This window comes from Accipiter gentilis, chromosome 10, assembly GCF_929443795.1.
Source record: "Accipiter gentilis chromosome 10, bAccGen1.1, whole genome shotgun sequence".
Classification (NCBI taxonomy): Eukaryota; Metazoa; Chordata; class Aves; order Accipitriformes; family Accipitridae; genus Astur; species Astur gentilis.
Genome location: NC_064889.1, coordinates 22334429 through 22478607, shown reverse-complemented (window position 1 = coordinate 22478607; position 144179 = coordinate 22334429). Strand labels below are relative to the sequence as shown.

The 144179-nt window shown below is 40.1% G+C and overlaps 3 protein-coding genes across 27 annotated transcripts; 2 read left to right on the top strand and 1 right to left on the bottom strand.

Moving 5' to 3' along the window:
• Positions 1-45577: 45577 nt before the first annotated feature.
• ASB7 (ankyrin repeat and SOCS box containing 7) lies at positions 45578-78018 on the bottom strand. 12 transcript variants are annotated; one of them, XR_007507434.1, is made up of 8 exons: positions 77168-77317; positions 76936-77031; positions 71299-71397; positions 67947-68207; positions 60357-60962; positions 53705-53720; positions 52253-52548; positions 52013-52098 (listed from the first exon to the last, which is right to left on the bottom strand). XR_007507434.1 is itself a non-coding variant. In XM_049811720.1 (7 exons), the coding sequence occupies exons 4-6, from the start codon at positions 68155-68157 to the stop codon at positions 50909-50911; spliced, it is 951 nt and encodes a 316-aa protein (XP_049667677.1). In that variant the 5' UTR covers positions 68158-68207; positions 71299-71397; positions 76936-77031; positions 77168-77318; the 3' UTR covers positions 50603-50684; positions 50901-50908. The 12 variants fall into 12 exon arrangements, 8 of the variants coding, with proteins under 8 accessions (XP_049667675.1, XP_049667674.1, XP_049667676.1 ...); XR_007507431.1 differs by lacking the exons at positions 52013-52098; positions 52253-52548; positions 53705-53720 and adding exons at positions 50579-50684; positions 50839-51042 and having other exon boundaries at positions 77168-77318; XM_049811720.1 differs by lacking the exons at positions 52013-52098; positions 52253-52548; positions 53705-53720 and adding exons at positions 50603-50684; positions 50901-51042 and having other exon boundaries at positions 77168-77318.
• Positions 78019-78380: 362 nt separating this feature from the next.
• Positions 78381-90996, top strand: LINS1 (lines homolog 1). Of its 8 annotated transcripts, XM_049811692.1 has the most exons (8): positions 78881-79364; positions 82671-82848; positions 83024-83214; positions 83302-83391; positions 84606-84747; positions 85008-85598; positions 88921-89101; positions 90098-90996. In XM_049811692.1, exons 3-8 carry the CDS (start codon positions 83080-83082, stop codon positions 90987-90989), a joined length of 2031 nt encoding a protein of 676 aa, XP_049667649.1. In that variant the 5' UTR covers positions 78881-79364; positions 82671-82848; positions 83024-83079; the 3' UTR covers positions 90990-90996. The 8 variants fall into 8 exon arrangements, with proteins under 8 accessions (XP_049667644.1, XP_049667646.1, XP_049667649.1 ...); XM_049811687.1 differs by lacking the exon at positions 78881-79364 and adding an exon at positions 78381-78450 and having other exon boundaries at positions 82671-83214; XM_049811689.1 differs by lacking the exon at positions 78881-79364 and adding an exon at positions 78492-78555 and having other exon boundaries at positions 82671-83214.
• A 111-nt stretch (positions 90997-91107) lies between these two features.
• CERS3 (ceramide synthase 3) lies at positions 91108-142950 on the top strand. 7 transcript variants are annotated; one of them, XM_049811707.1, is made up of 11 exons: positions 91108-91198; positions 109147-109329; positions 110935-111052; positions 113101-113219; positions 116976-117033; positions 117927-117977; positions 119200-119292; positions 119514-119642; positions 121364-121470; positions 122879-123035; positions 139265-142950. In XM_049811707.1, the coding sequence occupies exons 2-11, from the start codon at positions 109148-109150 to the stop codon at positions 139394-139396; spliced, it is 1146 nt and encodes a 381-aa protein (XP_049667664.1). In that variant the 5' UTR covers positions 91108-91198; position 109147; the 3' UTR covers positions 139397-142950. The 7 variants fall into 7 exon arrangements, 6 of the variants coding, with proteins under 6 accessions (XP_049667664.1, XP_049667663.1, XP_049667660.1 ...); XM_049811706.1 differs by lacking the exon at positions 91108-91198 and adding an exon at positions 92768-92849; XM_049811703.1 differs by lacking the exon at positions 91108-91198 and adding an exon at positions 93919-94005.
• Positions 142951-144179: the final 1229 nt, after the last annotated feature.

The window sequence follows — 144179 nt, the reverse complement described above, 5'->3', positions numbered from 1 at the left end:
AAAACGTTCAGCCTCTTTCTGGTCTAACCACTTCTCTCCCCGGTATCACCCACTGCCAGGCCACTCTTGTGTTCAAAATGAACTCACTCCTTGCAGTATTTCACACCTAGGAGTGTGCCTCTGTCCTTGTGCCATAATGCTACAGCTGGAATAGATAGAGACCCAAGCCAGAGCTCACTCAATTTTAAAACAGATATTGCTAGTAAAGATATCAGGAAAGCCTTCAAATTTTGGAATCATTTTCCCCAAACCTCTTTACTATGCCCAATCCAAGACAGACTTGCTCAGCTGGTCTTCAGGTGGCCTTTGCATGGGAGTGACATGATGTGGGGCTGGATGGGGCTGACCTCGTATGTGGCATAGCAGCATCCTGCTATTTACACCGGGAAAAGGTTCAACTCTGTTAACAGTTAGGGGAAAATGGACAAAACTCTTGAGTTTTGTTGTGTTGTGTCCAGTCTAGTGCTCTGAAAAACTGCTTGTATTATTGAAAAAAAATAAAAATGACATATTTCTCTAACTTGCAGAGATGGAGTAAAGCTTAACTCATTCATGTTTTCAATCAAGCCACCAGCAATGGGTCCTGTGGGAATGCATGTAGAAAAAGCATCATTAATTATTAGTTAGCCTACTCTTAAGATCAGTTTGCAAACTCTCTGGAGGAATATTTCTGGCCAAAACCAATTTGTCAATGATCAAAGCGCTCCATGAAAATGTCAATATGGACAATGATCTAAGGGAAAAGAGGCAGGGTCCCAGCAGAGCCCAGCCTGCCATACCAATCTGAGTCCTGCCTGCTGTCCCACCAGACCATCTCCTAGACAGTCTTATGGGGAGGACGGGAAGCAAAGAGCCTATGAGTCCCAGCTCCAAAGTTCCCAACTTACACCGGAGTACCTGGCCCTCGTCTGAAAGGGAAAGCAAACTATGGGCCTGATACAATGAGCGCTTAAGGACCTTCCCTCTCCGTGGAAGATAATGTCAGAACTACATGGCCCGCAAATCAAATCATCACAATACCTGTAACTCCTGGATCCTTGTGGCCAACCCTTCTGCTGGTCTTATGAATTGAGGAAACCCTATCTGATGCAGGAGGATCAACTCCGTAACTTGTGACACCTGTTGAAGGCAGGAAGGATATATGAGGTCCTGAAGCAATATCTCAGAGCCTTGCCAGTTCTCTCACCTGTATTTAGATTGTGGTCTCATAGCCCAGTTCACTGTCCTCTGAAAGGGGATGATCTCACACCAGCAGCCCGTCACCTCCCCCTCAGAAGACACAGCAAGGCAGGAAACAGGGGTTTGTCTCTATTTGATCACTTACAACAACAGAAAAATGAAATGTTCGTGTTCTGGCACAAAACTACCAGAGGACACTTCAAGTGAAATCTGCGAGATACACAAGTAATCGCCAATCAAATATTTGAGATTAAGGAAAGAAAGATTTATCTCTAAGAATATGTATCCCTAAAGAAAAATATACAGTCTGTGTAGATCTGTAAAGAGAGATGTCATGTCTGGGTATCATCATCATGGTAGTACATGGTTAGCTGCCTACAAGAACCTGTACCTTTTGGTCTACATAGCCTGAAGGCTCATGCCAGGAGTCAGTCCCTTACACCAAAAGTTTGCTTCAATAAGGAGAAGAAAGAAAGTATTTTCAGCATTTTATAGACTGGGAGCTGTGACACTGGAAGCAGTATATGATTTATGCCATTTAGCCAGGATGTTCTAAATCAAATCCAGTAGGCACAAGGGCACTCACACTGCTGCTCTACCCATCACATTGCTCACTCTCCATGACCATGGAGACATGACCATGATTCAGAGAGGAGCCCCTGCGGTCTTCCACTGATTGCCCCCATTGCACACATTGGCCTCTCACCCTTCTAGCACCAAGCCACCACGCTTGGTGTGGACACCTTTTGCTGAACAAAACCTCATGGTAGGGAGAGGACAGATGCAGAAACACAGCCCCGGGCTCCCAGGAGGACCTCTGGACTGGGGGCCTGGGTGCGCTCCCCAGCCTGGCTCGTTAATGCCTGTGGCAGGTAGAAGCAGAAGCAGAGGAGAATGTATCTTTCAGTTGCTAAGAGGATGATTTAGTTTTAGAGATCCTGATACCTGGGTACAAACCCTTAAAGTCTACATAATACAATGCTTACAGTATCCACACATGAATATAATGTGTCTATAGGGGTTCTATACAGTCATCTCTTTCCTCCCTTACATGAGCTGTCCTGCCATGCCTTGAAAATAAATAAAAAAAGGTATTGATTGCTTACCACCTGCGCTCTGGACTACTATTGTGCAAATGTTTTTGCTCTGGGAACATGAAGCAACATATGTTAGCATTAACTTTTCTGCCTTTATTATATAGCTATAAACAGATCCATTGACCACCCCACCCCCCCCCCTTTTTAATTTTGCAAAAATAAATGCTTTCCTGGACAGTCAGAGTTCATTACTGAAACAGAGCACAGCTCCCCTTCTCCTGCCCACAAGAATCATAGAACCATTTAGGTTGGAAAAGACCTTTAAGATCATTGAGTCCAACCGTTACCCTAGCACTGCCAAGTCCACCACTAAACCATGTCCCTCAGCACCACATCTAAATGTCTTTTAAATACCTCCAGGGATGCTGACTCAACCATTCCCTGGGCAGCCTGTTCCAATGCTTGACAACCCTTTCGGTGAAGAAATTTTTCCTAATATCCAATCTAAACCTCCCCTGCTGCAACTTGAGGCCATTTCCTCTTGTCCTATCGCTAGTTACTTGATAAAAGAGATCAGCACCCACCTCACTACAACCCCCTTTCATGTAGCTGTAGAGAGCGGTAAGGTCTCCCCTCAGCCTCCTTTCCTCCAGGCTAAACAGCCCCAGTTCCATCAGCCATAAGACTTGTTCTCTAGACCCTTCAGCAGCTTTGTTGCCCTTCTTTGGACACCCTCCAGCACCAAAATGTCTTTCTGGGTAACACACAGTTAAATGAGAAGTGAGTTTGAGTAAAGAAACACAGTGCCTGAAGAGGCCAGCTGAAGTGACCACAACTCTACAGTGTCTCATTCAAGCAGCTCCAGAGTAATTTAAAAGGGGGGTCCAGAGAACTGCATGCAGTATTTGCATACTGCAGGTCCATGCTCAGCTGTGAAAGCAGCAGGGACAGGCAATGAAGGGGGTCACCTAGGGTAAAGGGCTTTTGCTTGTGGGTCGGGTTTTTTCCTGTGGGTTTTTTTTTTGTTTGGTTTTTTTTTGTTTTTTGTTTTTACTTCTTTTCTTCAAAATCTTCAGGAAAGTGGCAAATGCTTAGCTACAACAGTGAAAGGAAGGCAGAATGCTGCTCATAGCAAGCCCCCTCCCAGGTAGGAACCAGCCCTGGGAGACTTGACCCTGAAAGAAGCTACTTTGTCCTCCAAGAGCCGCTCTCCTCCCACACGCTTGCATCCTCCACTTGGCTTTCACCTCGGCAGCCTCCAGAAGACCCCATCTAATCTCATTTCATTCACATTGGGTCAGAGCACAAGTTTCCCAAAAATGTAATTGCCTGGAAAACCCACTATTCCTGCAGCTGGGTCTGCAGGAGGGGTTTTCACACACCCTCTGGTTTTGCAGCAGGGGACAAGGACACGGGACCGGAGGAGGCGGTTACACAGCATATCTTCCTATTCAATTAACTCAGTGAGCCCAGAGGAAAGCTCACCATCTGCACAGCCCGTGAGTCACCTCGGGACTCGGGCAGTTTACTGTATATATTAGTCAACAGAAACAAACAACACAAATCCCTAGGCATTAAAAGCCTTTTTAATCTTTTTTTTTTTTTTTTTTTTTTCCCCTTCCCTCCCCCCAAATTTGGCTACAGCTCTCTAATTATAATTTTCTGGAGATTTTTAAAATATTTAATTGTGGTTTCTATAAACATGAAGATAAATTACTACATCTAAATACTGGTTCTCAACAGTTACTAATGCCTCTCAGGGGTCTGCTTTTATTTTACTAAGACAGAAAAAATAAGTTGTAAGAGATTTTCTTTGTCCTTCTTGCTCACCATAGAGGGGAGTGGGGTTTGAAAAGATTTCTTGTAATCACCACCAAATGCTTTCTAGCTGATGACTTTTGACAGCGTTATTAAGTAAACTAAAGGGGAAGATTGATTTCCAAGATGATACATTGTAAAGTCATGAGAAATAAAAGCTTAAGCTTTTATTCCAGAAAATGAAGAGGCAGTAAATGCAATGAAGACACTAAGACAGACACTGTACCACCCACCAGTTCCCGTTTTAAAGCTTCCAAACTGACTGGCAGACAGAGCTGTAATGAGAAAATTTTAAAAGTTTTGGGACTTGGATTTGGATAAGCAACACAATGTGTGTGAGCATCCCCGAGGCTTATCCAGACTGTACGAGCTTCTTGGATCTAACTCTCGGGTTGCAAGGTTTACAAGGACATGCCAAGGTATCACATATTCACAGCTTCTTGTCGGGTTAAAAGAATGCCCAGAGAGCATCATCTGTTCCAATATTGCCTTGTTACAGCTGTGGATTATCAGTCTGCAGGCATGGATGAATGAGAAAATGGAAAGCAACAGGAGAACAGCCCTGACCAAACCTTCCTTGAACAGAAGCATCAGCATGGGGTTGGAGCAGCTGCAGTTACACCTTACAGAGTTTGACCTCTCAATGTTAAAAAAAAAAAAAAAAAAAGTCCCTAAAAAGGGCAAATCGGGAACTGAGGATGTTATCAGGAACTGAAAATATTGTGAATGTGTTGCCACAGCTGAAATACCACTGCCAATCCTGTGACTCCTGTAAGACAACTGTTGGAGGAAACTGTTTCTGTACCATGTGTGGTTTGCAGCCGGTCTCCTGAGGCCATGTCATGGGTGGGAGCCCAGCTGAGATGTGGGTGCAAGGCATCCCCTCCCTGAGCAACACCCCCTTTTTGGTGCACAGCATCCCTCTGCCCCACCAGCACAGCCCTCTGCATGGCCGCACTCTGAACTAGCCTGAGGAACTGCTCTTGCTTCAAAATAACCCCACAAAAACATCTCAATTTATGAGTAACTTTTTTTTTTTTTTTTTAATGCCAGACCAGTTCTCTGATCGTGGCCACAATGCCGTGCACAGCTGAGGAATGGAGGTTGCAACTTGGGAGCAGGAGCAGAGGGAGAGGACGTGGAGGCATCAGCATGACAAGATGAAACTACCACCAAACTGGACAAGAAATAGCCAGCCAAGACAGAGAGGGACCTGGAGCAGAAGCCCCATGTGGGAGAGGGCACCCTGGGGTCTTTAGATGGGGACGTCAATCAATTCCAAAGCTTCGTGGGCCCTCTGGGTGAGCAAGCTGAGCTGCCATGTCAAGGCGTGGAGGCTGCTCGCCCACGGAAACCCATCCATAGAGCACTAATGCTGTTACTTCCTCCTTCGTGAAGCAGGTCAGGGAAAGGGATTTTTTTTTTTTTTAAAGCAGTGACATTTTGCCTTTGGGTCTTATGCAAAGTCTACAGCTTAGCTGTCTTGTAATGAATTTGCCTTGTGCAGAGAAACCACAGCCCTTGCTGGGACAGAAAAACGTACACAGAGAGGCAAAACTCAGCAATGGAGCCAACACCAAAGCTCCTTTTGCCCGATTACAAGCAGAGCCGCAGCCCCAAGCTACCCTGCCTCTTCCACCAGCCCATGGTGTGCCAAGCGCTCTTCAAACAGACACAAGGAGATGTGGTTCCCACCCAAAACAGCTTCCAGGCTCCAGCTGGGCAGAATACAAGGAAAGCACAAACCACGTATACAGCTATATTAACCATGCATTCATAGACACATACTAATAATAGAGCCCAGAAACTGCTCCCAGGTTACTCATCTTGCATGTCAAGCCAGTCCTCATGGTTTCCGTAGGCATAGGGGAGAGGTGGGTGTCTTTCTTGGTTTCATAACAGTGCTGCACGCTGATGTGTAATAAATAAAGATGAAATGGAAATAATCCAACCCATTCCTCTTTGAGCAGAGTTCAAGGAAAATATTGCAGCTACAGACTATAAGCAGACCCAATAAATTTGTTCCCCCCACCCCGTTCCCCTTTTGTTATTAGGGTGTGACTAAGACTTTGCAGCATCACTTCAGGTCTTAATTAGAGATACTTGCGGCAAGCTTAAGGGATATTTTAAAATCATGTTAAAAATATCATAGGAAGTTGCAGCATGCACACAGACACAACGCAAACCTGTGAATCGGGCTGGCTGAAACACGCAGTCATGGTCCCAGGATTTTCCCTTTATCTTAAGCCTCAGATTCCTCTGGTGTTGTATTATCTCCTGTGGATATCATACCAAGTGAAGGCAGAGGGGGTTTAATAGACTGCATCCAGCTGTCCTCAAACATTTATACCCAAAGGACTGCTTGGCTTTCTTGAATCAAAGATGGAGAAAGTGGGGCAGTATTATAAGGAAAGCCTTATTGCTCGGGCTACTGCTTAAGACATTATTGTCTGACCGAGCTTTCTACCCAGCACTCGCTTCAGACGACTGAACTTGACCTATCCACCCATCATAAATTAAATTCTTTGATCTCATCTGTAACAACACAGAGCCTTAATAACAATAGATCAAACCGCAGCAGGGACAATATGCTTATTCTTTACCAACGAAATTTTAATTAGTAAACAGTGCAGGGGAAGAATCCACCTTTGAGAACAAAAAGGGAAAGAAAAAGCATTTAGTACTTGAAAGAAATCACTGATAAAGAGCAGAGGCGTCTTTCAGAGCTCTACATCCTTGTTCTGTTCATCTGAAAAACCACATCATCCCCAAACCATTAAAACCAGGATGAATTTCACATTGTAAGAAATCGCCGTGAAGCAAACATCAAAAGGAGCTGGGGAGGAGGAAGCAGATCAGGTGGGAGAGAAATAGCGTGATGTCTTTTATCAACTGTTCATACAGAAACATCTTGATGATTATCTGCCTGTATCCTTGTTTGGGCTACTCCAGTCCCTGCGGTTTGTACAGTAAGCCTGGCTGCGGCTGAGTGAGGCTCCCATACCTCACAGGGGTGTTTAATGTTTGCAAAGCAGTTGGGAAAAACCGCATGGCTCCCATTGTCCTGTTTATTTTCTGTTTGCACAGGGTGGATTTATTATTGCAGAGATCTTCGCGGGTTCCCCTTTACACTAAATAGCTTCAGTTGGCTCGTCATTTCCAGGTGAGCTTATCTGCTGCTTAGCAGCATGGTTTCTTCCAGGCAAACAAATACTTAAACGAAGTTTTCCTATCAGCAGTTGCACTTGTCAAGGCAGAGATTTTCTGTGGCTATGCATCTTGCATCCCTTTATGCCAACGTAGGAGCAAATTTCTAAGTAAAGCTTCTTTTGCTGGAGCACCCATGATGTCTCCCTCCCTACCTGCTCCCTGGCATGTCACAACAGGGTGCAGTGACAGCTTGACTGGTCCCTCAGTGGGATGCTAACACACGCCTCTTGCCTCTTCCTAGCCCACTGCTTTCAAAAAACTGGCAGGTATTTTGCTGACCATAAGGTGCAGAACGTATCTCTGGGGAAAAGGAACATAAACCGATGTAGATTGTGTGCTCACGTCAGGCTCGTTTCCTTATGAAGGCAAGCTAAACCCCCAACAGAGCTTATTAAAACCTGCCTGACACAGGAAGAAGACAAGCCAAAACCAACCCAGACCATTTATGTGGTGTTACCAGGACCCAGGCAAACAAACCCAGCCTTGCCACAGACCACAAGTGGGAAGCAAGCCCGTGGACAGGGATACTTCAGTGAACCTCTCTGAGCATTAAACTCCTTGAGTTTAACCTCTGCAATCACCCATTGTGCCAGCAATGCCCTCATCAGGGCTTAGAAAATACCACAACACTCCATGTATTCTCAGCCGGGTTTGATATTAAAGCAGATACCTGCTGAGCCAAGGCACTGGAATTTCATCGGCTATACGTGTCTGGTTGTAAACAGCTAACTACTACCTTAAAAAAATAGTAACAACCCAATTGTTAAACAACAATTCAATTAAAAGAGGAAACTTGCAAGCAGTGAATAAACAAGCCAACTGAAACCCCTTTTTTCCAGCTGGATGTCAGTGTACTTGAGCTATTTTACTAACTGGTCATACCAAAAAAACCCACATTTTGTTTACCACTGAAATGCAGCCCATCTGCAGTGCAAGGCTGCAGGAAAAGCAAAGAAAAATCCGTGTTTCAGCTGAAATTATGGAATGAGTTTCATGTAGGAAAAACCTTAATAAGCAAACTGGAAGTCGGTCTGGACACCAGGGCAAACACTAAGGCTTTTATCAAATGTTGGGCGACCCTGAATGATTACAAGTTGACAAGCTGGCCTCATTTTTCTCTGTCAGCTGCTGATTTCCATCACAGAAGACTTGAAGTGTGATACCCCACATGTCCTCCCTCTGCTACATGTGATATGGGATGGGAACCAATGCCCCGGCAGGCTCCAGGTACAGTTCCTAAACCAGAAACATTTAGATTTCCTTTCTGTGTTATAAATGTCCACTCTTGAAAAGATATTTCATTTTTACGAGACAGATCATACGCAGACCAATGACAGATTTCATTAAGAGGACAAAGACGACTGAGAATACGACTGTGGCTATTTCTTTAGACGAGTTTTCAGTTGTTCCCTTAGAAGTTAAAAAATAAACAAATATGGTAAAGTTCTTCCATTGAAGTCTCTGTGAGCACTGACACAGGCAGATGAAATCCTGCCCACACTGAATCAAATAACTGGCAAAGAAGTCAAAGTTTGTGTGGCACACATACATACACATAAGCCTTAGGACACAAAAAGCACAAACCCCTCAGTGAATTGTGCAGCCACAACACCCAGGAATAACATGAAACTAAAACCAGCAGAACCCACCCAGAGCACTGGCAGGACCCAGCCTTCGGTTTGCTTGCAACTGGACGGATAAAAAGGGGAAATCCACCACCTCACGGATTTTAAAACCACAGTCACAACTTGCATCTACTAATTACTGATACAGCTATAGCTGCTGGGCAGTTTTAAGAACCAGAGGTAGACATCTGGAAGGAGAGAGAATCGCTTCTCTGTCTGTCGCCACCACAGATGGTGCCGAGGCCATGCAGCAGAAGTCCATTTTGTTCTTCAGTGGAATAACAGACGGTTTTGCCACCTACCACTACTTGCTGCCTTGTCAAAGCCTTGTGTATTGTGTGTGGTCTGAAGTTGGGTCACGCAACCAGCCAAAGCCCTCTAACTCCATTTCCAGTTCACATCACTCTAATAGGCCCTCAGCTGGCCTGAGAAATTCCCAAACATCTCTTTCTACAAACAAGGAACTGGCTTTCTTTTGTCTTGCAATCAGGGGAGACAAATTCTCCCCTTAACCACAGTTTAATTTATTCCTTTTGGTTGTTATTGCCTCCACCTAGTACAGCTGTCTAGACTGGGGTGGTGGTGGTGGTTTTGTTTTTTTTCTCCTTTTTCTTTTTAGTTTGGGATTTTTGGAAGCTGCCTTTGCTTCTTTCCGAAACAAGTTTATTTTTAGTGTCACTTTTTCCATTGGCAAGATACTATGGCTGAGAGCTGCTCTCAGAGGAACTGCTCTGCTTTCAGCATGAAAATGAAAAAAATCTGCCTGGTTGGAGGGCAGGCACAAGAGAAGGCAACCGAGGTAACAGTGAGATGGTCCAAGCGAACAGGGTCCTGCACACATCAATGAAGGTTGGTTGCCGGTGCTGCTGGCAGAGCGTGTTGCCATCCGGAAGAGTGCAAGTCCCTTTCAAACCCAAACCTGCTTAACCAAGGAGGGTTACGGCATCTTCTGACATCCTCTTGGACTAATCTCCTCCTTGGATGGAGCTCCACATGGGAGGATGCTGACAGGACTTGCACCTGCAAAGCCATGGCACTCTCAACTCTTCTGTTGGCTTCCAAGAACAAGTAAACACTTGTCAACGAGTCACCTGTGAGCTTTAAATCATGGGCAACCTTGCCACATGAACCTTCAAGCAGCACTAAATGGTTCTCAGGTGATTTCTTAGGAAAGGGTGTCACAGACAGCTTGCTTGCTTTTGCTTTGTTGTTTAACACCCTACAACCTCCTGGCTGCCTTCTTGCTGCGCTGACCTTGCTTGCTCCTGCTCTTTCAGATCAGTATTTATCCCACTCTTTCTCCAAAATATGAAGCCCCTCTGATCTTCCCACGATTTTGCTGGTGGGTGTTTTCAGAAAGCTTCAGCTGAGAAAGGGACAGCAGAGTTCAGCCCCCCGAGTCCCCTTCCCAACTGCAGAGTTTAATCCCACTGCAATGGTTGTCTGCTTAATTACCACTCGTTTACTACCTTGCAAAGAGTAAGGATGCAAAAATCCAACATTATTTTCGTAAAGGAAGAGGTGGACTTGAAATAATTGGATAAAAATAAGACTGGTATCTTATTTTTTCAGTGCCACTTTTCAGCATCCGCAGACCCCAGAGCAAAGGTTTCCGAGTTCCCGACATCAGCCCAGCTTCACTGTTGAGAGTGACACAGCCCAAATACAGCAATACCAGGAGAGGAGAAGGAAAGAAAGTAATATATTTTAAAGCAAATCCTGCATGCTTTTAGACTGGGAGTGAAGAGGTGGGGGAGGGCATTAAAACACACACACACACACACACACAACCCCAGAATTAAGCAAGCGAGACCATTCCAGTTGAGCTGTTTCAGCCATTGTCTTACAACAACTTTAAACCCAATTGCTTCTTTTTAATGAGGTATTTTCTTCCTCTTAACCACCCAAATCTAATCCATGATGTTAGTCCAACTTAGAGAACTTAAAATCAGAACATTGGGGCCTTTCTTAATCCTCTTAACTTGCCAAAGGTTTTCTGATCACACACCTCTTCCTTCCTACTTAAGACTGTTTTTTTTCCACCACCCTTTGTCTTCTGTTTACAGCTGTGAAAAATTAGGATTCAAGCAGTAAAATCTCTACATAACAAATGAGCACTTAGAGATGGCTTGCATGTTTCACTGAAGGAAACCAGGCATATTTTCTTAATTATTTCATCAAATCATATCGAATAGTTTCCTGGGCTCTGATACTCAGGATTTCCTGAGGGACATTCTTTAATCCACAGTCTTTGGTTCTGCTGAATAATTACCTTCAAAAGATAAACCCTGTCTCATGCTATGGTCGCTTTGCACCTCTCACATGATGTGGTAGGTCAATAAAGCTACTGTGGCAGGACAGGATCTCACGTAAAATGCAGGAATCCTCATCCTACACCTCTTACAGGCCCTCCGGCCTCCTGAAGCCCAGCGTCTCAGGAGAGGATGCAGGCCTTGACCACTGCTGTGGTCTGGTCATTCCAGGGTGATGTCAGGGCTGACTGGACTTCTCATATGAAGAAGCAGGAAAAGATCCGATCCAGCACAGATTGATTTCAGGGCTCACAACCAGACACGTATAAACACAGCTGAGATCCACCATCCCCCTAAACTTGGATCTTCATCAGATCATGGCTAGACTAGCACAGAAGACTGATACTATTGGGTATCTACAGGATACCATGCTACAAAGACAAGGGAGCCATACTGAAGTGAAAATTGCACATCAAACTCTAAGAGGAACCTGCTGTCCTTCATGAAGTTTAATGACCAGAGAGGGCAGCAGGTGACCTCTGTGATTTTCCAAGCCTAGCCACTTCCTGATTTCACTTAAAACTTGGGAAGTGTTATTGCTGCTGGCTGAGCACTGGCTCCTGGAGTCATTTCTTGCTGTTAGACTGCACTGAGGAAAACAAGCATACATTAGAAACCCTCCCTATCACATCAGCGCTACACGCTGACAGCATTAGCTGCTTTCGAGATGAACTGCATGATAGAGAGTAGGAAGGGTGCTGAGCAATGCAAGAGCCATGAGTAAGCAATTGTCCAAGGGACAACCCCCGTTATGTCCTGGTACAAATTATGTTTAAAAACAAAAACAATGAGAGACTTCCTTCCTGCCCCTCACTGCATCAATCTTCTTGGAAGTTTTACCGAGTGGACCACTGAGTTGAGACGAACTAGGAGCCAAGCAAAGGGCTTGAACCAGAACATGACCTGGAACCTATCCCAAGTTCCTTTCGAGTTTGGTTAACATTCCCCACCCATCATTTTTCATGTGCATGTGCCACATCACTTCCTGGTTCTGATTTGCCTGCTATTTGCCCCACGGGTAGGGTGTTACCCATCAAGACTCAAAAACCAGCAAGTAACCCCTCCTCCCCCTCCTCATAAACCCCACACCCATCTCTGAGGGATCCAAGCATCCCTAGCAGGAAGGAGTCCAAGAATTCTTTATGCACATAAGAATGTCCCCTTGCCACATCATAATCCTGTTTGCTACCAGTGCCACACACTGATGGTCTAGGTCAAACTCCAGATGTTAGTAAACCTCAGTAACAACTGCTCAGAGAAATTGCAGATACTTGGTCTCATACCTACCATTAGAAGAAAAAAACCCCAACAAAATACACGACAAAAGAAAACGTGCAATAAAAAAAGTGCATCTTGGTTGCTTTTAACATTCTTTTCTAAAAGCTAATTTTAGCTTTACAGCTGGAGCTTAAAGGCAGATGCACATCTGGTATAATCTGCCAACTTCCATGGGTCTGGCCCATAGCACTTCTTTCCTCCTTTGCTGAAAGCAGTCATCTCAGATGGCTTGGGATGCAAAAACGTAGAGGGTTAATTAATGGGGGATTCAAGATGTTTCCTTGTGCTCTTTCAGCTTTGGACAAACGTGGATGATGATGGCCTTACTGTGGTCAGGTGCTGACTGTAAAACAGCTTCCTTCTGTTTCACCCAGCATTCAGAAAGTGCTTGAGTTGATCTGTTAAAAAAAATTAATATTTGGCTTGTTGTCACGAGTTGCTTCACTGCCTTTGCTACTACCGTTACATAAATGTGCTATACTCAGAAGAATCCATGAGCAACAGGCAGAAGATAGTGGTCTGGGATGCTAGCCGTGCTATCTGTAGGTGCATTTCTTCTGTCTCTGAATCACCATCATTACCATATATGCCCTTCAAAAATAGTTTCCAGGCAGATGTTTATATTTTGCCATTGGATTGGCTGGGGTTCTGAGAGGATCAGATATGGTCAAATTCTGCTGCTAGTGCAGATAATGCAAATCCCCAAAAGATAAGCGAGGTCAATTATCTGCAATAATCACAGGAATTACATGCCAAGCAAAGAGTTTTGCATTAAATGAGGAATCACAGTCGTATGAGCTAAACTCCCCATTAACCCTAGCAACTGGCAACATTATTGATCAGTGTTATTTCCCAGGGTATTTCAGTCTTTGCTCACTTCCAGCCACGCATGGTTCACGTTATCGGTTTGCAGGAACGTGTTGCTTATCACACTTGCTGCTTCATTGCACATACTATATTAACACGTGGCATCAGCGGCCTGCTAGCTGCTCCAGCAATGACACAGGATGCAGAACACAAGTTAACAATTTTGGATGCATGTTCCTATGTGGGAATTGTCACATCAAATACCTGAAAGTCAGCATCCACTTCACTACAGCTCTTGATTTCCATGGTGAGCAAAACAATTCTGCTCTGGAAGCCTCTTCCGTGCAGTGAGAGCTTCACTGGGCGCCTGAAGGTGAACTGAGCAGGTCACAGCATCACAGCTTTGGTGATCTTTCACAGTGTATCTACACAGGGATGCAGAATTGCCATTAGCCTTTTTAGAGATATTTTAAAGCTCTTCAGGACAGATAACAGGGCTCTGAAGAGGTGCTTCTGCAAGTTTGTTGCCCATGTCCCTCCAGGGAAGGCGGGTAAGACTGAATTTGTGAAGTTTCATACACACCCTGATCTCTGAGCAACATGTTCCTCCAGGCTTTCTCTATCTGCTGCCACCTCATTCCCTGAGTTTGCATCCCTATCTCCTCACCCCAAAAGCTACATGTCACATGGATATATACAGCAAGCACCCAGCAGGCCATACCATGGCCAATACTGCCCTGCTCCGACACTTGGGTTCTGCCTGATTTCTCCTACCACAAAAAACATTCATAGATGTCCGCCTTGTGCCCTTCAATCCATGCTGCCAAACTTTCTCATTACATGTTAGGTTTTAAGTGACAAAGCTGTGAGCGGCACTTATTTATCATGCTATTTATGGGCAGGAAATTTATAAAACATGTTAAAAACTTTACAAGGAGAGCAAGTCTTTCCAAAAAACTCAGGAGAACAAACTAAGTTTTGCCAGAATTTGGTTGCTTCACACAAGAAACATGGTCTCTGCAGGGCTTTGTACCAGTGAGAAAAGAACAACTTGAAGATGAGGAGTGGTACTTGTCCCTAGTGCACATACTTTGGCAATTAGGACTTTCTCCAAGTTTTATTTTTTAATTTAGTGTCTGTGCATGGCCTGTTTAGGTGAAACAGATTTACCCTAAAGAAGACAGTCAGATGCTGGAGCCTGCAATAACTTCATTTACAAGGAGAAAGGAGGCAGCTGGAGAAGAGGGGGAGAGGATGTGTGAAACCCTGAACCAGGCGGTTGTTACCCCAGCATTCTTCAAGAAATTGCCGTGGTCTGTATAATGTGGGTAGTTTGGAGCAGTTGTGCAGTAAATATTTTTACCCAAGCATTTTTCATGCTCGAGTTTTAGGTTTTCAGAGGGATATTTTATATTAAAAAAAAAAAGGGGGGAGGGGGTTTGAAGGAAGATCAACGACTTAATGAAAAAAGTCTGAGATGCAAGAGCAAGGCTATCGCTTCAAGAGTGCTTCCAGATTTACATAAATAACATTCCTGCTGCATAAACATCTTGGCAAAGGCAGAGCATCTAACCCCCTCCCACTCTATTGGCCTCCACTAAATTCTGCAGAATATTAAAACCCCTTGATGGTAACATGTTCTCGGCCAGAAACAAATCATTAGTTTGGATGAGGGCATCAAACTGCATCTGCTCTGTTCCCCGAAGTCCCAAGTGCAAGAGATTTAGTAGGGAGAGGAGAGGATTTCTTTGATAGAGGGATTTAGAAAAACGGCAATTGATATAATTTTAAAGCAGATACAGATATGAGGGGATGTGTCTCTTACAGACAAAGACACGTGGGAATGGTCTGGTATAATTAAAAGTGGAGATGGGCTCAAGCTGTGGAGTTTGGAGGTGGATCTGAACACTCAAGATTTTCGGGTCAGAGCTTTTGTTCTGCCCGCTATGCGCAGCTAAGATGGTCCATAGATCAATTTTATCAAGATTCAGGAAGGGGTAAATCCAGGCTTATCTCTAAGCAAAAAGAAGAAAAATATCCTAAGAAGAGGGAAGCTATGAAATACTACAGAGGACCCTACTTGGCTGGAAGCAAGCTGCAGTAAGGGAGCTGCTCTCCATGCTGCAGGGCCAGATCAGCCCTTGGCATCGAGCAAGCAGAACTTCAAGCACTCTCCAGCGTGCAGCAATAAGGGACTCTTCTGGTCCTGGCTGTTCCTGTCATTGACAAAACTCCCTGTGAGAAGGCAGCAGAGAGGAGTGGTACAGAAGAAGCTGTTGCCAGTTTTTAATTCACCTCTAGGTTTTCTTGCACAGAAGGAATTATTTGGGGTCAGTCCTACTCTTTCAAGAAAGCACCACATGGCCAAAGCCACCCAAAGCAACTCCTACTCACCAGGGCAATAATTGATGGATCCCACCAGAAGCGGAAATCTCTTTTACCAGTAACATTAATGAAAATTAGGGACAGTTGAGGGTCTTTTTTCTTTTCAATCCAGTCCGTGTCCCTTGGGATTTTTTCCCCTCCAGAAATGGCTGGCTTTCTGCTTCCTCAGAGGTTCTTCTTTAAGCCCACAAGAACATCCTGCGTGGATCTGCAGGGACAAATGATTTCTTGAAACATACTGGTCTTAATCAAACCTAATCTTTCATGACAGGACAGAACAGCCTGGACAGCTATTAGATTTAGCACAGCTACTCTGAGCAGCACTGTTATGTCAAAATTATGCAACCTAGGCTTTGATAGGCTTTGGGGATTTTCTCAATGGTTCCTTATGAGCCTGTTGGTACCCCTCACATTTCAATGACCACAATATGAACATTAAATGTATTTCCTTTCCCACAGCTGGATACTGTCCCATCTGTTCTGAGACAGCCAAAGTGTCAAGTAAGCCAGACAAGGCAGACAATTTTTCATGCAAATCTGTTGACTTTAGGATTTTTAAATATATGTCTTTTTAATAACCCACAGATTATCTCACAAAAAACCAGGTCATTTGCAAGAGTTCCTCCAGCAGTCCTTGGCATCATTAGCTAACATTGCAATGTACATATATTATTCACAGAAGAAAACCTGGCAAGAGGACAGAAAGAAATGCCATGTATAGTCAAACTAATGGTTTAGCCTAGGATGTTGTATCTGACAGGGCTCAGTCTGGATGCTTGAGAGGGATGCACATAACCCCCTAGACAACTGCAACCTCAAACCACTCTCCAGCTGTGCAGCACAGGTGGAAGGGAGAAAACCAGATTGAAAGCATTGCATCAGCCGCAGGCAGGGGAATCAGGATCTTGTCACAGACATGGGCTCATTCCCTGGCACCTTCATTATCCCTATGCCCTCCTGTGCTCGGGTGGGTAAGTCAAGACAACTCTTCAGATAATGTCTCATGGCATGGGAAGCAGTAGCACCCACAGAATCAGGTCCCAAAACAATTTACACAAAGCCAAGGAAATAACCTGTTAAATCACCCCATATTACAGGTAGCCAGCTCAGTATAAGCATAGAGCTCACAATTAATTTAATTCCAAAAAGCAGCCAGTCTCATAGCCTAGGACCAGCATCTGCTCAGCATACACTGTGACTCATTTACTCGTCAGGTCTCTTGGAGCAAGGTAGGGATTTGAACAAATGAAGTGCCTTGTGACTATGAAACGCTGCACCACAATGACACAGAAAAGCCTTTCTTGCCCCCTGGTTTTCAAACCAGCATTTAAATCCCCTTGCTTTTTAATGAGATGCTCCACAATAAAACAGACTGGAAGAAGCAGCTGGCCAATCATCCTGCGATGAAAGCTAAAGACTATAATTGCCTTCCTACCATAATCTATATGATAAATTTGCTGTCAGCTAGGGATGCAAGACCCCCACATGGCAGGAGAGGATGGTACTGGGAGGAGGTTGTATACAGTAGCTTCCAGCCTCTAGATTTCGTGCCCCTTTACCAGGGGAGCCTGCTCTGGTTGGCACCCAGAGCTCACCTGGTCTTACCTGTGGTCTGGTGAAGGATCAAACCGAGGAGAAACAGATACCTACCTCAGACAGACAGGTACTTCTCATTCCTTTAAAACGTATGTGGACATTTGACTCATCCAGGTGCAGTTAATTTCTCCATATTTGAAGGCTGGTTTAATGGGGCCCAGAATAACACTGGGAAGCTCACATAGATCGGGCAGCAGGACACTTCCATCCTCTGGAATAACAGGAGGAAAAGGGAACTGGCTGCACTGAAGACCTCTAACTCCTGCTAGCAGCTTCTCATGGGGCAGCTCTGCAATCACAGAGAAGGTGCCTGCCCTTCTAGCACCGAAATTACCATGAAAGAGGCAGTTGTGGGCTATATGTGGAGTAAACAAGCATCATGTAGACCCAAGGACTGTCTTAGAAAGTAAGCCATTCCCCTTTCCCTAACACATGCTTTTCCTGAGAATGGAGGGACCCTAGGACTCTGGATATCTTGGGAACTTTGCCACTTCTTCCAATTCCCTCCTTTAAAAACAACAACAAAAAAAAACCCAGAAAAAACCACAGCTTGTTTTCTGAAACTCTGCTTTAAAGAGTTGAGTTTCTAAACCCAAATGTGTGATGCAGAACAGCTGACTTTATGTAAGACTTGTTATTAGAAACAGTACATTGTTGAACTGTGATTTCATGAGATGCACCTCGTTCAGAGCACAGGCATATGCACCATGTACGTACATACATGCAGAACAGCCTGGCTAAGAAGTGCAGAGTTTGCTGCCTTTAAGTGCCTGGGGCAGATCCTGACTCAGAGATTCCTCCACGTTATTTTCCATGGGAGGAAGCAAGAGTTATTTTGCAGAGGGTCTGAACAGACTAGATGCCAGCTTCTTGCTGGTAAATACCACTTCCAACCTCACTTGCAGTCTCCAACAGATGTTTCTGCTTTTCAGAGTAATGGAAATTTTATGGACCATTTTCTCCTCCTTCTCCTGTTCCCTAGGAGGGAGCAGCAGACCCAAAATGCCCTTAGAAACACAGTGGTCTCCTCCTAAAACACACTTCAGAGCAGTGTCTCCAGCAGATCAGGGAGACAAACCACTCGGTTGTGGATTAGGTTCATCTGGAGAATCAGACATCATCTGCAACCGGATAGTTGCATAAAGGTTTCACTTGCCCAGCAGCTTTCACTGGAGAAGCTCAAAATGCCTCCTGAAGGGTGATCTAGTGGCTCACGAGCTGGGTAGTGAGCCCAGGGGTACACACAAAAGCGGGTTAAAGAGATTTGGGAACTGCTGCATTATTTTTATGCTCTGGGTTTTCGTTGGCATTCATTACAGCAGGAGAAACTGAGGCACGTGAAGTCATTTGCTGGAAGTTGCACTGAACCAGAGCAGCGCTGGGACTGAATCCACGTGTATGAGGTGCTGGTGTGCTCATCGTGAGACAGCACTTCCCTGGCAAGACGAGCCAAAACACAGAGTGATGGGACAGAGAGAGGGAAAACCTTTGCCAATGTAGACAAAGTACGGAATAAAAGGGTCTGATGTGCATGCTGAGAATCCACATTTTCCCTTGCCAGACTCTCATGTCTCTGGGCTCACCCAACTGTGTGCAAAACACCGGCATCTCCCCAGACTGCTCAAATAAACCATGCATGTTGTAATGCTCCTTAAGCAAAAACCAAACAAAAGTTGGGGAATCCCATTGACTCACACCTGTTTTAATTATTATTTTTTTAACAGCCCAGGACTTAGAGAATGAGAATATTATCCCATGGGGATTGAGAACATAATGGAAACAGGAAACTCTTAAAAAGCATTTCTGTGGTGATGTTATCTCACTGCTGTAGGACACAAGATTTACTTAATTGCAGCCAAGGAAGTTTTAGATTACGCTTTGCAATGTCTGCACGAAAGTCTCAGCTATCGTGGGGACGGCTCCTTGCATGGCTATTTCTTTTAAGATATGTGCCTTTCTCTGAACATATTAACTGGCGGGGATTTGGTGATAATGCAAGTAGGTTCAGAATACTTCAAAGCCTTAAATTAGGTTCAGGGCATCACAACCTATGATAAAGAATATAAAATTGCTTTTTTAGCAGATGACATCCTGCTTTCTCTCGGTGAAACGCAAGCCTCTATTCAATGCCTTGGAGGAGCTTGAGGGGCTAAAAATCCTGTTTCTGGTTCTTTTTGTGTGCATAAATATGACCAAGACAGAATCAATGCCTCCAGGCACCTCCCCAGCAAAATCCCTCTTAATTTTCCATGCCAATAGTCCCTAGAAAGATTCAAATCCATAAGAAGCCAAATCTCTCTTCACTTAAAAGGATTGGAGACTTACTGTTATAAGTTTATTTATGTGACACACATCATGATTTTCAAAGATGGTCTAACTCCCCATTATCTATGCTTGATTAAGTCCACTTACTGAAAATGGCTATCCTTCCGAGTACTTCATTTTCTGCAGGATCCCCCGGTACTTGAGCCTTTAACAGTACTTGAACCTAATCCTACTCCCCATCCCTCCAAAAAAAGGCAAAAAAGGGGAGAAAATGGGGTAGAATACTCAGCAGTTTTACACAGCCCTAGATGGGACCAATTTCATCCTAATCAGCATCTAAGAATCCAAGGTCCCTGTACTGCAGGAATGATGGAAACCAAATCACTGCAGGTTTGTGTCCTGTGTCCCCAGTTTTTACTCCTTACACTTCACATTCCTACTCCTGTTGCCTCCAGTGTTCTTGGACCACATGGCCAGGCCACCATGGCTTGCTCAGAGCTGTGTGCGAACTGACCACCTCCGGCACCCCGACTTGGTCGGCATTTGATGGTTGAGGTGACCATCTATGATGACTTGAGCTCCTCCAACCTTGTCTGTGATGGAAACACTACAGCTGGGCCCCTGTTATTCACTCACTCGCCAATTCTAATGAAATCTGCTAAGGATGTACATAGTACCTTTGGGACCCCTCTTCCTTCGTTACTTTTCTGAGCTGGGTGAGTGGGTCCAAACGTACTGGGAGAACTGATGGATAGGAACAAGCCCATTTGAAATTGTTTTCATTTTAAGGGAAAACTCAGATCATCTCCTCAGTTCTTCACTGGAATAGCAATGTCCTGTTTTCTGTTTCAGACCAACTTCTTGTTACCACCATGTGGCCCTAAGGAAATCAGATCAACGACAGGGTCATTCTGCAAGTGTCCTGGCAAGTGACCGTGGCAAAAGGGCAACAATAAATGAATAACCAGGTCTTTGTATGCCAGGGGCTTCTCCAGTGGACCAGGGAGATACTGGCCATACTTCCAGTGAAGCTGTGCTGAAAGGAGTTCAAAGTAATTGTCAAAACTATACATTAACTTGCCACAATAGAAGAATTGATTGAATGATACCAACTCCAGCCTTTGGAGCCAAGACACATTGTTAACTGAACAACCCCAAACTAAGCAACCTAACTTCCTTGGATTTCTGTTCATTTAGGAAGGATGCAAGGTTATCAAAACAGCAACAAGATGATGGGTTCAACAGCACAAACCCTATACACACATAGGTTGTGTACTACTACATTCCATAGACAATAGGTCAACAGATCACTAGCATAAGCTCTCAAAATCTCCAAGGCAATCATTGCATACCTCTAGACACAACAATTTAGAATTCTGAACTTAAAAAAAAAAAAAAAGGACTAAGTTGTAAGAGAAAGTGAAGAGATGATTGTGTTTACTTTGTTTTGAAGAGAAAAGCAAAGCTTAGCATATGTATTCAGTGAATGCTTCTGGATCTATTATTACATCTGCTCTACCAGATTTCCCTGCAACAGTTCCTCTTATTTCCCCAGAACAATAAAAACCATGAACTGCATGCCAAGTGGTGAGTGTCCCATGACCTTCTCAAGCTACTAAGTTTGAAGCTACTGAGAGGTTTTGACAGCTACTATGAAATGATGCAATGAATTATTTCCATGTGCTAACTTTCAAGGTATCAAAAGAGGAACTATCTTTCACGTAACGTAAGAGTAAATAAGGATTAATTTTTCAGCCTCCTTACTTCTTTCCTGATGCTGGAATAGCAAGCTGAAGTGTTTCTACAGCTTCTTCTGTAGACTTCTGTAAACTTCTCTGCCCTTGAACACACTGCCACACCACAGCAAGCCTTTGATGCTCCCAGAGAGGTCATAGAGACCTTAAAGCACTGCCAGGGTTATCTACCAGTGGTTGTCTAGGGTATTGCGGTGGCTATCCACACATTCAGCTGTGTCCAGCAAGGCACCCTTCTGAGGAGCTGGAGATCTGAGCTTCCTTTCAAAAGGTGGCATCACCACACCCCAGCACTGGTGGTTCTGCTACTGAACAGCCCTTTAAATAAATCTCCAAACAGCCAGAGAAGAGTTTCACTTTTCTTTTTTTCTAGGACACAGTCCAGTAGCTTGGCTGTTGCTGAAGCAGACTTTCACTGGCATTACAACTGGAGCCCCGCATTCATTTTAAGCTTGTCCAAGTCCTGTCTGCTGACAACTGATCTATCATCTCCTGGCCTCATGTCCGTCCTCCCTCCCTTCTGCACCAGCTCTTTCATAGTTAGTGCAAAAAAATCAAGCCTAGTGCCTACTAGCCTTCTGATGACCACGTGGGTATATGTGTTTTAGTGCTGGCACGAGAGAGCGGGTGGAAATCCATGACTGGGATGAAGAGGCATTTTGGCAGCATCTTGCCTTTTTATCATCTTGAACTGCTCAGAAAATCGCACCTGAGGGGGTGAAAGCACTGGCTGCTTTTTGCAAACTCAACCGTCTGTGAAGTTATGCAAACAAGAAAGGAGTTTGAATGAAGATGTAAGAAGCAAGTTCATTTTTCCAAGCCTCAAAATCAACAAATATTTATTTATTTCTCTTCACACTCCAAACCAAGATTCAAAAAAGATCCTCTTTCATCCAGTTAATCCAGCTGTATTGCTAACATGAGGAGATTCGTCCTAAGGGAAAGGCTGCCCTCAAACAGCGCATGCAGCCATTTTAATAATATCACTTTTTTTTTTTTAAACCAGATCAGAAATACCTGGGCATTCCTATGGTGACCTAAGCAGCTTTGCTGCTCTCGATCACAGTTGCATGTCTTCCATCAAAATTCCCAGTGGCTTTACACCAGAAAGACGACACAAAGCTATTCCCCGTCACTGCTGACTACCACTGACCAAAAGTTGCCAGCTTATCTAGCAACAAGAAAGCCTATTCTCATTATTTCAGTGAATAACAATCCTTTTCAGTTTCTGCATCAACATCATTTAAGTTTGTTCTTAAAAACAAAGGACTTTCTAGAATACTGATCATTGAAATACCTCAACACTTGAGCGTAGAGCATCAGATCTATTATTAATATAACCTTCATTTAGAGCTAGTCAGAAATAGTAACAAAAAAATGTATTGGAGTAGTCGTTCGTCTGCAAATCATATGTATTTTTCCAAAATAAACGAAGCGTACTCTATTCTCTCCCTCTCAGCTTCCCCTGCCACAACCCCCACAACCAACCTCAAGCAGGGAAGAACAAGCTGTAATGCAGAACAAAACCAAAATAAAATTGAAACCTGATAAGGCCACATTCTCAGGGAGAAGCCATGTGTGAGATATTTTTGCTTAATTATTTCAAGAAATGTATGGCCCCTTGGCTGTCACCAAGGTTGGCCTTGTCAGGCTAATATCATGAAGAACTATTGTGCAGACAATCACTAGATACTTCAAGTATTTTGAGACCCAGCTAATCGGCTCATGTTTCATATTCTTTTTCCAACTTTTACACTGAAATAGAGCCCTTACTGTTTTGTATCAAGCCCTTTTTCTGCTCTTATAGGCATTAGAGAGATGTCCAGTTGCAGAGATGCGAGACTTTGTTGGTTTGCACGCACGCACCGACATTGCTACTGTCACTGGTTCAAAAACAACTTTTCCTAATGCTTTTTAGTCTCACCAGGCCTGTATAGAAAAGGCAGTATGAAGTCTGATTGCAGATAAATAGTGATTGTCGATTATGCCTAAAGAAATAACTCAGCAGGAGGGCATTCCAGTGCCTGGGTTTCAGCCTGTCATGCCTCAGTGCCTTGTACATCTGGTTGAGAAGGCAGGTGCTTTCAGTCCTAAATTATACAGGATATTGAAAAAGCACCCACTGATGATATTAGAAAGGGAGCTGTTTGCTTTCCAAATAGATCATCTTTGAGCTGAACTAGGTTTTAATATCTAGAGGGAATAATGACATGTTTTTTTCCTCTGTTACACAGTGGAGTACATAACAGACGTTGTTTAAGTAACCTGCTGCATGATTTAACTCTGCTTCCATAACAGCTTTGGCGCTCTTCCTGCAGAGAAGGCAAAGGAAAGTCTAGCTCAAACATGCCAGAAAACCTTACTGTATAGAAAGCCTCCAACTAACTTTATAAGTGCACTAGCAATAACAACCCCCCCCCCCCCCATCCCAAGTCAGAGCTCATTAATGAGCTTTAATGTTTCTAAGTGAAGCAAAGTAGAAAGGTAAGGGGTAGGAGAAATCACGACATTACTGAATAAAACAGCAAAAGAAACTTCATCATCAAGTGAGACTTTGCCATTCATGCACCTGCATTAAGAGCAAAGAGCACTTATCTCTTGGTGAGTCTGGCAAGTGGCCTTGCTGAGCTGACCCTGGAAATCAGATGCTTGGGATTCAAAAATCAGGTTAAATCATGGCTTTAGTGTTTAAAAATCCAGTCGGGAACATGCTTGCTCTGCAGAGGACCAAAAATCCTGCAGTAAAACAGGAAGATGATTGCTGGGAATGACTGCTGAAAGTCAATCTAACAAAACTAAAAATGCCTTAAAACAAAGTTTGGTTTCCAGCCACTGCCCCACTACGTAGCTGCACAAACAGCCAAGGGAAGGGAGCAGAGCAGGGTAGCTGGGGCAGAGCTCCCTCCATATGGATGGGAGGCACACACATAAATTACAGCATATAGATTTCATCTCCAGAAGCAAGCGGATGTCATCACATACAGCAGTAACTGGGCAGAGATGCCAGCACAGTACTTTCTTTGATACAAACCTAGCAGGGACTTGGGGTGTACTATTGCTCGCTCACCCTAAATAATAATGGTTACAGGAGACTTGTCCATAAACGTGTACCCAGATTTATTCTGGTAACAGAGTGTGTTATGTGACACTTTCTGATTTTTTGCGTTCTTGGCTCTCTCATGGTGTCACTGTCATGATAACTGCCCAAACTCCTGGGTGGAGGAGCCAGGTAAAACCTAGTTTCTAGTACATACAGAAACAAGATAAACAAAGGCACGCTCAGCTCTTTTCATAAATAGGCAAAACCCACCATAATAAATACTCGTTTAAACCTTATCCCATGACAAAAAGTAACTGCTAGGTGACAGTTTAAGTTAGGGAAAATATGCACAAAACCTAGAAATATGGCAACTACTAAGCCAGCAAACAAAGCTGTTTTGGGGTAGAAATCTGAGTTTGATTAAGAAAGAAAATGAAAGCAGTAATTTGGGTATTTTCCCACTCTTAAACAATGTAGACCTTATTATCACTTTAATACGTTAGAGGTAACTGTTCTCAGTGAAGTCAAAGGTGGCATAGTTCATGAAGCTGCCTTAAGATGTTGAAGTTCAACAGAAAGAAAATAACAATACAGCTTTACTGCTGCATCTTTTTCACAATAAGTGATAACACTACATACTTGCATTTATTAGAAGGGTATGATAAAGTAAGCTATACCACAAAAAAATACTTCCATTACAACAATAGAAGGACACCACCTCTGCATTGTCAGAAGCAAAGCCCTAACTCCCTGATGCCTTGCTATGCTAACGTTGATATTAGTCCTGAGCAGTGCAATACAGGATAAATCACTTTACAGCTAGTAAGGTGAAGCTGCTCAGGGTCAACAGCAAGGATGAAATCCCACAAATTAAAACTGAGAAACTTCAGGCTAGCACAGAAATCTGACAGTGCTTTTAGACGGAGAAATACAACAGCAGAATGAAGCTTCTGATGGTACAAAGATCCATCATAAGGGGAAATAAAAGAAACACAGAGCACTGCTCTCTGCAAAAGCTTATTCCAGACAGTCCATTCTGGGGACGAAACATGCCTTGGTGAAGGGAAGCAGGGAAGTCTGCAGTGTTTACAAACAGTATGTGAAGAGGTATCTTGGAACCGGAGCAGTGCGGAATGTCCCTTAAGGAAAGGGAGGGTAGAAAAAAGAAGAAATTTGGTAATTTAACTTCCTGGAATAATGCTTTTTAAATCTTTCTTAACAAGGCATAGATTATGCCTTGTAAAATGTGAAAATAATGCCTCTGACCGTAAAAGGAATATGAATACCAAACTCATTCTTCCTATGAAGTGCTCACTATGGCAGCTATGTAGCAGCTGCCTGTATAGCTGCACGCACTTGAAAACAAAGCCAAACACAGCTGCCCTGGGTAAAAATTGCATCCTGTGTTGTATTTTCAAGCTAAATATTTAAAAAGGTTGCAGTTTTGTGGATGTATTTCATTTGCTTTGCACCACAGTAGCAATACTGGCATTCCCAACTGATACTAACAAGAAATCAGTCCAGTATCTGTGTTTTGTAAAAGCAGTGTCCTTGGTTTAACATAGGGGTGGTCTATAGTGCCCATCCTACAGGATTATATAAAGAGAATAAATGGATCTTGTAGTTAGTCAAAGAGCAAAAGATAACAAGACCAAAGCTTAGCAACTCAGGTAACCAGTTCAGAAAGCTTAAGCAGCTCATTCAGTTCTGCCTGTGTAAGAGCATCCCTCCTGCAGGCACAAGGTAAGACCTCGCAAGCTCATGTGCAAAAGGAACACCCTCTATTACATACTGGAAAATTCAAGATGTCCAATACTCAGTTTCCTTTCCAATATAAAGTCTAAAATTCTTCTGCGCTTAAGCTACCAGCTGCTAGTATTATTCTTACTACTAGGTGCTGGAATAGGGATATGACGATTACTTTTTTTTTTAAAAGACTTCTTCATCCCTTAAGTTGGGACTTTCAAACTTCTTAAATCACAGAGATATTCCCATTAAAATGTTTATCCAAGATAAAGACTGATCAGTTTTTTTCTTTGCTTTGTTTTAAGGTTTCTTTAAGCTACATACACTCTTGTCTACCACTACGCTGTCGGCTCAAGTGGCCATCCAAAGAGTGGACTGGACATTCCAAGCTTCACTCCTTGTTACATGTACACATACTTTTCTTGTTTGTATCTTAAAAGATGAATTTCCTCCCCAATGTACATTTAGTTTGTTTATGAGAAACTGTTTCAGTCTGCATGAATTTCCTTGTAGAAGTTTAGAAGAGGTCCTGCCCTCCTATACAGCCTGCTGAACTGCTAGGGGTTAGAAATGAAATTACCCAAACTCCTCCCATTAAACTTTAACTGAATCAAAACAAAACACCCCACTGAACAGAGGCAATAGTGCTTGAAGGAGCAGATGGAGCCTCTGGATTCCAGAAAATATCTTAACCTAGCAACTTGAGTGGCTGACTATATCTGATGGAGGAAAAAACAAACAAAGAATCAGGCATATTCATCACAAGAGCCTGTCCCCAGTAGCTGCTCAGGGATGCAGGAAAAATGCCTGTATTTCTTCTGTACTTCCCATCCAAGCATGTTGTTCATTGCTCATATGAATGGCAGCCAGCTCCCAAAATAGCTATTAAAGCCACCTCCAGTGAGCCTGCTTCTGCCTCTTTCCCGAAAGCCGTGCCACTTGTTTCCAGCTGAAACCACGTCCTCTATCCCACCACTTGCTCAGAGGCTGGAATTCCCTGCTCCACTCTGGTTGCTATTCATTTGGCAGCGCATTCCTTTAGTATTGATGTGCTCTTACCAAACTGTGAGAAAAGCTCAAGTCTTGGCCTTTCCCATCCTCAGTCATTGAGGATGAGACATTGTGAATGGTCCGCATTCAGAACTGGCTCGTAAAAGTAAACACAGACTCAACGAGCCTTACAGATAGTGCGAAATCCTTCAGGGTATTTGTCCTGGTTTCAGCTGGGATAGAGTTAATTTTCTTTCTAGTAGCTGGTATAGTACTATGTTTTGGATTTAGTATGAGAATAATGTTGATAACACACTGATGTTTTTAGTTGTTGCCATGTAATGTTTACACTAAATCAAGGATGTTTCAGCTTCTCATGCCCAGCCAGCAAGAAGGCTGGAGGGGTACAAGAAGTTGGGAGGGAAGACAGCCAGGACACCTGACCCAAACAGCCAGAGGTGTATTCCATACCATGGGACGTCATGCCCAGTATATAAACTGGGGGGAGTTGGCTGGGCAGCACAGATTGCCGCTCGGGAACTAACTGGGCATCAGTCAGTGAGTGGTGAGCAATCGCATTGTGCATCACTTGTCTTGTATATTCCAATTCTTTTCTTCTTCTTCTTGTCATTTTATTATCGTATTATCATTATTATTTTCTTCCTTTCTGTCCTATTAAACTGTTCTTATCTTAACCCATGACTTTTACTCCCCCCGCCCCCCCCCCCCCCCGACTCTCTCCCCAACCCACGGGGGGGGGGGGGGGGGGGAAGTGAGCGAGCGGCTGCATGGTGCTTAGTTGCTGGCTGGGGTTAAACCATGACTGTTCAAAACTAGAACCTAACCATGAAGTGTTGCAAAATGATACCGTGAACTTCATCTGCCTTTGTACCACAATAGTAATGCACAGCAACATACATGGAGAAAACCACTACTGATGCCATAGAGACAGTGGTGGAGATCAAATTAGCTATTGCCACTAAGAAAAGAACTCTTGCCATTATCATGAGTAATCCTTTGAAAACATCAGCACAATGTTCAACAGCTGTCACAAATGCAGAGAGAACAGAGGATCCAGCAAAATAAGCGATGCTATTCTGCTTTGTAAATCCACAGCTTACCCATGCCCTGAGCATGGCATTCGGCTCTAGAATTGCCCTTCCTTACATCTCAGGAGTTTGTAGTAAAACTAGAAAAGTGATAAAAAACAGGTTGTATGCAAAGAGAAGAGTATGTGAATGACAACTGGAACTGGAGGTGAAGCATGAAGGCAGCTTGACACATGAATTGAATGGAAAAGATGAAGAAGAAACAATTCACTTTTTTCTCGTAACATGAAGAAATTAGGGGAAAACCAATGAAATAATCAGTCAGAAAATGAAAGTATGTTTTCCTGCACAACAGTCATTTGGTTGTGGAACTCACTGTCATGGGATGTTTCAGATGTCAAGAGGCATCTGAAGGGGGGCTTGAAAAGAGGAGAGGAAGTAATGGCAGATGCTGTAGTGACGGCTGTTAAAACACTGGGATGGAGATACAACAAATGAGCAAGAAGGCATCGGAGATGCTGAGGCATGCCCTCTTCTTATTTTTCTCTAAGTAACAACCATTAGCTACTGTCAAAGTGAGACGGGTGTATTAGGAGTGAAAAGATAAATTAAGGAAGGAGCTTCTGGGAAGGGAGCAGGATTGTCCATGTCGCTTGTGCTTGATCCCAGCCAACTGCAGATGGTGCCTGGGACCAGAAAGCTCAATGGTGCTCAGGGGCCTCTTACTCCTACAACTTCCCCCCAACAGGAAAACATAAAAACTGCATCAAGTTTTCAAAGCTCTCGGGATATTCAGTCTCTGTGTTGTCCTGATCAGCCCAAAAGGTGTTGCTGCCTCTTCTAGACCCACTTTTGTTTACTAACCAGCTTACAAGATCAAGGAGCATCTTCACAAGACAGGGCTTTTCTGCCATTATTTTGCTATTACACATACTTGCACAGTCTGAAATCTGCACAGACTAACTCACTCAACCCTCCGGCACATTTTAGTTTATTTTTTTCAATAATGTATAAGAATGCAAAACAACTCTATTTTAAAAACTATTAGCCACATAATCAGGTGGTCTGGTTCTTGGCTTTCTACTTAACAGTATTTTAGAAAGCAACACGGATTGTTCCAAAGGGGCTCTCCTGGAATTTAAGTGCCACGTACAGACCACTGCTTTTCAAAAGAGAGTTTAAAAAAATAAGTTTGACATTTTTTTCCCCATGACAAGGTCATTAAACTGTATTAAGCCATTGCCTGACACGCAGGGTTACAGTTTCAGAGTTTTGCAAAAGGCTGATTTTAAACTAATAAAAATCAAGGTCCATCCTTGCTACACTTTAGACACTGCCAGAAACCACCAGCACTGCCGCTGGCACCTCATGTTCAGCAGCTGTGCTCTCTCATGGAGCCACCTCTAGCACAGCCCGTTCGTCTACAGTTTCCTGGAACATATTTACACATTCAGCACGTGTTTCCAGATCTTGTTTCCTACGCGCTACCTGTTTTAGGGCAACATAAGCCTTACTTACCTTGGCTTTCTTCAAGGCTTTTGCCACATTACCTTACTCCTTCCCAAAGCATTCCTTTGCTCCCATCTCCATTCCTGCCTCCACCTCATGTACTGAGAACATCCCAGCATCCAATATTTCAGAGTTCTGGTAAAGGAAAACCATGTACCCTAAAATCCTACATGACAACACAGCTAACTTAGTGATAATGAAGATAATACACGTGATGAAGGACAGAACCACCCTGACTGATGAACATTTGCTGGTTCAAAATGAAACTTTTTAAGTTCTAGAAAGATGAGTTTTCTCTACACCTGCAACACCTAGATAATCCCATACAAACCCAGAAGCAGAGCTCGCTGCATGTACCTGCCATTCCCAGACAGGCTAGGATCCCACTTTCAAATACACCACCGGGATTCCCCTGTATGCAGCTCCCCATCCTTTGGGACTGATTTCCTTTGACATTTAGAAGGCCCCGATGCACAACATGGATTATGGGCCTTCACTTTCACAAAGGTATTAATTTCCCAGTAAAGAGAACATGACTTAGTCCCAGCCATCTCTCTATCCTCCTGAACCCCCATCCACCCACACTCAATGTCTCCTCATAGGAGACAATCTGTAAACTCTAAGTCAAACGAGTCAATATCAAGACAATTAGATACTGTTAGCCAACTGATCTTACAAGATTGAGAAGAGATTAGCTTGCATTTGCCAGATATGCTAAGCACAAAATATTATTAGCATGAGACATTTCACTGGGGAGGGGGCAGGGGCATGTGTTTGTCTTTTAAAGATCATCCTAAGTGCAATACCTATTAGCAGTCCAGACAGGTGGGTTCTATCTTAACGTACCTGCAGCTTGACTTCAGCAGCCAGATGAAGCACGTACAGCCCCGGTTTATTTTTATGGTTCTGAAGATCATGATGGCAAGACGTTGGATGCATTACTAAGGTTCACCTGTAGCTCATTTCATTTATGTTCACATTGTGTATTCTTTTTGCCTCTATAATCCTTATTCTTTTTCCTAGTTTCTTTCAGTAGAGGAGCTCAAAACAGCTTACTCTTACAGGAGTATCTACTTCAGCACAAGTGATCCAGGTGTGTCTGCTCATGAGAATCCTTAGTGCTAGAGCAGTTCCACTGTCCTCCCACCCCAGGGTACCAAACCTCGCTGGCTATTTTCCTTACATTTATCACCAGTGAAGTAGATGTGCAAATTCCCTGTCCAGTTCTTGCTTCATTTTAAGTTTGAAATCAAACAACTGGCAAGTAAAGTCCCTCTTGGTCTTTCAAGTTGTCTATAATATCCGGAAAGTCTCTTACTGCCTTCCAGCATTGATGCTGGGCCTCTCTCATAAGGACTCTGCCCGTGTGTTACAACTGAATGTAGACAAACTCAGCAGAAGGTAACTGAAATGAGTAACCAGAAATCATCTTCCCCACTATGCAAAATGCAGGAGTCTCCCTTCCCAAAAGCTCAGCAATGCAGTCTCCTTCCAAACCACCTGTTGGATGTGCAAGTTGTCTCCTGTTTCCTAATCTTTCCCTCCCTTACGGCATTTTTGCATGTTTCAACACTTCCAATTCATGAGTCCTCCTATAGAGGAAAAAAAAAAAATCTAAACCTAAACATTCTTGTATTTGACGGTAACACAGCTCAGACAATGCTCTCCACTCCCAAAGCGACAAAGGTTAAACCACTCAGTGACCCCATGTTATATTTTTCCCACTTCTTGACCATAGCTCTCAGTCTCCTTCTCTTTCCTTGCCTGTAATTCCTATTGTTGCCTACAGAAAAGTTACCAGAAATCTTCATCTTAAGTCATATATTGCTGTTACTCATCCTTAATCACCTTACACCTGGACTACTGAAATATCTGTTTAAAATATTCCAGGAACTCTCCAGCTCACTTAAGCACTCAGGGGCTGGAATGCTTTGGCCAGAAACATCTCATTTTCCAGGAAATGGATGATATCATCCCATTATGTGTCAGCTGTGCTGCACTGCCCATCATCCCAAGCTTCACAGCTCTCTGCTGATTTACTCTCTCATCCACCCACTTGACTCTAACATTAGCAGACGCAAGAAGTTACAAGAGTTCTGATAAAATTCTGCCATTTTCAAGTACTTCGCTGAAGCCATCAAAATGTACCCCTACACACGAAGGGTAAGCATTGACCTCCTTTGGGACTCTGGAAAGGTTGTGGTCCCCCAATGTGTTTGACTGATTAAGCAAATCTGTCCACCTTAGAATTTCAAGAGATTAATTGCAACGCAAGCTTATTGCATGACCAGTTGCTAGTCATAGTTCTGCTGAGCTAACTTCAGGCAAGGTTTGGGGAGAAAAGTAATAATTTGGGGACTGTTTCTTCCCCTCAAAAATATTTAAGTCAAACTAATAGAAGGAATCTCTTTCCCTACAAAATCTTGCCTTGCCTAAATGCACATCAGATTGTGGCTTTGTACTGCACCAAACATGGTTCTTCTACAGCAAGAGACCTGGGAGATGCAATAAAAAGCCTGTAACACACTTAGCAGACATCTCTTAGTGACCGTGCATTTTGCAAAGCTCACTTTTTCACCCTGCTATGGCCTGGCCAGTGAGTAGCTGATATAAGTCACAGGCATTTTCCAGTATGCAAACTCTTTACAGGGCTGATGTATCAGAGAAGTTTCTGCCAACAACGGCTTTGCTTCTTTGCAAAAGCCCTTCTTTTTAGGGCTTCTGAAAATCCAGTTATGAGAACAGCAAGGACGTGGGAACAGATCAGTGAGAGCAGGAAATGGGTTTCTAACTTCTTATCTCACAGGGTTATGTTTTTGGGGGAATAAATAACTAAATAAAGTATATGCATACTAAATTCAGGACAACTACAACGCGGTATTACTCACAAGAAAGCCAAATGTTCTGGGCTTTCCTTACCTAGTAATAGCAGCAGCATCTGGATTCTTGCAAATACACAAAGTGACAGGAAATAGTGGGGAAGCCTGTACTTTTTTTTTTTTTTTATTTGTGGGGTGTTTTTTTCCCCCCCTGCAGAAGCGTGTGTGTAGAGAAAAGCATGCCCTCTGATTAGCACAAGGAAGCACTGCATGCTCAGGCAATAGAAGAGATCCTGAACTCTGCTTTTAGCAGGATCACAGATTACATTAAGATACAGCAAAATATCACTGGAGTGATGAGGAAAGAAAAGGAAGTGTCACCAGGCAACCAAATTGGGTCAGCGGGGCTGCTGCACTGCCATCCTTCCAGAGAGGCTATGCAGGACAGGAGGAAAATCTTGGGAAAGCCTCAGGGAAGGACCGGAATGGGATAATTCATTCAAAACCATATGCTGCGAGCACACAGTGATCAAGCGTACTGAGTTACATCAGTCACTAATGCAGCCCCTGACAGCTAACCACATGGATCAGAATCATCTCCAGCGCACAGCTACACATGGCAATGTGATTACAAGAGTGTTTCCTTAACGTCCCGTTTAAGATGACTGCACAACAACTATCAACAAATAGCAGACTATCACCATATTTCACACCACACCTAAGGCTCACATTAGGACAATCTACCCAGCAGCTGTTTTAAGGAGAGCTTGTTTAAATAATTATTTATGGGTGTATTGAATCCTTGAGTTTTTTGTTTCACCCTTTTGGAACAAATTCCTTATTTATGCTCCTACTGTCCACAGCTTATCTGGAAAGCTCCCCTGCCACTTGAAGCCAGCTGGTGTGACTGTGAGCAAAACATAATGACTCCTATTCTGGATCAGCTTTTGCAGTCCCACCCTAGAGGTCTTCCTCCTTTATCTCCAACTCTTCCTTACTTCTTTTTAACATCTGGGAAGCTCTCCTGAGGCTCCAGAAATAAGCGCACACTATACATCCTGTTTCTCCACCCCCTGTGACATATTGTTATGAATACAGAAAACACATGCTCGAGTATAATTTGTTATCTCATGCAGAGCCATTAGCATCAGCTTCCTTCCCTAGATGGAGTCAAGCTCATAGACAAGTTTTCCAGGTTGCACATGCCACATGTCTCCTTGCTCCTTCTCTCCCTCTCCTCCCATTAGGGACTATCCTTCCTGCTTATCAAGCTCAAGGAAAAAGAGCCAAACTCAGAAGATCTCTTGAGATACCGATCTGCCTGTCCTATAATGCAAAGCAGCTTATTAGAGTCATTTGAACAACTCAAAAGCCATATAAAACCCACACAGATTTCACTCATTCCCCCCAGCACTATAGCACCTTGCAATTCCTAGTAATAAAAAGGTAACAGCACTGATGGGACATCGTTTGGAAGCTTTCCAGCCTCTCTCAGCTAAAGAACTGAGGGATTACCCAGGGCTCTCATAGCTTACACCAGACACTGCAGGCATGAGGAATGGGGGAGAGGGATGGAAATCACCTACTCTGCAAACTCAAGGGATAACTTCACTGTGAACCCAACAGATTTATATACCCTATACAAGGAAACGGAGCTTTGACACACTGGTCAACAAGCTTCCTGTCCTCTGCTTTTTTCAGAAGCTACAGAAACTGTTAATCTCTTCCAGTTCCAGTTCGAGTGGCTGGCTTTTTCATGCAGGCAGTACAGGCTCAATGTTTTCAGCTCTTGAGGTCACTAGGTCAAGGCAGTGGCTGATGCAGATGACAATACAAGAGTTTCCAAAGCTGGGCTATTCTTCGGCTCTTGTGAGATGGTTTTATTCACAACACAGAAAAAGCTCTTCTGATACGGGGAAGCTCCTGGTGAAATCTGAGTGACTTGATAACATCTTGCTTCTCTCCTGTCTCAGACTCACGTCAGAAGCCATGGGAAGACCCACTGCCTTCGCCAGGCTTTGGCATAAAGCCTCAGAACAGAGAACCAATGGGGATGACGTTTTGGAAGCATGAAGGCAGTGGAACATCATAAAGCGCTTACAGCATTTGCATACACATGCTATTCGGTTGCTTATTGCTTCATTTCATAGAATCATAGAATCATTTAGGTTGGAAAAGACCTTCAAGATCATTGAGTCCAACCATCAAGCATGCCCACTAAACCATGTTCTGGAGTACCCTGTCTACGCGCTTCTTGAATACCTCCAGGGATAAGGTATTCAAGAAGATGATGACTCAACCGCTTCCCTGGGCAGCCTGTTCCAATACCTGACAACTTTTTTACCTTTCAGTAAAGAGATTTTTCCTAATATCCAATCTAAACCTCGCCTGCTGCAACTTGAGGACTTTTCCTCTTGTCCTATTGCTAGTCACTTGATAGAAGAGACCTACACCCACCTCACTACAGCCCCCTTTCATGTAGCTGTAGAGAGTGATAAGGTCTCCCCTCAGCCTCCTTTTCTCCAGGCTAAGGAACCCCAGTTCCCTCAGCTGCTCCTCATAAGACTTGTGCTCCAGGCCCCTCACCAACTCAGTTGCCCTTCTCTGGACACACTCCAGCACCTCAATGTCTTTCCTGTAGTGAGGGGCCCAAAACTGAACACTGCACTCGAGGTGCGGCCTCACCAGTGCCGAGTACAGGGGAACGATCACCTCCCTGCTCCTGCCGGCCACACTGTTTCTCATACAGGCCAGGATGCCGTTGGTCTTCTTGGCCACCTGGGCACACTGCTGGCTCATATTCAGCTGGCTGTCCACCAGCACCCCCAGGTCTTTCTCTGCTGGGCAGCTTTCCAGCCACTCTTCCCCAAGCCCTTAGCGCTGCGTGGGGTCACTGTGACCGAAGTGCAGGACCAGGCACTTGGCCTTGTTGAACCTCATACAATTGGCTTCGGCCCATTGACCCAGCCTGACCAGATCCCTCTGTAGAGCCTTCCTACCCTCAAGCAGATCAACCCTGCCTCCCAATTTGGTATCATCTGCAAAGTTACTGAGGGCGCACTCAATCCCCTCGTCCGGATCATTGATAAAGATATTAAAGATATTTGCTGCTCCTAAGTCTTTTTAACACACCCTTTAATTCTACAAAAAGAGTGGATGCAAATAACTGCCGGAAGTGAACTCAAGCAGGGAAGAATCCATTAACCACCGTGCCTATATTAAAAAAAAAAAAAAAAAAAAAAAAAAAAAAAAAAAAAGAAAAAAGTTAGAAACCCTCAATAAGAAATGGTGGGTTTAGGGGAAAACCCTTAGGATTCAAGCAGCTGTTGCAAATACACGGCCCTGAGTTACCGGAGCTGGGAGGCAGAATTCAGAACGCAAATTAAAACAGACTGCTAATTAAGAGCAGGCTTCAGTATAGAGATTATACATCTTTAAAGATTCTTACTAGGCGTGCACTTTTTCATCTCCATGCACAAACTAGCAAGCTACAGTAAAAGACTTACAGTCTGAACCCATTCATTTCTCATCTTTCCTGACCCTAACGGCCATTTCACATCTCTTCTGTTTAGTCTAGAAAATTCAGGGTCAGCCTTTGTGGGAGAGCCATGAGAAAGGAGCAGCCGTGGCAGGGCCAAATGATACCATGCCCCGTCCCCGGCACGGGTGAGGGCCGCGCGAGCGGCTGCCAGCGGCAGTCTAGCACTGATTCCCAGGCCTCCGACAGGGCTCCTCGTTCTACTGAGCGGTATGAGAGCTGCAAAAACAACTCGCTCAAAAAATTCCAGAACTGACCTTGTCTAAGCATTATCTGCAAAATCTCCCCCACTCCTTGTATTTTTAATGAAAAAAGTATTTTCAGTAATAGAAATGTCAGGGTTTGGGCCAGATAAACAAGCTATAGAGACTGAGTGCTGAGTTTCATGGATGCAGACTGGTATATAATTAGGGACAAGTACAGAAGTGACTTGTCAGATTTTAACCCTTGAGAAATAAACTCAAATGTTGATGTAAGAAAAAAGTATTTCTCAAGTCATGGCCTCATATTACTCCCATTATTTGCCCTCCTATTGCCACCTGTTATTTTGAGAACTGTTTAAATACAGATAACTGTTTATACACATAACCAAGCGTTATAAAAAAGCAGACCTATCATACATGACATTACTTCTCTACTACTAAAAATGTCTTTTGAAAACATACAGTTAGTCCAGTGTACGGAAACTTGATTTACTAAAATAACTTGACAGCCTGAACTCAGAGAGATTTTTCCAAACTTCAGAGAACTACCTTACTGTTGACCACTGGGTCTCAGCCCTCTATAACTCATGTCCAAAACCAGGTAGACATCTTCTACAGACACATTAGGTTGCTCTTTAAAACTTCTCTTTAAAGACAAGACAATCAATCAAAAGGGAAAAAATAAAGGCTTGCCACATCATCCTGAGTTACTTAAAGAAAAACTGTGGGTATCAGCTACAGTTTAGCAGAATGGGTTATGGAGAACAAAGTTTGAATAACCTGTGCAATCCATAAAGAGTTGGGCAGCCTGTCCTGTGTGACAGCAGCACCGAAATAAGCAGCTCAGTACCACAGTTAACCAAGGAAAGGTTATTTATTTAAAAATTGTATCTTGCTCAACTAAAATGAGTGTGCCAATTGTTTTCTTCTGCACCAAATCACTCCTCCAAGAGTAAGCACAGCCCAAGCCTACTCCTAATCTCATCTCCATCTTAATTATTGCTTCTCTCTGCACATGCTGACGGGTGCTTTTTGCGTAGCTTACTGAGCAACTTCTGGGGAAAAAAAATCTGGTTGGATTTAAAGTCTTACATTAAGGAAAACAAAGTTTTTCAGCTGAAGGAACCAGTATCTTTGCTCTACAACTTCTCTTCACTTGCACAGTAAGAAAAAGTTCTGATAACTGAGTGTAGACTACGTAGCTTCTTTGGAGCAAGACCACACATCTATGATTTACACTGAATTCAGAACAATGTTTGCAAATCTGGCAGTAACTTAAATATTAACTTTTGACAAGGGCAACCACAGCTTCTTTTGGCATAAAAAGCCCAGAGATGCAATCAGTGACAGTTTTATCCACACAGATGCACCTATTCTATATTCCCAATGTAGCTATAAAACTGCTGCTCTTGTTTTCAGCACCACGCACCTTTCTCATGTGATGCTGAGAACAGAGGACAACCATTTTGCTCCTGAAACACACGCAGCATGGGACTGGGAACAGACACATTTTCATCTCTGTATCTGTTGGAGACTTTTGTTCTTCTGAGTTATGCTGTCTCAAAGAAAAAAAAGGGAAAAAAAAAAAGACGCGCCTTTCTTCTGACTATATATGATCACCATTCAACATGCTATCAAAAATGAAGGCTGAATGTACAAATTCTTACTTACAAGAACATCAGAAATTTTGTAAAGGCACAGGGAAATAAGTCATCGCATTCAGCTAGCTCCTCCTTCTCTCACCTCCAAATAGAGTAATGCAGATTTCTGCTGGCTTTTTTAAATTTTTTCTTTTTTCCAATTAGCTAACAGTAATTTTTCCTTGTATGGTAGAGATTCTTACTATTACAGCTATTGAGGACTCAGATCACACAGCATACACCCACGAATGAGTAATGGTGTCATTTTCCATCTGCGATACAGCACAAGAGCCAAGGGCAAGCCACTGACACCAGAGTATTTGGACCAGGAGTTTCAGGTTTGCCTTCTGCTCTTGTCGAGGCCCACTGTTGAAAGCCTCCAAATAAGACTTTATAAAGTGGCTTTTCAAGGTTCAATAGAAATTCAAATGAACTTCCTTCCTTTGTGATGGATTTCTGAGTCATCTTTTCTAAGGAAGGGGAGAGAAAATATAATCAGAAAAGGGGGTTATTCCTATTCTAAAAGAGAGAGCAGATCTACACTAGTCATCCTTTATCTTGTCATCTTCCTGACCACAGTATTGTGAAAAGCCCACAAGCAGAAACAGCAATAAACATCAAAGAAATACTGTGCTCTTTATATCATTAAGTCCTGCAATAAGGCGGAAGGGAAACCACAGTATCTTTTGACCCAGCCTTTGCTACTTACACCATGCCTTCTGGAAGGGACAGTACACAAAACACTACGCAAAACCAAGTGATTCCTGGTAGCTTAGGAAGAAGTATTCATTATAAGGCAGAAAACTTTCATTTCAGTGTATCCTTGTTGACTGAGCTGACAAAACCTGAAAAAATCTGCCACAAGACCACAGCTGTCCTATGGTGGGAGGAACATTACATGGGACATCAAACAGTCCTGCTCCCCCTCCCATAAACTTCTTCACTGGGGTACACCGTAGCTCCCAAGACAAGAAAGTTGGATGCATGGGGAGATGGGTGGTGGGGTTGAGGGAAGGTTGTACCTACTCCTGGGTCTTACCAACGTACCATCGGCATGCAGCTCAGGTGAAGTTGCAACCTCCAGAATTTGTTGGTGCCCCTCTGAAACAGGTGATGTTGCTGCTCTGCACTGAAACAGGGGTTATCTTCATGGCTTTTGAGCTCTTCCCTTTAAGAAGTATTTTCTGGGAATTTGCCCATCTGGGAGCTGGCTATCATCACACCAGATATTGGAAAAGTATAGTGCTTTCTAGTGAAAGTTTAAAAAAAATACCTAAAACCCCCCAAATGCCTTTTCTCAATAACTGAAAGGAAGGCTGTGTTGAATTCCTATTCTGTGCATTTCCTTTACTTTCCATCTAAAAGAAAGAGTATTTAGATGCAAGGGTGTCAAGCAATATGAATCATCTTTGAAGTATTCAGTTTAATTAGACAAGGATAAAGAAGTTTAAACAATGTCACTGAAATCTAATTCTCTGTATTAACCTCTGTCATAAAGCAGAAGAGTGAAATCAGTAAAAGTAAAAAAGCGATGGTTTAGCTAAGCTTATTTGTTACAGCCACTGCTCTTGAACAAAGTGATTTTTATGGCCATGAACCTCCATAAGAGCAGAAGTCAAGGTCACGATAGCAATACATCATTCTGGGGGAAGAACTGTACTCTAACCTCTTGTCTGTGCACCACAGGAATAAAAGGCAGCTGTAACTAGCTACTTTGCAAATAAATGCTGCTTAAAAAACATGATGCATCTATGCTGCAGTATGTTCTGGTAAGACAGCTGAGTCAAAGGAACTTCACTGAGCATCAGCTCATCTCCTGTCTTTGCAAGGGATCACACTACACAGAGATCAATAGCAAGTTGTGGAGCCGTATCTGGACTTCATTTACACTCTATAATAAAACCCTAAGTTTCTTAATAGTATACAAAACAGGTATTTAGGGTTTTGATTCAAAGTAGATTCTTTGTTGCAGAATAGTTTACTTTGCTGATGCTACAACATATTTGGGAAAAGGAGATAGGAGAGGACATGGATGAGGACAGGAAACGAGAGATGAGGTTTCAAAAATGAGCTGTGCATTTTCTTCTGCATGAACAGAAAAACATAGCACTTAAATGCTATCTCATTTCAAGATCCAAACAGCTTTATGCTTCAATGAGAGTGTTTCTTCCAGCACCAGCTCTGAGTATGGCTCTTACGCAAGGAAAAACTTTATGGGTGAGCAATTAGAGCAACCTCCAAGGTTTCTGCCTACAGGGGCACTTTTGCTTGGAGCACTTGATGTTCTCTTGACCTAACAGATAGGCTGGAGGGGAAAAAAAAAAAAAACCCAACCAAAAAAACCCTAAACACGCAAACCCAAAGTCCATACACTTTCAATGTACTTCTCTGGGCAACCAAGTGGCATTGCTTCTTCATTATTTCACAAACAAGAGAATCCTCCAAAAAAGGTTTGGTTTTATAGTGCCTTATCAGAATCAAACAGCCTCAGTAAAGAACTGGTGGGTCTATACCATGCAAACATTCAATAAAGAGCATGGTGTAAGAGCTGACAGCAACAAAAACAATGTGGGGAGTGAGAGACACAAAGTCTTTTAAACCTCATTTTAAAGAGGAAGTCTGAACAGTAATCATTTACTATCCCCATGATTATACAAGAAAATGTTACCATCAGCAAGACAAAAGACTGTACAGAGAGACAGCAACATTCCTTACTTCCCAGCTGAAATCAGAAAGACACAACCTGGAAACAAAAGCTTCAGCTCCTCAGCAGTAGGGTAATTAAATACAGAAGTGGCTGAACAGTAAAGGCTTTTCATTTGCCTTCACATGGACCTCAAAGGTGCATTCAAACTTCTTTCCTGAAGATAAACTTTCATCCAGTTATCGGGATAGATTATTTGGCTCGAGTAGATGGAAATCGAATTTCCCTTCTGGTCTCCCACGACCCATTGAAGAAATGGGACCTGTCCACATGGAGGTCAACATTCCCGTAATACTTTTGGCTATCCATTAATATTTGAGGTCATACCACCTATGGAGCTTTAGAGCAGCGTTCTTGTCAGTACAACAGCTCCGACCACAGCAGAGAGGCCTGGGGAGACTAAGCATGGCACTTTTGCTACAGGAAAGAGCTATTCCTACTTGCTGGCGAGGTACAGTTTCTGACTCTGAGCCATGGGCAAAGAGTCTTTGTAGTGCAAAGTACAAAGTATTATACAGTCCAGATGTAGCTCATAACAATGACAACCAAATTCTCACTGGAGGGATACAGTTTTGCATGGCATAATTCACTACAAGTGAAAACTATGCAAGCCAAGAGAAAGATATAATCCAATTATTTCTGGTTTCTCAGGACTGAAGGTGAGAGGGAAATTTAAAAGCAAACAATGCCGCCTTGCTCAATATGGAATGATGCAATATAAAGAAGTGAAAATTAAAGCACTGCAAAAAACATGTCAATTTTCAACAGATATGGCACTAAAATATTAATATTTCTGACAAGCCAAGAATGTCAGATTTCTAAGCACAATATGAATCACATTAGAATTAAGAACAGCTGAGCCTGCACAACAGATTATGTAAGTATTTATGAAGCACAGGAAATACTCAAAGCCAGCAAGTTCAGCTGTATATACGACTATAACTAATAACTGTCATACTACATGTATCTGATAAAAAGCCACTTTATTGACAAGATAACTACAAATTAACAAAGTACTAGATATGACACTGAACATCTGGCAAAACATAGAAGCCATTAAAAATGCCCTTTAAAACAAGGGGTCTACTCTCATTAAAAGCTGTTCTCTTACGAAGGCAGAAGGAAGGCCAATGAATTGCGAAAGCAATTCAAATTCAGCAAAGTTTTTCTATGCTCAGAATGGTAGATTTCAAAAATTTTGGCAAAACATCTCGAGTAGAAAAATAATCAGTGTTGTACCCAAGGTTGGGAAGAAGAAAACACAAACCACAAGACTCAATTAGCAGCAGAGATTATCTGAAGCTATTTACCAGATAAGATTAGAAATCGCCCACATCTGGATCATCTTTCAAAGAAGTCTTACTTGGAATAGTTTAAAGTGTTTTCTAATATTGGTTGATAACAACTGATGAGACTCTTACAGAAAGCCACTTAATTTAGTTTACTTGGACATGAACAAATTAAAAGCAGAGTTACAGGCTATAGTACTAATACTGCAGATACGTCACTACAAGACTTTGTTGTGTCCTTAGTTAGTTTGATCCATTAAAATAGTAACTGGTTGTGATGAGAAAGAAGTTTGCTAAGCTTTTTTGAGTCTTAAAACAACACCACAAGATAAATCAGTGATGTGGGATGAAACATTAGAACTGAAATAAATGAAAATGCAGGGTAAGATATTTTGGGTTTAAAAAAAAAAAGTATTGATTCTTTAGCCAAGCAAGCAGATTAAAATAGAATAAAACCAAAGCATATAGAAGTCCTGAGCGGTATCACAAAAACTAGCACCACATTAGATTTTTCACTTAGATTAACAACAGGTCAACAACAAGCTCAGCTACCCTGCAACAAAGGTGTGATCTTTCCACCCAACAACCACTCGAGGCACACATTACAATTATCACTGCCACCTGAATTATCATCCACAGTCTCCTCTTCCTCACCACCCTTCCTTTTCAAGCTACTCTGCCTTTGTATGGTGAGTAAATGGTGCAGAAGAGGCTGGCATAGAGGGAAAATAATGCCCCTGAGAGAGGCAAAGGACAGAGGGGAGAGCATCAAGACTGACGCACTACATCCTCAACATCCCAAAGCTGTGGCGATGGCATGTTCCTCTGATGGAAGAACAGGAGGTGCAAGCTGCTAGACGTTTCAAAATGACGACAGCAAATACATTTCAGACAATATCCTACCTCCCCTTCTCAGTCCTGCTCTATACATCTCAATGAACGTTTGCTTTGTATCTGCCTTCACAGCATCCCATTTCCCTAACCACACAATCTTAGGTCCTTGCTCCTGGCTGCCAGCTCAGCTGCTCACCCTACTTACTCAACTTACACAATTCAGTATGTATTCATTCTTTTTGGATTCAGCCTAAATATCCTTCCATACATTTGACACAGACTCCTTCCCTCTTTCAGATGCTTGCAGAGATGACTCCATCCACTCCTTGGTGGTTCTGAGCACTGCCAAGCACTAGATTTGAGACTGGCGAACATCACCGCTACATGATGCCTGAAATCCTACCATTAAATCCACCTGCTAGGACTGTCTCCTTCAGAGCGAGGAAGGTCTCATTCCGTACCGTCCTCAGTGACCTGGTGTGGAGGACAGGTTGTGAAGAGGAAGACAAAGTCAGCACTGATAGCAAAGACTAGAGCTGGAAGCAGGCGGGTGCCCATAAATACTAACACCATACGACCTCAAGGTAAGGTGCTCAGGGAATCAGAAGAGGTCTGAATTATTTCTTCCAGGTAGAATTCAGATATGTAGGGACAAAAAACCCCTCACAAGCATCAGTCGTTTGTTCACACATGCAAAAGACATAAGGGTAAGCTCCATCCAGTTGTATATCTGCTTTGAATGACTTTTCAGGGTCAACCTCAGAGGTTGTTATGCTATCTCTTAGTGGCACAATTTTACAAACCTGTAATCACAGCACTAAAAGGTGGGAACATGAGTGCAAATCCCGTTCTTTAATTGCTTTGCCTAGTTCAGAGTAGGAACTTCAATTAAAGTCTTCCACTCACCAGGAGGGTGCCTGAACCATCAGAAAACACAGTAATTTTTTCTGGCTCACTAACCATTAAACAGCTCACACAAAGTAGAAAAGGAACAGACTCAAATACTCATGCAGATTATTTTATATTAAGGACATTCAAACTTCTGAGCCAAACAACCCACATACCAAACATTTCTGTAAGATCAAAAGCCACATTTTCTGCTCTCCCTCACACACAATCCCGTATCTCAACTTCATCCTCCTAACAAACATCCTGGTCACTTTATTTTCAGACTGACTGCTCTCTAAAAATTACTCGGGTTTGCTTCCTAACAGCTATATTAAAACCCATTACAAGATGAGCAATATCCAGATAGCTAGGGCATGGATCTTAAGTTGAACTGCTTGAGACAGGCATTGCTTAGAAGCCACATTTCAATAACCCATATCCCACAGCTAGGCACTCTCTGAGATTTAAAAATCAAGCACTAGATGAGGCTGAATCTAAATTTCTATTATCCCTTGCAAATTCTATAGTCAGGTAGTAACAGATGAGAACCTAAAAATCACACAGAATTTGGCTTGTAGCTGAACAGGACGTAGACATGTAACTTTTCCCAGCCTCAGTTTAGGCATAGACATAGCAGTGACAAGGGCAGCTCTAACAGTTTCAGCCAACAAGATGCTACTCAAATTCAAAACCTAGTATATTAAACACATTGTGAATGCAAACTGCTGGCTGCAAGCAAGCATGCATTCAGCAAAGAACAGAAGAACCTGCTGTTACACTGACATATATAAAATTTAATCTGTAATGGCTTTAAAATTAATTAAGCCTTTAAAATAAAATGAGTTTACATTTCATTGCAGATCTACTTGAACTAATCTGCTGTATTAGTGAATAAGCAGATACGTTAAGCTTCTCAAGATATAAAATGGACAATCAAACTGAAATGTCTCTCACCAATTCATGAGTAGATAGTAGATAAACTATTTAAGCAACTATATCAAAACAGCTGATGTTTTTAGAAGAAAAAAATGTCTACTGGTTGCTTATAAATTTGCCCCCAAGAACAGAATCTCGCTTAGCACTCCTTCACGAAGTGTTTTGCAAATACTTTCCAAAAATACTCTCTTCATTAGGCCATAAAGCAAGGAGCAGGACTGCAAGCTGGGCATCCCAATCAATTATTTGCTCATTCACACTAGATTAAATGTTGAGTAACCACCACCTTCAGTGGAGTTAATAGTGCAAGTCAGAAATGAGGACAGAATTTAGTATAATACTTCCATTAACTCTTAGTTACTTGTGACAGAACAGGAGATGATCTTCTGATATATTTGGAGAGTACTAAGACTGCAAATAAACTATTTTGGCAAGTCAGAACAGAAGAGTTATGGCCAATTTTGTGGTCTTTAAAAAAGACTAGATGTTCCTTGCTGCACGTCAGTTGTTTACAGACTTAAATTTTCTCTTAAAAGCAATTATCCTTGTATAACCTACTGCCTATAAGCTTGCTTTTCATTCACTGTTCCCAGAACATTTTAGGAGTATTTCATGGATGCTGAGGTGTCTGCAAAACACTGCAACAGATCAAGCCAAAGTCTGGGAAATTATCTCTCTCTGTAGCACCCGTTGCTCTCAAACACTCTTGCTATAAGACTACACAAACTGCACTGTACGGAAAAACCTGGCAAGTTTAGAGAAGGCATAGAAACGCTTTCAGACCCTTTACAAGCACCCTCTGTAGATGTGTCAAACATCCTTCTTGCAAACGTGAAGACAAGCCTCAACAGCATTCAAAACTTACCTGGGACCTCACAAACAGCAGTCAGCAGCACTAGAGATCCCAGATGTGGAGGAAACAGCTGGAATTCTGATTTCTTCACTAGACAGCTGGAGATTTCCCAATAAAAGTCAACGCAGCTTTCGATCCCAACTTTTTGCTGTTCCAGCTGCACGTTGTGTATCCCTGGGGAATGCACTGGCTGAGGAATTCCTGGTAGCATGGTTCCATAAAGCAATGTATATATCTGATTCGTTTCTTATTATCATGGGATTAAATCACACGTTGAGCTTTACTTTGGCTAATAACATAAGTCAAGAAGTAGAATCATATAGAAGAGATTCAGTATGTCAGGGATATAGGAAAAGAACAAACTTTAGCCTTTCAATACTATTCCAGTTTCAAAGAACAGTATAATACCTTTGAGGTGGTGGTAGCCCCAACCAAAGCAGAGGGGAGAGACTAGAGCAAAGAGAATTTAAATGCTTCAGTCCAGGCTGTTTGGGGAAAGACACTGCAGAGCCTGTTCGCTTGTTTTCATCAGATCCATTACGTTTGCTTTCAAAGGTACAAAAGTTTTGTTATACACTATGGTAAAAAAAGTGTTTTGCCATATAAAATAAGTACACTTCCTTATCGCACACTTATACCAATATATGGAAAGATGGTATATTCTAAACACGTAATTTGTCAACAGCTTGTAAATCAGGTTTTTTTAAGTAGTAGCATTAGTCATTAATTGTTTTAAACTTAACAAGTGAACACTCAAACAGGAAATATGATACATAAACAGGAACAGTCTTTAACACAGCATTCAGTAAATACACCAGTCAAAGTCTGACCAGTCTGTTAGTAACCATCATCAACAGTTTTAAACACAACTGTTGGTTGTACAGCATATGTACTCCCAGTGATGTTTGTATAGTTTGCTACTGAACAGTAGAAAACAATTTTTTTTTTCCCTACTACCGTTTAGCAGTAGTGTCTTTAAATCTATTCTCCTTCCCCTCCAGATTTTTAGGGTCCAAAACCTTACTACAACTTTTGGTTGCACGTTACTCTCATGACTGAAACCAAATGCTTCCAGTTACCACTTGTGTGCCAGGAACATTCATATATATCCCTCTTATTCGACTTTTATTAGTAGTAAATGGACACCAAACAGATTCAACTGCAAAATATGACCTCTATTTGGTTCATTTTTGTATCTTAGTCAGTACATGAACTTGACGAGGAAAGGTGAAAATTTTAGAAAACCCTGAAGTGGCTGTACTGGAATGTAAGCACGGAAAACCCAACTACTCATAGCTAAGGATCAGTTTGTTCCCTCTTCTGAAGTCCAGCTCCAGAGTGAGTTTTATGCTCGTATTTACTGGTAAAAATCATGTTACAATTCATGAGACATCTGTAGTCCTATTTGTGGGGGCAAATTTGAGTATCAAACACATTACCAGAATCATGTGCACCGGAGAAAGGAAAAGGAGTAGAAGAGACAAACAAACATTAAGAGAAAATGTGTAAAGTGGTATTATGTTATTAAAACATTACATTAGAAATAAATAGAACATAAACAAACAAACAAAAAAAAAGGGTTGAACCAGGTTTAACTTTTTTTCTTTTAAATTTGAGTTGACCCAAAGCAAAAACTTACATCGCAAAGGAAGAACAAAATACATTATGATATTGGTAACAGTGTTGCATGGAAGCTAGACTTGTGGGCAGGTTGCCACGTCATTGGTGACTCTCAACAGATTTAACTGAGAAAGTTAGGATCCAATTTTTTTCATCTAGCCCAGGTCCACCCTGGTAAACACGCTAGGTACCCTCTCTTGCCTCTGGGTATTTATCTGATGAATTTGTCCAGATGTGTTCTCTTACGGTTGCCAACTACAGCCAGAAAACTGAATTTTCCACGCTATCCCAAGGAAGCCAGAGTTATTCCAAGTATGAGTGACAATGAATTTTTTAAAAAATAAAAAAAAACCCAAAACAAAGCAAAAAAAAACACTCAAGAGCTTTTCAAACTATCAAGTATTGTCTATAATGTAAATAGTTTAGAAATATGGTAATTAAATAATCTAAAAAACACTCTTACTCTGCTGTACATTTATAAACATAAATATTTACAAAAAAACTTTCTGCTTTGTTTTAAAGGATGAGGTTTGCAGTTTGTTAATGATCAGAGTCTTTTACTCATGTTGATTCTTTGGTGTATTTGCCAATTTTTTAAGGTTTATTAAAAGTGTTCAGCTGTGAATTTTAAGGTAACAGAACTAGGCTACATAACAAGTCTATATTATGCACTTCTCCTTCCACATTCTAGTCTGAATGAAAAACAAAGTTCAGTTTGTTCTTCAAAGTATTTTGTGCACAATATTTAAAATCATAAAAAGACCAAATTCCCCATTATTGAAATTTGGACAGGATTATCAATGAATGATCATACTTCACTCGCAGTCGAGCACATGTATAACTTAAGATAGAGAATGGGACTACTAGTAGGTTGAGACACACATGCGCTGCGGTGCTTTGCAGAATCAAGGTCAGAGAAACCAGCTACAAGCAATGGCTTAGAATCGTAAGAAAGGACAAGGGCTTCCCTCCACCTTGGAGCAGGGAGAGAGGATAGGATGAAAATTAATTTAAAAGAAAGGCTTTTTTACTGGCCTGAACTATAGGTGTGTTCCCTTTAGATGTCAGGTACTTAAAAGAAATAACCAAAAAACAAACCTCAAAGAATAAATAATGGAATTACACATTTCTTCATTAAATAGCATTCTTGTTACCAACAAAATCTTCCATAATTTTCTTCAGTCACAGCAACAGACGGAACAAATAATTTGCCTTAATATAGACTGCAACTAAAATATATTCTAGATTACCTTAGAAAATATTACTGTAAAAATTCAGTGGGGAAGGACATTGGTCTAGACCAACTTACAAATGTAGTGAACAATACTAAATATTTTTTTTAAAAAGAAAGCAATGTTAAGGTTCTGATCTCATGTCACAAAACTGAAGGTTCATGCTTAAAACCTGCCAGTCAATTCTTAACATCTGTCCTGTCTGAGTACTGGAGAGCTTAAAGATCGTAGCAGCTGATCTTTCTTGCTTCAATAGGAGCCAACAGACACCATCACACACACAAGCTCCCCCCCACACACACACTCTCAGGTTGTCCCTGCTACAATGCCACCACCACTACATACAACCTGGAGGAAGCACTATAAAGCTCTACTGCCTCGAGGTGACCACTGCATGGTGTAAAGGTCGGACGCACTTGCTCACTCACACTGCTGAGACATCAACTTTTGGTCACTGCTCAAGCAGGCTGGACTTGAACCAATACATGTTGGAGATAAAAAGGTTCAACATCCCATTACCAATCCTCTGAGCCATGAATCTCCAAAATCGCTTATTGTTTGGAAACCTGATGCAATGCCAAGCACAATAGGGAGAGATAATCCTCCTTGCTTGCTGTAGTTCTGGTGCATCCATTAGCGGTAATAAGGTTCGTGCTCAAGGAATTGCAGTGCAGGGTTATAAGACATTAAAAAGAACTAGCACAGTTAAATAATATGAGTATACCTGCTTCACCTTGCTTTTCATATTTTTAATATTAAATATTTTGAAAGTGACAGTGTTAAAAGCCACCACTGTTCCTTTCATCTCCCCGCTTCCATTGGTATAATTGGTACAAAAGTACTCCTGATATCAGAGAGGCTCTTCCAGAGCCAGTAGGATGGCAAAACAAAAAGTAGAGGACACTGGCAAGAACCTTATAATGACTCCATAATCCCTTGAAAATAAAGAGTGAAACAACTGCACATTTTGGCCCAATCTTTTTTTGATAGCAAGAACTCTTTTTTTTTTTTTTATGATCAGAAACAAAACTCTTTAACAGATCTTTTTAACACCTAGTATGAAAAACACATTCAGTAGCCGAATTTCAGTACTCCTTTCAGCTGTTCCTTTCAGATTAACTGCAAAATTTAAACTTTCAATATGAATGGGGCTATTCTTGTTTGAGCACATATAAAATGTGTCTTAATAACTTATGTGCACTTCCCACTCTCTAACCTGAAACAAACTGAATTCCAGAGCAATCAAAAAAAATCTATCACTGCTTTTAAAACAGAAGGGCTTGGCCAATTTCTTCTCTTTTTTTTTTTTTTTAAATGGACACAATTTGGCTGAGAACCCGTAGATAAAATTTCAACTGAAAGTGAAATAAAGCAGGTTATACATTCATGAAATTCAGGGAGTAATAACGAACAGCAACTGCTGCATTACTTTCGTAGTGTCACGTCAACACCACAGCAAGGCAGCAGTTCCTATTCTCACAAATAATGCACTGAGACTAAATGAGGAATAGTGTGGGGGGGAATCACACATAAAGGGAAAATACATCAGAAAGATTATTGCACAGGAGGCACTGTATGAGAAACAGAATACATTGGCTTAAAAAAAAAATCAATCTAAATTTGTTTACTCTTAAGTTAATGTAAAAAATACAGAGGCTATGCCTCTTTGTAGTGTACTGTCACTGTTAAAAATAGACTTACAAACAGCCGCCCATTTAACAGGGAATGTCAGGAAAGAAGAGGGCCTGAATTTTATGGGCATCCCAACTACAGTAATTAGGAAAAGAATAATATAAAAAGAGCCAATGTATAGACCCTCAAATTGAACAGGATAACTGCATTTTTTTCTTTAATTTCCAAATTATATTCATACAGTACCCTAAGACATGTTGATTATCAACTCTTCTCTCTACCCTGCAAAAACACATGCCCTGGCAGAGACAAGAGTCCCAATAGACAACAGGGCTCTGAAAGTCTTTCTATTGGTATCCTTTTGCAGGACTGCTGCCTTGATTTCCAAACTTTATTTTCTTGAATAATTGCTCAGCATGCCAATTCAAACCAACTGCTTCCCTTGAGAGGCTACCTTCCATCTCCACTGCAAGTCTGCACACTTAATGTGAAAATAAACAAACAAATAAAAAGCCAACAGCAATTTTTAAAATGTAATATTGTATAGAAAGCTTGGACCTTGTAAACTTGGACCAAGAAACCAAAAATTAAGACCTTCTAGCGTGTGGTATAAAAAACCCAAGGAAGTGTATATCTGCCTTCTGACTTCACAGAAAAAATCAGAATTTGCATAGGATATACTTTGTGCAAGGCAACAAGCCTCTTCAGTATCTGGAATATAACTAATCTTGCTCAGAGTTCTTCTCTTCATGGATATCAGATATCATCAAATTTGTGTTTTAAGTAGTCTTTCATGACCTTGGCAATGGGTAGTTCATCAAGTAGTTTTAGGTTTTGAAGGCCTATACACTGACGGATTTTAATTCGGCATAGATCTTGCAAGTTTCTGGGCTGTCCTGAAAAGACAAAAGGAACACATAAAAGTAAAATGATCACATTTTAAACATACTTTAAGAGATCATTTACTTAGTAAAATCACAGATATCTGCTGTTTTCTAAGAGGCAGAGGGAAGGGAAAAATTACAAGAGAAAAAGGGTGGAAGTTAATACCTTTCTAATGAACAAGAATTCCATGAAATCAAAGGATGAATCCTAAAAACATTTTTACATACACATAATTTTACTGATGCCAGTGTAAAGTGACATTATCCACGTGAGGATTCCCACAAGGTGGCAACACATGTTTAAGCATTGTAGAACAGCATAACTCCTCCATTTCACTTTTTGTGGACTTTTTTTCTATCCTTGTAACACCTGGGGAAAACAACCCCCTCAGTCTCACTTCTTTTCAAATATTAAGACAAAACCTTCTACATTCAACTGTAAAGGACTAGGTAGTTTCCTTAGAGGGTAAGGCTTTTATAAAAGTTATTCTAGGATCATGTGGCAGAGTTAAAGATTGTTTTTTCCCTTCTAACGAAAAGACTAAGCCTTTAGGCTTTGCATACAGTCACAACCTCGTCAAACAGAAAGAGATGAAAATATAAGTTAACTACTGTCCACTGAGGAAAAGATTTGCTGACATCACATGAACTTCACAATTTCTGGCAAGGATTTTCCAAAATAATCAGTTCCCTTTCAAACTCATTCTTAACAGGAAACTATTTGAAGTTAAACACCTTGAAAAACAGTCCCCCATGCAACATAACATAGGAAAGATTAATCTAGCCCTGTATCTGAATGGACCCAGCAATGGATCCCAAGGAAGAAAGAGAGAGAAAAAGAGCAGAACAACAGACATTGAGAAATCCTGTCCCAATATACCCTTCTAGCTTTCAGCACTGGTGCCTTTGGGCCTTCCTAAACCAGAGATTGCACACAGATCTATGTCTTTAATAGCTGTGAATGGCCTGCCCTTTGTAAATCTGTCTAATGTTTTTGAACCCATTCATACTTTCAGTATCCAAAACATCCTGTGGCAACAAATTTCACAATATAATTAGGCATTGGCTGGAAAACTACAAAGTGCTTTTATTTATTTTAGATCTGCTTCCTGGTCACTTCATTGCATGCCTACCATTCTTTGAGTTACCAAAAAAAAATAATGAATAATTGTTCTCACGCCAGTCATGATTTTACATACCTTTATATTAATCTCCGGCCTCCACTCATGCTCGGTACCTTTCTCCAAAGCTGAAGACTCTATTTAATAACCTCCCACCACAGGAACTACTCCAAAACTCTGACCAAACTAGCTGCCTGCCTTGGTGCTTTTTCCTCATTCTGCTCTATCTTTTTTGAAATTATCCCAATAATACATTGAAGCTGTGCTAATCAACATTCTGATCATCGACTTAACTGTGTCATGGCCTGAAAAAAAAAAAAAAAGAAAAAAGAAAAAAGAAAAAAAGGCTTACACAGTTATGGCACCCGATGGCTGTCTGAGTCAAAATACTCGGCACCATGAACAATGTAGGTGCTTGTGCTAGTATCAAGATAATCTGTCACCAACAGAGCAACTTACCACAGTCTTTTATTATCTGTATAATCGTTAATGCTAAAAGACAGTGCTTGCTTTTGCAAAGAAAGGCATGGCGATTTTATAGAGCTGACTGCTTGAATCAATCATTTCTTAAAAAAGCAGTACAAAACAACAAAAGCGACTTTAAATAACTTAGATGAACATTTCCAATTAGCTTTCCTGAGCTGCCACCAATTATGCAGGACATTTTTGAAAGAGGAAATGCCTTCTGTATGGGGCTCGATGCAGGCAGGCTTTACGGTGGACAGTAGGATGCTCTCAGCTCACCGGGCACAAACCTGTTCAGAGGAGACAGGAGGGTTTTTCTCACCCAAGCTAGCCCCAGAGCTGGCTCCGGAGCCCATCCCTTCTTCCATCCTCCTCCTAGTTCAGCAACAAACCTTCTATCAGCTAAACAGACATTGACATTATGAGTTTATTAGACTTTCCTGGTAAGCACAGAGTAAAGAGATTATGAAACTATTTTGTGTTTTCTACTTTGGGCATTTTGTACATGGTATCAGTTACCCTTTATAGCAAGTTGCTCCTTTTCTCCCCTCTGCGTGGGTTTTTCTATAGAAATGGGCTGACAGACAGGTATACACTGGGATTTATGTTAAGCACTAAAATTATCTGAGGTAAGCTAGCAGAAGTAATGCATGAAAACAGTTTTAAAGAAATTAGATCTGAAATTAAAGAACAGGAAATTTTGAGTTTCCTTCATATAAGTTTAAAATACTTTTATTATACTTATCACCACAGTATCTAAATGTCAATTTATTTTTAATTAAATCCTTCGCCATGACTCAGAACACAGATCATTAGTTACTTTGTCCACTGGTAGTTTCTTCTTAGCAATTTTTTTGTTTTCCACCTGAAGGAATGAATTTATACAACTTGGACAACAGCTGAATGATCAAGCTTCAGGGAAAGAAAGTTACTTTTGGTAAGAAACCAAGCAGAGGAATCTTTATGGTGATAAAGAAATAGTTCTAATGCTTTAAATGTGAATGAAAACACAGTTCAGAAAGGATGCACCTTTTCAAAATTTGACTGCAAACAGCAGTGTTAGAGGATATAGAGGACTACAGATCTACATGTGTATTTTCTGTAGTAGAGTACACAATACAGCTATGAGACACTGATTTCTGGTTTCAGAAATGAATGCCTTTTAATTAACATCCTACGGGTTTTTTGAAAACAAAATGGAACAGACAAAATACCCAGAAGAAATTGGTCATCAGTTAATTAAAAAAGACCTGATTATCAAATGTATGACATTTTCCCCTGATAAGCCTAAAAACATTTCCTGGGAATGTGTTAACAATGGACATTTCCAGTGTTAAGCACCAGTTGCTACATCTAGTGGCTGTTAGTGTCTTAGGTCACGCCTTGCAAATTCCAGGGTTATTAATGCATTTGTGATTTATTAGAAACGGTGTCTAGAACACTTACTCATTCTTGGTTGCATCTGAATGAAAAAGAAAAAAAAAATAAAGGATTACAGACCGATGTCAGTGAACCTTGGTTTGGCAAATGAAAAATGTTATTAGTAATTTGGCAAAGTAAGACAAGTTAAATGATGAATAAAGTTCTGTTTCAAAATGATTAGGAAGTAGCAACTTTGGTTATATCCTGCATCACAAGTTTAGAAAGTTATTTAGGCAAATGAGCTAGAAAGGAATAGAGTTAAAAAAGCAAGAAACAAAAAACCCCCACAAACATAAAACATAAGATTGACCTAATTACCACTATCATGCAAAATAGTGACAAAAAACTACTGATCATCTTAAAAGAAAAAACCCAACACATCCCTCATCCGGTCTCAAAGGGACACCTTGATGATGGCAGTGCTGTTATTCTGGAGCCGCCGGGTTACTGTTAGGCTGTTACACAACCCAAGTTACCATCACGGCAGCAAACACCTGCCGCTGTTGTAGAGCTGAAGGTTTGCTAACGTGTTCACAGGAAAAAGTTAGATAGTTCAGTTGATTTATTTTGCAAGCTTTATAGCAATAATCAAATAAATTAGAAGTATTAATTACAGGAAATATATGTTAGTTCACCTTTTGTCTTCCACAGCTTGTGCTATGTGCTGTAATGGAAAGCAGAAATCCCCACCAATGCAATTCTTGTGTATAGCTTCCCAAACATGACAGAAAAGTTTCTTCCAAACAGAAGAAATGTATAACATAGGGTTATAAAATAAAGAGGAATTGCTTTTTGATTTTTTTCTCTCTGGTGGCAGCAGACTTTGGTATGTATAAAATTTAAACATTTTCCTAACTCAGTTCTTCAACTGCTAATAAAGTTAAAGTTCCTGAGCTTTTTTTCCCCCCCCTCCTTAAATAATGAATAATTGTTTTACTTAGATAATGAAATAAGCATTTTCTATTAATAGATTGGCCATCTCTGGTAAAGCAAGGGAAAAAAAAAAAAGCATGTTTTAACAGCAAGAAATTATTACAATGAATCCTGAATTTCCACTCAATACTCCATTCCTTTCCATTCTGCAGTTTCAAGATTTTTCTGCTATTCTATCTGGGAGTTTGCTGTTCTAGCCCAGAGACAGGCAAAACTTACATTTAGGATTTACTAGCTATACAAAGAACTGTATGTCATCATTACAACTGCTCCACAGCTTATGCATTTAGACCTGTGTCTGCCTGTTTTTCCTATGCAGACCATGCTCCCCAAGAAATAAAACACCAACTTGCCTAACAAGTCTATATTTAAGGATCATTAAGGTGTAATATTAGACCTACTACCTCTGACAACACTGATTTTTAGGGACTCTCACCCAGTTTTGAACAAAAGTGTTGTAAAGGTGGAAAGGACGAATTCCTATCAGTCTCCTCCACTGAAGATAAAAGAGCACCTGCGCAAAGCAAAAGAATCATGAATTGACCTTAACCTGTTCTGTTACCCAAGAGAAAACTTGGGACTAACTAAAATTAATATGGTTGTAGGCAGCAAGAAGATCCTCTATGATATATTGTTCTATCTACAACAACAACAAAAAAAAGGACTTTTAAAAGGAAACAATCAGTGTCATTGGTTTGAAGTGGATAGGCAGTTTCTGAAGAAGTCAAAAAATGAAAAATAACATCTGTGACATATTTCAGAAGCCGCCCACAGTTCTCTCTGCAATATTACTACATTCCTGTAGGAAAAAGCTTACAGTGGTATTTCTCAAACTGAGCCTCTGACTCCCCTGGGAATTGTGAAAGGCTGAAAACAGTAGCAAGGAACCATTTGGTAGTTTCTTTTTAGCTACAAAGGAAACTCAAAAATAAGTTTTGTGAAACATTAAAAAAAAAAGTTGAAACCAGGCTGACGTATGGCTGGCAGCAGCTCAGTTCCTCTAGATTATCAGAATAAGTATTTATATCCGTAGTTAGTTATCAAATCCATCCCTTAATTCACAACTATGAAGGAACTCAGCTACAGCCAGCAATCAAATTTAGTTATGATTCTGTTGGCTTATTGGGGGGGGCGATTAAAAAAGGTAAAGGAACTTATCAACTGGAAAGTCTCACCCACCAGCCAAGAAACACACTGATGAAGATGCACAAACAGGATCATACTGAGAGGACGTGATCACCTAGTAAATGGCTGTTGCTGAGCTGAACAGGAATTCAGCCGCTCATTGCCATAGGAGTAGGTCTAACAGTTTAGGAAATACATTGTCTTGTACTCTGCAAAAAACAGCAGCAGAATAACTAGAGAGGATGTTTGGTTTTCCAGCATTCAAAATGCCAGAAAAAGCTAGTATCAAGAACCTATAGGTCTGAAATACATTAATGTAAGACATGCAGGGCTGAATTTAGAGAGAAAGAGAATTACAGAGTGTTCACTGAGAAAGTGAACAAACTCCTTGAACCAGTATCTAGCGCAACAGCTCAAAGAGAGAGCTTTTAATTCTTTTGAACTGGATATCATACAAGTTACTTTAAAAGTTCTAGTTTAATTTTGCGTTCAGAATGGCTCTGTTAGAATACTTGACACTGAAGTATGTTTTCATTGCTTTTTTGGTGTACTTCGCAATGAAATTCAGATTTGAATATGCTTGTATAAGATTTTTTTTCTTTTCTTAATATTTTGTAACATTTCTATAAATTCAGTCTTACTGAAACTGCTATGGAAATTTTGGTAAGAATTTCGATACCATAATGTTTATCTATTTTTAGGAGAGAGTAAGTAAAGTGCTCTGAACACAAAGACAGGCTTAAGATGCATTGTCACACTATTTTTACACCGTAACAGAGTACAGCATAGGTGTGCAAATGGCAGCGGGGAGGTGGCTGTACCTTACATGCCACATGTAAAAATATGTAGTTTTTAAATTTTTTTTATTTTTTTTTTTTTTACATAGGCCTCTTCAAAAAAACTCTTCCAAAGTATACATCTGTATATAGCTATACAAAAGCAATTCAACTGCTTAATGTAAAGAGTCAACTGCACTCCAAGTTAGTAGCTACGTTTTTCAGTATCACACTAGGCAATTCTGAGTTGAGAGTTAAACAATTATTTGAAAGGTACATTCCCCCTTTCTAGAAAGAAAAAAAAATGGGCTGTCTTTATAAAGGTATCAAAAACTATACTGGTTTTTAACAAATAGGTACCTGTAATATGCAGAAAGCAATCATGATTCAGAAAGTATTTGTTTATCACCGATCCAGCTAAAATGAAAACTATAAAATAACCCTCTTACCCTAGTTCCCTGCGTAACTCTGGATGACAAAGCAGACCATTCATTAGCGCAAGATTTCCAGCAGCACCCAAGGAAGCAAGCAGTCAAAGCCTGCAATTCCAGTAAAGTTCTTTTATGTTATAACAAACATGAAGATACTCTTTCCTTTGCAATTATCCACGTAATAAAATATGTAGAAATCTACTTAATTCACTATGACACTTCTGTATTCATAAAACTTTAAACTATGCAGAGATCCTTTCTAAAATGTTCTTCCAGGAAAAAAAAAAAAATCTTAGTGAAAAGTTATGTTTATTTAGCAAAGGGATAGAGACAAAGAATGTATAAGGATTTCCTTAACAGGACTTTTGCCTAAGTTGTTCTGCACATTTACAGTGCTATATAAATCTAAAGACAAAATTACACTCTCTAGTCAAAGCCAAAGATTTGCCCTTTGAAAAATTAAAAAAAAAAAAAAAAAAAAAAAAAAAAAAAAAAAGGAATGCAGATGAAATATTTGTAGTTTAATTCATTTGGTGACTTTTAGATCTTGTTCCAGATCTGAAATTAGTTCTTTGATACCTGTTAACATACATGCCATATTACGCTATGTGGCCATATCCATTTACTTAGCTATTTGCCTCGACACAGACAAGCAACTTGCACAGCTAGTCATAGACTCTCTTGTCTGCTGCATTAACTGAACAGTGATTAAATTAAATGAGAGCTATGGGGAGGGGGAACGGTTCAAGCTTTTTTTATTCCCCTTTTTGAGATCATAATTGAATTTCTAGTATCTTAAAGTTTATTTAAACCTTTAAGTATTTTTCCAGTACTTGAACTTTTCCCTACCTCCAGCATTCTCTTTCTAAGTTTTAATATTCTCAAATCCCATTCAACTTCCTCCTTCTTGGAATTATTCTAGGAGCAAAGGAATCTACCTGTAACCAGGAAGACTATCAGACCTTCAGGGTCAAAACCGAAAATCCAGTATCTTCTTGCAGACTTCTCAGGGCCAATAACAAGTATTTCTGAGAGCCTGGTTTCTTGCCTGTTATTCACAACTGGGGACCTGCGCTAAAGGCTGCAATTATTACTGATTACAACATCTACCAAAACAAAAAGAAATTCACATATGTTTTCTGAGGAACTGAAACTGTACAAATATGTTTTCAGAGTATTTAAAAAAATAGCTACTTACATCTTACATGTAGACTGCTAAATAGTATCCTATCTATATGAAGCATGCAACCACTTTCACTTGAAGACATAGATGGGTTTGATAATTTTCATAATTCATATATATTAATCTTTAAACTTAAAATTTTTAATCTACTGCAAAAGTAAAAATTAATTCCTGTTTTACTATCCAATATACTCTTCAAAACTTCAGATGCACATATAAAACTTACAGCTATGGATTTCTGTATTAAGCATTTAGTATAATGTTCACATAAACAAACTAGAAATTCCCATTAAGCCCTATGACCAATACACTGTTACCAAACATAAGAGATAATTTCAGGAAGACTTACTTCCACTACAAGAATTCTCTAGAAGTTTTGTAATTTTTTCTTCTAGTAAATACATATTGCAATAGACTCAGAAACAATTCTTCTGCAAAGCACTACAGCATGAGATCTCAACGATTCCCTGTACACAGTCTGATCTAATTGGGAACTCCGCTACCAAAATCCCAGCTCACTCTTTATCCATTTCATCTCTCCTACACCACCTTATTAAAGTGAAAACTGTGGAAGACAGTGTTTGGGTATTTATAATAATGGCAGCAGAGTCGGTTTATAGCTGTTTTGTAGACATATATTCATAATAATTTTGCTCAGAAGCACAAAGCTGAACTGTTTTTGTCAGCACTAGTCCTCCCTGCTTTCCCAGTTCTCCATCATCACAAATCTGGGACAGTTCCAACACTGTTACATTGGCCACAAATGTAAGCTACTTTTTTTTGTAGCAGAATTTACTTCTCACTTAACATTAAACCCTTAAGGTAAGGAATCTGCAAACTAAAAGTAAGTTACAGTACTGGTTTCCAACTTTCTGAATTAGTCTTTAAACATTGAGGAAACACTGAAGCAGTCTAAGCCTTCATGTTTACTGATACATCCTAGGACTGTGAAAGATTGTAAGTCTGGATATTATATCATCTACTAATAACCCTGACGGTGCTCCTATAGAGTGAGAGACTCCCAAAAAGGAAACCAGAAAGAAATGCGTTTGAATGAGAAGGGGCAGACAAATTAAAACAAAAACTATTAGTTGCTTATATTTCTTATTATCAACTTCCACCTTTCCAAAAATTCTCTTTGGATTTCAGACATGAGCAAAAATAACAACACAAATCATGAAGACAAAAATGAAATTCCAAATGCTTATTTGTGTCAGCAACTGACAACAGATCTCAGCTGATTCACCCCCAGCCCACACTAAATTTCAGTTTCTTTGTAGAGTATATAGGTTGCTTAATTCTCATTAAAAAATACCACATCCAAAAAAATAAAAGGAACTGTAGGGCAAAGAAAGCATATATGAACTACCCCATCCTCTGTAGTGCAAAGATCATCCTAGTTAGAGGATAATTTCTTAGGCCATCTTAACATGTTTGAATTGGCAAACTCGTGCTAATTACTAATCAGCAATTCCTAAATGCTTTAGGCAATACTATAATTACAAAACACTATTATAGCATTCCATGTTCAATGAGAGAGGAAGAGAAAACTTTCAGTAGATCTAGTACACCAAAAATTGATAATCAAAAGTGACCAGAATATTAGGAGCCTAATACTCTTTTTAAATATCAAAAGTCATGATGAATTAAAATCTCTTTCATATTTCAAAGACATAAACAAAATCAAATCAAAGCTACACAGCACATGAAACCCCTTTAAGTTGCACGAATGAACTATGTCATTTTGTTGTCTGGTGTAGTGAAGAGAAGGAGAAAGAATGCGGGAGAGCAGAAAGCAGCAAAAGCTCTTTTCTGCCCTAGTCATAGTGCCAGATGAAAAAGCCATCAATTGCAGTGTATTTGCATGGCAATTAACAAAAAAGCAAAAGACACTAAAAAAACTAAACCAACAAAACAAACCCCAAACCCCCAAACATCTTATGTGCTAAGGCCATTAATAAAAATGAGATTTTACAGTTCACTTTTTAAAAATGAATGCTTCCTGTAGATACTTAAACAAAACTAATTTATATTAAGTATACTTAACATTAGCACCTTTGCTGAGTAAGAGATTCCCAGTATCACAATCCCTTCACCTTCCCAGAAATTTTCTAGTGCATTTAAATAGCATCAAGGGGCAGAGAGGAAGCATTTTTTTCTGGGGCTAAATTCAAAGAAGGCTTTTAGAGGACATTGTGTCCTGTGATTAACTTCTCTTACATACATACTTGTCACTTCTTGTAAGAAATCCAGACAGGGTCGGCTACTTCCAGAAATACTTATTGAAACAGCCAGTGGGGTCTGTCCTTCATAGTTCCTTGTGTTAGTGTCTGCTCCGTAATTATATAACATTTGTGCACAAAGCACATCATCTCTAAGAGCAGACAAGTGTAAGGGTGTCTGTCCATCTTCCAATCGACCCAAGTTTGTATCCGCCCCTCTCTGAAGGAACATTCGGCAGTAAGAGTGATTGCTTTTGATCACAGCGTATCGTAACAGGAAACCATTTTGAATGTCGATGTTGGCATTGTGATCCAGAAGGATTTTCACACAGCTTGACCTCTCTCGGATAATGGCCAGCTGAAGCGGTGTAGTACCTTTATCACTGAGCGGATCAACCTCAGCCTTGAACTCCAACAGGAGTCTGACAAATGAGTCTCTGCCATAGTGGGCTGCTACATGGAGGGGAGTCCAACCATCGTTGCTTTTTGCATTAATAATGTCACTTCTATATTCAGACTCCAACATCAAGCGTGCAATCCTCGCTCGGCCATGCATGGCTGCATAATGCAGAGCAGTGAAGCCTCCAATTAAGTCCTTAACTGTGGGATCAGCTGAAGTTAAAATAAAATTAAAAAATAATTAGAAGGCATTACAGTAATCCGGTGCTGCAAAAAAATAATCAAACGGTTGAAAGTTAGTCTTCTCAGGCATAGCAAGACAGGATTTTTTTGTACTTCAACCTAATTCTTGCTTTCATGAACATGCTATTTTTAAGAAAAAGTTAAATTGTATTTAAGAAAGAGTTACACAAAAATCCACTTTTTCTTTCATATACATATGTTTCCATCTGACAAATAGTTTTCCACATCTTCCTAGCACTCTTAGCCTAATTACTCAAATCTCTCTGTCCATCCAGTTTTCCTCCAGCTCTACAATATTACATTTCTTTCTCAATGTTCAACTTTTTTATTTTCCCTTGTGTTGCTTCTTGGTCTTAAAAAGAAGCATGTGTAGAAACATCTGCTGTCCCAAATTGCGGATGTTTTGTGGTCTGGCAACATTGTATTGTTTTTAGGGTGTAATACTGTATTAGGTAAAATGTTTCTCTGTGGTCTGCAGGATTTCCAAAGCATGTAGGATATATGTTATTTTAAATTATCTTGATAAAATCTTTTTTTTTATAGATGATGAATCTGTTCTGAATTTATAGTTTTACAAAAATTTAAGATTTTACAAAAATGTAAGCATCCACTTGCGGAAGGAGTCAGGAAAAATGTTAGTGCAGAATACAAGTGCTTACACAGATTCCCCCCCCCCCCCCCCCCCCAAACACAGCACAAAAACTCAGTCTGATTTATGAATTTAAAAATTAATCAAATCAATTTACTTAACTTCCCCAGGACACCCAAACTTGTAAAGCAAGTCACTATTCCTGTATACCAAATTAATTACCAAAGGAAAGGTGTCTTCCTCGTTATCACTTCTCAGCTACAGAACAAGCCAGGCTGTGAGGTTTCTCCTTCCACCATCCATGGATGCTAAAAGGTACAAACTACAGCTTGGAAATTTGAGGCTCCTTCCTAACCTAAGTGTCCTAGCTGGTAACCAGAGATACTATCTGCACAAGATACTGGCCTTAAGTTGACATGTTTTCAATACTCCTGTGTATCTATCCAAACAACTGCTGGGGTCTGTCCTTCACAGTTGCTTGTGGTGTTGTCTGCTCTGTAATCATACATTTGTGCACAAAGCACATCATCTATAAGAGCAGACAAGCCTAGGGGTGTCTGGCCACCTTCTACAACCTTGACAGCCTGTCCTTGCATCCTGGCACATTGAATTCTTTATAATTTCCTCATCTATACATACTGTATTTAGAAGAAAAGTAGTAGGGAGGGGGGGAAGGGGGTGGTAAGAACAGGACATTGTGACCACGCAGGTTTACAACAAACTTGGCTGAAGGCTATTAACACCCACTGCTTATAGATATTGCTCAAGAGGAGCACTTGCTCTCCAGTACCGCATAGAGAGGGCAGAGTTTTCTGCTTAGTTGCCATCAGACTCAAACAGGAGAGGGGAAGAAGGTGGGAGATGCTAATTTGCATCTCAAAATTCAGACCTGCTTTAAGTTAAGCTCACAATATGATATAAATTACAAGCTAGTTTAGTCTGAACACATCTGAACACACAAAGGTGCTAACACAGAACAACAGAAATAAGCTTTCCAATACGGACCTCCTGTGACCATATCCAGATAACACACCAAGATAGATATCATACCAAAATAAAAGGACAAGAAAGAGCACATAATACAGCTACAAAAGTGATCCAACAACTTTAAGGATTTTTAAAAATGTGAAGACTGAGGGGAGGAAAACAAACAAACAAACTCCAACATACAAATTAATGCAGCCTGAATACACAGAGAAATAAAATGCGAGAACTGTCTCTAGTGTATAGAAAAGCAACGTAGAAATAACAAGAGAAAGATTAAGGAAAGTTTAGTCCCTTAGTAGTGACAGCCTTCCTAGTCTTCTGTGAAAAACGTAAGTTTCAGTGCTTTGTAAAGTTACACTAACCTGAGTTAAAGTAATTGACAAAGCATCCATAGGTTAGCACGAAAATAAAGTTAGTGACTGAATAGGGGGTTCCTAACCTGCACTATGATGATGTCCAAAATATAGCAAAGAATCAGTACAACCCACAAAGTCATTAAAGACAAAGATACTATTTCAAAATGATGTTTGCTGCTCCCAGAGGCTCTTTCTTCACACTGCTCAGACTATTCTAGATTATCTCCTGACTGGCAATAAATAAAGAGAGTAGCATAAGCATAAGAATTAAGATGCCGGGGATGACACATTCTGAGAGGCAGAATCTGGGAGAAAGATGGACATAATGGAAAGAAGACAGCAGCAGCCAGGGCCATGTTCCACAAAAATGTTTAAAAAAAAAAAAAATTTCACGTTGTGCCTTCTCTCTTCCATGCTACATAAGGCATGCAAGTCAATCATTTCTACCCCCCGACTGAGGTGCAGGATACTGCCACTAGCCTGTTTAGTCTATGCTATTTCCAAATTCAATCAGATATGCCCCAACTTTTGTGTGTGCATGTATATGCATTTTTATAGAAGTTGTTGTAATCCAAACCCAACAATTTACTTGCAACGTAAGGATGCCCTTTACCTATGGTTTTAAGTATCTTTCCATGCTTTCCCTACTCCCAAAATTTCATTGCTTTTGACCACTAAAGTGAACCAAAAAAATACTAAGTCATGCAAGAGAAGTGTCTCAACAAGAATAGGAAAAACAGCTTCTCAGTTAGGCAACCAACACAAACAACTAACTTTCCAAAAGTAAACCTGATAGCAAAACCTCACGATAAAAATATTGTAATTCCCATCAAGATTACAGGCTTTTAGTGAACTAATAGTACCAGTCTCCCCCTTGATTGGGGAAACAATTTTAACAAGACCAAAATGTCTGTTGCTATTCAGTCAATGTTTTGCTGCCATCTCCTGGAAAACATTTGAACTTCACAAGGGCTTCTAGCAGAAGTGGGACCTGCATTATGTTGCACCCAATTTCCATCCATTCAGCCCGTGTTAGTAAAAGTAATGCTACAAAGCTGATGTTGCCTTAAGAACTTGGGTTGTTGTGGGGTTTTTTGTTTGCCTTTTAAAAGGTTTCAGTATTGGTATCATGCTGTAAAGTAACTCTCTCCCTCCGGAACACAAGCAAGGTAGAAATTAACTGGGAATTCTTCTCAGCTTACCTTTCAGAATCTGCAGAGGTATAAGAAAAAAAAACGTACCTAGTACAAGTGTATTTAACTAGGAACGGATGAAGCCAGCACTTGCCAGAATTTATCTTGTCCCCATCCTGACTGTCAAAAAATTATTTCTTTTCAAGCTTCCCATTAATTTGGAGAGAGCAGAATCTAGAAACATGAACAGCTGCATTTGGTCACTTCGAATGTTCTTAAATATAAGGCAGAATACAATGGCATAAACCCTGAAGTGCTGATCAAGGGTACCAAATTACTGCAATCGAGCTCACTTGAGATTGAAAATTTGCAACACAATGTTATTCAGTTATTTTATTTCATGTTAAAGTTGGGCACCTAAGCTAGTCATTTAAACTCTACTAATGAAACTCTTTACTAATACTGTAATCTAGAGGATATATAGATTCCCAAGAGTCTAATATTTTACAGTTTCAATTCACAACTCAGTGGGACAGTTTCCCTACTTTCTTGACACCTTCATTAGGTCACTCTACCACAGTCTAATTTGGGAAGCCAAGAAAGCAATGCTTCTGGCTTCATAAAGTACTTTTATTTCAAGCTTACTTCCCCCAACTAGGGCTTAATTCTGACCAGGACGTTTAGAAACATGGCTACATATAGCTCCTGTTTTGAATTTTCTAGGACGACATTGATACAAAAAGACCTCCAGGAAAGCTTTCCTGTGCAGACACAGAAACACTTTATGAGCTGCTTTAGGGAGATGAGCATTTGGCATTCTCTAGTTTCTCCCAGATTCTGTGTGACCTTACTAAAATTTAGATACCTTGCAACCAAGATTAAAACCAAATAAATACTTCTGTTTGGCTACTTTTTTCTGTTACTCTTCAATTTCTAGGAGCTTTAGTGAATCATTTCTTCACTTTAATGTAAGTAACCAGAAACCATCCCGCTCAATTAGTATTGAGAAGATACTGCCAAGGGACAGTTAATAACTGCACACTTTCAAGACTTTAGCTTGTTGCAAAGTTAAGAGTGGTAGTCGGAGATTAATAAAACCTAGTTCTTGTCCAGTGTTGAACTGTCTCTATATGTCATTTTGAAAACTAAAAAAAGTACACTAAAGGGAAAAAAAAAGCTTGTTACATAAAAATCCGAGATTACTGAAAACTACACTCCCCAACACTTTTGTGTTGCTTTCCTGTTGAGCTTTGACTCTACAGTTTCTACGGATGGAAAGAGCTGGGTTCTTAGCATCTTCACTTTATTAACGTGAGACAAATACACTAACAAAGTCATATTCATTATTTTTCATGAAAACTAAGTTTCTCCATGGTTCTGATCAACTTTCTGCATTTCATCACTTGCTAAAGAATATTTATTATCTGACCTATTACCTCTGCATCTAGTTGGTATTTCTGCTGGCTTCATCCCTTAGTCTGGACTGTTGGTTTTTTTATGCATTTCCCCTATCTGTGTCTCCTTGCTCAGCAGATAATAAAAAGCTTCCTCTTGTTCCACCACCTCCACTCAAATCAGCCAATCTGTATGCACAACACTGTCTTCTGGCTCTTTTCTTTGCTGGTAAGCAAATATGGAAGAGAAGAAAAAAGCAAAAAGCAGGAGGCAGCCAGGTCATGACTCCCATAAGAAGCTACCTTTTATTTCCAGGTCAGCGACCAGATTCCTTCTGAGCCTCCATTAGCCAAAATCCATCTCCATCCCACTACCATGCAAGACTACAACAGTAGTCTTCCAGCATCTCAGATCTGAGGCACAGCACCTATTCTCAGCAACAGTCTAGTGTGGTTTGCTCATTCCTGTACTATGAAAATATTTCCAGCTCTGCTGAGCTTCATCACCCTTATAGACAGCCACAACTATCACCAGTTGCCCCTTCCTTCCCACTAACATCTCAGTTCCCTCTTTCCTCCAGAAGTCCATCCACTCCCTCACTACCTTCTTTATTACCAATATCTACAGTCAGTTCAATACCCTGTTTACCACAAGATTCACACCAGAAAATGACTTTTCCCTTCACCCCAGTATCTTTTTAGTCCACAGGGATTAAGAGCCAACCTCAAAATAATTCACTTCTTGAGAGGGAGAAAGGTGGAGACTATGTGAAGAAAGGTAGACACAAACCTCTCACTAATGAGGCAGGCACGATTAACTTGGCTTTTAAGAGTCAGCTCACTCACTGCTTAATAGCTCATTTGTGACATTATTATGTTTTAAATACTCATTATCTTTCATGCCTCTGTTTTGAGGGAAAACAAGGGAAGGCACAAAACAGTGCCAATTTTCTGAAGGGAGGCTCAGCTACAGGAAAGCTGCCGTAGATGACTAACCCTCACACTATTTGTTACTCAACTTTCTAGTCTTGGTGATTAAACACTATACTGCTTCCAGAACAAGGGTGTTTCATTACAGGCAGTTTTCACAAGGCATCAGATTCAGCTGGTACTTTGTGTAGGAAAGAGTAACAACAAAAATAAAAACGAAATACTGCATCAGCATCTATTCAATATCAAAACCTATACAATGAAAATACATAGGAATACATAAGGGTTTTTTTCTTCAGATCATCTTCAAGTTTACAGAGCTAAACCCAACATATTTCGAGACTTACAGCCTAAAAATTTTGAATTATCAAACTGAAGGCTTGATATTATCCACATACATCACATTTAAAAAGTAGAATTTATTTATTAGAGCAATTTAGTAGCTTTCCCCCCCTTCCAATAAGGACATGAGGGTTTGCCAATATTATGTGGTTAGAATCTGTAGTAGATATATCAATAGGGTCCAGTTGTTTAGGCTGTATTTCACTACTGCTCTTAAGGAACATACCACTAATAGTGCAAATACCACAGCCTATTAATGCCATTGAATTTTAAGGGTGATCCATACATCTGACAAATAATGTGACATACATAAGGGGTCCATATGGCCTCAGATATGTAAAGCATCAAAAAGATAATTTCAGTTTCCTTGGGACTGAAAACATCTTAGTTCTAATTCATTTGATAAGAACAGCGCTAGAATAGAGAATTCTGTTCTTTAAGAGCACTAATCGGAATGTGGCAAACATCTACTGATTTTTATTTTTCCTCTCCAGTATCACATTAAAAGATTAAGACTATCCATTTCTAAAACTTTAGGTGGCCTTGAAAGAAGATATAGCAAAAAGAAATTCTGACCGTACCATTTGACTGGTAATAATTATCACCCAAGTGAGTATATCACTTAAACCGAGAAAACTCAATCAGTTCCTTAAATAAAGCTTCACTACAGATGGATGCAGGAGAGGTGTACACTCAACTGGACTAGCTGACACCAAAGTCCTTGCACAAAGAGTACTCTTTTCATAAAGTTTAGCAGACTCTGTTAAAGCCTACACAGAAACTTAATCTTTAATGCAACTTGTTAACTTGCTTGAGAATTATGAAACAAACTTCACTAGGATTTCAATTCAAGGACCCGCCTTCCTCTAATAATACCCCCTAACAGAGAAGAAAAGCCTATAGGGAGTGCTGTGAGTGCATTTAATTTTATAATCAGTCCTTCTGCCCTATGAATATTCTTTTAACAATTCTTAGGCAATTCGGGGGGGAAGTACTAAGATATTAAGATATAAAGCTATTAACTCATTCACAAAGTATGCACCAGAAGTAAACAGAGATGAAGTACTACTCCAAGTAAAGAAAAAAAACCCAAACAAAACCCAGTAGTAGTCTTGATACCTACTGGAAAGTAGTATCAGTGCTGGAAAGCCCTACAATCCAAATTGGGATAGAAAGCTGTATACCATCTTGGGTATCAAGATTTTTCTCTCCAGGCAACTCACCTCCATGTTCAAGAAAAACACGGACACATCTCTCTTTCCCTCTTGCTGCAGAGAAATGAAGCAAGGTCCAGCCATTGGCATCTCGACCATTTGGAGAATATCCTTGCTCCAGCATCTTGCGCACGGTGTGAACATCGCCAGCAGCAACTGCAGCCTGAATCTGCAACTCTTCCTGTAGTTCAGGGTTTCTCCGACAGTGATGGTGTAACATCCTAGCTGAATCTGGCTTTTACAGAAGCGTCATGAGGTCATACTAGTCACCTTGAATCAATATAAAGCATGAATAAATTAGGATTGGGACCAGGAAAGAGACATCTAGAAAAAAGTCAGTACTAATGAAAAGCAATGGTAAGATTTACTCTCTGTATGCAGAGCAAAGCGATCTTACATATAGGATAAAAACCAGTCTCACTGTGCTAGCAAAGTCATAGTACATGGTTCACATCACTGAACTGCAGAAAAAAAGGACAGAAGTTATAAATAGTAAACATTTAAAAATCACAACATGGTTAATATCACTATTCCCAGAGATACTGGTTAAATAGATGATCTAAACTGTTGCATGAAACAGCAGCGCATTGCTACAGCAACTGAACTATGATATTATTTTTTTTTTCCTAGAAATGTATCACCTCTAAGCTTCAGTGAAGATATTTTCATCTTACTAATGTAATCTTTTCGTGTGACCTACTGCACGTGAATATTAGTAACACTAATGTTCAAACTGAAAACTTTAATTTTCTTTTTCTCCCTTCCTATTTTTTTTTTTAAATTAAAGTCTACTGTCTGTATTTTGGCTTGTGGACCTCTTTATTAGTACACAAAGACTGCAAAGACCTTCCATATTCCAAAAATCACAGACAAAGATGATAATATACAAGACCTGAAAACATTTAAGTGCAGTTAATGTAGTCCTGTCAAACACCATGAGAACATATACCAGAACAATTCAATTTATAATTACCTTGATACAGTGTATGAGAGCTGGGCCAAAAGGCTATCTAAAATAGCCATTGTAAAAGAGCCTAGATACAATCACACATTGGGAAAGAACACATAACTATACTCCATGCTCTGTTTGAAAAGTACTCATCTGTACTTCTACTTGCTACCCAGCTGGGGACAAGAAAAAAAATACAGGTACTTAGGGATTCTTCCACGGTACACAAAGTCTGTTAAGTGTTTACATTTTCACATACATTGTGTATCATATCCCATTAACAGGTATTCCTAGAATGGAAAGGAGTATCAGAAGAAAGAGAATAAAAGCAGGGTATAAGAAAGGTAATGCTGAGCAATAGGAGTCTCAGAAAACATTAAAAAACTGTTGCAATGGATATTAACACAGAACTAGAAGATAAAAAAGATAAAGAAAAGTATAAACTCCTGTAAACTTAATCAAGATTAAAGTACAAGGAAAAATTCTAAAGACAAAAATGAATTTTAAGCAAAACTTAAAATTTACAGCAACCTTGTTTTATTAGGACATCAACCCACACCATCACCTGAACCTTCTTTTACGTAAATATCATAAGGATTTCCAGATCCTCATGATTCATAGTTTGTCCAAAAGACATTGCAATCAACTCCCCATATCCCACAGGGCACTTGGGTTCTTGTGATCCAGATATACACACAGACAAGAGAAAAGTGAAAACATCAATCACTGCCATCTTTCCAGATAAAGGTACAGCTATCTCTTCAGTCTTTTATAACCTAGTTGTGCCCATTGCAAAGAAGTTATTTATCTGCTTCTTGGACAGATATAAACTCATAATTAACAGGTAGCTACAACAACCCTACTTACATTGCAAATATGGAAATTACATACAGCAAATGCCTGTCTGCAACATTTATAAATGCTTCAACTTACATGTATGGCAACAATCACTATTTCAGCATAGGGTTATGAAAGAAGACTTTTTAGCTCTGTAGGTTATACGTGGCTTAGATACTGGCTTTGTTTTGTTTTATAGTATGAACTCCATTATCTGACACTAGAGTAAGAGGGGATTTACAAACCAGCAACTGCTAACTCAATAGTTCAGCTTTTGCAGCATATTCCAAAAATCAAACTTGGTTAATCTGATGACAATGGAAGTATTTCTGTTGACTCTAATAAGCTTTTGCTAAGCTCTTTTCTAAACTCCAATTAGCACTTCAGAACATGCACACCTATAAGACACGTGAGCTTGACTTCATTCTGGATCACACCACTAATAGTACTGTAAATGGAATTCCAACTACAAGAACAAAATCTTTCTTTGGATTTACAGGTGAAAACTAAGAATCTAACTGATAATGAGTCAGGGGGAAATCCTTCAAAAAAAACCCCAAACTACCACCAAACCAAAAAAAAACCAGTGTGCCCCTTTAGCCCTACTTTCTGAATGTGTACAAACCCAAGATATGAAAACTCTTCTCTCAAACTGATAATATCTGATCAAAAGTTAATATAAACAAACTTCCTACTGCCATTGTACAGTCCCTTCTTGTAAAGGACTAATACTTGCAAGATCTCATCTAATCCTGAAAATTAAGGTCAAACTAGTTGCTCAAAATGCTACAGAGATAGGATGACTAAACAGATGAAGCAAAATGGGATTTCTCATTTAAGGGCCAGCAGTATCCCCCCTGCAACTATCTATGAAGACAGTTGGTTAAGAAAAAGCAAAGCTCTTCATATCACACTTCTCAGCTGGTGGGTATAATTCTAATGCAGCATTATAAAAAGTTGGCACTGGCCCCATATGTTGCATGTGACTAGCAGAGCTTATTCAAATTAGCTAGTACTAAAGTACATAAGTACTAAAACATACAAAGCAGAAGACAAAGTCAGGCATAAGCAGCTCCTTTTATCACTTGCACAGTTTCTGTAAATATCTACTCTTCTATCTCATCCCTATGGCGAGCAATGAAATTCAAATGACAAGAATACTTACCCGTAACATTAAAGGTTTCAGGATAGTTCTAGGTACACACCAGTTTTGAAAACATTTTCAGTTCTGTTCCACAGATCATTTAAAATTCCTCTGTTTGGAAATGTCCATTTACAGCACCAATCTTTGGAGAAGGAAGGGAGGACTACTGGAAGTCATTAGCCATTTGGCATTTAATATTTAATGTTTTGCAACTGTAATCAATCTCATTCAGAACACAGTATGGCACTTGGATTGCTACATACTGGCTTTCTCCGTGCAAGTAAAAAAATGAAACGAAGCAGAGGGGGGAAAAAACATACCTATATGTTCTTGGTTATAATGATTGTATAGTGCCATGAAAATGGAGGACAACAACTACTTAATTGATTTTGCAAGTACAACAGGATAAATTCAATGTGCTCCTGAATTACCTTATAAGAGGTTGTTACTCTTTGATGGATGTCCCACTCTTCATTGTCTTCCCTAGTCATAATCTTGTGTGCCCATGTGTGCCAAACAACCTGCTACCCCTTAAAAAAAAAAAAGATATTTCTTATTAGTTGCAAGGAGTAAAAGCGAGAGGTTTACTTACTTTTACTTTGTACCTGTGCTAGAATGCTATATATTTTAATGCAGTTATGCCAGAAAAGGCCCTGAAATGTGTTTTCTTTCATTATCAGACAGTCCTCCAGAGGCTGGGGTGGGGAGAGTTTGCTTCTGCCAGGCGAGAAAAAGGCAACAGAGAATATTTTAAGGAAGACAAGAGAAACTGGAGATGTGCTTTCTCTCTCAAGTAAGCCTTGAAGAAATGGTCTAAACTTTTCTCTAATGATTATGTGTTTCTGCTCCTGCCATGGAACAAGAATGGATGCAAAGGTTACAGTAGGCATTTCTGCCTGACTGCTCAACATCTCCCTGTGGGAGTCAGATGCCAGGAAAAACCTTCAGGATCCATTTACTTCCTCCCAATCCATTTTTGTGGGTTTTTGGTGTTTGTTTTTTTTTTTTTTTGGGGGGGGGGTGTGGGGGAGTGTGGTGGTGTTGTGGTGGTTTAAATCTCGAACCCATCTACGCTTCCCTATCTAAAGGATAAAGCCTGACAACATAAGAACATTGACTTGTCTGTCCTTCAACTGGACTTCTAGCACCACCAGATAGTCGTCTTTTCCTCACATGATGGATCAGACTAACACGCTGTGTTTCACAAACAGGAAAAGATACCTTCACAATACAAGCAATACCACAACCTTAATCTTCACCCTTCATATATAAAAACTATCCTTTTAGTATCAAATTTTACTGAACGCCAGTTACAAACCCCATCCAGTTTCCTCCTTCTGACTAGCCCTCCTTATCCTCCTTCCTTGTCATCTGCAGTTAACAGGATCAGTCCCAACGTTTCACCATTTCACACAGCACTGTTGAGAGCCCATACTCATCAACGTTATTTCATTAATTCTTTGTGCACCTCTATCTGACCTTTTGTTCACTTTGGCTGCAAGCTTCTCACAACAGGACCCCTTATCATGTGTGAGCACTGCAATAATATAATAAATAATAAAAGCATTAATTACTTCATTGTACAGCAGATCACACAAAACCAACTGTGACTTGTTTCTTCTGCAAATGAGTTGCATCAGAACAATTATATGAACTGTGCAGCTTTTAGCTTAAGTTAAAATTTCTGTCACTTAATGCAACATAAAATCTTGCTTTCCCGATGATAGCTCAGAAGAGGAGGGTGAAAAAAAGCTCTCTTCATCCCTCTTATGCATTTTCCAAAAGCTTTGCTTCCCAAGATAAAACATACAAGGTCTGCAGATACGCTCACAGCCCTGCACAAAATTGCACTGCCGTGACCTAATTTGATCACATTTCTAGCCTTGTTTTTTTGCATAGATGATCAGTCGTTAGTTCACCTTTTTTTAAAAAAATTTTTGCATGATTTTCATTTTAAAGCCCACACATTTTTTATTAGCTGATGCAAATTAGAATTGCACTGACTTCACAGACTACAGACAAGGTAACAGATTGCTCCACTAAAAAAGTAACAAGCTTTTTCCCCCCAAAGGAAAAGTAGCTGCATATGGCAAGAGTAAGATCTGCAACTTTAATAAAAAGAAGTCATATCTAGTGAAAGTAAAGCTCACTTACTCAATGACTTCACAAAGTTTGCTTAAAATACTAATAATTGTAGTAGAAGTAGCACACTAAATAAAAAAAACCCAAATCTTCATTATCTATTGATAATGTCTCATCCTGCCAAAAAGATCTTAGACTTTTCTACATCAATGTGTCACCTTATTAAAGTTATTGCAAACATCATGTGGGAAATTAATTCTGACATATCTCTATACCTACTTTAAGGAAAGTTCAAGGTTGGTACTAAAAGCAAGACCCTACAATGAATACAGTATTTTGCTCATTCAGATGAGCTAACAGATAGACCTGATTCCTAAGCCCTAAGATTACACATCCAAGAGCAGAATAAGGACTGTAATTTACTGGTGTTAGCCTAACTCTATACAACAAGGAAAGTGTACCTTGACACAACATTTAATATCTAGCATAGACCTAATCAGTGTAGATCCTAGTTGTCTGTGGTTGAAGTATTCCAAGACATTTAATCAAATAAACAACAACAACAACAACAGAAAGCCCTATGGAATAAGGATAATCACATTAGCATTCATTATTCTCACAACACACTTCTCCCACCCATTTCGAAACTCGAACAAGCTAATTGTGTTCTCACTCAAATGGCATTTTAAAAATGGTCAATATGTGTTTAACAAAGAAACTAAATGTGACTGTCATCTTCATATGTCATTCAGCTTCCTGTTTGAGGAGCTCTTCAGACAAGAGAGTAAGACAAACTATCATGTTATTGTGTTCTCATCCACAATCGTAAAGCTTGCAAATAACATGCAAAATGTTAAAATTTCACACAGCCTTATAAACCTGAATATATTTTCTGCTAGATGTTCTACGCTAGATCCCAGACAGACATCAACTGAGGTATCCATGTGGCCAAGATGAAAATCACCAAGCAACACATGCGAATTGCTGAGTCCAAAAGCAATGAGTTAACAGTGCATGAATCCAAAACATCACAGAAACTGCTACTTCAAAGGAAAGAAGCCTTCACTCTTCATAAGGAGTCATTAGAAGTTACACATTTCTCGTCAGAGCTTCCGTAATGCCATCTTGTAGCTTGGACATACTACATTTAAAATAACGAAAAGAGTTAATCTAAAAGTCCTCCATCAACTTCAGGTGTTTATAGCACTGCACGATGCTGACTGGCATTGTTATATACTAATAAGCAGCTGTTATGTTGTTACATTCTGCAGGTGGCTGAAACTGAAGTACAGAGATATCATTTTACCAACTATTATCCATTTCACAGAGAGGTTGTGAGCTCTGACTTTCAGGCCTGATGGAGAATTAGTGAAATCAACCAGCTCAAGTAACTTCAGGTCTGCAAACTGGAGAGCAAAAGAAGAAACCTCACCTTCAGAAAGCACCGGTGAGACATCAGCTATTAACCATCCTCAGAATTCCCACCCATACATTGGCAGACTTAACCACAAGCAGAGCCCAGTGAAGAAAATGCTGCAATTACTTCCAAATCAAGGACCTCAATGCCAGTACTAAAGCAAGGCCTTACAGATCGTTTTCAGCAGAGAATGCCATGTCAGGTTCACACAGCCACAACTCTCCTCCCTCAAAATGTGTGCTGACAAACTGCAGGGAGCTTGGGCTCTGCAGCATGCTTGGAGATCCTCTTGTACCATGCATAAAATACAATCTCTCTTCTAACTTAACAGTGGTGTTGTTACTAAGTTTGAAACAGTAAAAGTCAGACGAAAGCTTAGCCTTAAAAGTAATAATTCATAGCAAGTGTTAATGTATAAGATTTATGTATTTTAACATGACTTGCTGTCCTTAAAGAATCCAAACACCAATATTTCATAGAGTGACAGAAGCAGAAAACAATGGCTAGTTCAAACCACATTAAAGCAGTCACTTCAGCCCGAATACTTGTAGCACAGCTGATGAACAAAATGAGTGCCTCTTACAGAGTTTATTTCATTCATCAATCTCTGGAAGACTTGTATTTGCTCTGTATTTCTTTTTAATATAGCCTAAAAGAGTCCAAGTGGCCAAAATTCGTTGGATGACTTCAGTGGATAAAGCACGTTTTTCACTGCGATAGTATCATTGTGTAAGCAAATGCTGGAGCAACAGAAAACAGCCTCTCAGACAGCACATTTCCTTTAAGGGTTTAGAATTCACAATAAGGCAAAACAAAATAAGTATATAGCCTCAAGATTAAAAAAAAAAAAAAAAAGTGCAACTTTATCTAAGGGGCCAGCTATACTTGCAATTTGCTGCATTTCTTCCAGAGATTAAGAGCAGGACTCCAGCATATCATTTATCTCTATTCCTTGTTTTGACCATGTGCAAATTTCTGCCAGAAGCTAATTCCCTGATTCCTGTGAACTCAATTCCAGTCTCTGCATCTGAATCAAACTTTGCTGCACTGGCATTTCACATTATGAAGGAGGTTGACAAATTAAATAAAAACTTACACTTCCTTCCATGAATAAATCCTAAAGATCTTACAGCTTATTGGCACCAAGAGTTGTCCTGTTGGAGTAACTACATTAATGCAAGCCCCGATGTTAGATGCACTGGATGGGTTGTAAAGAAGGTGTTATAATAAACCAACTTTGGATGAAACAGGTGTGCCATAACTGCACTGGTAAGTTTATACTAATGCACATCTGTCTCGCCTATTAGCATAAAAATCCCTCCTGCAATCACACTGGGCATGTCCACATGTTTCAATACTACTTGTGGTGTTGCAGTATGTTGTCAAAATAACATGGAATATTTCTTCCCTGTACTTTCAACATGCATCTCAGAATTTGTTGCACTTGTGTTACTGGGGGATTTTCTATTTAGCCTTTGACATGCAGCAACTACTTTTTATCATACGCTAAAGACACCTGTATCAGAAAAATTATCCACCCTTGACCAAAACTGTTGGCAACAGGTACTGCTCTTTCCCCTGTAACTACTGTTAAAGAATAATTTATTGCTGACAATGAAGAACATCCTGGTACAGTCAATGACACCTCTGAAAACATGACAACGACCAGAGGGACCTATACAGAGAATGTATATGCCAAAATAACACAAACTCATCTACGTTTGAAATGGATTAGGATGGACTCAAGACAGATGCTGCATTAAAAGAACATGCAGAAACTCCCATTATTTGGAGCACACTAGCAGTAGATACAGAAAAAGGCTGACTGACATCATTCACACCCCGCCCCTCCTTCTAGAACCCATCTCCTCATCTTACCACGTGAAACAAGCAATTCTCCCTACGAACTGCTCTCCCCTGAAATCGAACCTTCCTCCTACCAGCAGGATTCAGTTTTTGATGACTCCTTTCATTTTTTCCCTTAAGCAGCTAACAGCATTATCTTCTTCTGTGATCTCAACCCCCAAAATAAGTACTTGTAAACAAACACCATGCAATTAAATGAATTTAAATTTTTGCAGCTGCATTACAATACAATAAAAAAAAATTACTCAGGCAAAAGTTAGGTACGACTAAACCAACATAATGCAATTACCATGACCTCCTCCAATAAAGATTTTAGAATCAGAGCAGAAACAAATCCAGTGTTGCACCCATAAATTTGTGAAAAGGCTTTAAGAAAAGACCCTTTTAGCTACCCAGAGTGAAGTAATTTCAGACATTCCTGAAATGAGGAGACACAAAAAACCATTAAGTAGCAATTCATAATCAAAATAATGTTTGCAGTTTAAATTTAGAAAATGACAAAGCGTTACAAGAAGAAAGAGGAACCATACTTCAAATGGGCTTCAGAGCTTTCAAACTTTTAAAGCTCAATAGCAAGTAGGTTTTAAGAGAACAAAGAAATCTAATGCTACCTATTCAAATCCATCAAAAACACAACAAGAGGCCCCAATCCCAGCCAAACCCTGTGTCTAGGATGATTCTGAGAGTCTACATGAATTATCACCTTTCTGGGTTTTTTTCTGAGCACTGTTTTCTTTCTTCTGTGTTATTTTGTTCTTTGGAGTCACAATTTTTAATTCTCCTTTAAGGCAGCTTAAACCTGAAAAATAAAAGTAGAACTGAGCCACACAATGACATAGAAGAGAGAAATGGAGAACAAAACCGGTTAATACCAAAGCAACAGCAGGTCGAAATAGGAAGAGCCTTCAAAAATTAGGAAGGAAAGGGTCATTTACCTATATCGGCATCTCAACTCGAAAGGAAGGGCACTCTCTCGGGATACTAAAGAGTTGGAGGGACAATAACGGCAGGACCGCTACCCTGTCAAGCCAGCTCCTCCAGGGAATTGAAGTAAAAGATAAGTACTGAAGAATGGGACAGGAAGTAACCCAGAAAGCAGAGCTGCTGGGAAATTAAAATCACTCCCTTGCAGGAGTTCATGCTTCAGGAACCGTCAAGCGCACACACACACACACACACACACACACACACAAAAAGCAGCAAGCCGACCGAGCCCCGGCGCAGAGTTTCAAGGCCCGGCGGCGGGGAAGGCAAGCCAGGGCACCGCCGGGGGCTGCGGAAGCGGGGGACGCACTCCGGAGGGGCCCGCGGCTCCCCTCCGCCCTCACCGCCCCGGGGACACCCCCCCCTCCTTCCGCAGGCAGACCCAGGAGCACGGCGGCGGCGGGCCCGGCGCCGGGCGGGGTAGCCCAGAGCCTGCCTGCCTACCCCCCGCGGCCGGGGAGGGCAGAGGCGGCGGGGGGCTCGGCACCCGCTCCCGAGGGGGGATCGAACGGCGGCGGCGGGGAAGGGGCGGGGACCCCCCTCACAGCCCGCTGAGGGGGGAGCGGGGCGGAGCAGGCCGGCGGCGAGCCCGGCCGGAGGGGCTGCCCGGTCAGCGGCGAGGGGAAGGCCCCGCGGCGGGCCATGGGGTCGCGGCCCCCCGCCCCCCCCCCTCCCCCCTCCCCCCTCCTTCTCTTCCTCCTCCTCCTCCTCCTCCCCCCGCATGAGGGAGTCTGGGGGCAGACGGGGCTCCGCCACCCGCGGCCGTTACCTGTCTGCCGGCAGCGGGGGAGGGGTGGGGGTGCCGGGGGGGGGGGGGAGGGGGGGCCGGCGCGCGCCCTTGCGCAGCCGCCCCCCGCACTGGCGGCGGCGGCGGGGCGGGGGGAGCGGCGGGGCCGGCCGCGGGAGGGGGCTGAGCCGTGTGGGGACACTTTGCACCGAGCCGCCCCCCTCGGCTCGCTCCGGGGTCAGCGGGCAGGGATTGACCTCCGCCGCCGCCAATCCGCTGGCGCCGCGCTGGGACCGCCCCCAATTGCGAGCCGCCGCTATGTCTGATTGGGCGCCGGGCTGACGGCGGCTCCGCCCATGGCTCGTCCCCCTTGCCGTAAGGCGCGGGGGAGGGGGAGGGTTTTGCGACAGGGGAGGGGAGGGGAGAGGGGGCGGCTGTGGCGGTGGCGGTTCCGGCGTTCGGACGGAGGAGAGTTGGGCCTTACGGCGCCCTGTCTCTTGAAGGCGGGTGAGTGGCAGCGGTTGCCTAGCAGCGGTTGCCTAGCGGCGGGGGACGGGGACGGCCTGTTTGCGCGACGGCTCGGGGTGACTAAGCGGGGCCGCGGGCTTCCAGGTTTGGGGGCGGGGCCTGGAGGGGGCCGTCTCGCGCGGCGGGGGGGAAGGGGCGGGGTCTTGGCGGCGGGGGGCGCGAGGAGGCGGCGGCGGCGGCGGCGGCGGGCGGGCTGAGGGGGCCCGGGCTGGGCCTGGCCTGGGTGGGTGAAGGAGCGCGGAGCCGCGCCGGTTGAGGGGCGGGAGGGGGCTGGAGGCAGCGCTGAGGGGAACGGGGACGCAGAAGGCCTCGGCCGGCCCTTAGGCCGGCGGGAGGGGATTGTGGAAGCTGACGGGGCCTTCTGGAGGAGAGTGGGGGGGAAGAGGGCCTGCAGGCCGGGGGGCGGGGGGGGGGGCGCGCCCGCTGGTTTGGGGGCAGTGATTACACACGTCCTCCTGTCACCTCCGTTCCCTGTCAGGGCGGAGTGTCGCGGGTCTTCCTGCCAGCAACCCAGTGCTTGCACTTCTGAAAGGCCAGTGTGAGAGGTACCATAAGTGGCCAGTGAGGTCGGATCGGGTCCGTCTAGTCTTGTCTCTGGTGGCTAAAGATGCTTGCCGAAGAGCAGATAAAGCATCTGGCGTGCTTAGGTATCAAAGTTAACAGTCAGGGATTGGACAGCTCGCAGCAGAGGTTATTTGCAGCCTCTGGGAGGAAATTACATTATTTTAGAGACGCTTACAGTATTTCAGCACTGGGCGGAAGCATATTCTTTATTGAGAGATGAGCCTACAAAGTCATTGCAGGTACAAGTAGTCCAAAGTACATTTTATTTCTTAAATGATTCAGCCACTCCATTGTAAGGAGATCTGGAGCCTACAGAGTCATACCCAAAGGTCAGGGACTGTGGTTTTATTTTGCTTCATCTGATTTAATTTTTTAATGAAAATAGGGTGTTTTGGATAGTTGGGTTTTTTTCTCCCAATTTCTACTCGTGCAGTTAATATTTAATAGTGTATATGTAACAGGGAAAGACTATTATAGGGACTTGACAATAGCTTTCTGTAATCATGCCTCTTCACTAATATCTCTGAGCAATTGTGTGTCATCGTAAGCCATTTGTGTTAGTAAAAAAAAAAAAAGTAAAATGTGATACCAACAATGTTAGTCCAGTCAAATCAATGCTTTCTATGACTTTGTGCTGAATTATATATCACACCTTATAGAAATATACATATTTTATAACTCTGATTTAGGATATTCTGAAGGCATTTGCAACCACTTAAGCTTCACTTGCTTGGTTTATGATGGTCCTTAAACCTTACAGGCTTCAGCTGCCTTCTGAGTTTTCATCTCCAGTTCTTTGTTTCCTTTTCCATCAAGTTTTTTCTCTCAGTTCATTTGCAGCGCTGCATGACTTTGGTTCTGATTTTAAAGACTAACTAAAGTAGTCATGAAAATAACATGTAACAAAATATTTATTTGGTTTTTTTTCTGTATAGTTTTCCTTTCTGTCTTTTGCCTGATCAGTCTATATATAAGGCTTTTAGAACTGTTTTGTATTGTTTATGCAGGAGTCTGGCACTGTGAGGCATTACCTTAATTGGTTTCTAGATGCTGTCATGAATAACTCAAATAAATAATACAAGTAAGGTTTGGAGTCTGTCACTTCTTGTGTATGAATATGATTGCTTTTCTTTACTTTTCACCTTTAAGCTTTTCACTGCTCTCTTACCATGACTGAAGTAAATTTAGTCGTTGTCTGACATTCTCCCCCTCTTTGAAGTAAATTTCTTCAAAATGAGCCCCCTTGCATTTAATTTCCTTTAATGACTTCTGTTCATGAACTGTTGTCATGTGTGAGTGAGACGTATCTTATAGATGTTTTTGGAAAGTGTTCTGCAAATTAATGGTGTAGTATAAATGTATTATGGTAGAATCAGGGAAAGCACAACCAGTATCATGTGGTGAAGGTAAAATCTCACAGTGCATGTCCTAGAGGAGTTCTAAATCTCTTCTGCCTTAACAACCTTGCTGTATCTTATGAATTTGTGCAGGAGGGGTCTGTTCATTTACCACGTAGGACAATAATTCAGGTTGATCTTGAACATGGAAGTAAATGTGTTGAGATAATTTTACTTTATTAGGTATTCATTTAGGAAGAAATAAAAAAGATAGGAGCAATAGCTATATAAAATATTCAGAGTGATTTCTGAAGAAATTTTACAAGGTTTCAGGTCATAAATTTCCACCTCAAGTAGAATTCCAAATAGAGTCTGTAAACGAAGAAAGAATTTATTGTCTGAAATATCAGATTTATTCTTAACATCTAAAATGTGGAATATGGGAAAGGAAGGGGGAAGGGTTCTTAGCTTTGTCAGGTGAGGGTTAGGTGAGGAACATACTATAACATTTTGGAGTTGTCAGGTCAGCCATTGCTGAATGTGTCTTTAAAAATACCACACCAAAGTGAATTATAGATCACTCCCTGCAAGCAACTTCTTATTCTCTAATTTTAGATTCGCTTCTGAAGGAAATACTGCTGGATGGTGGAAGAAGTGAGGAGTCTGGGTAGCATATCTTGGTCTACCTCTAATCCTTTGTACCTTTGGGAAGCCATTTTGTCAATGTATACTTCAGTTGCAGTTAAAAATGAAGGTGTAATTCTCAATGTTTGACTGTTTTAAAAACTTGTGAAGATTATAAACTAAACCAAAAATGCCTCACATACTGAATTTTATAGTTCCATTGTTTTCTATTATTCTGCTAAAAAGCAATAATAATTTCAAGTATTTGGTGTCATGATAAGTGCAGGTATAATTGATACATGGATGGGAAGATCCTTAGAATTTCTTACCAGTTGGAAAACTGAGCTCTTTTCTTCCATTGGTAAGAAAGGGGAAATGTAACATTTAAATAAAAGCCAACTACAGACAGATGGCTTCAGGAATCTACGTGGAAGTCTACCTAGTTGATTATGCCAGACTTAAAGATGGGGATCCAAAAAGCATGCAAAAAGAAAATTCCTGTAAACAACCTAAGTCGCACTCCTAAGTTCACAGTATGTAAAGATAATGAGTTTGTTTTTTTTTATTGAAAAGAGTTCTGGTTAGAGAACATGTTAAAACTGTCCTAAAAAGATAAATATTATAGACTAGCATCACTCTTAATACAGGTGAAAAAGAAACCGTAATGTTCTTAAGTATATCCTTTTGTTTTCTGGGGTGATACCATATCTGTCTAGACTTTTACAATAACGGTTAGAAAATTGTGGGTGCTTAGGTGCTCACGCTTTAAAGAGATATTTGAATTCTTAATAGTTCTTCTTTTTAAGCTATAATGAATGTTCCAGTGTTGTAATGGAAAGATATGTTCCATTGACATGGTGATAAAGATATTTTTTTTATTCCTTTCCTAAATATGGTTAGGTATTTTTATTGGCTTTTAATAAGTTTTACACTTTGTTTTTTAAGTATTTTGTAATTTTAAACTTCTCGGTCTCTGGGCCTTTGACCAGCTCTGTGGCATTGTTGGTCCTTTGCATTATCTGAAAACCTGTTTTGGGTTTCAAGATGTAGGTAATCAGAATGAGTTCTGCACATGTAGATGTGGGAATTCTTTGGTCCTCCTTACAAAATTAAGAGCCCAGTTCTCTCCTCCTGTATGTTCACGCTACTCACCTTGAGCCTATGTGCAGCGGAAGACAAGACTTGTCCTTTGCTTTCTATTTTTTTTGAGAAGTGTTGCCATATCCAGCCTTAGTGGAGCAATGAACATTGCCAGTTCAGATGAAAATTTGCAGTTGAAACTTTGTGCCTGGTTTTGGAGGAATCTGTCACAAAAGAAATGAGATTTTAGTAGTTTTAGCAATGTAGAGAAAGATTTGATCCAAGTTCCCATAGCTTTCAGAAATAGTCCCTAGTAATAGTCATCTTTGGTTTTGATAGTTCCAGCAAATTAATATTGTTGTCAGTAGTATAATACTGGAACAGTAAACTTCTTCATGGCATGGTAAATCTTGTATCATTTTAATGTCTCACTGGGATGGTTTTGTGCAACTATCACTCTTACTGTTTTTAAACAGTGAATTTGTATTTACAAAATAAGTTTAATAATGGTAGTATTAACTCTAAAAACGTGTGTTCTTATGTATCTTTCTAGTTATTTGTTAAGTTCAGTAATAGCAAAATATTTATTTCTAGGTAACATAGAAGAGAAATGCCTAATAGCGCTTCTCTTTCTCTTACTGGATAAAAATAACTTCAAAGCTGATTTGCGGTGACCATGAATCATCAGTGAAGACATACGGCATTTTCTGGAATATTGAGTATTCTCATAATGAAGATCTCTCTTCTGCAGCAGATGTATAAGGACGTACTGGTAGGCATTCCGCTAGCAAAGGAAAGCCATCATTATACCTCTTTACTTAATCTGTGTGTTGAGCAGTCACCAGGAAGAGATGAATCATGTAATCGGATGCATCTGCCATCTACTAATGGTGGTATTACGAGCCATCAGGACGCTGATATGTCGAATGTGGTTGTCCCTACAACAGATGATACATCAAATAGCTTTGCAAACGTGAACTCCTCATTCTGTCCGCGAGAAGTGATGCTTCTTCAGTTAACCTTGATCAAGATGATGGTTGCTAAAGCAGAGTCCCAGGAAATTGAATTCAATACAAGACAGAAGTACTGTGAGATCTTTGTCCTTCTTCTGAAGGAGGCAAAAATTGACTCAAAATTGGTAAGCTTTTATAAACTTCTGAAAGATTTTTGTGAAGGGGGGGAGGAGAACATACCTTAGATATATTTTCTTTCTACATGTCTGCAGATTTGTCTGCTTGGTAGTTACGATCAGCTGTTATCTCACATGGCTTCAAAAAGTTTAGCATCTCTTGTGTATTTCCAGCTGAAGGAAGAGGTGAGTATGGCATAACTTTTCACAGCTTAAAAAAATTACTTAGTGAATATGTGCCTTCAAGTTGTTCCACTTAACTCTAGAGCAAAGATTTTGTAGTGTTTCTGTGGCACAAAAGCAGTCACTGTAGAAGTACTTTTAGATTTTACAGTGGTCATAAAGAGGCTCCTTTTGTAAGTAGACCCACAGAGCAACATGCTCCTTTCCTCTATCTGTTGCCTGTGTGTCTACTCTAGCTTTCTGCAAGGCACATCTGCAGTCTGCTGATGTTCAGCATACAGACTCTTGTTAGTCCCCACAAAACGCCACACAGTTTTGCTGAAGTATGCTTGGCTCCAGTATCAGGAACAACATTAAGGTTATACAAGATAATACTGTGTGATAGTTCTCCCATAAAGTGTGTCTTAAGGGGCTTTGGGTTGTAAGTGATGGATATGTAATAACTATTCCACAGGAGTGTTTCAAGTGTGTTAGGAGGGGCATGGAGTATAGAAAGAAAGGAGATCAGATGTGTAGCAGAAGTTTGTAATGCAAGGTAGAATGTCTTTATATGTAAAAATCTGGAATTCTATGAAACTATTTTAAGGCAAAATGTGTCTAGATGGCAAGAAATATTGTCTTTAAGGTTGCAATACATGTATTTCAAAAAACCAATAATCTAGACTATCAATATTTTTACAGTTACTTGATATCTGTTAGGTGATACAATAGATAAAAATAGGTAATAACCTATTGAAAGTTAATCAAATGCTGTTCTGTATTTTCTTGTCTGAATATTCTAGTTACTTGAGGGTGTTTTTTTTTATTTGCTATATATTTGGTGAATATATATTGTAGCCTCCATAGTAGCATCTCTGAACTAGATTTTTCTCAGAAATATATTTGTAATGTTTCTTGCAAAGTTGTCTGGGAATTATGAATTCAGATATAGTCTGTCTACAGTATTATCTGCTTTTGGGTAGGTCACATAACATTAGGAGGTTTGGTTTTCCCTTTCTGGAAAATACAGGTCATTTCTATTGCAGGCACATGTGACTTCATGTTTGTAAATACTATATACTTAAAAGGCACTGGACAGATATATAGTTTCTACCTGTGTTTTGTCTATGCCTACATTTGAATCTTTTTAATGTACAATTTTCAATCATTGTATTATGATTTAATGTGCATAGCAATTGTAAAGCATACATGATTGTTTTTTGAACAAATTTTCTTAGAATGCATTAAATGTCACCTGGCTCACCTTTAGTTTGAAGACTCTTTCAGGATTCCCTGTGAATACCCAGGTAGCAGAATGTCTGTGGACTCTTACAACTATTATCAAGGACATGCTGAAAGATGAAGTTTTAACCAAAGCAGGTACTGTAGCAATTTTATGAAGTTCTTGATACATGAGTGCCCGCTAGGGGGAGGAATGTTCCTTTTAATCTCATCTGGAGCAGCTTGTCTAAAGAACACCTATTTTCTTCGTTATAGAGAGGGTGACAAAGTACTCTTAAAAATGTAGTGGTTTAAACACGCTTAAAAACTGAGAATAGTCACAATCATCTGTTTTCTGCTTCTTTGACGATTTAGCTGTGTTACACTCCAATTCCGTAATGTTCTTCTTGTTGCTCTAGGTATTTTGAAGAAGTTGTTGGCTCCTCTTGATGCTGTGCTTGAAGGATTTTATAATTCCATTCTGTTCCATCATTTTGACAGTCACCACTACACTTCACCTTATTCTGAAGCTGCAAACAATTTGATCAGTTTTACAGATCTGCTTGAAGCACTTTTGGCTTCCAGAATTGAATTAGAACTACCGCTCAGATGCCAGAGAGTATTGTTTTTGAAAGTTTCTTACATCCTGAAACTCATTAGCTCATCAATTCACTATTTAATCAAGAAGAAGTTAATTATGCTCCTTAAAAAATGTGTCCTTTACAAGTCTAGAGAAGATGCTAAAAGTGGATCACTGTTCTTACAAAACCCATCTTTATATGAGGATATGCTTGCCCTGAGTAATGCTGTTCTGCAGGTTGTGAATTTGGCTTGGCTTAATCGGATCCCGCTCAGTGAAAAGGCCAGCTACTTTGGAGGCAGTGAGACTGTTCCTGGAGATGGTACTCAAGGTGGTACTGACCAAACTGTTCTCAGAGCCTTAAGTCTGGTTGTGCTTAAAGCACTGGAATTCAAGTTTCAGAACTCTACTACAGAAGCTGAAATCAGAGGTAATAGTCTTTTTTAGTTTTGTTTGCTGAGCAAGAGTTTTAGAGCTTTCAGGTTTTGTAGTCACAGCTTGTTAAGACTGTAAATAGAATTCAGCTGAATTAGTGGTGGTGGGAGGGAAGAAAGAGAAGACCCTCCCGGGAAACTTGCTATCACTGTTTCCTGCCTAATTAGTGGTCTCGCTGTATTTTATCCTATCCTTAGCCCTGCAATATGGGGGGCTTGAAACAGCTGCATTTGGGATTGAGAACTCTTCCTGTTAAGAACACGTGTTAATATTTGAAATAGTTGAGCTGGCTTGGGAACACCAGGCTCTTCTCCAGTTGGAAAAGAGGAGGGCCTATAGCACAAGCATCTACTCTGTTGAGGGTGGGGAACTGAAAGGAACTGCAGGTAACGCTTTCCTGTTTTCTAATGTGGAGGTAGATCTTTTGGTTGAAGGTACTAGGCATCACTGTCAGACAAATAATGTAATGGGGCAAAACCAGCAGTGGTAGAAAAGTTGAAAATAATGAAGCTATGAAGTAAGAGACAGGAAAATTATGGGACTTGGCAGAGTATAGTGGTTGTGTTTTTCACCCTGACTTATAGGTCTAGTCCTTTGAATTAGTAGGTGTGAGGCATACATGTAATACCTGCTTACTTGACTATGTTTGTTACACTGAACAGATTAATTAGATTAGCAGAAGAGCAGATCTGGTTGTTGTGCTAGGGCTATGCCACAAGGCAGGCAGTGGGATGGCAAGGGAATGCTGTAAAACTTGTGTTCCTGATGGGAGAGGATGCATTGCTGTGTCAAGCTGGAAGCCAGTAAGTAGTCTTCTCCTATGCTATAATGAAGTGGTGGGGTGAGGCTTTTTGCCTGAGACACACTCCTGGAATCCCATCTTCCCACTTGCCTTTTTAGCTCTGAGAGGCACATAATGGACATCTTCTGATGCTAAGCTGTGTGAATGTGGATGTGCAAATCCTAAGATCAAAGCAGCTTGCTGTCCCTGGATTACAGACTTCACGGCAAAAATGGAAAGGCAGTTCTGAGCAGTGTTTCTATTCAAATACAAGTGAGAATGGGTGTTCCTTATTGTCAGCCAATTGGTGATGTGGCAAAAAAAGTAAAAAATAATTTTTACTTTAAACAAGGATGAGATTTTATAGCATTTTAAATCCATTGAGGGATTTTAATACAAGTTCTAGATGTAAATACTATTTTACTTTTTATATTTCTACCTCACGTAGCAAGCATAAAATCAACTTTTAATTCATCTGACTGTGCAAAAAGTTACAGATTTATGTAAAACAGCTTCTGACACTTTTTCCAGGTTTTGGAAGATGTTGTATTTGTGATGCCAGTTGCATTCTTAGAGTTTTTTAAGTATTATAGAGAATATTTTACTTATGATCCACTGTCTGAAAAATGTACGGAGACTGAGATTGTCTAAGAACAAGTGAACAGAAGAAATGTAGGTTAAATCTGTTTTGGTTGTCTCTATGAAAATTCTTTCTCAAAGAAAAAAATCTCCTTTCTTTCCCAGATTCATGACACAAAAATGAGTTCTTTAATTAGATTCAAATACAGATCCAACTGTCAAGAGGAATTGCAAGTTGAAAGGAATGGTGCTTCTATTTTAGTGACATTAAGTGGTTAAAACAAACACCAAAATGCTTTAACATGCTAACTTCCCTTCCGGGAAACTGGTTGATCTTATCTTGTTTTATTAACACGAATTACAGTGGCTTAACTTTAATTCATTTCAATTTTGAAAGTAATTTCGAGATAGCTTTGATTTATAGGGAAGAATTTCAGTCCGAATAGTAACTATTAATAACAAAGACAATTTGCTGTTCCTATTATTTGCTAAGAGGAAAAGCAAATCTTAAAGTCAAATATTAAGGAAAACCACATAATGATGTGGTAAGTAAAATTGATTCCCATGTTGCAGGAGATTTTTCAAAAGCAGTAGTCATTGTTTATATAAATGATGCAACTGTGCTTTTCAAGCCATAGTGTACTTCCAGCAGCATTAGAGTTCTTACTTAAGGAGTCCCTTTGGGGTAAAGATATATGTAACTGTATTTTTCTCTGTTTTCTGAACATTGAATGTATGCCTTGTTACATAAAAAACTGGTACCTAGTACCATACTACGTAATACATACTACATAGTACATGTACATGGTACATACTATAGTATGTAATAGTATTGAAGAGGTAAGTTTCTTGACTCAAGGGAAAGAGTTTGTCATATGAATACGAAGTTATTTTTACGAATAAGCTACTGCACTAAAATGGCAGTGCAGTGTTTAGAGGGAGGGGAAAAATAAAGATTTGCAGGAAAAATACTGCTTATATTAATCCTTCCAGCAAGGATTTTTAGACCATGTCATGAATGTACCTTTATCCTGTATGTACTTGAAAACCTACCTCATCCATGCAGAATTTATTTTATAAAGAATATGGCTATACTACAAGTATACTACTAGTATACTTCATACTGTAGAAATGATAATTTATTCCCATCATCTTTAGATCACTGCAGTTAATTTCTACAGTGAATCACACTGGGGAGGGTTTGCTTCAGTCTTATCAAAATATTACAGTTGTATTATTATTTCATATGGGATGAAATCTCACCAAAGTGCTCATATTGGATCGCTACATCTGTGGCATTGACTTCATTATAATTCACCTTTCTTTGGTTTGTGATGTACTGATGAAGCTACCTAATAGGGGAGCTAGAGGAAAGTATAAATCCCAGCTGTGTGAGTATAGTCACATTTTTGTAGGTTTCCTGATACATGCAAATATTTGGAGGTGTAATCTTGTTCATTAGTCTGCAAGCTTAGGTGTGAAAGGATTCACCCTGTTGTACCCAAACCTTTCTAGGTCACCTCTGATTATTCTTCCTTGAACTCTGAGGAAATGAAGAATTCTGTTTAGATGAATAAATTGTGTCATTAAGCTTTATCTGTTGGGGAGTGGGGGTGCAGTACCTAATGAGTAAATTAATTTTCTGCAGGTTACTTTTAATTGTTAACATTGGCATCTAAACATTAGTATGTTTAGAGTTTATAATAGAGTAGCCATTTACGTTGAATTTAAGATAAGATAACTGCTTATGTTTTTTTGCAAAATATTTCTTGATTTCTTTGGTACCAAGAAGCAAGAACTAATCTATAAAATTTGATGCTGTATTACATCAGTTGAGCTAAGGAACGATAAATGTGTTCATGAACTGTTACACACTGTTAATTTAAAAAAAAAAAAGTGTATGTTGTTTAGTAACAAAAAATGTATAACAAAATTCATGGTTACTTCTTTTTTTCAGGAGACTTTCAGAGTTCCATGTCCCAGCTGTTGTTATTCTGGAGGAGTCATCTGAAGGCTTCCCTGCAGTTTCACCCAGTTGTACATCACTGTGAATGGGTCTCCTTGATTTTCATAGAGCAAGATGATGATATGTGGGAAGCTGCTAAAGCTTTATTACTCATCTATTTAAAATTTGATAGGTTAGTGTACATTTTATTTGACAGAGCTACGAAGAATTGTAATTTAGTGAGGTTATTGTGATATACATAACATTTCCATTGATTACTTTTGCATAAAGAAAAAATATTTTTATAACAAAACCAAGAAACAAACCTCAGGACAATGTAGTAATATATGGTGTAAGAGCAGTGAACTTTGCTGATAATTTGATTAAGTGTTTTTTGGACTGAAATGAGGGAGTTGTGCAACAGCTCCTATTAAGTATTTTATCATATCCTGTAATTCAGAATAATTGACTTCACTATTTAAAATAGTGGTTAGACACAGATAAAAAGCAAGACTGTTTTCTTTCAACACCAAGAGTTTGGCAAGAATGGGATATTATAATTAAACTTATTAAATCCAGGGACTTGCAGCAAAGTAGCCCTCCTAAGGATTGAACCATGTTAATTCTAGCTAGTTGATAAAAACTGTGATTGCTAACAACTGAAATGTGTTCTTCATTAATTTGTCCTGGACATCCACTGCTTCATTGTTGTTTAAATTACCATACAAGATATTCTAATTTATAAAAGCTCCCTCAAGCTTTCAATGTGAAGATATTGCAAGTAGTATCTTAGATATACACAATTCTTCTTAGACACCTAAATACAAGTAGGCCACTCTTTTCCAATGTGCTTAGCATCCTGAACGTTAATCTATGTTCAGGTTTACAAAAATATTAAAATAACAATTTCTTTATTGTAAGTTACTTTGTTTATTCCAGAATGTTTCCTAAGGAGGAGTGCTGTTTAAGAAGGCCTGCTTTAAGTGCTTTGACTTCCTACACTGTCCAGTCTCCTAGCCCCACCTGCCATTGTTCTTTCTCATTCTAATGTAAAAACTTCTTTTTTGGTTTTTATTTTTTGACAAAATCGAAACAGAGCAGGAATACCATTTTCTGGACCTACCTGTTTTTTAAAAAAAACCTTGTAAACTTCCTTTGAATTTAATCCATTTTATGACTTGCTTTTCAGGTTACTGCATGATGCTGCTGATAACTTAAGCCAAAAAGAGGAGGAAACCTGGAACTTCCTTACACATGCAAGTGCATATAATCCTCACTGTATCTTTTTATTTTTTCTAGAAAAAATCGCATTTGATTCCACAGTACTTCTAGATTTTCTGATTTCATCAGAAACTTGCTTTCTGGAGTACTTGGTAAGGTACTTAAAGCTTCTGAGCAAAGACTGGCATCAGTTTGTAGATGTCTGTAATGGTTTTGATACCAAGGATGGCACTTTTCAATCAATTTCTTCTGTCAAGCAAGAAAAACAAAGCTGTATGACTGATGAGAGTTTGCAAAATGCTTGTTGTGAACCAGAACCACAGACTCTGGTAGCTTTGGCTGCTTCTCACAGCTACTTAGTGTTTACAACAGAGCAAGGTGATAATGAAGTTGTTGAGTCTAACCAGTCTAACTCATTGATATGCACTGATAGTACATCTCTGCTGGGTTCTCTTCAAAGCCTTGTTAATTATGACAGCTCAGAAGACTCTGAATTAGAATCAGATGGAAAAGAGTGCTTGGTAAACACAAAGCAGGTGCCTTTAAATAATGAGGGTGAGGTGAGGATAAGGGAAACTGTTTGCAGCTACACAGATGATAAACAGAATACACTCAAGTGTGAAGTGCTGCCTCTGAAACAAAAGGGATCTAATACCTTATCCTGTTTGACTTGTACAGCTTCTTCGGATTATGTCATTCCCCTAAGGACAATGCTTTACAAATCAATAAAATGTTTGGAAGAACTGCAAAAAGCTATTTCTAGGTTGCAGAGAAGAAATCTTTTCCCATATAATCCATCTGCATTGTTGAAGCTACTGAGCCAGGTTGAGAAGATCAGTAAGAACGTGAATCCACAATAATCCAAAGAAGTGTTCTGGTGACTTTTTTGTTAACTAGTCCATGAGGGAATGTTTCCATAAGATTAATGACTTCTAAAGCTCATGCCTCTTGCACCTGTCAGCATATTTAACTTGCAACAGGATAAACGTGTTTTTGGTTGACACCTTAAAAATCTGCAATTGAATTCAGTGATATGAACCATTACCTTAGGGTCCTAAGCTTATTCATGGTATGTATGTCAGTGTATGGTATATAAGGATTAATTGTTAGGTATTCAAAATTTGACAATAAATGACTAATGTGAAAGCATATCAACAATATATAATACTTAAAGTATTGTCAATTATACTTAATGTCGTTCTATATATGAAGTCATTGCCTGATTGGTAGTGATTTATGGACAGCAGTGCAGTGTTAATGCAATGCTTGACTGCTCAGAGGTTGAGCTAAATAAAATATTTTAGTTGGGGACAGTTTTGGTGTTTATACTCTGTGTTCTGCCATCAGTGCTTTGCTCTAAGTGGATATTCAGATGTGCTGCCACAATCACAATAATCTGTACCACGCTTTTCTTTGCTGAAGTGCTTAACTGACATCTAGGATGTACTTTTTTTAGCTTTTACTGTTTGCCTGATTTAATCAGCAGTGTTAACATTTCACTGAAAATTGAATTTAGTTTTTCTCAGTATTTTACGGTATATCCTTTTAATTAAAAGGGAAGGTATATATGAGACTGATGCGTATATTGCTTATTTATAGAACATTTTAGTGGAGCGTTATATCTAAAATCAAGCTTAGGTAATGCAGAAGTGAAATTCCAACAGAATTCCTTGCATCCATTATGTATTTTATGTAAGTATAGAATAAATACTTAATAAATTTGTTAAATCAGAAACAGATAAGTAGAAATAAGTGTCTGCAGTGCAGTGAGATGGATAGTGAATTCTTACTAGAGAAAATTATTTCAGAACAGGATCCAAACCAGTGTGTGCATTTAGCAGGAAGCCACCTAATGTTGGTACACTTAACGTGCAGCTTGTAATGATCTTACAAGTTTTAGGCAATGGGAAAGTACTGACAACAGGGTCTACTGTAGAAATCTCAGACCTCATCAGAACCGTAAGAAGCAGTTTTCCTGTTAGGATCATCTCTTGAAGGTAAGTGCTCTATTCTGATTGAGAGCCAAGTAAGTTCTATCTTCCTTTTAAATAGCTACTTAGTGTTAAAATACATACTGAGTTAAGACAGTCTCTGAAGCAGGTGGCAGACCCCCAATCTCTGTGACTGTCTTCTAGATCAGTCTTGAGCTCTGAACTGGTCAATTGACACTATTGGGAGGGGAAGAAACCTAGATGAAGCTTATGGGATAATTTAGCTGGAAATTACAGTGCTCTCCAGAGTGACTTGCATGGTATGAATTCTCAGACAGGAAGGTTTGAACCTCAGTCTTATTCTTTCAGGATGACAGCTTTAATCACTTGGCAGTTATATAGGAAAGAGTGATCCCCTTCACTAGCATGTAGGAGATCTGAATAGTGTGTGTGCTTGTTGTGCTTTGGTTTCTTCCGGAGAACTTTTGTGTATAGGAGTGGGTGAGAATGTCAATGAATGGAAACTTTTCCATTTATGCTTATAGTTATTTTAGTTAAAAACTAACCTCTGAGTTGTCCAGGGCAGAATAATGCTGGTTTCTCTTTACTGTTTGAATTTGGTTATGCTCTAGATGCTGAGTTGCTCATTTCTGTCAGGACTGAAATGTCTCTGGGCATGTTCAAAGATGCAGCTCTAGACAACTTGGGAACTTTTTGGTTCAAACAAAGGAAGTGCCTTCGGCAAGGCAGTTGAGCAAGAGTTTCTCAATATTGCAATTTTAAAGTTAGGTAGGTACTTACATTTCAGTGAAATCCTTTCCACTATCCTCACTCTTAATCTACCCTTTGCTGACTAGTTTATTTTAACTGAGTAACTTCATTGTTTTCACTGAACATAGTATTGTTCAGCATTTCTTAGTCTATACTTTGCTAGTTGGAAGTATCTAAATTACAACAGTACTTCTCAGACACTGATAAGATAAGCAGTGTGGGAAAGGTAGAATGAAGAGATAATTTCAGTTTTGTTGAGTGCTAGTCGTCTGCTTTGACAGTGATTACAAAAACTGTAAAATCTTTTTTGAAGTAAAAGTTTAGACATCTCAGAACAGTGTGTAGCATTTAGCAAGAAGTGTAGGAGCCATAACTTTTGATTTTTGAATACAGCAAATCCAATTGCAATCCAACTGTATTTAATTCTTACAGGCATGAAGTTGATTGTGCGCCCAGTTGGTTATTAGTAGTGATCATTCCCACATGTTTCACTTCTCAGAAAGCCATTGTTTTAATTCTCAGAACGTTTTAGTGGTAAAAATGGGTAAACGTGGTTTGTAACTGGCAACTAGATACCTTAATGTGTTGATATTTTACCATTTATGAACTGTAGGACCCGAGACAGTAAAACTGATGTGAGTCAACTTTTTTTTTTATTGCATACAAAATGAGTGTGAGGAGTGAAGGTAGTTAGTGGTTCTACGGCTATATTCAAAAAGTCTAGCACAAAGAAAACACCTTGCAAACGAACTTGTATTTTAATCCATTGCTGAGTATATAAGTTGGGGTTGTTGGGGTTGTTTTGTTTTGGGGTTTTGTTTGGGTTTTTTTCTTCAGTTTTTACTATCTAAAATTTTTAGGCAGAGCTGTTATTTCATTTGCTAGATCAAATTAGCTCAGCTGCAGACCCTGTTACCAATGTTAAATTAGAACTTAGGAAGTAGATCAATTATTACTAAGAGGTTGATGTGCCTCACCTTTGGATATTGATATCTAACAACTTTCCTTGTATTATTTCAAAGCAAGACACAGAACAAACCAGGTGACCTGTCTGGAGAACAGTTTTCTGTCAGAGGACTTATCCTGAAATGTCCACAGTCTCCATTTATGTCTGTGCAGTTGTTTTGAGGAGTTTTACCTTCAATATCAACAGAATAAATTATGCTTTAATGAGGTAAGCAGTTGGCACTAGAAGTTGCTTACAGGATGTGCTTTTTAAAAACAATAGTTTTGAAGTTTAATATTTGTAGAGCTTGATTGCAGCTGAATCCAGGTGGTTCCATGCTTGTGGTTCTTCAAACTGGATTTCCTCCAATATTTTTATGACTGCTTTCCACTCTAGTTTTAAGACTTGTAATACGAGTTTTAATCCTGTAATACAAGAATAAAAGTCAACCCTGAGAATTTCTATACTTACGATACTCTTGTAAAGCTGGGAATAAGGAACCTTGGTTGTTCCCTGGTTTATCACTGCAGGATAAGTATCATTTGTAGTTTTTCCAAAGCCAGTCTGAGATGGTGTCTGATGTCAGTATCAAGTATTTATCACAGTGTTTCAGTGTCAGTAAGAGTGAAAATACTGTGGTCATTACAGTTTTACTTCTGTGTATTTTCCCTTGAAGAGTTGTCCAAATGAATTTGTAAAATCTTGTATTTTGTACAACTCTTACAGGCTACGTGGTTCACTCTGAAATCCTGTTAGAAGCCAATTGTATGTGTCAGAATGGATGATAGGCAGTCTTCTGGTTGTTAGGTCAACAGCAGGCATGGACATGGACTTGTTGAGAAACATCTCAGGTATTTAAGCTTTTCCAAGTCATTGTCTTTTTAAATGAGTTTACTGCTGATAACTGTCAGAGACACTCTTTAATAGACAAGCTGGCTTGGTTTTCATACAGCAAGGAAGGAAGGAATACAACAATATATTTTGTGGTAAAAAGCTTGCATGAAGAATTGCAATATCCTTAAGTTATTTCTGGTTTCTACTTACCTCTGCTGCAAAACATGAGTTTTGTCAGTCAGCGGTGTCTTTTCAGGGGGAAGATTTGAAAAAAATGTGAAATGCTCGAAAAAGTAGCACGCTCAACCTCAAAAGTAAATGCACTGCTGAATATTGGCTTCCTTAAAAGGTTGTAGGGGAGTTTTGTATGTACATATCCTGAAACTATGTTAGGAGTTCTAGCTGCTAATCGTAGTTGTCCAAGAATCTGCCTCATTTCGTCCTGGTGCTGGAGAGTTGAAACCTGAAAGATTTTCCGTGGAGCGTCAAAGAGCTTCCAAATGTCCATAGCTACTTTGAAGGAAGTAATAGCTGCATAGGAAAGAATGGATAAGATTTTGAAGCCTATTTGGCAAAACAGCATGCACTGATTAAGAAAAAAGATTTGTCAAATTACAAAATCCGGTGTGCTTATTTCTACATTCACAATGTTCATCTTTTGCTTGCTAGCTTCATCTTCAAATGTAATCTTTTGGAGCTTGTCAGCTCTTAAAATAATTTTGTTACTACAGACCTTTTATAGCTATTTCATGTAGGGATTTAACTGAAACAAAAAAGTTAATGCTTTCTGAAAACTTATCTCCAGTACTTGGCTTCCTTGATAGTATTTACATTCTTCAAGAAAATCAGGTATGAAATGGTGTTCTCTTTCTGCTGACACCACTGCAGCTGCTGTGAGAATTAGGCAAAGATCCATTATGCAGCAAATGTAAAACTCAACCATGAGGTTTGGGGTTGTTGGGTTTTTTTTAATTATTTATCTCCTCAAGGGATTATCTAGTACTTGATCATCTTCAACAGAATATTGGTCCCTCTAAAGGAGTGCTGCTTCACCTAAGCTAAAAATACTGACCAGTATGATGCCAGTGTTTTCTGTAATTTTCAGTTATGAGCTGATGCAGATGGGGGAATTGCTGAGTGTGAAGCATCAAAGGGATTGCCTTTCAGTTTCACCAAGCACATGCTCATATTTTGCACTTGTGTTCTCTGTGGATGGATAAAGATTGATGCTCTAATAGTCTTCTAGTAATGTAATTAAACAACATTTGCAGCATTGTCTTATGTGCAAGTGTTACAAATTGTTGAGGTTTATTTTCATACAGCTGTTAAACCAGTGCTTCCAGCTCCAAGGATCAACAAGGCATCTTTTTAATCCTATGTTATTTGGACTGTTGGAAACGAATTAAAAAACTCTCTGAAAGAATTGGTTGGACTAATTGTTAAATCTCTAGTGTTGCAGCCAGAAGATTTTGTGTATTAGTCTCCTGCATCTTAAGATGGTAATAGCACACCGGGAGTATTATTTGAGTAAATTAGCAGTGCTGTTTGGAGTGAAAAGGATGAACTATAGAAGTCAATCCTTAGATGCAGTTGTTCTTGCTAAGATTTTGTGAGTAGCACACACGTTTTAACGCACTGCTTGCTATAAACGTGAGCAACCAGTTACTCTTCTTGCTAAATTTACCTTTTCAAACATATTAGAACATACGTAGGTGAAAGTACCTTATATAGATATGCAGTTATACTTGAATTGCTCCAGTGTTTCTGGTTATTAGAAAGGTGAATTTGACAGGTATGGACAGGTTGATGCTAAATCAAAGGGGGAAAAAAAAAAAATCTCACCAAGGATAAGTTAAAGACAAAACAGACTAGGATTTTGCATAAAGAATGCTGACCAAACTGTAACCAGATGAATTCTTCGTTAAATCACACATACACCTCTGTGCTGTGCCTCTGGATATGAGAGTGTTCTTAATTGCTGTCCTGGAAGCTTATTGGTACACTGATATTCAGTATTTAAATGAAATACAGCCAAGAGTTTGTAACAGCTTGAAAGAGAGATCATAACTGTGGTATTTATATCCCTCAATTGTTAAGTGTGCGAGAGAAATTGGTTAGAAAGCAGTCCCCAGGGAATGTCAATGTCTTTTCCTGGAGCCTTTTTCCTAAGGCATATTTGAAGCCTATCAATAATCCTGTTCTCTGCATTTTAGTGAAGTGATGGTCGCTTGGGTCAGCAGTAGAGCGTGTTAGTGTTCCTTCACTTCCCTCCACTGTCTTTATCTTTCCAGTATTACCACTGACATTCTCTTTTTATCCAATTGTCATCTTCCTTCTTGTTATTAAGGGCCAGATTCTCAAAGTATTGAGTTTTCCAATTCTTATTAAAATTCACAGGAACCAAGTTCTGAAACAATAATTTTAAAAGATTTAAGCATTTTGAAGATTTCAGCCTATGTGTTCAAATTGTGTGTATTCCTGATTTAGTCCTGCAGAGGTATTCATGTATGATAACTATTTATTACCTTAATGCTTGCTCTGTTCAAAATCAGGTATCTAGTCTTCAGTTATGACAGATGGCATTATTAATTAGTAATGAATCTCTCCTTACTCAAAAACCCTGTATGGATTACTGATCTGGTCATACTTCGAAGACCAAGAAAGGTCCTGAGAAGAAAGTTTTTTGAGAGATTTTAAGTGGACTTCTTCATCCCTTTTATGTAGGAGAAGGTTGGTATTATTAGGAGAAGATATGAATTCACGTGAAGAAGAGGAGCTTAGCTTTTAAACGACAGATTGCAAGATTATGAGTTACGATATTGAAGTCCTTGAACATGGGACTTGGAATGATTCATTTTCAGATATTTATTGATTCTTGAGGAGCACAAAGTATAGGAATATCAAGGTTTTTTTATCTTGATCTTGAAGGAATGCCAGATAGCAAGCAGATGGGTTTCACTGGTGGTGAAAAGAGAATTGAGTCCAAATTATTATTATTTGATCAAATTGATCAAATTTATTCCTACTTTTTCTCTGTGTATGGATGTGACTGAGATCTGATTACCTGTCTGCCATTGAAAAGATAATTGGTTAGCAAAAAATACTAGGTACTAATAGGCAATATGTTTAGAACATTTATCTGTTGGTTCCCCAGACAAACTTTAATATTTTTTTTAATAAAGGAAAATAAAAGAAACCCTTTTGTTTGGGGATTTGTTGGTGTTTTTTTCTCTTCTTCCCCCTGCAGGTGCCATCATACACAACAGCTCTGATTCTACAGGTTTTAAGATTTAATACAGTCTCAAAGATTTGCCAAAGAGGGTTTTCTCTACTGAGAAAGTTAACTAATACTATAATCTTTCTTATGTAACTACTTAGAAGCTCAGGTGAAGCCTCACATCCACTGTGTGGATTCACTGTAATTTAATATATGTGTTTAACTGGCTGGAAAACAGAAAGAAGTTCATTTTGTGATTATTTTTTTTCTTGTTTTGTTCCAATATTGTTTTCACTGAAAACTTATACGTAATTTCCAGGGATATGTCAAATAATTATTTGGGTCAAATACGTGCCTCTTATCTTGTTATATTCAATTGTTGTATGATGGAGTAGGTGTTATGCTGCAAGTAAGGAGTAGTAACACCTAGGGTGGTGGGTTTTTTTTTTTCCCTCAGTGAGCCCTACAGACTAAGGTGGTGGTGGCTTTTTATTTTTGTTTGGTTTTCCTTTTTGCAGCATTCAGATTTAAGATACCTGAAGGATAAGTACTGTGAAAGTGCAGCAATAATTGAAAGGTCAGTGGGCAGCTTTGATCAAGAGAGTATGGTTAGCTTGTTATTTAACATGCAATATTTTTAATCTTGTGATAGTCCTACGTAGGTGGTGAGTGCTACCTAACAAATGCTCCTCAAGAAGTATGTAAAAACGTTTTTTTTCCCATTTATTATTTGTAGCAGCTCCACGTTTGCTCCAGTCAAACAAATGTGTTTTTTGCAATTTAGTGTAATAGTGAAGAAATCGTGGATTGAGGCATAAGAAAGGTGTTTCTGCCAATTACCTATTACATTACTGGCACAGTATTAGCCAAGTGAATCAGCTTGCTCTAGGCTTTGCTAATTGGCAGCGTGTTCCTAAACGTTCTGCTTGGTTCATGCTAGTGGTTCAGATGTGGGAAAGCATGGAGATAATTTAAGCAACAGCAAAACCATAATACTACCTTTCTGAAATACTCCTTCATGTTTAATATTTCTCTGGTGCATCAGTTTATTGAGTACTGCTCCCACTTTTATGGAAGGACTGAAGAGTTGCAATAGCTGCAAAATATAATACCTCAAAAAGAAAGAAAAAAACCCCAAGCTATATGAACAAAACCAAACTTTTCTCTGGAGGGAAATAAATGAGCAGGATCCAAATATTGCCCGAGTCGCATCTTCTTTTATTGTAGTCTTATGGATTATGATGAAAGTTTCATATACTCAGAAGGAGTTGTGGAAATTAAGGCTGCGGGGGGAAACCTCTCCAGTGTTATTTATGTAGACACCATCTGTGGTTTAGGAAGTCAGAGCCTCAAATTACTGAAGGTTGGGGGTGTCATCAGTTACTGTTTTGTGTTTATTCTGTTCTTGCACTCTTCTGTAGCCATCTGCTCTTGGCTTCCTTCAGAGACAGTATGCTGGGCGAGGTGAAACTTTGGTTCAACTTTGACATGTCTGTTCCTATTTTGTGGGCTGCTCTTTGCTGACTGCAAGCAGGAAGAATGGGTTAATAAGAGGTTCTCCGCTCCTGGCTTGTCAGTGAGGTTTTTTCTTTCCTCTCTAACAACACTAAAGTGTCCTGCCCACCAGAATGCTAAGTAATGCCAATGCTTCTGAATGCTGTCACTTATTATTTGAAACTGGGGAGAGCTGATGAGGAATGACTTTCAGTCTTATTCCTTAGTCTTGGAATTTAAAAAAAAAAAAAAATAAATCACATAGGGTTAAGTAAAATTTACATGTTTGTATAGTATCTCTGACCAAACATACAGTCAGTGTATGTTTCCCTCTGCTTTAGGAATTTCAAAAATCCCACTTTTTATTTTCTGAGTAACTGGAACACTTTCTGTAAAACATCTAGTTGATTGAGGCTGGAAGTATTCCTGAGGCTGGTCAATAGGAGCAGAAACCTTTCTCCAACTTTATTTGAAAACCCATACTTCATCTAATAATGCATCTAAAAATGTCAGTGTGAAGTGATGCATTTGGGGCTTCCTTTTTGGCACAATCAGCAGGCGCAGCATCCTCCCATGCATGTATAGAGCAATATAAGTTGAGACGAATTCTCACCGTGCAACAAAATGCCACGTGACTTCATATGTTTCTTCATCTACTATGTTGAAACAAGCACAAGGGAAGGCACTTGGCGTTACGACTCCTGAGTTTCACCAGGTAGATACACATGACATCAGGATTGCCTTCAGTCAGAAATCTTGAAGTGCAGCTTTGCTGGGTGGGTCTCTGAAGAATTTGAAAGAGTTCTGTAGATAGGGCGTGTTTACCTTTGTCAAAGTAGTGAGCGTAATGCCTCTTCCCAGCTAATGTGCTTATGTTCTCTTTGACTGCAACATCATAAAGGTAGGAATTTCTTTTTTTTTTCTTCTTTTTTTCCTGTTCTGGTGTGGTGTGTGGGTGTTTTCGGGTTTGTTTTTTTTTTGTTTTGGTTTATTTTCCCTCCATCTGATTATGGTCTGAATCGTTAGCAGGAGCTGGTCTCTAACATTGTCTGTGTTGTAAGGGAAAATTAGAGTGACTCTTGTGATAGTCTTCGGATAAAGAGTAGAATAGCTGCTAATGAGATTTTATTTCTTGCCACTAAGTATTCCAGCCTATGAGAACTGCTTTTTATTTTTAGAAAAGTAGTGCAGGTTTTCTACTTTTTCTTTTTTCTTTTCTACTTCTTGTATCATTATTCTATTAAGTGCTTGTAAGAGCATTTCTTTCTGAACTGGAAGGGAGGAAGAATTTATTAACAGGAAAAATAATGTTAGCTAATGATATAAATGTGATTGCATAAAAAAACTCCTTGAATTTAAGTTGCTTGAAAAAGCTAGTTCTAATTTTGTTCTGTAAAATGCTAAGAAAAAGATGTTCTGTAAGAAATTCAGTTTAACAGAGGTTTTTTTATAAGACTTACTTGTTGAAGATCTGAAGAAGCTAGTGCAATACATGGCACATTTAAAGAAGCTGCCAGAAAGGGTTCTTTCATAGTAATGCTATAACATTCAGATGGAGGATCTCCATTCACTTTTTGTTCCTACTTGTTGTAATGTATACCTGTTTTTAGCTAGCTTCCTAGCTTGGGTCAGATCTTCAGCTGGGGTGCCACTGTTGAAGAGGCTACGCTGGTGTACATATAGCTAGGACATTGCATTTGCTAGGACATGAAAAGGATGCCAAATGGTAGCTGAAATAATGAAATACCAGTTACGTTCTGGCTCCTCCTCTAGTTGGCTTTGTGGGTGGAGAATGTCTGGGCAGGTTAAGCTGCCAAGGAGGGGGTAACCAACAGGAGAACTGAGAACAGTGGAGCACAACAGACTTGGTTTAATTGCTGGTTCAGAGTGGTGTAGAGATCATTATAGGCAGTGTACAAGCTTGAGCCACTATATGTACATGATAGCTGAAGACCTTGTTTCAGGAAGCTGCAAATAGGACGGTTTTCCAGAGTGCAAATGTACCAGCCCTGTCCCTTTCCCTACCTCGCAAGGGCTAATTTAAAACCTTGAGTCATCCATTGTGCAGGTGGAGAAGCCAACAACCATTGCCTGTGCACCCTTAGGTGCTCTCTCTAGTTCCTTGCTATTTGGCTGTCTTCACATGTTTTGTGGTACTGCTGTAGTTCTAATAATGTGCTTATCCTGGCCACTGTATACCTGTATGCTGCTTTATTCTTCTCTGCCCTTAACCCTCATCTTAAATAAGTCACCAAGAAGGCTCATAACTCTGGTAAAATCTTCATTATATAACTTAGCATTTTAAGTTAGACTTAAGGTTTTTATTTCAAATAAAAGTTTGGTAAGCTACAAAAAATAATCATCTTTGCATCTTACCCAAATAGTAATAATTTGAAGAAAAGTGTCATACTTCAAAAAGATTTTTCCTTACCTTCTGACAAGTGTTACTAATGAGTTCCTGAAGCAACTGGTGGTGTTCTTCTAGGTCTGTTCAAACTTTTTATAATTAAGCATCTATTAAGAACCTGTAGTTTGGATAGGGCTGCTTTCTTTTTTTTTTAAGAACTATTTTTGTACCTCAAAAATATTGCAGGTATTTGAGTTATTTCATAGCTCTTTATCCAATTCTGTCAATGTTACGGATTTTTAAAGCTTAAAAGCAGACGTAGTTTGCACTGTAACTGTACAGTGCAAGAACTGTATTCCACTTTCCTCAGCTGCCTGTGGTCAGCTAAAGCCATTTTAGCTGCTCAGAAATTACTTTCCTTTAATAGAGAAAGCATGGTAACTTCTACCCAGAAAATGAATTATTTCAAAGAGGTCTGGTTCTCTGCTCCCCCACCCCACCCCCCAACAGGGAAAAATATAAAACCCACTTGCCACCTTAATTGAGATTTATTCAAAGTGCTATTTTAGCCTGCTACAATATAGTAACCAAGTTACAAGGTAATGTGATAGTATAGTAAAAGAAGTAGAATACTCTAATTGCCCTATAACTAGGCACTTAAACTGTTTACAGTTGAGATTTGTACAAGCTAGGGAGTAAATTTGAAGTTAAAGGTCTCATAGCAATCTTAATTCAGCTGTTTTATGTGTATGGAGTATTTCAGTGTTTTCATCATAAGAACCTCTAAGTCCAACAGCTCTTTTATTCTGTGCTGCCACTGGTTGTATGTGCAGGCTTGGTAAGATGTCATTCACGCTGTGGCTCAGGTTGTGCAGAATTTAACTGGAATTGTGTTTTCACGTTTGGACAAACAAGGTGAAAAAAGACAAGATGTAAAGAGGTAGTAGCATCAATCCAATATTCTTCATTCAGTTCTTTCCTCCTCAAACCATAGTTCAAATGCTTTACATCAATTAAGCACAAAACACTGCTCAATCAAATGCAAAAAGCAGGGCCAAGAAGTACAGGAACAAGCAATGTCTGCAACTGGCAGATACCTACAACAAACAACTGATGCCTGAATGAATGGGTTTGTGTGGAAGAAAACAGTGGAGGTCAGGGTTGCTCTTACTGCTTTAGGGACTAATTTTTTTAGCATAAAAAATTATCATTGGAGAAGGTAATCTGGTGTCACATCCTGTGATTTCTTAAACTTGCAAGCTGCAAGTATGTCCAGAAGATGTATAAAGCAGCTGTTAAACATTCGAAAGGCTGTATGGCACAATATCAACTGTCAACACTTGCATGAATACTAAACTATTAATAAGTTAGGGTTTGTACATGTGGGGGTTTTTTATTTTATTAAAACTCACTTTTCTGTCATATTGCCTTTTTTTTTTTTTTGAAAGGTATCTCTTAAGTAGTTCTGCTATCCTCAGTAGGAAAAAGGTTGCATAACTGTTAGCAACAAAGTGTAGGTCCCATATTTTTTCACCTGTTTCATGGTGGTGATCACAGTTGGGTTTCTTTAAACAATGTGCTATCTATTTTTAGCAGAACATGAAACTGCTGCTGAAACTTGTGTGTTAACTGTTGCATATATTGCTTAGTCTTAAGCAAAACCACAACCTCTGATATGGTGGATCTGATCTTTATTTACTCTTTTAAACCACTTTGGTTTAATGTTGATGAGTAACAGCCTGGAATAGCTTTGCTATCTCTTTTGATATCTGGGAGACTTGATTTTTCCCAAGAGTCACTGCAGCAGCTTTACTGGTTCTACCAAACGATGAGAGAAATAGGAGAATTATGTTATTCTTGCTTTTTGCTGATTTCATTCTTTCACTTCTACGCTTTTGGAGTCACACTGAGTAGACAGTCCAATAAGATGCTTAGAGAAAGTAAGGCTTCTTTCACTTGCATGTTTGTGTTAGTGATCCATTGGGTTTTATAATTTTTTCAGTAAATAAGGATAGGAAATCCTCCTAACACATCCTTCAGACCTGGATATTGTCTTCTCTTAGTTCTGGTTTGGAAATGCAGTTTTTGAAAGCAAGAGCCTTTGTGTGGAGAGCACAATCAAAGCTTTTGGCTCTGTTTCTTTTTATTCATTCCCCAGACTGCAGCAGCCAGAAATTCCACTTCAAAGCAGCTCCTGAATTTGTTTTTTCAAAATGTAGCCGCATAGCTTTTGTCAAACCAAAATTTGTCCTTTATTGCTTAATGGCATTAAAAAGTATGAGATTTTTTTTTTAATTTCATGGATAATATTTTTAATATCAAGGATCCAAGGAACAGAGCTTTGAAAGAAACTTCACATTGGTACTTCCCAACTGTGTAGGCTTTCCTTTAATTATAAAGGATGCAGTTCCTGAAGTAATCATTCCTGATTTTCCTGTTTTGCACTAGCCCATTTAAAACTAGATTAGGCTACAGAGGAGATTCTTCCTTAGCAAGGAAGTGATTAGCTTTCTTTATTTGGTGTATTTAATTTCTAAGATGCAGGGGAAATTTCAAGTTTTCTAAAATATCTTTATTTTATTGTTCGACTGACTTTTAGGTCCTTCTAGAGCGAGGGCAACGATTCCAGTTTTGTCAATGAATATAATATTGGCAGTGCTGGTGTATGGATAGGAATCTAGGAAGAAGCAGGGGTTTTGGTTTGTTTTTTTCTTTTTTTTCTGTCACCCTTGGTTGGGCAGAATATGGGTCAATCAGCTGTTGCCATTTCTCACTCAAGACATCTTGCTGCTTGCTTGGTGCTGTTATGAGCTGTAAGGGGGAAAAAAAAAGTCTCTGAGCTCAGCACTCTTAGCATTAGGAAGTTCAGGCTGGGTAGGCTTTCAAGTTTCTTGTTAGAGCAGGACAAGCTGGGCCTTTGCATCCGCTGCCCATTGTTTGGAAGCAGTGTGTATGAGGGGAGAATAACAACTTGTGACAGTTTATGCAAACTATAAACATCAGCTCCCTTTGAAATCCAGTATCTACAGCCTGATCCTGGCACTGGAACTGGTTGCCACTACTTGCGGTTACACTGGAACACATGCTTTTGTGTGGTAACGAGCTTCTCGCAAAAGTAAGTGTCCTCTAGTCTTACGCTGATGTACTAGGGAAACAAACCTGAGTCCCAAGGGCTGCAGTCATAGTGCTTCTCAGAGGCAAGAATTTGTCAATGGCATAAAATGAGCCTGTTGCAAAACACGCTCCACTCACCCAAGTGATGAGAAATGGGTTCTCCCATCTCCCACCCAGATTTCCAGCACTATATGAGAAGTGCCTGTCTCTCTCACCACTGCTGTTCATAGCCCCTGGGTGGCAGAAGGGACAGCTGAAAGACGACTTCTACCTGTTTATTAGTCCTTTCCCCACAAGGATCTGTGGTGGATGCCTTCCCTTTCCCACTCACAGTATGGGTACTTGGAAGAGGTGTTCTCAGTGTAAGTTTGTATGGGCAAAGGGTTACTGGCCTTCCTAACCTGTTAGGATTTAACAAGCTGCCAAAAATCTTTGGGTTAAAACCAAAACTAAACAGTATAGACAAGTTCATTTAAAGTACATGCAAGTGCTTGAGGTTGGTCTACATGTAATATGCCAGAACAATAGCCCTTGGGGGGGCAAAATCGTTTTTCCAGAAAAAGTAGCATGCAAACAATAATGGGGAAATTTTCACTCCTATGGCACTAGCAATGTGCCTTTAACCTGATGCAGTCTGAAAGCACAGGTTTTGCTCTCTGGCCATTCAATCTCTGCGTGGTGGATTGACATAGATGTAGGATTAGGGGTTCTGAGAAGTCGCTCTGCCACAATTGTCCCAGGTAGCTGGTAATCAGAAGGAGGAGAGGTTAGCAAATGGCAGCTATGGTTTTTCTAACAGGCAAAGCTTGCTAGAGACAAATGGCTTGTGTGCTTGCTGTCTCCTTTTCTCCATCCTCTGCCTCTTCTTTCACAATTTACACAGCCATTGTTTAGGGTCAAAAGGATTTCAAAGTAAATAATGTAGAATGAAGAGGTCGAGTCGTAATGTGGAGAAAGCTGATAATGAGGATTAGCATTTGGGACAGTGGTTGCTGTAGATGTGGCGAGTAAACCATGGAGCTGGCTCAGTTGTATCAGTGGTGCTGTGGGAGCATTGAAAGAACCTTTTTGGCAGAGGGGATGGGATAATAGATGGGTTCATCTTTAAAAGTGTAACTGAGTTCCAATACTAATTTTAGTCAAGGTTTCTAGGAAGTAACAAGTATGTATTTGTGGAGAAGGAGATGATAAATAAAGCTAGCACTGAGCTATTCCCAGTTAATTTGCCTTGAGTGGTGTTTCCCCGAGATTGAGACTTCTGTCGGGTATCAGCTTCCTTTTCATACAGAAAAACATACAAATCATGTGTGGGTTTCATGGAAAGTTTCTCAGCAAGCTGAAAGGACCACAGCTTGCTTGTGGTACAGGAGAAGAGAACCCTGCTTGCATATGATGTATGTGACAAAATAGTATTTATGGAGTTCCTGTATGTTTCAGGATCTCCATGATTTAAAGAGGGATAAAACTACTTAATCACACAGCCACAGCTGTCACCTATTTAAGAGCAAGAGGGCAGAAAGAGAAACTGTAAATGACAACTGGGTCACTGCAGCCCAGGTGTGTTTGGAAAGACTTCCTCACCTTCTAGGTGCTCCAGGAACCTCATGATGAGAACTGATGCTGAACGGAGATGGGGAAACAGCCCAACTACTTAAACAGCTGCTATTCTGAAGATGGAAATTTCCAAGATTGCCCAGGGAATGGCCTAATTTGCTGCAGTGAAAACATAAGTTGGGTGTAGGGTGAACATCCAACTTAAGGGTACTGAAACATAAAAGCGGGCTGCAGACAGATGTGGAATCTCATGAACAGTTTTCTAAGAATTACTTGAACAACATTCATCAGAGATGGTCTAATCCGATGTGCCAGGCAAGACCTGGTACAAATATAGGGGATTACAGAAGAAAGTTTCAGAGAACCTACCTTTCTACGAGTCTGTTTGGTGTTTGTGAAGGATTTCTACTGAAATCTGTGGACTCTGATCAGACCCCAAATCCCAGATTTCCCTTAAATTTTAAGATTAGGCACGTGTTTATGAGACTCGTTTAGTAGAGGTGTATCAACTAGTTTAAGACCTGAAAAGGTAGTCGTATGGTAAAGCACCCATGAGTGGAAGGAAAACATGAATTAGTGAGATCCCAAGAATCCAATACGAAAATATGCACTACTGGGTTTTTCTAGGGTTTAAGTGCTTTGGGTGCATATTCAGTCACAACCTATCTCACCATGATCCAACTGTTAGTGCTCTTTCCACTCTGTTATAATAGACTGGCCTATTTTTATTACAGTTACAATTTGTGATAGTTTGCGATGCACAGTCTAGTTTAAAAATATAGATATATTAGGAAGCAGAACTGTGTAATGAGTCTCTCCCCCGGTCTTCTAGGGCAGTTTGTCTGCAAGCCTTTCTGTCTGACCTAAAATGTCATGTTTCAAAGCCCCGCTTCATTATCATGGCGCCTGCTAGCTGTAGTTAAGGGTCTGTTAGCAGCCCCGTTATAAATCCCTACTTCCAGGATTTTATAATTCAGCAGTAAAAAATTGCTCTAGGCTGAAACTTGGTATATAAAGTCTCAGTGCAGGAACAATTGTTACTTCTCCCTCCTTTATTTTTGCATTTGGTTATACACACACAATTCATTCAGTAGGTTTTTACTGTCCCCTTTTGGTATTTAAAAAGATTTAATGGCTGGGTTATTAATATTTCAATACCGACTACTGTGCTTGGCCAGTAAATTGATTCACAATGTCTGTTAACCCAGTTCTGTTTGATGGATACAAGTCACTGTTTCACAAACCTGCTGCAAGGCTTCAGCTTATGGAAACAGCCCAGCCTAAATCCCAGTGACGGTTCATTCAGCTGTTGATCAAAGTGGGCTTCAGAGCCAGCCGTGTCCGAATCTGGAAAGCCGTGCGAGTGCATTAAGCATGGTGTCCTGATCCAGCATGGGTGGAATCTATGTGTGGCTGCAGGCAAAACTGAAGTAGTGTGGCCCCTGCTCAGATATGGAAGAATGTGAAAGGGCCTGAACTACTGTCTGTCCTCAGCGTGATTTGATCTTATCACTTGATCCTGTAGAAATATATCGCGAGATCTTCTGATGGGACGTCTAGCGCTTGGTTGAAATTCTCCCAGCTCAACTGTTTCCTCAGCAAAACTATGGTTCAGTGAAATCAGGGGGGGATTGGGTTTTTGGGAGGGTGGGTTTTTTTTGTTTGCAGGAAACTTTAGTATGGAAAAAGTTATTTAAATTTATTACTCCTAGAAATTATGGAAAAATTACTTGTTTCAGCCTTATGGAAAACATTATAGTAACTTCTATTTTTATTCAATTTTAGAATATTTTTATAGGATATATAACATGTTTGTACTGTAAAGTCCTTACAACTAAATGAGGGATAACAGAAATTTCTAAATATATGATGTAGAATGTAAAGGTTGAAAATGAGACTTACAAGAATGAAATGGTTTTTTTTAGAAGTGCAAATTTTTTTCCTGTAAAACTGATTTTTAGACATTTTGTTCTGATCTAGGATTTAGTCACAGTTAAATCATACAATTTCCTGCAACCCCCCCGAAAAAGCTTGCTGTGCACTGTAATTTTTATGCTTTGTTCTGTGCACAGGTGTTTGCAAAATCAGGATCAGGGTGTATATTGCTATTAGCATATTAAGCGGCACTAATTCAATAGCAAAATGTCTTCATTATTATGGAACTGAGTCACCCCCTGGACTTTCTCATTTCTTTTCGACTCTTCCACCCACTTATATTTAATTTATGAAGGCAGCCTAGGGAAGGTATGTGTATGGGTATGATATATTATAAATTATTATTGTAAAAGATTTGGCCAGTTACTAAGCAGTCTAGTGTGAATGACTGAAATGAGACAGCAAATTATTTCCCCCCTGCAGAGTTCAGAGACCCTGCATTGCTTTAAACCAGCTCAAAATTTAGCTCTGTTACTTTGTCTTCTGCTGGATTATAATCCCACCTGCATGCTTTAAATCAAGGGGGTTTCAAATCTCTTTAACTGATTCCCCCCCTCCCCCCCCCCGAGAAAACTGACTTTTCTGGCTAGGTCTGCTGTTGATTTAATCTGGAGACACTTGAGCATCTCTACAGTGCCTGCGGGCTCTCTGTAGAGCGCCTCTGTTGGACCTGCAATACCAGTGCAACCCATGCAGGCCAGGACAGCTAGTTCTTGTGGGACCCAAGGCTCATCTGCTGCTTGTACCTTATCCATAGGAAACGTCCTGCCAGCTGGGAACCACTGTTCTACACAAGAAGGTTCCATTTGTTTTATTTCATGCTGTTTCTTTTTAATAAGTCAGGAATAATTTTTAATTATCTCTATTTGCTTAGCATGGCGCACATATTAAAGACGCTCAACAGCTGGTTCTGGTGGGAGAATATCTGGATGCCTGTCAATGTCACATGGGCACATTTTGTAGACCGTGATGGACTTGTCTTTCCAAAACCACACCAATTATATGCCACAATACCATATGCTTTTATATTGCTGATTATCCGATTCTTCAGTGAAAGGTAAGAAACATAAATGTAATTTTATGCAAATGTTAATCCTCATTAATGCTAAATTTTTTTGAAAAATAAGGTATCTTTAGATCAATGTTCTTATGTTTTTATAAAGGAGGATTAGTTGGTGGTTTGCTGGTAAGGTCCTAGTACCGATAATAAGGCAGGTGAAAATTTGGGAAATATTTTCATTATTAGGAACATGTGGCTGTGGTCCAATCTAGAAGGAAAATATTTCTATCTAGCTTTTTTAGAATGACATTTGGATAATTCTAATTATCTCCTTTCACTAGAGATACAATTAATGCAAAACCACTTGTGTTTCCTTTTTGCTTTTTCTCCTTTGGTGGAAGGGTAGAGGTATTTCTCCTCCAAACCGAACCTCTCCTTTCTTGGTCCTGCACCAGAACATTTGTGTGAGGCTGATAGATACCAGGTGTCTAGCTATAGCAAAAATAGGCAGACTGGAGGGATCTCAAAGTTTCATGTGAACATTTTATGCAGATCTAGTAATGCTGATGCCTTTTTTTTTCTCACTTTGGCACTGAAAGATGGATTGCTTCTGCAGCTGGAATCTTATGGGACAGGCAAGAGATTGGCTCCACAGAAGAAAGCTACAAATATATTAAGATTTGCAGTGCTTTGACTTATTTATTTGTGCCTTTTTTGCTTGACTTTCCTTTTTTTGCTCTAAAGAATGTGATTAGTAGGTTTTTATAATTATTTTGGGATAGAATGAGGAAATTTGGAATGTCATAAGTTGGACAGACTTAAAACAGAACGAGATAAGATCATTCATGTTAGAGATCAAAAGTAATTTGGATCATATGTTTATAACCATTCACAGTGTCTCCTGAGTAAATGCTTGCCCAACTGCGTCTCACTGCACTGCTATTGGAAATCACTCGTGTGAATAATTAGCCCACACATCTGGCCTCCAGTGAATCTGCCCATGAATGAGGAAAATGGACCACTGCTATGAGTAACCAGGAATCAGTTGCTGATATCAGCAGGAGTGAGGAAGGCTTTTTCAGAAAAGCCTGCCCAAGTAAAGAGCAAAGCATTTGGCGTGCTCTGCAGCAATTTGTATCGGAAAATAGAGGAGAAAGAGAAGCCTTCAGTCTCTGGGGGAGTTGCTGTGTACCACAAGCTAGAGGCTGCAAGCCGAATCTAGTGTCTTAGGCAGTGGTGGCCCAGTGAAGCAATGTGCTAAGTGACTATCTGTCGCTAGGAGAAAGTATCCCAGCAGCAATCTTCCAGCTCACATGGAGTGAGCATCTGTTCTTGTTTCACTCTCCCTTAACTGTTGCTTAATTCAAATATGCCTCTGAAAAACACAAGGACACAAAAATAAGGATCTTCCCTTTAGTTTTATAGCATTTCACAACCACAAACTTGAGTTCTTAGGTCTGCTTTTTTGCATAACTGCTAATATGCTATGGTTCTCTCCTTGGGATTAGATAGAGGGAGATTCCTTTCTTTCTCAGTGCACTGTCATATCCTATGGCTGATTAAGTTGCTTCAGATTAATTTTCTTCATATCCTGGCATGAGAATAGCTAAGGTCTTGTAACTGTGTTGTATTTCTAAAGTTTTTCACGGTATGTCTTTTCAGATATGTTGCTATACCTCTAGCAAAAGCCTTAGGTATAAAGAATGTAAGACGTGTGAAGCCACAGCCTAATCCTGTTTTAGAGAGTTATTTCCGGGAGTGCTCAAAACATCCATCCCAAGTAAGGATTCTCATTCTTTTAAGCTAGTTTTGGTTTTGGAAAATCCCTAGTCTTACTGCTTCAATCAGTTATCAGCAATGACATCATGGGATGAGTTCCAGCTGATTGACAGATGACTTTATTTGGGTTTTTGTTGCTGTTCTGCTGACAAGGGTATATGGCATCCAAAACAGAAAATATGTTTAAGATGTTTAATTTTCTGGCATGCTGTTCTAGGTTAGACTGTTAATAATATTTCCAGTGAAGATCAGTGTTCCATCTTTAACTCATTCTGCCTCGAGAAAACATCAGCTGACATCTGTTGTTGGAAAGTGGTATCATATTTATTGCAAGCAATAATATTGGAACGCTGGCATGGAAGCCTTTTGATCTGTTATATTGCTGCATACTTAACCCTGGCTTATGTGAGAAAGAAAAGCAATCTTTCTATTACCTTGCTGTTTGTTTTTAAAATTGAACAAGAAAAAAACAATAGCCAATGTTTATCATCTCAAAAAATGAGGCAACTTGATTGTTGATGGGAAACAGGTACCGTGCTGTGAACGCAGCCTCAGCCTCAGAAAGTTCACTTGCCTAAGTAGTTACCGAACAATTGCAGTGTTTCTACGCTGTTTTTGAAAAGAAATATGTTCTTTCTAGTAATGAGGGGTATTGATAACTATTAATATGTGGAACTTTACTTTCTACCCCTAACTCTGCTATTCTCTTACTGTGTCTTTTGCCTGATATCATCAGGAATAGATGTATTCGTGTTCACATGTGAGCTCTTCTCCACCTGGGCAAGTACCCCGATCTCTCAGTTTCATACCTTCTTTCTGCACAAGTACAGTTTGACAATTAATCTCTGAAAGGAAGCACAGCATTTCCATACTCGTCGGTACATGGGAAAGACTCACGCTGCCTCCTTTAGGTGTCCAGTTTGGGGACCAGTGTGCCTGAGAAAACATGCAGAGGTCTGGCTGGCGATTGAGGGCATCTAGGCTCCATTGTCTGTCAAAACAAACTCATTATTCCTGCCTGGCAATTAAAGAGCTCTCCAGCCAGGAGGATGGGCTGAACGCAGGCCGTTTGCACTAATGCCCTCCCTGGCAGCTCAGGTGCCTTTGCTCACATACCAGAGCTTTCTCTGAGGGTGGGAGATGAAGTGAACTGGACTTAGCTTGGTAGAGACAGCGCTGCTGCCACCATTTGCATACTAGCCTTGCAGGGAAAGAGCTTCCCCAGGGATGAGTCAACCGCTACCTCTGCTCCTGCAGCAGCCCCAGGGGAGGTCATCCCACACCTTTGCACCTTGGGATGGAGGAGAGGGAGGAAGTCTACAGGCTGCTGCACAAGGGGCACTGGGCACCCAGAAATGCAAGTGTCGCGCTGCCCTGTGGTTAGCACACGCTAGCATGGCTGCATGGCAGAGCCGCTTCACCTTCAGAGCACGCACAAAGCAGAGACACCTGGTTGTTGTACTTGAATGGCTAGATGCATTTCCAGGCAATGCTCTAGTCGTAATTTAGTTCTAGGTGTCAAAAGGCAGTCTGGATTTTGCTCAGTAAGATTAACTGACTTGCCCTGTGTACACTGGATTTGAGAAGAGAGCTCATGTCACCTTAATTCCAGGCCTGCATCTCACCTGTGAGACTCATTTAAATATAATCTAATAATTAATTATAATTAGGTAAAATATTAGATACAATGTCCATGTGTGTTGATACATGGCACTTCCCCCTCCAGTCCAACCTCTTGCTTAGCTGTAGAAGTTGCGTCTTTCTGGTGGCTTCTGATAGTTTCAAAGATAATAGCACAGTTTTGGGATCTGTACATTTCATACCTGCTTTATTTATATAAATTAGTGTATGGAAAATCTAGGATTTCTGTGAGCGTCACTCAAAAATTAAACCAGGAAGCCTGCGAGGTAAACCTCTATAGATAGTTAATATTAGTAATGTTTTTAAATGAAGAACTTGCAACAGTGGAAAGCTGATCTGTGAACTACAAAATAAATGAAAATGACATTGGAGTCCACCTTGTTGCTAACACTATTCCATTTTTTGCAGTCAGAGATTCAAGGCCTTGCCAAAAAGTGCAACTGTACTGTCCGTTTGGTGGAAAAGTGGTTTAGGAGACGGCGAAACCTTGAGATCCCAACAGTGCTTCGGAAATTCCAGGAAGCTTTGTAAGAAAAGACAATGCTTTTGATGATGATTATTATTGGGGTTTACTCTTTTGAAAAAAATGATGGGGGACCTCAAGTGCCTTTTAATGGGGACTCATTTCCAGAAAGCTGAGTCTGTCTGGTGAGGGTTTTAGTTTGTGCATACACAAACAAATTGAAAGGATCTAGTAGCATTTTTCCAAATGGTGTGACTTTAAAAGATTAGGTTAACAGTTTCTCTGGAAAAAACCTGTAAAAATATTCTACAGTTTTCTTCATTGTGTAATAATGGACTTATTTGTAGGCTCCTGCTACATAGTGCTTAATGAAAACAAGCAGAGAATAGGAAAATATTTTTCAGTCTGCCAGTAATCATAGGTGAACAAAAATGCTTACTCACTCTTGTTTATGTATGTACCCATGCTGTCATTTTGGGATGCTATTATGTGTACAGAAATCAGTTCAAGAGCAGGAGTCATGGCACCCTAACTAAATGATAGGTGTCACAGCTTTGAACATGGAGTACTGTGCAAAACATGAGCTCAAATACGCTGATGAAAGTGGGCCATTGAGCAATTTTGAGTGTTAATAATGAATATGTAAAAAGTTTCAAAACCTCCTGCATATGATTGAAAACTGGGAAAATGTTCAAGAGTCTGATTTTTCACAAATGTGTGAGAACTTACCCGTACCTCAACATTTTACTATTTAACTATTCCAGTGTTACCCAAAATCTACACAAATTGCAAATTCCCAAATGGGCATGGCTTTACTTACATAGCTCATCCCTTTTGGATACTGAAATTAACCGTACCAGTGGAAAACACTTTCCTAATGTCCTGCATATTTGGATTTTGACTAGCATAATTCCATTGGCAAAAATTCACATTTATAGTATTTAACTTCTTAGCGTAGATTAGCTTAAGGAATGAGGGTTAAAAGTACAGCTACGAAGCTCAAAGTTGAGTACTTTAGCAAGGTTATTTTCAGTGTGAATCAGTATGATGATTTGATGATGTTCTCTGTTGGGCATAAATCCACTTGATAGACATAGATGTGTCTCTCTGAAGCCTGAGTTGAGTAAACTCTCGTAGCAAACTGGCATCCATGGTTTATTTCTGCCACTGTTTTGTGGATCAGTTAACTTTGTTTTACAAGTGACAGTAAGATTTCCTGCTATTGATAAAAGACCCGCATGCCATGGATGCATGTTTCTAGTAATACACAGCCAAAGACTGAAATTAAAACTTGCTTGGCAGCTTGAGTGAAAATGAAGCAAACAGGTTTCTCTTGTGTAATTTTGTGAACCTTGCTCTGCTCTTTGTCAGTGAATTTAATTGGATATAATTCTCAAGGCAACAAATGAGGAACAGACTTATTCCACGCTAGTAGTCGGTGTTATGAGTATAATGAATTTTTTGAAAGCCTGCAATCTCTAGGATCATTTTTCTGAATCACAAGGAAAATCTGATGAGCCAGATCTAAACCATACTTAAGCTATTAGTGCTCCCAGTTAAGCAACACTGGGGTTTGGAAAGCCCTTTTCATGAAACCTTCCCTGCCTTACAAGACTTACCAGCCTTTAACTTCATCTACTAAATTCTTTTTTGTTAGACTCAGTTCAAGAGAAAAGATTCCTGAAGTTAAATCAGAAAATCCTTTTGCATAGCTGTTGTTCAGTGCTTTCCCTGGTGGCCAGATTCAGAGCTTAAAAGGCACTTGGGTAAAATTCGGTGAATTTGGATGGGTTTTAGTTCAGGTTTTGTTCACCAAATTCATAAAGAAGCTTGGCTAAATGCAAAATGAGGTAGTTCGCTGGCAGTCTTGCACGTATAATGAGTTCATCTGAAGCACTGACTGTTTATTGCCAAGTGCATTCAATATATATTTTTAGGGCTGGGCTAATGGCACAGTCTTGTTAGGGGCTCTGTGCTTTGGATCTGATTCAGAAAACCGCTTACACTTTATAATCAACACAGAATCAGTCCCACTATATCCACTGGACAACTCACACCTCCCTTGCTTGAAATAGGAGGCATGAGGGCAGAATCAACCCCTGTGTAAAGTCTGTCCCATGCCACAGTGTTTTTCCTACCATCTTTATATTAACTCTGAGCCAGGTATTACTTGGGGGTTCCACTGTCCCCTTCCATTTGCTCTCCTAATTTCCACCATGTACCTTTGATTTTTTTCTGTCTGCACAGTGAGTGTTCTGAAGTGTTATTTTTATATCACCTGAGGAAAGATGCTTTAAAGTTGAAAAGTAAAATGATTGTTTATTACCAGTGTATCAAGTGGCAATTTTATAATTGTTTTCTTGACTTCTTCCACAGGCGTGAGACACATTATCTTGTCTAGCCTCCGCCATTCCATGTCTTCATCTTTTGTTTCTTTGTTTTTCTTGTAAAATGCTGGCTCAGTCTTTGAACATCTCATTCTTTCACCTGGGATATCAGCCTCCAGGTAATGTAGGGCTCAAAAAGGAGGGGCTGCTTTTACCAGACAGGTTCTCATCATCTTCTCTCATATGGCACTTCATTATTGTTTGCCAAAGACCACAATTTAATTTTTATACATCTCTCAATCCATTACTACAGTGTTCTTCTTGAGGCGCCCTCTCCTCCTTTTTAGCAAATTCAGGTTTTCTGGGAGGCTGTCTGCTATCTCCTCCGGGATACCTCTTGTTCTAAAAAATGTTCTCACCAGGTTTGGGGCCATGTGCCTGTCCCTGTGATTGTGACCTTTTTTAGCATGTGAAGTCCCGCAGTGTTTTCCTACTGATCTTGTAGAGCTGCTCTGGGAAAGGTCAGGCTTGTTGCTGCCAAGGGCAATAGCAGAAAGGAAGTTTTCCATCACCTGTAGAGGTGGGAGTGGGAATGCTCTGGCTCTGAGTCTCCAGCCACACCCAGGAACGATACCTCCCACGCAGGTTCCAGTCATTACAACACTGATTGCGGGCTCCACATCAGAGCATCCTGCTCTTACATGTATGACCAACAACGTAGTTTGCTAAGATACACAAGAACTTTTTTCCTTTTGCTGACTTAGCAGATCGGTAGTGAAAACCTGAAAATTTTACCTGCCTTGATGGATATCCATTTAAGCCACAAAAAGCTTACATCAGGCTAAATGCTGGCAAACCTAGTCAAAGATTGAGGTTTATAGTTAATTCAAACCTCTGTAGTAAGACCTAAACTAATCCAGTAGTTGTTCTAAAGTTCCATAGGGCTCCCCTGTTTTCAATAATCAGTGTTGAGAGATGAAAAGAAATTAATCCAGCAATTGAAACAAGTCACTGTTGGTACTCACAGCGTTGGATCAGATTGGAAGGTATGTGCCACATGGCTGAAAGACCTTCTGGAGTCAGGAAACTGTGAGATGTTCTTAGTCCAGTGTGAATATTCTAGAGGGATTGATGTAGCGGGAAAGGTTGGTGTTATCAAACATTAATTTTTAGGGAATTTATTACATTTGCTGTGACCGTTCTCTTGATCAGCTCGTACCTGGCCGGAAAATTACTGCTATAATCACGATCAAGATATCTGTGTTTGTGATAATGTACAATAATTTACTACTTTAGCAATTAGTCCAAGCTTAAGTATTTAAATATTAATAATTCAGATATAGTTAATATGTGACAACCCTTAATGTGTAGAGTATGAGCACATGTTTACATGAAGATTGTGATATACAATGATTTGCAGTAATTCTGGCTCTGGACAATATCTATAAAAAAATATAATGCTTTGTTCTTATTTTTTCATTTTAATTTTACAGCTGGCGATTTTCATTCTATCTTACATCCTCCATTGCTGGATTTATATTTCTGTATGATGTAAGTTAATTTTTTAAAGGATTGATATTCTTATATATTTAACAAAATAAGGACTGGTTTCTAGATCTTCTTGAAGCCCATTGAAAGCCTCACTAATTTCAGTGGTTCTTTGGGTTCAGATCTTTGTGTGTAATCTAGATGATAGGCTGCAATATGCACTGAGGTTTTACATAATTTTTAAATTATCTTTTGAACTTCTATGATAAAGTAATTTATGACTAATCAGCATTTTTAAGGCAAGTTTTAAGAAGTCACACAAATGGTTTTACAACATGCCTTGTTAACACCTACAAATGCATCACATGGCTATGCTTTTCTCAAAGGAGGCCATAAACCTTTTCTGGCAGCACTTTTGGGGGTCACAACAATGGTGTATTTCAGGGCTATTTATTGAGGTGTTGCTCCTGAGTCAGAAGTTGGGAATAACAGAGAGAGTGCTGCTTGTTACTATGTGAGCGCTGCCTGGGGTATCGTTAATGCTTCTCCTGAGCAGCAGCACAGTTCTCGGTGTGTGTATGTTCTTCTGGCTCTTCTCCCCAAACACTGTTTATCGTTATGAACCATTGGTGTGTGTGGCTGGTAAACACAGCAAAATCTAATCACTGTGGCAACATATCTTGAGTAATTGCAGTAATAAAACACACACCCGCTGCTTTGGATGATGAAATGATGACCTGGAATGTTTCAGGTGTCCTGAAAAAGAAGCCAAAAAGCTGGGACCAATAAAATAAATCTGAGATGTAAGATGCCTTTAGAAATTGGTGGAGAACAGTTATCAAGACTATAGGTTCTTGGCCAGCTGCACTAGAGAAACTTTAAGTATTGAAGATTTTGAGTTAAGATGACTTGTTGTTGCTCAGCTGATCAGTCTCTGAATCATCTGTCTTCCCCAGAAACCTTGGTTTTATGACATATGGCAGACGTGGGTTGGCTATCCATTTCAGGTGAGCTTTTTGGCATTGGGCCATTGGCCTCAAGGCATTCCAGGTATTCCCCTGTTGAAAGGGGTAATCCACAGAAGCGCTTCCCAGTGGGCACCACCTAGAGAGGTGCGGCACCAAAGCTGTTTGCCCTTCTTCGGTACCTCCTGCTGACTGTTGCAGGACTTATCTGTGATCTGCTTGTGCTGCAACTCAGCCCTCCAGCCAGACCACTGTTATTTCCACTCATCCCAGGTTCCCGGTTGTGCACAGTAGATGCTGTCTGTGTTACAGGGTTCAGTGCAGAACCCCTAGGCTTGCACCAGGCCTCACGATGCTTCAAGGCACTGCAGAATAGCATTATGCAGAGGGTTATGCTGAGCAGCCCCGGTGCTGTGTGCCTGCTAGGCCCTATTGCTCAGTAGGGCAGGTGGAGGGGGTGCTGCAGTGATTTGGTTTGGCATAATGTGAGTCCCTGCTCTCTGGATCTCTGCTCAATACTCTGGTTGTTCCCAAGGGTCCCAAGGCTCTTGTTTCTTCTTAAAATATTTTACTAACAGTCCCATAACAGAAGACTCCAAGCAAACTGCCTTCTTGCCCACCTGCCAGAGGTTCTTATGTGCCCCTCCCTCCTATTTTTATAAATCTGTGGCCCACCACACTGCTTTTATTCCTGTCCTAGTCAGTGGCCAAGAGTAAAAAGAATCCTGCCTCCCAGCTGAGTTTTCCCAGCTTCTCTTACTCATGGGACCTGATAACCAAGCCTACTTCCTGCCACCTGGGAAGCATACTGAACCAAGGGAGCAGCCAAGCTCAGCATCTAGCCCTAAGCAGATGCATAGGATTTTAGCATAAATAGCTGATGCTTTAGTCATGGGATGTGTGAATGTTTAAAATGTTAATTGTTCACCAAAATGGAGGGCTTCGTTTATTTGCAGTTGTTTGTAATTAAATGCAGAAGCACTCTGCGTGTAGTTCTCTGACAAAAACATAGAAAAAAGCATGCTAAAATTCAGAGGTGGGGGAGGAACTGCAGAAACTGGGAGTTTGGTCTGAGTAAAGGTTAAAATATTTGGCTTCCAGAACATCCTTCTTAATGAAGCCCAGAACAGGGATTTAGTTTAGTTTAATTTTTTAAGCAAGACTCAGCAGAGGAGCAAAAGTGAGGAAAGGAAAAAAGAAGTAATTTCACTTGGCATTTACTTTTTGCTGTTCTCCAAGTTAACTGTGGTTTTCTTTGTTACAGACTCTGCTGCCATCCCAATATTGGTACTACATGGCTGAGATTAGTTTTTACTGGTCTCTTTTATTTACACTTGGGATTGACAACAAAAGGAAGGCAAGTGGTCGTCATGTTTGTTTGTAGTTAGTTTGTTTGTAGTCCCCCCCCTCCGTTTCTGCGAGGGAGGGGGAAAAGTGTTTCTAAGGAAAAGCACTGTCCTGATACTGGATTTGGTGCAGCCACATGAGGGCAGCATCAGTCTATCCCTGGCACACCTGGACGCATCCGTGCTCTCCTGTATTTGCTTGGTTCTACCTTTTTTCTTCTCTCCTTCACAGGATTTTCTGGCTCATGTCGTTCATCACTTGGCAGCCATTGGGTTGATGAGTGGCTCTTGGTGTGGCAATTACGTGCGTCTTGGAACACTGGTGATGTTTGTGCACGATACTGCAGATTTCTGGCTCGAGGTAACCTTGCCCTCCATCTTTTTGGGGGTGGGGGTGGGGGAACGGGGTGTTGGTTGGCGGGGGTTTTTTTGGTGGTTGCCCAGGTTATGTTCAGTGACATTTTAATCTTTTTGCCACAAGTTTCATACAATCCCTTCCTATACCCACAGAGACACGGCTTCACAGAGTCATAAATTGTAAGATTAAAAAGAGCTTCTAGATAACTTAAGCTGATACTCTGTTACAGAATCAATCATGGGAAAAGAGCAGAAGAGAAGTTCTTCAGTACAGAACAGGGACTGGAAATACAGCTGCCTCCCTGGATTATTCTTGTTTCTCTGTTAAAATTAGACCAAGTTGGCTAGCCTGTGAACAGCTTGTCATGATACCAATTCTCAAGCAAATTTAGCAGCCAAAATTTTGGCTACTTCTCCAGACTGGCTTAATTTTGTCAGCATTCACACCCCTGTGTTGACCTAAGGAGTACATCCACATTATACACTCCTGGCTGGAGACATTCAAGCTGTCCCTAACAAGATATCACAGGTATCTACCAGCAGAAGAAAAGTTTCTTCCCCTGGACTGAAGAGGAAGTCCCTTCCTTGAACTAAATATCAATGTTTAGAAATGTTTAAGATAAAGAAGTGTCCTATTCTGCAAACAGCACTGTGGTCATAGAGACTTGCTGCTGGGTTTCTTGGAAGGCAAATGTACGCTGTGTGTCCCTCAGTGGAGTTATGCTGGTTTTATAACACCAAGACTGAGAGCATAGTTTCATCACCTCTTTTGGTGGCAGTGCCAGTGTAAGTAGCCCTTGTAGGCTGTTGTCTGTCACTATTCATTTCTGCTCCTGACACTTTAACCGTTGTATTGGAACAACTAATTGTGGGGACATGCAGTTGGGATTGGTCCAGATTAAATGCATACATACAGGTTTTTGCTGGGTTACTTCTGATCCTGAACTGCTTTGCGGTCCAGTTAACTGTGTGGCCTTATAAACAGTTGAACTGACAACTGGTAGGACAGCACTTGGATGGAGACTGAAGTTGGGTACCAGAATAACTTAATTCAGCCCTGCCACTCAGAAGTTCATCACACTGCTGTTTAAAACTTAGGCTTGGCACCTGAAGCTTTGTTCACACTTGAGAACAGCTGTTTCATTCAACAGTGCCCAGGGTGATTCCTAAACGAAGTGTGGAGAGTTGTACAGTTCAGCTAGGGGAGGAGAAGTAATTATAATCTTTATTAGTGGGATCAAGACCAACTCCAGCTCTCAAAAAGGAGAAAACAGAAGCTGAATTAGGCACAGAGAAGGGTCAGTAACATGCATGCACCAGAATGCCTGTGTATAAGGGGTCACTGCTGTTCCTGAGCAAGCAGATGTGGCCAGCAGCTTCTCTCTGATTTCAACCTGTTTTGAATCTGGTACAGGAATGAGGGATTACCTCTGTTTTCAAAAGCACTTTGTGTTTTCATGACACTTTTATATTCTGATTGGAAAGCTGTTCTTTAGGCCTTTGATACAGAGTACTTTCCTTTAAGATGAAAGGAGAAATATAAACAAAGAACCTGTTTTGATGCTGCTTTATTAGGTATCAGTAAAACGATTGCTTTACATGTCAAACAGGGAGGAAATTTTCTTCCTGCTTAGGTGGAAGATGAGTCCTTGTTTATGGAAAAGCAGAAAGGAACTTATTTCAGAGAATATTGGTAATATGTTTGATGGGTTTTATTCAATGCAGGCAGCCAAAATGTTTAATTACGCTCGCTGGGAGAAAACCTGCAATATGCTCTTTATCATCTTTTCTATTGCATTCTTCATCACAAGAATCATCCTGTTCCCCTTCTGGTAAGCAATATTTAATGTAGTCACAGGCTTTTATTTCATTCCCATTTCCACTGAGAGGTTAGTATTGGTTGTGATGGGAAAAGGAAAGAAATGGATTGTACTTTCTAAAGAGCAGAAGCAGAACTTTCATTATAGTTGGCTACTGAAGGCCAGTAAGAAGAGTTGACAAAAACTGTTATTTTCTTTAAAGATTTAATTTAAGTAAAAATAGTTTTAAAATGAGCCTCTTGAAAATATGCTAACCTAAATAAAGGCTTTTATGTATTATTTAACTTATTTTCATAAATTGTAGTTAAATGCTACGAGCTCCTGCATTTTCAAGGGGATTGAACTACTTAACTAGGAGAAATCATTTCCCCTTTCATTCCATCCCTCCTGCTGTAGCTGCAAAGTCAGCGTATAGTGTAATTCCTATATGATCGTAGTTAATTTTTTGTAGAGTCACCTTTCTGCTACCTAGTTCTTTGGTAATGCCTCACCTCACTCACGTGAGGACCATTCAGAAAAGTTAAGGTGAACCAATTAATTTATGAAGTCAACGCAAATAAATCATAACTTGCTAAATACTCACATGACTTTGGAGTGCTATGATTTAATCTACTTTGGAGTATCCACACGGGTGCTTAGTGTGCTTAATGCTTAACACGTTTAGCTTTTAAAAAGTGTTTAATGTGTTTCACATTCACATTTCGTTGACTTGCTCTAGTTTGCCTTCATACCCCTGCCTGCATGTGGACAAACGCTGAGAGATTCAAGCTGGTTAAATTAATAGTTCTGAACATTGATCAACACAAGGTTTTAATTTCCTGTAGTATTTTCTTTCAGAAATGCTGATGTCTTTTACTTTATTGTTATTTTTTTTATTAACTACACAAGTGATCTCCAATCATTTCACTTCACTGAGTTTCAAGTTCTTGAGTTTGGAAGCAAAACATGATGAGATTAAAGAGACTCAAAAAGCCTCAAATAATATAGAAGTCGTGAATTCTAAAGATGGATGAAATGTGTTAGTTAACAAAAAGCCCTTTTGCAAAGCCTGTAGGATTTTCCATGGAGTGTGGATTTCAGATTAGAAATAATTTGCATTTAAAAAAAATGGCATAGACAAGCTCTGAGTTGCATAGTATCTAGATCACACAGAGCTCAAGATTTTAAAAAAATGGGATTTTTTTTCTAACCTTATTCAGAATACTTTCATGCAAGACTCAAATTTCTCATCTTCTGAAGTTTATATTTCAATAGAGATGCATAATCTAGTCAAGACAGGGCTTGCTAATTAATGTCATCTTTGCAGAGCTTTTTAATATTTTGTGGAAATAATTAATTAGTTCAGAATGTGAAATCAGAAATAGTTGTAAATAGCATAAAGAAGAAATCTTGTACCATAACAGTGTCCTTTATTTTTTAGGATACTTCGTGCCACATTGTATCAGCCTACGTACTACTCCACGACTCCTGTCATAGCATATTTTTTATTCAATGGACAGCTATTGGTCCTTCAAGGCTTGCATTTATACTGGGGTTACTTAATTTTCAAGATTTTGAGAAGGTTCATTTTCTTAAAGGTAAGCAATTTTGCTTCTGCAGAAAGATATGTGAAGTATCAAACAGATGCTAATACCTCCAATATATTTACTCAGAATTTCTTACTGTTTTCCTGAACTTTAATGTCAGCATTTTTTATAGGGATCTACAAAGTATAGAAATGTTCAAATGTGCTTTCTACCTCTTGTTGTCACACCTAAGGTCATAGATCAGAATATCAGAACTTCAGCTAGAACCCTTTTTTGTCTCTGTCTGATGTTTTGCTCTGATAGTAAAAGAGAAATGAGCTCTCCCAAAAACTGAAGCCCTAAGATGGTGCAGAACTCTTTAGAAATTCCTGTGTTCTGAGTGAAAGCAATCTTTTCTCACTGGACTTTGTAGGAACATTGCAAAAAAGGAGAGGAGAGGTAATTGATGAGATCTTTCAATACTGCAGAAAACTTGTACTCAAAGTTCTTCAAGTTTGTGTAAATCTGAGGTCAGCCTAACCTGAACACTGGTTTTGGATTAAGAAAACCATGTGAAGCTGATCTGGTGTTATATTATGACATGGTGAAATACTGTCATATTTGACTGGAGTAGAGAAACAGTGCAAGTCTGGCGCCGCCATAATCTGCTTTTACCTTGTAGAGAAAACTCATGTGGGAAAAAGCTATAACGAAAACTTTGCTGCCATTTAGGTCTTTTTTGATTGCCTGACGTAGTAACATTTTCACAAAGTCTCTTGTCACGAAGTATGCTGCATGATGCCATGTAGATAAAACATTCAGCAAAAAGCATTTAGAAGAGGACTTTGGAGAATATCTCTTAAGATTTGGCATAAGCATAGACAGGTATATTTTGCGGGTTAAGGTGAAATTAAAGTGCTGTTGGAAAGGGTATTTCTTTTAAGGGTAAAGGTGCAAAAACTTAATTGAGATGACTGTCCTTTTATCTGAGGCAGTTAATGCTGTGATCCTTTCTACCTGTATTTAACTGTTGTTTGACTGATAACAGCAACCATCCTATAATTATTGGATTATTGGATTCCTTCAAATCTTATGCAAATAGACAGCTGTATTTCATAGGAAGACCCAATGTCTTCCCTAGAAGAAAACTGCAGTTACAGACTCAACCCTTGTATAGATGGCAAACAGCTGTACATAAGGGACAAATCTGTGGAAGAAATGGCTTGCGTTGTTCTGCTTCGAAAACATGCTTCTATGTTCCCTTAAACACTGAAAAGCTTGTATTTCTTGCATGCCACTTACCTCTGTTAGATTAATTACAAAATTTTTTCTGGCCTGGCTTATTGAGTGTTGAAGTGTTTTACTTCTTGTTTTCTTTTTTGAATTTGGCTGGTTTCTGCTGTTCTGACACAACTCTTCTGGTGAAATCAAGAGGGACATCCCTCTGCCTTGCAGCTGAGGAAGAGAAAGGCTTTGGCATAGTTCTCCATCCGCATTGGTTGAGGTTATGAGAGTACAATGCAAGTAGGTCTTCAGATACAGTGGTGAAGAGGACTTTGCTAGGCCAGCTATGTAAGGCCATTCTGCCTTGCCTGCTTATATGCCTTTGTAAGTGGCAGAAATGTTTTATTCTGAGATAAGAGCTTTTTTTGTATTAGTCATTGCTAAGAAATGGGAAAGCTTCAAGCCTGCATCCCTACCATGGATTTTTTGATTCCTTATACAGTTCTCTGAGAAGATGGTTTCCAAATAACATTTTTACAGTGGTAGCAGCAGCAGCAGCCCTAGCCCTTTTCAGTCTGTATGACTTCAGCTGGCTTGCATGTGCAGCCTGTTTTCCATAGCAGTGGCAAACTTGGCTGTGAAAGCAGCCAGTGCCTCCAAAGCTGTAAAGGCAACATTGAAAAGAATGGTGTTTGCAAAGCAGCATTTTTATACCAACATATTTGTTATAGGCATACTCCACACAAAGAGCCGTTGCTATTTTAGTGAAATACCAGTAAACCATCATCCTTGTATTAGAAGGGTTTTGTTTCTTTGCCCAAGACTTTTAAGTTTTCATTCAGAAAACAGGCAATTTTTGACATTTTTCTTGAAGTAACAGTTAGCTACTTCAGATGGAAAAATGAAGTCATGATGTAACTGGGAATAGGGACTGATGTTGTTGTTTAACTGTAGGAAGCTCTGAGCATAGCAAGGGTGTAAGGAGTTTTTTCAGTGCCTTCTGTGCCTTGAGCCACCCTGGGTTGTTGGGTCACCAGTGAAAACCACTATAATGCAGCACTTAACAGCTCCTAGAATCTGTCCAGGTGCAGGTGTCTCCCCTGATTGTATCCTTCTGGACCATGTCATCGCACTGTCTAAAAATCAATGGGCTTGAATGTATTTATTCTCAGTGGGAAGTGCTGTTGTCCCTTGTCAAAGGATAGGTTAAAGGACTTGTCTGGGTCAGACTTGAAAGGTGGGACTCAGTGGGGAATGTAAACAGGAGGGCCCAAGTCTCCAGGATGTCACGTACCCACTGAGTCCCCTTTGCTTTTATTCAAAGGGTCACACAGTGCTGTGTCACATCTTGTGATGATATGAGAGCTGTGGATCTCGATTCAATACTCTTATCTTCAGACTGTGGCAGAAGGCTTTGTTCAAAGCAGGAATTAATACAGAAATTACATTGAGTACTGCAGCCTTGTTTGTTGGTAGCTTCTTCTGTGCTTTACTCTTGCCCCTCAGGAAGAGATGGCTTTTGTCTGAGACTGGCTGGTCAGAAGCTCTTCATCTCAGATGTCACCTCACCTCTGCACTAATAAAGGGGACGGTTATCCTCAGTCCCCTGGGATAACTGCTCAGCCAACTGACTTTCTTCAACAAAAAAGAACTTGGACTAAAAATTTTGCAATTTCCCTCCTTCCAAATACTGCAGCCAGAGATGAATAAAAGTGAGGAAAAAGGAAAGAAGGGAGGAGATCATTTTGCTCTGTCCCTCTGTGTCCTATTTTCTCAGGCATGGGAGTCTCTGGCACTGGAGCTGGTAGCATGGAGCAGCACTGGTTTCCAGGCTCACAGGACTTGTGCCGCCTTTCCCCTGGCCCAGACCTCCAGAAATGCCCTATCAAGGGGAGTTCTGCATCAACAAGCTAAGCTGTACTCAGCTACTTTGCATTAAGAAGCTTTTTTTTTTTTTTTTTCCCTTATGGGTGTAAACTTGAGGGGACAGGAGTATTACATTTTTCAGATCAAAGATTGCTCTTACTTCTGGAAAATACAAAAATGCCCAAAAAGGAACCCAAATGTCCTTTCTCATGAGACATTTTGCGACCCTGTATATAAGTAAGGCATATGCATGTAAGAAAAGCCCTTCAAGGTCAGACCTGTAGCCATGTATCTTAGATCAGCTCTGCTGTGAGAGGAAGAAGGACATTCTTCAGTGTAATTTCTTTTCAAGTTAGGTCAGGCAATTGCAACATTAGCTGCTGGCTGCCATCTTGATGTCCAAGGTCTTTTGTTGCTAGGAAACTCTGTATGTTTCTGTAATATTGTTCAATTACATGGTTAAATTACCCACTTGTATCAAGTTTCAAGCACCACTGAAACATGTCTAGTCATCATGTCTGCACATATGAGAATATTTTAGGAAAATTGAAAAAACATACAGAGAAGTATGTACATATGCACTGATTTAAAATATCTCACCAGGAAAATCCCATGGAGATTAAATATTTTATTTTCAAGGTCAGAAAAAGGGAGCGAATGACAGCAGCTTATAGCCACATTATTATGGCAAATTAAGATGTAAAATATATGTTAAAACCATTACACACTGAGTTAAGGTTTTGAGACTACATTGCTTTAAACCTTGAAAAATATGTGTAAGTTGTAGGAAATGGGCATGATGTCCACATGACTCAGATACTTCAGGGCTGATGCAAAGACCATCAATGGCAAACGGTAATGGCAGGTTTTTAATGGACTGTCATGTGACTAGGAATATGTTTTCTTTCTCTTTTACTTGTTTTGTCATCGTCAGACTGCCTTCAACTAAGGCAAAGAGCTTCTTACTAGTGGTCACTATTATTTAAGAGTCATCAGCTGTAGTTTTATTTGATTCATCACGGTTCTTTCCTCTTTCTGAAGCAAAAAAGACCCTGCAATGCTATAGAGCAGGCTTTTGGACTTGTCACTCTTTAAAAAAATTAGCCAGTGCCACCCATGTATGTTCAATATTCCTTTGGTATTGTGTACTCAGTAAGCAGGCTTTTTAAAGAATTTGGTTGGGTGTATCCTTGTCCATGGTTTGTTCATTCCTTATTTGGTCCAAATTCTCAAGGGAACAGTGAGAGTTACTGTTCAAAGAATGACTGATGACAGAGTAGGGGTAGCTGAAAACAGTAAGAAAATACTAATTTGGGGTTGAAATGAGAGCTGTGAAATACTTGTTATGATACTTCTGCTGTTTCCAGCAATCATTCTCCTACTTTAGCGTTTTGTTCTGTCAGAGGATTGCTCTTGTACTGAGAAATCTCTGCCAGTTTGAGTTAACTTTCTTTCCTTCATTCTTTCTCATATACTGATAGTGGGATGCCTTTAGAGTCCTTGCCATGAAAAGTGGTTAGCCATATAAAGACTCCTTAAATCAGTTACTCACTTTTCTGTATCAAAAGAAGATATACTACTAAAACTGTATCCCTGAAAGTGTGCCCATGTACTAGAATACTTGATGCGTTTTAGTATTAATGTGTAGGCAAGGCCAGAAAGTCCTTTGGAACTAATATGTTCTTTTAAAATAGGCCCTCACTACTTATGTTGAGGAATAATGATTCTTTACACCTGCAGAGGTGCTGGCCTATGTTACTTTCTATCTTTCTTGTTGTGAATTTATCTCTTTAGAGACTTGCTATAACCCTTTGTGTAAGTTTTTAAATTAAGTTATACAGTTCCCAGAGGCCACACTACCTGCTCCTGACAGATGCCTTTAGCTGAGTTTAGTCTGCGGCTATTCAGACCTGCCTCAGCTTCTGCAGACCTTTCCTTCCCTGGGATCCTTCTACTATTTTTCCTCTTACTTTTTTGTGCTTGATCCAGTTGCATCAAACAGAACTTTTATTTTTAGTAATTCTTTTGAATCTTATATTTGTTTTATAGCCACATGGGTCCTGGGAATATGGAATTTCAGTGCTGAACTTGGGTGAGAATTTTCCTGTTCATGAAACACAAGCCCACAGCACATTGTTTAAAGCAATGGGGTTTTTTTTGGTTTGCAGGTCCTTAAACACTTCTCCATGGAAGTAAATACTTCTGTATGACAAATTTAAGCTCCTAGCACTTGCTTTGCTTTCCTTAGTTACAATCGGATCTATATCCTTCAGAATTAGACCACGGATCCACAGTGGTTAAAATATACTGCTTTACCTTCATTAAGTAAGAGTCACTCTTCAGCCTCTGTTCACCCAGGAGTGCTGTGGCTGTGAACACCTAGCTGTTCTGACAGCTGAGGCAGCACTAACTTTCTCAGTGAATTGTGCAATAACTTGAGATATTTAATCCTAAACAGAAATCTTATTTTTAAAACTACAGAGAGGAAAAAAGCTCTGTGTAACATGAAAGTAGAATGGCCTTTAAGGAGATTACATTTAAAATGTGTTTTGTGGCAAACGGAATTGCATCCAGTGTTCACATGCTTGAGCTGTGTGCTGTTCAGTGTGCACTAGACACACCATAGGTGAGCTGAGTCTGATTGCTCCCAGCTAATAAACTCTGACTTTTAAGTTGAGCTGCGAAGGGTTATCACATGACCCTGATCATGCACAACAGTGCTGCGCTTCCATACACCGTGCAATTACTGGGATGCAAAAATGAAGCATGAAATGAAATGTATATTCAGTTTTGGCATGCACAGCAGTTTATTGGACTCCTAAAAAGTCAGACTTTTAGCTGATTATTTTTTTTCTTCTTTCTGAAGCAGTAAAAAAATCTATTTTCAGGACATTTATAATCAGAAAATGAAATTTAATGAGAATTAACACATTCAGTGAGAAGTCATTCATTTCAGAAAAATGTTATCCTACAGGAGTTAAACAGAGGACAGGGTTTAGTTTCCTAAACTAGCAGCACGTTAAGTTTTGTTTTCTTTTACTTACGTGTTTTGTTAAGCCCGTACTGCACCAAAGGCTATCAGGATGCTGATAAATTGGACTGAGAGGTGTGCTTGCCTTAATTGCAAGTACTCATTTTAAAAGCAGTTATATATTTTAGAGGATAATGATAATCTCATTAGTTACAATTTCATGACTCTAGGGGACAGGGAAATTGTGGAAAAGCTTTCGCTGGAGATTTTGTGGTTACTTTCTAGGCTGGGACAGGCCAGCACATGCTGACGTCCCGCTTTGGAGTTTGAGTTCTCTGAGTGAAGGTTTAGCATGAACACAGGACAGATTGAACTACATTAGTGGGGGTTGCCTTTTCCCCATTTTAAAGGAAAATGGGTTATGGAGAAGTTGAATTTGTTGGTTCTCAACAGATAAATATTTATAGCGGATTTTCTCATGAGGATAGCTTATTAGGGGAGCAAAATAGGACAAATGAAAGTTTTCCCCCTTAGAGATGAAACCCAGTCTATCTGGGAACCTTCCCAGTTGATTCGAATTATTGCCTTTGGGACATGAGCTTTTTAATAGCCTGAAGATGGGAGCTAGCCAGCCAGGTCAGCAGCATGAAGGCTCATGCCCTAGTAAAGGGAAATTACTTCCTGTTATGACTTCCTTTCATCTGCATATTTCCCATTCTGCTATGGCAATCTAGTTAAGCCCAAAGCCTGGCTACATGTCTCACTATATGCTGCCAAATTCATCTGAGGGAGGAGGGGTGGGAGGCAGGCAGAAGAAAGCATAAAGAGTAAGAGGTTTGCTGGCTGGTATTTACAATGAGAGACAAAAAGGAGAAAAGCTGCTGTGTGCGCATTGGGGAGCTCTGGAGGCCTACCCTTACTGGGGATCTGAAGTCGAGGCTGACCTTGGTAATGTATATTGTCAAAGCGTGTAGCCCAGCGGTCTGTGAAAGAGGAAAAGCCACCAGTTCTTCTCTACTGCGCAAACGTTACGTGCCAATCCAAGAGCACTGTCTGGTCTCCTTTGCCTCAACCAGTTCATTTTCCTGGCACTGTGAGTTAAAAGGCAAATTGCTATTTAAATCTTTACTCTTTACTTCAGATTATGAAAGGGGTCAGCAGCTGAGCAATGACTTGCAGGCAGGTATGCTATACTATATGCTCAAATATACTTCTCAGATTTCAAAACAGCAACAATGTTCTTTGCTGGAATTTTGATACTTTAAAAAAAAAAAATTCTTTAAAATAAACTCTGTTTAGAATGTCCATAATTCCACTTTTCACTTGAATATTATATAAAAATCAGGTAAAGCTTAGAACACTTAAGGACTGTTATGACCATTGCGGAGGAATGAACTAATGAGAAGCTGAAGAAAATAATTTCTGAGAATTTGATTGGAATAGATGGGGTTGTGAAGGTACACTGGGGTGGGAGCATGAGGACAAAGTACCCTTCCACAGCCCTGTTATGCACACAGAAGACTATGCAAGAGCAGACTCAGTCCTCCGGCCGTAGTCCAACAAATTGGGTGTGTGGATGCTCCCTTTGCCTCTCTTACATTGGCTGTGCCATAAACAGGGCTGTGCAGGTCTCTTATGTGCCGCAGTAAAAGTCTACTGTTTCCAGAGTTGCTGAGTTTGACTTCAGTAGGAGCTGCAGATGACCGCTGTCTCTAAGAATAGAAAATCAAAACTATATGTAATTCTGAAAGCAAAGCTTCCTGCCCTGGCCAGTTCAGCAGAAGTCTGCAGTGTTGATACAGGGCCAGGTTCTCAGCTGGTATAAATGAGCATGGCTCGACTTGAAGTCAATGGGATTCTGTTAGTTTTCACCAGCAATGGATCTGGCCAAGCAAGCACCCCCGCCCCTCTCTCTGCCTGTATGTCTGGCACAAGGCAACTCTGCTTTTAGTACATCCCTGATCTAAATGACTCTTTTTATGTCAAGGTTCCTAATTCAGATAAAAGACAAATGTTGGTAAAGTTTTTGCTTTAAAATTAATTAATTTACCTTGCTGTTCACAAAAGGGCATTTGCTGACAGTTTTTCTGGCTTCCCTTGTTAACTGCTCATATCTTTTAATCTTCTAGCAGGTTATTTATGAAATGTTCCATTTGTTGCTAGTTTTATATAAATGCATCTATATAAAAACTATATATATAATAGTGTGCATATGTATTTATTTTTTCAATTGCTAAAAATCAATTCGCAGAGCAAACTCTAGGCCTTGTACAGAACTTTTGATGCCTTCATTAACTATTTTTAATACATGCTGCTGAGGTTTGAATTGTGACTTTGTTATGAGGTGAGTAATTCTCATGCTTGAGAGGGGTTCACAGTACTGCAATCTGCTGAATCGATTAAAAAAAAAAAGCTTGAAATAAAGCTAGTTAATGATAGATTAATATCAATTGAGAAAGGAAATTGTCCTATCTTGTATTTAAAGAAAATATATTTCCCTTGGAAGACCCAGGAGTGCTCCATAATCGTTATTACTTGCAAAGAAGGGAGGAAATCTTAAAAGGAGCAGTCTCTCCTCCGTAACATAATTCTAATAACTTTTGACCAGGCACAGCACACTGCAGAGTTCATATCATCAGAAAGCAAACAAACCAACCTGATCAGCCTATCAGTCTAATCAGGCAGTGACGGGTGTAAAGCATGAGAGGGTAGGATTTGTCTTGTGTAACTTAAGCTGTGCCTAGCTCAAGTTCAAGGATCCCTCTGTAACCAGTAGAGGAAGTGTGGTGTCTCCAGTGAGCAACTCACTGTGTCCAGTGTTGTCACCCCAGCAGTGGTGGGGCAGGTCATCCTCTGGGGAGACCCGTGTCTCTTTCTGTTGGTTATAGAGCCATCCCAGATAAATCTCCTGAGTAGATACCCGACTTTTAGAATGCTGAACTTCAGTGAAGTAAATCCCCCACCAAGTGACTTAAGCACACGAGTTTTGGGGACTTCTAATGCTGTTTAAGAAACCTTGTCATTTAGGTACTACTTAAAGTATTCTATACCCAGTCTCAATATCAGGGTATTTAGAAATACTGTATTGAAATTATTTTAGGTACTGTGATGTGACCGTCAAATGAAAAGACATTACTTGTTAGGTATCTGACTTGAAAATTGAATTGATAATGTTTAAGTATGGAGATAGCCTTTAGATACATCACAAAAGGAATGGAATGCCTCCTAACAATGAAAATAGAGAAATGAGCACCTTAATGGACACATTAGAAGTGCCTATCACTTACATGGTTGTAAACTTTGTGGTTTCAGGTTAGTTTAATAGTCTTATAAGGCTTCCGTAAGAATATTCTTTAGCAGCTGTGTTGTTTCAGAACATTCATCTTAAGTGCGGTATCACACCTCACTGAGAAAAGTGCGAATGTCTGATCAGCTGTTTTGTAGCTAAAAAAAGCATTTATAAGGAATAAAAGTGCATGTTCTGATAAAAGTTCATACCACTGAACTCCTTGGCTTAATGCAAGTTCTGTCCTAGTGTAAAAAAAAGTTCACTATAGAGAACAGCATCAAATGCCTATTACATTGTTCTTTGTTTCTTTGCCAACTGTGGATTTAAAATTGGAATAATTCAAAAAGCAGTGGGACATTATGACTCACTCCGTACCTCCTGGGCTTTTGACATTATCGTAAAGCCACATACACTTGAGTGCAAGGTTTAGTTAGTGGATTTCAATAACACAGCTAGCAGACTTTATTGAAACCACGGAGTACCTGATTAACTGTAAACAATGATTTATTTCTTCTGAACAGTCAGGGTATTATAGCTCCAGTTACAGGTGTGTTGTGCTGAGTGACAACACAAGTGATTTTTTATTTTTTTTTTTTGAGGTTAAATTTATTCCTTCAGTGACAATCAGGGACATGTTCTAACAGTAACATCTAGTTTTATGAGACTATTCTTTTCAATATTTGTGGAATTAGTGTAACTTTTCTTTTAATTTGTTTTTCACACACCTTTGAGTTCCCTCTGAAAACTCCCAGTGGAAAGCTTGAGGAATGGGTATTATATAGAAGAGAGAGATTAAATAAGAGGAGTTTTGGCCACAAGATGTCCAATACAATTAATCTAGGAGGTCTGCATCTTCATTTAAAAACTGCAGAAAGCAGAGTCCAACAGTGCATCTTCCACGGAAGATCAGCGGGTTTTATGTTGCCTTGTGTGTATAGGCTGAAAAAGGAAATATATTTTCCAATAAAATCTTCCAGGCTGGAAATATAGAACAGTTTGCTTGAAACCAAATATATATTGCTTAGTCTCCACAGGAAAGTAAAGATGTATTAAGTCATATGTCAGCTGAGTTGAATTATTGATGTTGAATTAAACATGTTGAACTCAGAGATTCATCAACTTTATAGTATTATTTGTTAGAAAAGTACCCCCTTCTATCTATTTGGACTGACTTTTTATTATCTCTCTTGTTTATTATCTCTTTTATTTGAGTCAGTGGTTGCTGACCTAACTAATAGCTTTCATCTTTGTACTGCAAGCTGTTTCCATGTGTGCAGGTGCTGTGGAATTTATTGTCTTTACAATGAAAAATCAAGATCTAGTCAATATGTTTGTAGATATTTAAATGAAAATATTCTTAAGGTAGAATTAAGGTGTAAGATTTAGGACATTCTGATTTTAATGTAAGATACATTTAAGAGTCAGGAAATTCCAACTGAAGGTTAAGAGTAAATGTTTGAAAATCCAAAAATCTAAATTTCACCAAATCGGAAAACACATAATTAGAATTCCAGAATCAGCTGTGAATTGCTTTTATATATCTGTACCTGGTAGAAGAAATCCAGTTAACTGTGCAGATGTAAATTATGCTTAACCTAAAAGATTAATTGGTTTTAGTTTTGTCCAGGCAGGGGCAAAATTGAAATCTCCTTACGCTGCTGAGAAACCTTGAGTCAGTGTTGATCCCACCAGATGAGTTAGGGTTGGTACCCCTCCCATCCCTGACACGGACACAGTTATACCGGTGAGAAAGAGCTTGAACTGATATGGATTGATCGTCCTACTTTTGCCTGTGGTAAGGCACAGCAAGCCTATATCCTCCTCTCTTTCATTCAGCTGGTTAGCTGAAAAAGCAAACCAGCAAACAACCCACCACCACTGTACTCCCAAACTCACACCGTGTAGTTGTGAAGTAGGCACTGCACTATTGCCCTCGTAATGCCAAGTGAAGTTATTGCATGACTCTTAAAAAGTACGTGCCTTTGTCAGGGAGAAGCTGGATTGGAAGCTGATTCATGATAAAAATGTTGTAGCAACTGAACTTCACTGCAGAAACATCTTCTGCTCAGATATCTCTCAGCCAGATTCTTTTTCTTTTTCTCCATGATGCCTCAGTGGCTATTTCTGTTTCGGAGCATGTCATTATAGTAATAGCTTACATTCTGATATCTCAACAATCTGCAGTAAGTCACATTGATGTGATGATGGATTTGCTAGCAAGTGCCCTTCCCTTTCTGAGAAAGCAGAAGGCATGTTCCTAAGGCTTCCTCACTGTTCATAGGATCAGTCCACATTGCTACAACAGATTTTTGCCTTTTTTTTTTTTTTTTTTTTTTTTTTTTAATAGTGCTTGGCACTGTCTTTCCCTCTGCTTTCACACTTTCCGCTTTAACTACTGTGTAGCAGATATGAAGCCATGGCTGCATTGCAACCTCAACATGTGCATGGACAAAGATGCCACATGGCCAGTGTAGGGGAGCAGGAGAGAAGGGTGGTGTCTGCCCAGTCCCACTTCTCCACTAGTGAGCTTCAGATGGTATCACCAGCACATAGGAACAGGAAACCCACACTTCCATCTGTCTTCCAGCACAGCCGTGTCCTTCTCCCGATGCTCTCATCAGCTGTAGCAGAAAGAGTGCAGAGCCAAGAGCTTGTCAAGAGGGAAGTGATTTCTGAGTTCTTTACTGAGAGACAGACTTGCACAATTAGGAGTAAATTCTCTGTTAGTTTAGATGAAGATTTGACCAGTGTTTTTCTGCTTCCAAGATGCTGGGAAGTGGCCTATGAAGTTTGCTCATCTCTTATTTCAGGGAGTCTTTTTCCTTGGTAAAGTCTCTGGGAAGGTCCTTTACTTTTCATATAATAAGATGTGGTGCTAATGACTTGAATGATACACATTCTAACAGCAGTGAAATGCAAGAAGCCAAAACTACCTTAACAAATACAGTTCATTTAACTAAAAGAGGCAGACTGAGCAGCAGGTGGAAGGGTTAAACAAAAGGAAAAAAGATTATAAAAGTTTGCGGCTTTGGCTTCACTACAAATGGCTCTCTTGCAGACTTTATAGCATTAGTGTTGCTTCTCATAAACCTTGAAACCATTCATCCATTTAGAAAGATTAAATTGGTTAGTCATCCAGAACATAAAATATACACATCCATTTTGTCTATTACCCTAAACCATCTGAAGTATAATAAATGCAGTTGATGTCATTAAACCAAAGCATTGAGTATTAATGATGGCCTCAGTTGCAGTATTTACAGTTTGCCAGCTCTTGTGTTTCTGATAGTATATTCATCTGTTGTTGCTCAGGGACAGTAAGAGCAGAGTCTTTGAGCTGGAAAACACAACTATAATATATGATGTGAGGCGATCAGAGAAAACATCTTGGTATTAAAGCAAGGAAAACCCCAGAAATGTTACAGTTTTTGTTATTCTTAGAAGGTCAAAGTTAAGAGATACAAACTTCACTTACAATATCTTACTTATAATGGTCTGTTAAATAGTTTGCAAAGACAGGTTTGTTTGGTTTTCTAGTTACAGATGAAGCTATTGCTATTTAAAGTTCTGTTCTGTCACTTAAGCTAGACAAAAAATGGCCAAACTCTTCTGACACAAGAATTCGTAGAGGCACTTGGACAGGAATCAGGTTCATGATTAAAAATACAATAAAAATTTAGATTTGATTTAGCAGCATTTTTCTTGATTAATGTTAGGATTTCAGAAGTAGTATTCTTTCCCAGAATTAAGCAAATTTGCAGTGGTTGCTTCAGAATACAAAGAAATTTAATTCCTACTGCTTTGAAATATGTAAGACATAAATGCAGGGATTTCCAGTGTGCTGGAAAAAACATTTCCATGTTTTTTAATTACTACATAGAGTGCCTTTAATCAGAGCATCCATCTTGACAGCATTAAAACTGGGAAGCAAATCCTATCCGAGTTTCCAGTTCCATGCTGGGAATGCCAGCTCATTCCTATAGGAAACAGGAATCGGTCACGTATTGGCTATCATTCAAAGCAAAGCAGATTGCCAGCTATTCTTAAGCATATGCTTGAGGACCAGCAACTTCTGTGGATTGTAATGAGCTACTCAAAATGAAATACGCACCCATGAATTTTACTGACTGAAGTCTATTCACAATAAGCACAAAAGCACTCCCCCGCCTTCACTCCCCATATTTGCAACCTCAGCCAGAGACTGTTCAGGAAGATGAGAGTACTTCCAGTGAGTCTGGCAGATTCTGCATCAGACACAGTACTTAGGCTTAGTTTGTTTGGTTTTTTTTCAGAAACATTTCTGGTAGCAAAAAAGTAACACACACACACACACACCCCCCCCGCCCAATATTTGTCTTTTACTGTAAATACAAATCACAAAACTACCAGGAGTGAGAGAGGTGATCTGAAAGAGGCTGAACCTCATAAATTGTTTGTGTGGGAAAGTCTGTCTTTCCTTTTCTCTAACTGATGGCATGCCAAGTTTGTTTTACAGTATTTACAGTAAGATTTGTTTGTTTTGATACCCTTTGTATGGTGTTACGGAAAAGGCAAAAGAATATCTCCAGGAAGTTTATAGTTTCTGATGAGACAAAGTTTAGGCTTTAATTTTCTTTCTAGTCCTATACAGTTTTCTAGAAGTGTAATATATAAAGGGATATGAGATTGCAATTGGATAAGTTATTACTGAGCTGTCATTTAGTTTCTCTGTATGAATTTGGTGCGTAAGCAAGACCTCAGACCAGCAGGCTAAGAAAGTGAAATTGTTAGTTCATTCTGAGAGCAGATACAGGATGGACAGGAACAACACTGGTTTCTCCTTTCTGTGTCTCATCTCTGACCTTGGCACATCACTGCAGGAGCAGGAAGATACTGCAGTCTCTGCCCGTTTAGTTGAGGTCCAGACAGATGACAAGGAGAACAAATTTATCCATGATGGAGCAGTCCCTGGTGTGACTGTATAGGCAGCACATTGTTTGAGCAAGGGCTAAGATGCCTGCGAGCTCCAACACACAGCTCTGGAGACAATGTACTCTGTTACGAAGAGAAGCCTCAGGTCTCCCTCTGCAGACAGTCCTGCAGGCCGAACACCCCTGCATTACAAAAAAGACACCACAACACCTGCAGTCCTCAATACTTGAACATTGACACCACTGATGATCTGGCTGTTAAATTTTGGGAATTCCCATTAACAAACTGGATACCCTTGCGCTAATGGGTAAATTGTCAGCCACAGTGTGAGGGCCCAGGTTTTGATCCTCAGCTACGGGGAAACTCCTGATTTTAAGTGAGAGGTGGTCTATTAAATCATGAGATGCTAGAGAGGGAATGACTATTGCCCATCTCTTCCAACACAAGAACTAGAGGGTATCAGGTGTTATCGGGTCTACCAGACACCTTCCAAGTAACTGGAAGAGAAAACTGGTGGCAGTTGCTAATCACACAGCAACCTGCTGGAGGCGGAAAAAGTTTCTTAGGTGCCTGTTTTGATCTCATTTCCGTACTCAGTCGCCGCTTAGGCAGAAGGAGGTGTTTACTTGATTTACAACACGTTTAACTGGAGCATCCCTACCCTGAGTCTGCAGAGCAGGTCGTCAGTTGGTATTGAAAATCCTTCTGGGGAGGCAGGTGCTGCTCTTTTAAGCTTGTTGCCCTGAAAGGGAAATAGAGGTGTTTGGTTTTAATGCCAAAGCCTTGATTGTTTGAACCAAACTTCTGAACACATTGTAGGGTCTTGAGTTATGGTAGGAGTTGAGAAATAAGAGACTAATGGTATATTTTATGTGCTATGACAAATAGGACAGAATTGTCTTATCTCTCCCTAACCTTTGCTGTGGAATACTGGGTAGACGCAAAGTCTTTTGTCTGTGTGGTGGAAACATTCATTAGTAAGTGCCATGTTTGACTGTCTAGGGATGAAGCATGATTGCCAAATGTTAGAAGCTGTTCCTATAGAGCTGGGAAGGGATTTTCATAAGAGCAGACTGTCTCGCTGACCCCCTTTCATCCTTGCTAATGGAGCAGCCATCCCCTCCTCCCTGGCAATTCCCTTAGCAGGATGATATACCCAGGTTGTATATGATAGCCGTATAGATACAGCCTCCCCTTTGCAAATGTTGGGGTGATGTATATACTATCAAGCAGGGAAGAATATTTTAGTGTTGTTAAGTCTCTTTAAGGAAAGTTAATACCAGGAGATGCTGGCACAACTAGTCACTGTTTAGTTTACATCTGGCAGAAGCAGGCAGCCTCTCAACTCCTATGTTTGGGCAAGTGTATTCATCATATTTAGCTTTTATACAATATTCTTTTCATCTTCTCTGCACTCCACAATTGTTAATTAATCCCACAGTACCCAGGGATTACTAGTAACACTTTACAAGGGAAAGCGGAAACAAGCAAGAAGAGGTCAAATGACTGGGCCAAGGTCATGGAAGAAATTTTGTCTAAAGAACATTAGGTTCTGCAAGAGTAAAGTGTTGTTAACTGGTCTGTCCTTGGATGTCAGCCTCTGTTTTTGGAGGGAGGGGGTGTTTCTGGGGGGCAGTTTTGATACTGTCTAGTGTATTTAAAGCTCCCCTTTCATTTGGTCTGGTCCCTTTAGCACTTTTTTTTTTGCTGAGGCAAATGGAAGAGAGGGGAGTTTTTGTCTTCAGAGCATGACAGGGAACTTCCAAGAAGGGAGAATGTCTCATGTTCTCGAACTTTTATACACCATCTTTTCATTTTGCAATTTCAAATGGGGGCACCTGACTAATGAAATGAATTGGTTATTTTTTCAAAGTCATTCCAAAGATCCAGATACCCAGTTCACTTTAAAATAAAAGACTTGCTTGTCTGGCATCCATAGGCCTTTTAGAAAGGTCTGCACTCTTCATAGCAATCCAGTAACTTATCTGACAGTAAATACTGCAAGTATAGAGTATGCTTACAGTGCTTTCTTCTTCCTAGGACTTGAAAGATGACAGGAGCGATGAAGAGGAGGAAGATTCTGTTACAGATAATGAAGAGGAGCCTGCAAAGAATGGCAACAAGAATGGCTGTGGGTCAAGCAAACATCTCCTAAACAGCAGTCACCACTAGCCCCCTCCTGCCTCACCTCCTGCAGGGATTTCCGCTCTGTTTTTAACCCAACCTACAGGATAGAATTTAAGTCAAAAGGCTATGAGAGACTGTGATTGATTTATTGTTGGCTACTGGACCTGGAAAAAAGCCCAGTTTAGAGGGGAGAGGGGAAAATTGCATAACATGACAAAATGTGTTAATGACCCACTTTCTGAATCATTGCTAAGTGTTTGGAAAGATGTTTGGATGCACTGACTGACTGTGTTCAACAAGGTCAAAGCTCAAGAGCATCAGATCATTTAGTGTCCCATTGATTCTAACATTGTTTTTCAATCTGATATAAGATATATTTCACCAAGCAGTTTAATTCACAGATGTTTTGTGGTAGGTAGAATGTGAACTCTTTCAGGAACCAAAATTACTCAGTGTGGGAAAAATTTGACAGTGGTGTAGAGTGACTAGCATTTTAGTCTTTACTTTTCAGTTTAAAACCTCATCGAAATAGCTATTTTTTGTGAGTTAGATTTCATTTCCTGGAGGCCAGTGGAAGCTAACATGGAAGAATTCAAATTACTTGCCTGTGAAGAGCTGGCTTTGCTGCAGAAATACAGTCTTTCTCCAAAATATGCTGTATGATAGATAGCTCAAATATTGTGTTCTAAGGTTTTACCTGTCAAGGAAGTCACTGTAAAAACTCAGCCCCGATTCTCCACTGAGCTCCAGGTTTCACAGATGTCTTTCATCTCAGTCATTTTGGCCCAGTGTTAAAACAGAAGGTACAGTGGGGAGGGAAGATAGTGAATGAAAATTGGGTCTTCTCACAGGTTCTGTTGCAATTCTTATTTGTCTTCGAAACTGCTGAACGGTTCCTGCTCCTGACACATCTACAGCCCAGAAGATTAAAAATAAATCTCATCCATTCCCTTCTTGTGAGCTTGTCTCACACAGCAGCATTGGATGACTATCTTCTCAGGAGTGAGTCTGCTAATTTCTGGTTTGTGGTTCCTGTGTGTTCACTGGATGTGTCTGGGCACTGGGGGAGCACGGGGCTAGCAAGGAGTGTCACATTGTCAGCATGGTGTATTCACTGGATATCAGGACCTGTATTTCCATCTCTGCTCTTTTTGAAAATTGGGAATCACATCGGCTAGAGCCAAACTTGGGTGTATGTATGTGACTTAGGCCACATAACATTGTTCATGCTGTGAGAAGTGGAGGAACAGTTAATGTTTTATCAGCTCCTCTTACCAAAAGTGCCCCTATCCTAAGTTTGCACTTTTGTTCTAACACTACTGCAGAGTGCAGCAGCACTTTTAGTCCCAGGGCTTTCCAAGGAGAGCCTGGGCCTTTTAAACAGGGTGGTACCAGTCTCATTTCCAGATGCATTAGCTCACAAGGTCGTAAATAATTTGTGTCACAAGTTTCAGAGGTGAGGCTCTCCATGTGGTTCTACAGTAGCTGAGATCATCTGGTGAACTAAATCCAGTAGCTTGATAGAGACCAGGGGGACCGCTGCTAAAACAGCCTCAGTGTAGACCTTTTGGTTCGGAAGGGCTCTTTTCCCCTTAAGGCTGCTCAGGCAGGAGCTTGGTGACCTACGGGAAGCACTATGTAACTGGCTTGTTTTCTCAAGGTTTCCATGGCAAAGGGGGATGTAATTCAGTGACTGAAGCATTTGAAAGAATGGGAAATGTTTGGGATCTCAGATATGAAGAAAGAAGTGTTTTCTGTGCAGTTACAAGAAACTGTATGAGTAATTTGTTACAGAGGCTGGTAGTATGAAAATTTCTATATATGGTCTGTTGAACTAGGCTGAATTTAGTTTTTTACTTATATTTTGGACCATGTAATATCCCAAATGTTTACGTTTTACCACGAAGAGAATTACTCTAAGAAAGGAGTATGGCCTACAGCTTCTGAGAAGGATGGGAAACATACAGTGGCAGGATAGGACTCCTGAACCTGTGGTTGTAGTTCAGTAGTGCTGCTCGAGCTGAGCAGGCAGCATTCCCTCAGTAGTTGTTGTATAGCAGTGTGCTTCCTTACGTAGCTGTGGAGAATGCCTTAAATACTTCAGTGTGGATTTATTGGAAGTGTCAGTACTTATTACATCACCTGAAGCAACTGGTGAGTTTGGTAGAGTCACCATTGCCTATCAGAGCCTGTTTATTGCCTACATGAAAAGAACTGGCCTTTCCTACCAAACTGTAGAAACCCAACATCTTGGAGGCTTTACGCTCTCTTTCAGAGCAATGGAGATAACAATGCTTTCTTCAAGACATAACAGGGGTTTGGGAGATGGCCAGGGTATTATCATTTAATTTTGGTGCCAGAAATCTTTCCTGCTATGACTAGGAAAGGAATTCAGGAAAGGAAACACGAAGAATGGTGTTGTCACAGGAGTGAGCCTCTGAACAGCTACTGAGTTTTAAACTGGAATTTATAGTCTTGTTGAGGCCAAATCTTGCCCTTCCTACTCAGACAAGTCTCCCACTGAAGTCAAAACTGGAGTTTTGCCTGGGAAAAATTTTGGATTGCATTTATCCAATCTAATTACAAGACCTGTTGTTTCAAATCGATGTGAAACTAGAGTCTTAAAGGAAGAGTAAAAGGTAGATAAATACATTCAAACATAAAACGTTGAGGCAAATTTTGGGCAAGTAGAGAAGAATATGGAAGAGAATAACATCCTGAAGGTGAAGATTAAGTCTAAGCACAGTAAACAACCAAATATCCGCATCACATTGCAGTTAGGGGTATGGAAGGAAGGCAGGCCATGGAAGGCCCTTCCAGGGGGTTACTGTCATGGCCTGCCAAAGTAATGAGACCTAAAAATTCTGAACATAAACTACTAGGTACTGGGGATAAATATCCACAGCACAGAAAGAAGTGGGAACAGATTGTCACAGTGGGACTGGACTCATGTTCTGTGTTAGCATTGGATTTGTCATTCCTGAAGTTACATGTGTTTGATTTTCCACTTTTTACTGATAGAAACTCAGAAACAAGAAGCTGAGGCCATGGGGAACACAATTTGTGCTAAAGAAATTAATGTCATGGTGCTTCAAGATTTTCAGTCTATTCAATGCCCCTAACTTTTTTTAACCTTATTGTGAAAAGAGTCTCAAAATGCAAGTGCAGAACAATTGTAGGTGATGTATATGAGCACAGATGATAGACCCTAATACATTGCTTTTATCATTTCACAAAATGGGTCCTGGTTTAATGATTTGACACTCTGTGTCTGGCTTTGCTATGTCATTTTGAACATGCCAAAATAGTTATGATAGAATTATAGACTGAAAATGAAATCTTAGTCCGTTAGACTCAGGGAAACTCTTCTGTTCCATTTAATTTCTCTGAATTTTGTTCAGGTATCCCTGTCCATGTATATGCTGCCTCTGTTCTTGTTTACTACATAGACTGGGGATTTTGATTTACAGATTTCCTTTACTCCACAGAACTAAATTTGTCAATTTGTATTATTCAATATAATTATCTTTTTTTGTTCTTAATGCCACTGAATTTGTCTGGTCGGTTATGCTACACACTATAAATAAATATTTTTTAAAAACAGGTATCTATGTAAGGATTCCCTTGTTTTCCCTGTCTTGCAGTGTCCTCCTCTCTGCTTTCCACTCCCTCTCAGCTTTCCAATGAGGGCCCCTTCAGGAGCTAATTCCTTACTCTTCCAAGTTTTTCCCTTGCCTGGAAAAGGCTGGATGACCCACACCCTTCTTAAGAGGTAACAGTGGTCGCTGTAAATCAACTTGTTTTTTCCTGGACAATTCATGAATGGAGAGGAAGCAAAATTAATGGATGCATCATCCATCGTCTGTGTTATTCAAGATTTATGCTTTGACTAAAGTACTTGAAAATGGTCCTATGTACACTAGGAACTACTCACTCTAGAATGCCAACGCATTTTTGTATCTTTACTCAGTTGTTTTTTGTTCTGCGTATTAGGGCTGCTTATGAAGTTACATGTGTTTGATGAATGTTAGAATAATATGCAAATACAGAGAGAATTCTGTTTTTTCCCAGGAGTGCTTATGTTTATACACAGACCGAGATGCTACTGTCCAGTTAGATTACCATGGGTTTACTACTTAAATGGCTCAGCATAAGCACCCTTGAGACAACTCAGACATGGATCTTAAGCTGGCAAAAGCAGGAAAGCCCTGCTGAAAACAAGGGAGCTGTGCTGATTTGTATCAGCTGAAAGGCTGTTCCATGTTTCTTATTCTTTCCATTTCTGCCTTCCTAGTCAGGAAGATCACAGAGGTTCTGACTTACTAGCTCTTCCCATGGGCAAACAAACATAAGGGAAGGTGTTTCAGCCCAAATAATGAACTGAAGCAGAATACTTTGGTTTTATTATCTGAATTCATCTTTTTAAGCTTATGAGTAAGAATAAAGTAGATGGAAAAGAAATCGAACAGGGATATGTGAGTTTTGGCTACAGACAACTTGCAAACTGTGAAGAATAAAAAAAAAAACCCAACTTGCTGATTTAGAAAGAAAAACACCATCTCCACAGGCACTTCCCCCAGCTGTGGGTTTGAAGAACAACAGCGGGCAGAAATGAAAGTCCATGCTGAGAACAAGGACATAGTCCAGTTGTGAAAACGCCTGAGAGCTGGTTTGATGGCTCTTAGCTGCCCCAGAGCTGGGGAGCCTTTCTGTACAGAGCAGCAAATGAGCCAGGAATGTACGTCTGAGCTGATTTCATTGTCATGTTCAAAATCACTGAAAATGTCTGTCCCCATTTCCCAGCCAGTTTTATGGGCTCCCTCAGGCT

What these genes read in the sequence shown, in the direction of transcription:
- ASB7 (XM_049811718.1), bottom strand. Translation starts at nt 68,157, where the DNA reads ATGTTACACCATCACTGTCGGAGAAACCCTGAACTACAGGAAGAGTTG. An exon ending in TGTTTTTCTTGAACATGGAG is followed by an intron (nt 60,963 to 67,946) that starts GTGAGTTGCCTG and finishes TTTTAACTTCAG; the next exon opens with CTGATCCCACAGTTAAGGAC. An exon ending in TTTCTTACAAGAAGTGACAA is followed by an intron (nt 50,685 to 60,356) that starts GTATGTATGTAA and finishes TTGTCTTTTCAG; the next exon opens with GACAGCCCAGAAACTTGCAA.
- LINS1 (XM_049811687.1), top strand. Translation starts at nt 82,807, where the DNA reads ATGAAGATCTCTCTTCTGCAGCAGATGTATAAGGACGTACTGGTAGGC. An exon ending in TACAGAAGCTGAAATCAGAG is followed by an intron (nt 85,599 to 88,920) that starts GTAATAGTCTTT and finishes TCTTTTTTTCAG; the next exon opens with GAGACTTTCAGAGTTCCATG. An exon ending in ATCTATTTAAAATTTGATAG is followed by an intron (nt 89,102 to 90,097) that starts GTTAGTGTACAT and finishes CTTGCTTTTCAG; the next exon opens with GTTACTGCATGATGCTGCTG.
- CERS3 (XM_049811703.1), top strand. Translation starts at nt 93,920, where the DNA reads ATGTCCACAGTCTCCATTTATGTCTGTGCAGTTGTTTTGAGGAGTTTT. An exon ending in GCTCAAAACATCCATCCCAA is followed by an intron (nt 111,053 to 113,100) that starts GTAAGGATTCTC and finishes CATTTTTTGCAG; the next exon opens with TCAGAGATTCAAGGCCTTGC. An exon ending in GAAGGTTCATTTTCTTAAAG is followed by an intron (nt 123,036 to 139,264) that starts GTAAGCAATTTT and finishes TCTTCTTCCTAG; the next exon opens with GACTTGAAAGATGACAGGAG.